Source organism: Chlorocebus sabaeus, chromosome 8 (assembly GCF_047675955.1).
Source record: "Chlorocebus sabaeus isolate Y175 chromosome 8, mChlSab1.0.hap1, whole genome shotgun sequence".
Classification (NCBI taxonomy): Eukaryota; Metazoa; Chordata; class Mammalia; order Primates; family Cercopithecidae; genus Chlorocebus; species Chlorocebus sabaeus.
In genome coordinates, this window is record NC_132911.1 from 95,954,242 (window position 1) to 96,098,420 (window position 144,179).

Sequence of the window (144,179 nt, forward strand, 5' to 3'; positions counted from 1 at the left end):
ATAGAGTAAGTGTTCTCACCACAAAAATAATAACTATATGAGGTAATGCATATGTTAATTAGTTAGATTTAGCCATGTCACAATATATATATACTTCAAAACACCTTATTGTATACAATAAATACATATACATTTATCTGTCATCTTAAATAAATACATTTTAAAAAATGAAGAGATGGAATTTTCAGGCTTGCTGCAAAGTCATACAGTAAAGAAATAGAAAAAAATGTCAAAATAGGAATACATTTCTTTACTCCCTATTTACAAGAGAGAAATAAAAGAATTGTCTGTTCTCTCCATACTCCTCTCATTTTCTCTTGAGCTTGCTTTCATCAGGCTTTTGTCCATATCCAACTAAGGAACTCTTGCCAAGATCGCTAACGACTTCTCACATTACTGAATCCAATGGGTAATTCTGAGTGTGCATTTTAGCTGAACTTCTTAGCCTTTGGAACAAATCATTTCTGAAATGCTTTCTTGACCTGGTTTCAGGGCCACCACTAAAACATTATAAATTGATGACCTATTTTAGACCTCACTCTTGTACACTAGGCCCATTTGTCCAATTGCTTCCATTAGTTTTTCACTTGGATAGTATTTCCAAAATGGAACTCATGGTTTTCCTCTTCAAGTCTACTCCTCTGCCGCGTCCCCCACTTCAGTTAGTGGCCCCCTGATTCAGCTTATAACTTATGTCACAAACCTTAGAGTCATCCTTTGCTCCTCTCATTTTTTCATATATCTTTAACCCAGCAAAATATGTTTTTAATCTAATCTTTTATCACCACCTCCTCTATACTCTTTGGTCCTCGCCAACATCATCACTTTTAGACTACTGCAATAGCTTCCTAACTGGTTTTACTCTCCTTCTCTGTTCCCACTACCCACATACACCCACCCAGTTTATTCTCATAGCAACCAGAGTGATCTTTTAAATGTATTAATCACATTTAACTTACTGGTTCAAAACTCTTCCATGACTTCCTTAGAATAGATTTCAAGTCGTAACGGTGATGCAGAACCTGATCCATCATTGGACATCCATCTACCTGATTTCTACCACTCTCTGTGCTCACTTTGTTTCACCTGCTACCCCTCAAACACACCATGCTCACTCATGTCTCAAAGCCTCTGCATTTGTTGTTCTTTCAGCTGGAATGCTCTCCACTCAAATCTTCACAGGGCCTACTCTCATTGCATTTAGATCCCTGCTCAAACATCACTTTCCTATTTACAATAGCATCGACTTAGCACTCTGTATCCCCTCAGCAGCTTTAATTGTCTGCATGGTATCTGTTACTACTCGACATTGTATTATGTTTTCTAATACGTTTGTCTGAGTATTGTTCCTTTCCCTGATTAAACATAAACTCCATGGCAGCAAGGATTTTGTTTTTTTTTTCACTGTATCCTTAGTGCCTAGAACAGGGTCTGGTAACAGAGTAGGTGCTAAACAAGTCTGCATTAAATTGATGAAGAAATTTATAGAATCCTAGAAGTGGTGGTGATAGAATATAATTATATTTAAAGTACCAAAGAAAACATAAGTGCCTTCTTTCAACAAACCTATTTGAGTGTCTATTACGTACCTAATTTTGCGCTCAGTGCTTCAGATATAAAGACACATAAAAAACAAATTTTGTCTTCAGAGTTCTCGAAGATTCTTGAGGGATACACATGGAAACTTTCATATCAATCAGCAAAGAACCAGAGACATAGTGTTCCCATCAGTATTTCTTACACTGACCTTTCAGTTTTGCTCCTTTCTTCATATTGAAATTATGTATCTTCATAACAAATGTATCAATGCACTATCAACCAGGATGAAACCAGGCATTTTATTTTGCCCTCAACCAAAGCAGTGCCACATGGGGCTGTAGATTCTGTGATTGCATTCAGAGTAGAAGCAAAGTTTCAAAAAGTGAAGTAGCTGTATTATTGCCTGGGTTGTTTTAACAATTCAGACAATCTTGAAACTTGGTTTATTGCTAAAAATTTTCTTTAAAAAGACATTCATCCACATCTAGCCAGGTGCAGTGGCTCATGCTTGTAATCCCAGCATTTTGGGAGGCCGAGGTGGGCAGATCACTTGAGGTCAGGAGTTTGAGCTTGGCTTGGTCAGCATGGTAAAACTCCATCTCTGCCAAAAAAAAAAAAAAAAAAAAAATACAAAAATTAGCTGGGCATGGTGGCACATGGGAGACTGAGATAAGAGGATCACTTGAACCTCGGAGGCAGAAGTTGCAGTGAGCCAAGATGGCACCTGGGTGACAGAGTGAAATTTCATCTCAAAAAATAATAATAAAATAAAATAAAATAAAAATACATTCATTCATACATTGACTAATCAATTCACTTTGCTATTGTAGAGTTAGTAAATATCAAGGTCTTCGTCTAAAATAGTGTTCAAATTCCATTGGTTAAACATTAAAACCCAAACAAAAGGCTTTAATATAACATCTATGTGAGGATAGTTTATATAATTGGCATGCCTTCTAACACAATAAATAATGTTTATTATACTAAGTAAGAGCTATAAAGTGTGCTAGTTCAGGGAGGAGTAGAAAGACAGGAGAGGAGATTTCTCAAATAACTTGACAGTACTACTATTTGACTTAGCAATCCCATTCCTGGGTATATACCCAAAAGAATATAAATAGTGCTACCCAAGAGACACGTGCATTTATATGTTCATTGAAACACTATTCACAAAAGCAAAGACATGAAATCAACTTGCATTACCATCAATGGTGGACTGGATAAAGAAAATGAGGTACATATATACTGTGGAATACTATGTAGCCATGAAAAAGAACTAAATCCTGTCCTTTGGAACAACATGGGTGCAGCTGGAGACTGTATCCTTAGAAAATTAATGCATGAGGAGAAAACCAAATACCGCATGTTCTCACTTATAAGTGGGCGCTAAACATTGAGTACATGGCCGGAAGCAGTGGCTCATGCCTGTAATCCCAGCACTTTGGGAGGCTGAGGCGGGCAGATCACTGGAGGTCGGGAGTTTGAGACCAGCCTGACCAACATGGAGAAACCCTGTCTGTACTAAAAATACAAAATTAACTGGGCGTGGTGGCACATGCCTGTAATCCCAGCTACTCCGGAGGCTGAGGCAGGAGAATCGCTTGAACCTGGGAGGCAGAGGTTGCGGTGAGCTGAGATTGCGCCATTGCACCCCAACCTGGACAACAAGAGTGAAACTCTATCTCAAAACAAACACAAAAACAAAAACAAAAAACAAAAAAACATTGAGTACACATGGACACAAAGAGAGGAACAATAGGCTGGGGCTTATTTAAGAGTGGAGGGTGGGAGGAAGGTGAAAGTTGAAAAACTACCTGTAGGATACTATGCTCATTACCTGGGTAACAAAATCATCTGTACACCAAATCTCAGCTATATGCAATTTACCCATGTAACAAAGCTGTGCATGAACCTAAAATAAAAGTTGAAAAAGGAAAAAGAAGGTTCTCCCAGAAGAGAAAGGAATCAGGGGTTTTAGTTGACATCTGTGCAGAATTCTCTAGGTTCAGAACCCAAGATAAGGATTCTTGCAATAGTTTAGCACAGGAAGCCATAGTACAGAGCATTAAAATTTAGACTAATAGAATATAACAACACAGATGCAAAATAGAGGCTGTGTTTTTGAAACCAAGATAATCAGTGTCTTATGCTGCAAATCTTTTATATACATCCTACTCAGAGTCAAGCTAATCTGTTTTCCAAGTGGCCTGTTTAATTCCTGAGAGTAGAAACTAGTAAGGCACATGAATGGATTAATGGTAAACTACACTGGCTCAAGTGAGGTTCTGATAACAGAAGTAAAGGCAAAAATTGACGGTTCTAATCTAGGCTATTGCTTCGTAGATTACAATTTATGTATTGTGTTTTTAAGCCACATCTATGCTTTCAGATTCCATCAGCACCTCAAACATCCCAGCCATTAACCCCAAGTCCAAAACGATGTAGTAAGGAAAAACGCTATGCTAAAGACCCAGCAGCTAGGAGGATAAAGAGGTTCATGATGCTTCTCTTTTCTTATTTTTATTGACTTATTGATAAACTATAGAGACAACTGGTCTCACCTCTGTTTATTCTACAACTCCTGAAGATTAGGAATGTGGTTTAAGCAAACTGTTAATTTTAACACAATTATATTTCATTAATTCTTGAATTCCTATGGAGTTTATTACAGTGGGGGGTTTACTTGAATTAAAAATAGTTTTGTGGCAACACTTGTCACACTTTATAATAGACTAAATTATATGACAGGATGCAAACAGTGAGAAAGATCTTAAAAGTAATTTACCCACTCCATGTTTAAATTCCTTTTGCAATATTTTCATCATGGAATCACCCATTCTTGTGCTTGAACACCTTGATAAGGGGGGGACTCACTTTATGAAGAGGCAGTTCATTTAATTTTTTGGACAACTCTAAATTTTATAAATTTCTTTCCTAAACTAAGCCAAAATTTCTTTGGAGCTTTTATCTAAGGTAGTACTTCATTTGGTAGAAGGTAGCATAAGTACTAACATCATCTTAGGTACTTTCTGTGACATTTTCTTCTCTTCCTCTAATTTTCTATCTTCTTTTATTTTTTCCTATTTTATATACATGCCTTTTGAGTTAGAAAGAAAAACAATAAAAATTTTAGGTTACTTAGAAATAAATGATAATGATAGTTACACATAAAAAACTATAAATTATACACTAAGGGCTATCCAGGGGAAAGAAAGTCTTAAATACATCTAGTTTTTAAAAAACATAAGTTGAAAATAAATGAGTTAAGTATTTCATTCAAGAAGCTAAAATTGACTGGGTTTGGTGGCCCATGCTTATAATCCCAGTCCTTTGGGAGGCTGCAGTGGGAGGGTCGCTGGAGACCAGAAGTTCAAGGATGCAATGAACCTTGATAACATCACTGTATTCCAGCCTGGGTAACAGAGAGAGACCCTGTCACACGCAAAAAAAATTTGAAGTGAATAAAAGACAGAAGCGAATGGAGATCAAATAGATACTAATGAAATAGAAGGCAAAATAAATATTAGATTTGCCTAATAGGGTTCTAAATTTTAAAAAAGAATACACTGCAATAAAGAAAGATTTTGTAAATCTCTTCTAAGGTAATAAGAGTATGTGAGAGACAAGTCACAAAAAACATTAGGATGAGGAAAGGGCAAAACTTAAAAAACATTAAAAATATTATGAGATAATAGCCTTTATATATTTACATGAATACAGTTATAAAACAAGATGCAATGGACATTCTTTCTAGGAAAATATAAATAAGACCATGACCAATAAGAGTTAGTAGATAATAGTGGATGAACAATTACTTAAGATATTAAGAAGTTAGTAAAATATCTAATTCCTAAATAAATGACAGGTCTTTATAAATTTCACATAACTGTCAGATCAAAAATAAATGTGATTTAAATTGTAAACACTTAGAAGACAATAGGAAAATATGGAAAACTGACTGATATAGGCCATGTGCATTACATGATTCTGATACAAAGTCTGGATAAACACAGCACAACTGAAGACCAATATCACCTACCATTATAGATGACAAAATACTAAATAAAATACTGCAGCAGTGTATTAAAAGAATTACACATTATAACTAAGTAAAACATATTTCTAGAATACAAGATCGTTGAATGTGTGAAATAATATTAAACTATCCACATGACACAGTAAAGAATGCCAAAATTATTACGTAAAAGGAAATATGTATTAATCATAAAAGCTCTTCCTGAGCCCTTAGCATAACTAAAGATACCCACCAATACCCAAAAGCAAACATTACACTTGAATGATGAATCATTAAATTATTTCATTAAAGTAAATTAAAGAATACTCTATTTGTGAGTGTTCTTTTCCTTTTAAGGAAGGAGAGGGGCTGAGGCTTTTATTTTAATTTAATTTTACATAAAAATATTAAAATATAGAGATGAGGTCTCAACATGTAGCCCAGGCTGGTCTTGAACTCTTGGGCTCGGGCAGTCCTCCCGCCTCAGCCTCCAAAAGTGCTGAGATTACAACCATGAGCCACTGTGCCTAGCTGAGAAGCTGATGTTTTCAAAGAAAGAAAGAATGTGGAAGAAAGAAATGAATTGTAAACTTTAAATACTGGAAAAGAAGAGGCAAAACTGTTATTATTTTAGTTTAATTCTTCCCTAAAAAATCTAAGGAATTAGAAAATGTAGAAGGATACATTTATAAAAGAATTAGGAAATTGAGTATATATTTACATAAGAATTAGGAAATTGAGTAAACAGTGCTTATTAAAATGGTAAGATAAATGTATGTAACAACTGGATAGTATAATAGTATCAATTTTTAAAAATGCCAACTAAAAATCAGCAAAAATCATAACTACTAAGGAATAATCTATTCATAAGCGTAATGATTAAAAGGATGAATTACATTATTAAATGATGTTTACAAATCCAGTCTTTAACCTTTACTAGCTGTGAGTCCTTGGGCAAAATATTTAATTTCTGTGTACCATGTGGTTTTCTGTAAATAAGGATAAAAATAGTACCTATTTCATAGGCTTGTAGGAAGATAAAAAGACAATATATAAAAAGTGCTTAGAATGACATTTAGCACATAGTAACTGCTTGATTAAATATTTTTATTATTGCTATTTTAAAAAGCTAAATAACTTTAAGACATGAAGAAAGAAATGAATAAATTATGGGAATTTTCCTCACCTGAGTTAGAACAGCCAATATTTTAGATATGTAAATTCAGCAAAATCCTCTATAATCTCCAAGTTTTTTAATAAAAAAATTTCAAGACATTTTAAAAGGTGACTGAGTAAGAATAAGCTAGAAAGATTTGGAAAGAAGTATAACCACAGGGAGCTTTCCTCAGTATATATTAACATATGCTTTAAAACTAATATTCTTTCTGTAATGGTATGAAAATGAACGTATGAAACAGAATAAGGGATTTGTAAAGAGAAAAAATGGGAAATTAGTATATTATAAAAATTTTGTGAATATTAGATGAGGAAGTACGAAATATTTGAAATGGATGCTGAGATATTTAGATATTGGTATAGAAAAAATGGATTTTTAATTCATACTACACATACAAATAAGTTTGAGGTGGAGCAAAGAGCTAAATGTAAAATAAATACACAACAAAACTCTCCAGAAGTAATATTATTGTAAACTGTGCACAGAGAAAGGTCCAACTCTGTAAGGTAGAAAACCCTGCAGACATAAAATTATAGTCATATGTGTAATCAAGCACAACTTGGAATTTTCTGTAAGAGGTGAGTAACAGAACAACATAAAGCATTTTTTCAACATGGATAACGCGCAAAGGTTAGTATCCATAATATATAAAGAAATTTATGACTCCATAAGAAAGAGATAACCAAATTTTGGTAACTGGGAATTTATAGAGACACACATAATAAATATGCCTAAACAACATATGAGATGTTGTTCAAAGCTTACTGGAAATCTAGGAAGTGCAAATTAAAGCAACAATTTTGTAGGTATATATATATTTTTTCATCCATCATATTCACAAACTTTACAAAGTTTACCAAAGTTTTAGGATAAGTGATAGTTTTATGTGGTATTTGGAAGAGTATATACTGGAACAACTTTAATGTCAGGCAATATAGAACTATCTACTGAGTTTTAAATGCTTATATACTCTTCTTGGCTCAGTAATTCCATCTCTAGAAACCTATTCTGCAAAAATATTTCCCTGTTTGCATAAACATAAATTCCTGAAGGTAATCATTGCAATATTGATTGCAGTAGTAAAAAGTTGGGCACAATGTAAAGGAGAACAATAAATAAATGATGATTCTTTCATACCATAGAAAACAATGGAACATTTTAAATAATGAAAGAAATCAGACACAAACAAAAATATTGTATAATCTCACTTATATGTGAAATCTTCTTTTAAAAGGTTAAGTTGTAGAGAGAGAATTAGAATGATATTTAGCACATAGCGTAGCATATGTAACAGTGGGTACCAGGGTCTAGAGTAAGGGAGGAAATGGGGAGTAGGTTAAAGGATATAACATAGCATATATGTAGGATGAGTGAGTTGTATATACAATGTACGATGTGGGTACTAATAATAGTGTATTGTCTTCAGGATTTTTGCTTAGTAGACTATAACTGCTCTTGGTGAGACAAGGAGGGGAATGGGGAGGGAATGGGCAACCATGTGAGATGATGAATGTTAATTTGTTTCACTGTAGTAACCATTTTGTTATACATTTGTGTATCTTTTTTTTTCTTTTTTTGAGATGGAGTTTCGCTCTTGTTGCCCAGGCTAGAGTGCAATGGCGTGATCTCGCCCCCCACAACCTCCTCTTTCTGGGTGTAAGCGATTCTCTTGCCTCAGCCAACTGAGTAGCTGGGATTACAGGTATGTGCCACCACGCCCAGCTAATTTTGTATTTTTAGTAGAGATGGGGTTTCTCCATGTTGGCCAGGCTGGTCTCTAACTCCTGACCTCAGGTGATCCACCCGCCTCGGCCTCCCAAAGTGCTGGGATTACACGCGTGAGTCACCACGTGCAGATGTATGTGTATCTTATAACATCATATTGCATAGCTTAAACATACAAAATAAAATATGATTTTAAAAACCAGCTAGATGGAGAGAGCTGATAGATGGAGTTGTAACAACAAAAAGTCATAGGATAGTAGGCCCCCTACGTTCACATAAATGTTGAATATGCATGCAAATATATACAAAATAACTGGAAGGATAGTAGTTAATTTGACAAATACTAGTGAACACCTATATATGCTATCCTAGATGTTAGATTTATGGCTGTGACCAAACAGACAGATGAACAGTATTAGTTTTATTTACCTTTATGGTGTTGGATTGTGATCATGAAAAGGGACTTTCATTGATACTCTACATGTGGTCCTATTAGTTGATTTTTTTTCTTTTTTTTTTTTGAGACGGAGTCTGGCTCTGTCGCCCAGACTGGAGTGCAGTGGCGCAATCCCGGCTCACTGCAACCTCCACCTCCCGGGTTCAAGCAATTCTCTGCCTCAGCCTCCCGGGTAGCTGGGATTACAGGCACCCGCCACCACGCCCGGCTAATTTTTGTAATTTTAGTAGAGATGGGGTTTCACCATCTTGGGCAGGCTGGTCTTGAACTCGTTATTCACTCACCTCGGCCTCCGAAAATGTTGGGATTAGAGGCGTGAGGCATTGTGCCAGGCAATTTTTTTTTTTTTTTTTTTTTTAGATGGAGTCTCACTCTGTCGCCCAGGCTGGAGTGCAGCGGTGCCATCTCGGCTCACTGCGAGCTCCACCTCCTGGGTTCACACCATTCTCCTGCCTCAGCCTCTTGAGTAACTGGGACTACAGGCGCCCACCACCATACCCGGCTGATTTTTTGTATTTTTTTTTAGTAGAGTCAGGGTTTCACCGTGTTAGCCAGGATGGTCTCCATCTCCTGACCTCGTGATCCGCCCGCCTCGGCCTCCCAAAGTGCTGGGATTACAGGCGTGAGCCACCGCGCCAGGCCAAATTTTGTGTTTTTAATAGAGATGGGATTTCACCATGTTGGCCAGGCTGGTGCCGAATTCTTGACCTCAGGTAATCCACTCGCCTCGGCTTCTCAAGGATTACAGGCGTGAGCCACCGCGCCCGGGTACTACTTTTATAAATTTAAAATAAAAGAGAAAAAGAAGTGAAAAGGTAAACCCATGTGTAGTCCTTGTCCACTTGAAACTTGGGATTCTGTTGGCATGGAATTGAATTTAACTAATCTGATACTTACGTATTTAGATACTTTCGCATTCATGTTTGCTAATTCAAGGGACTAAAAGGGTGTTTAGGCACCCTGAGATACACAGGATTAAAAATGTAGTGTGCTTTCATATATAGTATGAGGAGAAACAATTTCAAACATATCCAGACACCAATATGAAAGGTTATAACAATGTTAACCATTTTTAAAGAAATTCTCCATTTCTGTAGCTAGGGCATAAATGACAGGCAAAATATATTTTGTGGGTGATAGTTAAATTTCAGGAGGAAGGGAGAGCTTACACAAGTAATTTGAAAGAAATCATTTTAAGCAGATGCATATTCATTCAAAATAAGTAATTATACCTGTGTTTATACAACATTTATAATTTATCTAGTGCTTTCAGAATGATATGCTCTATCACAGTATATAGATTTGGTTTTACAGTTCATACACTGCAGAATATGGAACAAGATAAAATAAGAACATTTCCCAGGCTTTTCTGTTTCCTTTTGTCACCATTATTAATCTGAATTGTTTAAGTAGGTATAAATAGCTACAAAGCAACAAGAAAGCTTTTTTTTTTTTTTTTGGCCACACTGAGTCTGAAGTACTTGAGGAATGGTCAAGTAGAAATACGGAGAAGACAGATCGGGTGCAGTTGCTCATGCCTGTAATCCCAGCACTTTGGGAGGCCAAGGTAGGTGGATCACTTGAGGTCAAGAGTTCGAGAACAGCTTGGCCAACATGGTGAAACCTCATCTCTACTAAACCTACAAAACTTAGCTGGGCATGGTGGTGCACACTTGTAATCCCAGCTACCCAGGAGGCTGAGGCAGGAGAATGGCTTGAAACTGGGAGGCAGATGCTGTAGATTGAGCCACTGCACTTCAGGCTGGGCAACAGAGCAAGACTCTGTCTCAAAAAGAAAGAAAGAAAGAAAGAAAGAAAGAAAGAGAGAGAGAGAGAAAGAAAGAAAGAAAGAAAGAAAGAAAGAAAGAAAGAAAGAAAGAAAGAAAGAGAAAGGAGGGAGGGAGGGAGGGAGGGAGGAAGGAAGGAAAGAAGGAAAGAAAGAAAGGAAAGAAAGAAAGAAAAGAAAGAAAGAAAGGAAAGAAAGAAAGAAAGAAAGGAAAAGAAAGAAAGAAAGAAAGAAAGAAAGAAAGAAAGAAAGAAAGAAAGAAAGAAAGAAAGAAAGAAAGAAAGAAAAGAAATAGGAATATGAAGAAGGCAATTTGTAGTAGGATCTAGAACTAAGAAAACTGGTAAAGGTGATACAGTAATCACCCCCATCTGCAGTTTTACTTTCTGAAATTTGTTACTCAGTCAAATGTAGTCCAAAAATATTAAATGGAAAATTCCAGAAATAGGCAATGTATAAATTTGAAGTTTCATGCCCTTCTGAATAGCATGATGAAATCTCCTGCCATCCTTCTCTGTACTCTCAGGATGAGAATCCTCCTTTTGCCCTAGTAGCCATGGACATCGTCTGTTCCTGACATCCAGCCACTGACATCGTCATGGCTTGATGATCCAGGATGACCCAAAACAGATGATCTTCTTTCTGATGTATTGTCAGAAGATCAACAGGAGCCTAACACTACATCACAGTGCCTCCATCATTGACCTCACTTCATCTCATCATGTTGGCGTTTTATCATCTCATATCATTACAGGAAGAAGGGTGGTATAGTACAAAAAAAAAAAAAAATCGAGAGAAAGAGAGAGAGAAGGAGATAGACCATATTCACATAATATTATTACAGTATTTTGTTATAATTGTTCTATTTCATTAGTATTTATTAATCTCTTACAGTGCCTAATTTTTAAATTAAACTTTGCCGGAGTAAAGTTTAAGAAAAACATGGCATATCTTTCAATACTATTTGTGGTTCTAGGCATCCACTGAAGGTTTTGGAACTATTCTCTGCGGGTAATGGGGAACTACTGTGCAATAATTTGAGAGTTTCCAGAACAAAAATGGTAGCTGTGGCTTCAGCCTGGACATGAATGCAATTTAGCCAAGGAAGGAAGCCTGTAATGAATAGAAAAGTAGATGATGGAGACTTGGGAGACATCAAAGGTTACAGGATGGTAAAAGGAAGAGTATTCAGTAAAAGAGATAGAATAAGGAAAGAAAGGCTGGATGCGGTGGTTCATGCCTGTAACCCCAGCATTTGGGAGGCTGAAGCAGGTGGATCACGAGGTCAGGAGTTCGAGACCAACCTGGCCAATGTAGTGAAACCCTGTCTCTACCGAAAATACAAAAATTAGCTGGGCGTGGTGGCGTGCGCCTGTAGTCCCAGCTACTAGGGAGGCTGAGGCAGAAGAATCGCTTGATCCTTGGAGGCAGAGGCTGCGGTGAGCTGAGATGATCACGTCACTGCACTCCAGCCTGGTGACAGACTGAGACTCCGTCCAAAAAGGAAAAAAAAAAAAAAAAGGAAGTTGAATTATTGAAAAGTTAACATCATCTTGCTTATATTCATCTTCAAGTTCCTTTCCTTAGCCTCAGTCATTACTCAGATATAAACAGGCTCAAAATGCTAGTGTGTCAATCATACAACTGAATCTCGACACTTGGTTTATTGATTTTGCTTGAAAATATCTTATAATTTAGTGAATTACTTGTTCAATCTGATTGCACTGAAAATTTGAGAGTCCTACTAACCTGTAATATTTCTTTTAAAGAAATGTGACAACTTGCAGTAATTGTATCTTCTAGCCAAGTCTACTCACTGAATACACATGTCCTTTATAATACAGATCTGTGGTTTATTTGGTTGATGCCAAATTTGGTTTAGATATTCACTTCTTCAGGTGATTTTAAAAATCTTCAACTTTAAATATGTTGTTTACATTGGTGAAACTAAGTCAATAAAAAACACTATTATTTCTTCTATGCTATGCTGGCTTTTATATCTGAGAAGATTCAGAAATTGTTCACATAAGCTTCAGAGTAGTTATATTAGTGTTTTTGGAATTATTCAGTTTCTAACAATAATAATTTTTTTTCTAGAAGGGTGAAGTTATACTTTTTACGAGCTGTCTTATGTGGCTTCACCAACGGAAATGAGCAAATAAATCGAGTGCCAAGTTTACTGTTAATTTCTTCATGCTACATAGATTCAGTTAGTCTAAAAAGGTTGTTTGGTTGAATTTACACAAGTTTAGCAATGTGTGCATTAAAGCTGCATTTCCCCAGAATAAAGAGCTGATTTCTTAGACCCTAAAACACTCCAGGAGTTAAACACCACTTATCCAGTCAAATAAGAGGTATTCTTGAAGCATGACAAAAAGAAAGAATAGACAAATATTATGGTCCAGTGATTCTGATAAATACAAATGATCCAAAACTTTCAACCTGGGAATTAAGTATAAGCAATGCTTAGTTTTTTTTTCCCTGAACTCCCTGGAGAAGATATCAGGGAAATAATTATAATTCTAGAGAAAAGCTTAGCAAATAAGAGTCTAGCTAGGTTCCCTTCACAGTCCCTTGCAATAAAAAAAAGAATTTATAGAGCCTCACACATGATGTAGGTGAGTGTTGGAAGTTCTGATTGCTTATCTGAAATCTCAAACCTTTGGCTGCATGCCCACCTCCAGGGCAAACCCTGTCATCTTTTGCATGAAACAGAATGAGGTGATCTGAACCTAAGAGTCTATTTCTTCCCTAGATGCATGTGTACAATTTCTATTAATTTTAATGAGAATTATGTTTGCACATTGAGGCAGGATAAATCCCTTTGGGAGGAATCTTGCCCTTGGATGCATACTGTAATTTCCAGTAAAGGGACAAAACCCCAGGGGAACCATACATTGGCGCCTGAGGGCAAGATCTGACCCTTTGCGTATAAAAACACTGCACAAATCACCAGGTCATCCTAGACGTGTAGATGCCAAAAATATAAGAGGTTAGCAAGCATTTATTTTAGCCTGTATTCAGGTGATGTGAGTTTCTCAGAGTTACGCCTTTAACCTATGGTTCCTGTAAGGAAGAAATAACTACCAAACAATAGAATCTACTCTTTCAATAAGGATATTGCTAAAGAACAATAACCAATGTAAGATGAACAATATTGTATATATTTTAAAAAGAAATAATACAAGTAAAATAAAAGAGACAATGAAAGTTATGTTAATTAAGAAAGTGACCTACTTTACTACTCTTGTTCCACAGGAGACATTGAAGATTATGAACAATTTAAGTCTATTCATCAGTGAATCCTGCATGAAAACTTTTTAAGTGGCCCTAATACATTATGAATAATCTCAGGGCAGAGATCTGTTTTGAAGGAGATATGATTGATGGTCTATCATTCCTAATTCACTGTTTATACTGGTAGCCAGCCTACTGGGAAAATACCTCATTCATCAGGGTATTAGTGAATTCAACCAACGTATGGCACCTTCATTTTAACAAACTAAAGGAGAAAAGCTAAATGGGGGAAATTGACAACCATCTCTGATTCTATGATAATGCAATTAGGCTGCTCCTCTCCAGAGCTTTTGCTAATTCACAAAACAGCTTCAGTCGGCAGGTCATAAATATATGATCATTTTTCACACTTTGAAAAGTAATGATGCCTTGACATGAATCAATAAATCTTGGTGAAGTCCTTTATACTTTTACGTTCAGCATGCAAGTCAGTTTTAAAACTCGTGTGTATTAAATCTGACTTGCTATCCAGCCTGTGTTTACATAATCTAATTTAACAAAGTCTCAAATAAACGTGTAAATGAAGTGTTTATAGTAAGCACAAGGAAAGTTTCCCTTTCATTGAGAAAGTGTGATATGGTGCATCAAACTATTTTAATTTGCACCCTGAAATACCCATATTTGCAAATGTGCCACATACAGAGAGCTGTTGCTCCTAAAATTTGGTAGTTTCTATATTGAGTTTGCATATTATGCTCAATAGCTGAATAAAAAAAAATTCTACTGCATATGACACAGTGTGTAATGCATTATTTATCTAAAATGGATCTGGTACAAAACATCCAGAAAACATTAATAATTATCTCTCAGACACCCCCCCAAAAAGGGCTTCCTCATCTTTCTAAAACAATTGCATAAAAATACACAGTGAACATAGATACATGTATTAAGTAGCAAAGATACACAGCAACACAACATTTTTCTAACAATCATAGTTCCACATGCTCTACAGGGAATAGGAAGATGGACAGGCTAATGAATACAGCAGGTAGCAAGTGGTTGAGGTTTGCTTAAGAATGAATTATCAAATAGCTACAAATTGCCAATTTAAAGAGGTTATACTATACTGTACATAGCATTTTATTTTTTATTCCTGGAATGGTTGACAATTTTCCTGGATGAAAAGTGAAATGATACTAAATCATAAATGTACCTGCTGTGCTGTCATTCCCATTAACTCCCCCTTTTGTTTTGTTTATTCACTGTTCATGGTTGCAAAAAATGATGTGCTTTATAACAGGATGGACAAAGCTGCATTTTCATCAAAGATCTAGATGACAATATATTTTTAAATTAAAACTAAAACAATTGGTGTTTTACTCCTGAATCTTTCACAGTCATTTGAAACTGCCAGTGGAAATAAATATTGCATAGAAAATTGTTTTTGAAGTGCTCATGTGTTGTGCGTAATCTCCATTATTTGATATTTGCTATGATAAGTAATTGATATGATACACTATCTATAAATAGATTGTGTCTTCACAATACAACATCAAGGGGGTGATGGAGTATCGATACCACTGACTGAAATTTCTATTTTGTCTTGTACTCTGTAAATCTAACCTTAAGCATATATATTCCTTAGAGGCACATGATATAAGCAAAAGTAGGCAATGACTAGCACAGGTTCTTAGTAACTTTAATTCTTTAAAATCAGATTATTAAATCACAAACCACCTCCTAGAGGTAATTTGGGAAAGCCATTTTGAGAATGTCCTTTGAATGTTCACAAAGGGATACCAATTGGTACTTGACAGTTAATATTATTTATAGAGGAATTTACAGTCTTCAGATCCATGCACAACACATTGAACCCTCACACATTTCTTGTTATAGAGGATCCTGGTTTGATTTCCAGGTAAAATATGCAGTTCACTCCAAAATAACCACAGTTACTTCAAAACAGGCTGTGAAAAGCCATGTGAAATAACCTCTAACATTATTTTACTGAATCTTCTTTGCCCTCTAATTCTGACCATGAGTCTGTTGGAGGCCTGGAATCTATTTTATGAAGGTTTTTGCAAGGAAAATATTTAGATTAATGATATAACTTAATGATAATTTAGTGACAGTAGATCTAACCTCAGCTGAGTGACAATAGAATTGAAAAAGTAAACCAGTGGCAGAGACGAGACAGTGGCTGTTGGGGCAGCAGCAGGGAGGCTGTAAGGGTCACTCTGATTGGCATTGTCACTTTCCCCATTCATCAAACGAGGACAGACTTCCCGAATCATTTCCCAGATGGGGCTGCTCGTCACTTTAAACACCTGATATGAAGCCATCCGTCATCTGATAACACGATCGTTGGGCTGCAGCTGGCTGGGTGCTCTGCAGCCCGAGTGCACATGTGATGGACTCAAGCCAGGGAAGCAGGCTTAGTTGGGCTGCCCTCCCTTGATAGGATTTGCAGTCCTCCACTGGACCATGGAACAGGTGGAGGCTGAGAGAGAATGAAAAAATTACCATGTGTTGCAGGGATTAGAGCCTTACACACTCACCACTCCACTTGAATACCAATCAAAGCCAGATAACCAATCTTGGGTGAGACCAACTTCAGGCCTGGCCATAGAACAGAGAAGGAGAAGATATGCAGAGAAAGCTGGGAAACCTGGTTTCCTGCAGTAAGAACAGCTTTTAACATTCGAAACCTGCCTACGTTTTTTTTTTAGAAACCAAAACTTGAGATGAGATTTTTTTCTCTGAAATCCAACTTTCTTCTTCTTTCTCTTAAAAAAATAAACAAAGCATCTTGAGCATTTTTAAAAGAGAGAGGAAAAAAGAGTAATCTCTAGGGAATCATCACAAATCCTGTTATTTTGTGCTCACCATGGTGAAAAACTAATGCAACAAAGAGAGTCAGACAAAGAGACAAATTATGCGCACTTAAACTGAAAGTGTTTATTGCTATGTGAAATATAATTATGCTGATTTAAAATGTTCACTGCTCAGACAGTCTAGAGCTTATTGGAATAAGGACTAACCTTTCACAGGAGAATGAGGCTTTTACAGAATTCCATGGTAGCATGATAAACTGGGCTGTGTAAAAGTGTGGCCTCGTTTCTCACCCTGGTGGACCATTGTATGAAACCATCCTTTTATTTGTAAAAATTAAAATCCCTCAGTTGGAAAGTCCATAACTGAGATAACAAGTTAACTAGTAAAGACCTAATCCTCTTATGTCCTTAGTGGAATAATACAGAGAAGTTTATTCTGCTTGGCATATGACACTCCTTATTGTCATAATTCCTGGTGAGGGTCTATTCAAGCTTATTTGCTGTTCTCGATTAACATTGAGCAAACTCTCTCTCTTTCTGTTTTTCTTTCTCTCTCTCTTTCTCTTTTTCTTTCTCTATCTCTGTCTCTCATTCTCTGTCTTAGATGAACAATTTGATGTTTTCACCCCAGACGACTTGTGTCTCCAAGAAACCTCTCTATGGACAGGACTTTGCAACTGCAAGAGTGTGGAGCCATCTCTGGTGCAGATTCTACATCTCATTTACACCTCTTCCTCTTCACATTTTCTTTTCAAGGCACTAAGTTTATCTCCTGGAAATACACATGGTAGTATCTGTCTGCTCCTACTTAGATGAAAACTTTAAATGAGCGTTCATATGTGTACACAAAACAGATCACAACTTCCAATCTCCTAAATTGATGAGCCATTTGGTCTTCCCTCCGCTTACTTCTCCCCATAGTTAGAGTTAAATTTTATACCTGGATAGTCGATCTAGAATGTCACAAAGATGTTACTGAGAAGAAGTAAGGGAAAGATAGGCCAATGGATAAAAGGTTAGGAAGGCAGACCGGGCGTTGTGGCTCACGCCTGTAATCCCAGCACTTTGGGAGGCCAAGACAGGAGGATCACGAGGTCAGGAGATAGAGACCATCCTGGCTAACATGGTGAAACCCCGTCTCTACTAAAATACATAAAATTAGCCGGGCGTTGTGGTGGGCGCCTGTAGTCCCAGCTACTCGGGAGACTGAGGCAGGAGAATGGCGTGAACCCAGGAGGTGGAGCTTGCAGTGAGCCGAGATTGCGCCACTGCACTCTAGCCTGGGGGACAGCGGGAGACTGTCTCAAAAAAAAAAAAAAAGTTAGGAAGGCATACATGGCAACATGGCACAGAGATTGTGGAGAGGAAGGACGAGAGGTTAGAAGTCAGGCCCGCCCAGGTTTGGATCTTAGTATTGCTGAGACTCACTAGGTAACTTCAGGTAAGTTATTTAACTTCCCTGAACTGAAAGTTTTTTTATGTATAAAATGTGATTATTTAATATTGGTATTATTTCTTTCTTAATTGTTTAGAACATTAAGCATGATACTGCATTTTAGTAGTTAACATAGTAAGATCCGTGTTAATAGTGATTGTTATTATATTGCTCTATAAATAGTGTGTAGATAACAGTGAGACAACTCATTTGTAATAGGCAGGGAACATTTTTGCATTTTGGTTCAATAGTATTCATTAAAGCTTACCTGTTGCCTTGCCAGGAATTAGAGATAAAAAGACATTTATGACATAGTTCTACATCAGGAGTCTAGGCCAAGGTTGCTAAGCTTGTACAATAATTTTTTTTTCATTTTACAAAACTTAAACATGTATCAGAGCAAAATGCTTATCCATAATTGTGTGCATCTAACTATATTCCTTAATAGAATAGATTTGAATTTTCAAGCTTAAATTTTGTACTTACTATTTTTGCATTTCTTTCTTTAACTTCCTCCCTAGTTGGTCTTTACCCTAGAAAGGGAATTTAAGATCATAGGTTAAAATAAGACATCACCTTTTTAGAAATGGTATTTGTTTAAATTCATATAATTCAAAGAAAACCAAGCATATATTATAACGATATGACTACGACAACACACTTCTATTATATTTAAAGATTATATCTGTCATTGTAGAATTTAAATCACAAACTTTTCCCATAATATTGGTGTAACTCATAAAATGGGCTACCACTGCCTTGATTAACGTAAAATATTTTCACAGTGTAGTGAATATGTTAGAGTAGACAAGTTGAGGGATTAAAATAGTGTGTTCTCCTGCTCTGTGGTTCATAGCAATTCTTTTTACAAATATTTGAGAACATACAAATGCAGTTTGCGGTACAAGGTATGAATAATTCAGAGTTAAGGTGGAGATTCACAATTAGCTGCAGTGACAAGTATAAAGACAATTGCCATGTAATATGAAATATGTAATTAAAAAGGTTTGTAATAAGTAAAATGAGGAAATAGAAAACAATTTTGTGAAGGGGATATGGTCATTAGGTAAATCTTTGTAGGGGAGATAATATTTGAATAATGAATACAATTGAAAACAGACAAAACTCATTCTAGGTTGAGAGAACATTTAACAAAGGCTCGGAAGGACATTTAACAATGAAAAGACCATTTTATTTATTCAATCAACAAATATTTGAAAACAAACATGTATCAACTTTCATCTGAGATTGCCTTGTAAATGCACACTTTGAAGTACCCTTCTGTTCCACATGGACAACAATGATAGATAAAATTTTAAAGCAAAAATTTAGAAAAGATACAGCTGTGCTAAAACAGTAAAGTAAAACAAAGCAAACATCTCTGTGGAACAGACATAAAATAGAAGTGTTTGGTGGTTGGTGGAGGTGCAGATGTGGGACAAGGTCTGCCCATTCCTGGGCAGAGAGCCCAGTAGTTCAGACTTGTGGGAGAAACTGTTCCCTTGGAAGTGATAGGTAAGAGCCAAGCTCACACCTGAAGCCAGGGCCTACCTCTCTTTTGAAAGAGAGAGCGAAAAAAAAAGTGGCATATATAAAGCATGGGAGACAGAAAGAGGCACACACAGCCTTGTGACCAGAGAGGAACCAAGCCCCAAAATGGTTTTGTGACTGTCTGTGAAATTCTTGATATCCGTGTCATGCAAGATTTAATCTTCAATGTAAGACATAATTTATGTTGATATGAGGGAGAGGTTAGGGTAGAAGCCCTACAAAACCAGATACAGAGGGCTAAACAGAGAAAGAAATCCTGAAGATAATTTCTAAATTCATCAGGGAACTAAATCTAATACAGAGAAAGCAGTCAACAAAACAGAAACTTTGTATATAAATTTGGCCCATAAAAACTTATGTAGTATGATAGATATGCTAATTTATGTATAAAATGTGATTTTATACACCCTGATATGATCACTATATATCATATATATCAAAATATCACTATGTACCTCATAAATATGTATCATTATTGTGTGTCCACTAAAAATGTAAAAAAACTTATAAATAAGAAAACAATTTATGTAGTAGAACAAGCTGATAAATATTTCAAAATAAATATGTTTAGGATATTTACGGAGATGAATGAAGGAAAAACATCCATAATGAGCAAACAATTGAACAAAACCTAGCATAAGGTGAAACAAAAGAGATCTGGATATAAAAAATAATTTAAAATTCTAGAAATAAATAATATAGTCAGTGAAATTAAAAACTTTATAGATGAGATATACTCTAGACATAGGCAAAAAGGAATTGATAAATTGGAAGACAGTAATAAATAATTCACCCAGAAGGCAACAGTTAGAGATGAAATATATATGAGAGGGCGTTTAAGGTATTTGGAGAATACATGGACAGATTCCTATAGACATCTAACAGCAGTTTCAGAAGGAAAAAAAAAATACATGCCCCAAATGCAAAGGAAGAATAGTTAGACTGAGAGCATACCTCTCCTCAGAAACAGAATATGTCAGAGACACATCAATACAGTCAGCTGAAGGAAAATAACTGCCATTAGGTAGAATTTTATACCTAATTGGATTCTTATTTAACACTGTGGTTAAAATCAAGACATATCAGGCATACAAAGACTGAGAGACACTGCCATAATCAGACACTAAATGAACAGCTAAACAGGAAGGGATGGAACACGTGCAAACAACAGTAAGCAAAGAATCATAAAATACTACTAGTAACAGAGAATAAATCTTTTCTGTGTGTGTGCGTTTCAAACAAAAATAGCGATGGTCATTGGGTAGCTAGAGCAGGCTAAAAGCTTTGTAATTTGAGAAAAATAGAACTTTGAATAATTTTGGACTATTAAGACAGTTTTCCATACCTGCCAGGAGTATTGGATGCTTATGACTCAAAGCTGAGGTCCTATCAGTAAATTGTCTTCTCATCTAAGGTAATGCCCCCTCTTCCTAGGGCATATGAGGCAGCCCACATCCAATAACTGGTTGATGTGGGAGTATAAAGGTCTGACTTTTTTTTTGCCTCAGAACTGGGCAACTCTAAAGGATCATCTCAACTCCAGAATGTCTCATGAGATCTGTTGAGGCCTCTGTTGCAATTGCCTCTCAGTTCAACTTTTCTCTTTGTCCAGTCCTGTTTCCTTTATTCCTTATAGGATTTCCCAGAAACAGTATGGAAACCTCTGTGTCACAGTCTGTTTCCAGGGAGTCTGACCTAAGACAGTTGGGAACTGGAAGTGGTCCCAGGAATCCATCTCTAAAATAAAATAGGACATTAGAGCTGAGCCACCCACCAGCCCACTGGCAGTAAGAACTCCATCACTGGTGGTAAATGGAATACTGGTAACTCCTGAAATGATGTAACAGTGAAGTATTAAAAGTTTACCAGTGGTGACCTGGGATGGGTTACCAGTGGAAGATATAACACAATGGCAAGGATATTATCTTAGGCAGAGGGAGATTTAGGGAAAGTAAGTATATAGACTATAAATGGATGGCTTTTGCCATTAGTAAGAAGGAAGCACAATGCTTGGTAGGTCTCTTTGAGTTCTTGAGGAAGCATATTTCACATTGGAGAATGAAGCCATCGTCTGCATCTGTACTTCATTATGGAAACTGCCTCTGGACCCTGGTTATGGGAACTCAAATAATCCTATGGCCAGAGGTGAGTCATGAGCTGCATTCTATTCCAACTGTCATGTTATAACGTTGGGAAGTCCCAGTGCAATCCATTAGTAACACGGAAGTGGGATCAGGCAAGATCGGGACAGGAAGCTTCAAGAAAGTAGCAAAGCAGGGGGCTCAGAACACCGTGTTACCCACCACATATAGGAAGGAAGAAAAATGTCTAGTATGATTTGTGAATGAGTTAACTCACTCTGTGGTTTTAGGTTGAAAATGGACTACGCGGAAGTGTCCTTGAAAGAAAGATATGAGGAAAAATCTTCTCAATGGGAAGAGATTTGGGTGGTACATCTGGTCATCTATTTTAAGTGGAAAGTAAAGAAGAACAATGAAGAATTACATGAAGTCATGGGTAGTGATGAATAACTTGGTAAGTTGGGTAGGGGCCTAGGGAGAGAAAGATTGGAAGATTGAGGAGGTCTAGAGGGGAATGTGGATGGATCCATGGAAGCCGGTATGAGATCTTTATATCACAATTGTGTGGAACAGAGATCACCCATATAATGGATGGAAGAGAGGCTCAAAACAGTCAAGTAGACTGACTCAGGCATTTGAACTCAGCCAGCTGTTGTCATTGGCTGCCCCAGTGTCAGAACAATGGGCTTGTGAATTGACTAGCCACAGTGACCAGGGCAGAGTCTGCACACAGGCTGTAAAGTATGGGTTCCCATTCACCGAGACTGATTAGCTACTCCCGCTGCCAAATGTCCAGCCTACCAGCAACAGAGATCAAAGCTGAACCCCTGTGACAGCACTGTCCCTTGAGGAGATGAATCTACCACTTGATGGCAAGTTGATTATATGGGACCTTTTCTTTCCTGGAGGGGGCAGTAATTCATTTTGGTCATAATTGACATATATTTTGTGTATGGATTTGCCTTTTTTTGCCCCTAGAGCCTTAGCCAGTACAGATTGTCTAATTCAGTGACACAGAGTACAAATATCACCTCAGGCCCATGGATCCACTTTATAGCAAGGGAAGTATGGGTGTGGTACATGGCTGTGGGTCCAGTCATACTCCCTCCACATCTCCCAGAAGCTGCTGGCCTGGTAGAGCATGAGCAGTATTACTGAATAGTTTTCCACTGTATGGATATATATTGCAAATTGTAATATATCAGGATTATTTCCAGTAATTTTGGCTATTACAAATAATAAAGCTTCTATGAATTCTCAAGTAGAAGTCTTTGTATGGATGTAGGTTTGCATTTCTCTGGGGTAAATGTCCACAAATAAAATTGCTGGGTTGTATGGTAGATGAATATTTAACTTTATAAGAAACTGCCAAACTATTTTCCAAATATCATTTTGCATTCCTAAGAGCAATGTATGAATGTTCTAGTTACTTCACTTCCTTGCTGGAAATTGATATTGTCAGTTACAAAAAACCTTAGTCATTCTAGTAGATGTATAGTAGTATTTCATTTTGTTTTTAATTTGTACTTCAGTAATGAATAATAATGTTGAGTATCACTTTCTGTGTGTATTTGCCATCCACTTCTCTTCTTGGGTGACGTGTCTAAATCTTTTGATTATTTAATTCTTTTGCCTACTTATTGAACAATAAGACTTCCTCGTATATTCTTGATTCACGTATTTGATCAGATACCTGATTTTCAAGCATTTTATCCCAGTTTGTGGTTTATCTTTTCATTTTCTTAACACTGTGTTTTGTAGACCACAAGTTTTTAAATTTTGTTAAGTGCAATTTATCAGTTTTTCTTTTATAAAAGCACTTTATAAAAGTAAGTAATTATTACCTAAACTAAGGTCACATTTTGTTTTTTTGAGACAGGGTTTCTTTTTGTCACCCAGGCTGGAGTGCAGTGGTGCATGGTCATGGCTCACCGCAGCCTTGGCGTCTCAGACTCAAGTAATTGATCCTCCCACCCTGTGTAGCTGATACTGCAGGCATGAACAACCACGACTGGCTAATTTTTAAAAATTTTGTAGAGACAGAGACTCCCTATGTTCCCCAGGCTGCCCTTAAACTCCTGGACTCAAGTGATCCTCCCACCTCGGCCTCCCAAGTGTGCTGGGATTGAAGTGTTAGCCACCACCAACCAGCCTGGGGGCACACTATTTAAGATTTTTCTTCTGGCCGGGCGCGGTGGCTCACGCTTGTAATCCCAGCACTTTGGGAGGCCGAGGCAGGTGGATCACCTGAGGTCGGGAGTTCAAGACCAGCCTGACCAACATAGAGAAACCCCATCTCTACTAAAAATACAAAATTAGCCGGGGTGGTGGCACATGCCTGTAATCCCAGCTACTTGGGAGGCTGAGGCAGGAGAATCGCTTGAACCTTGGAGGCAGAGGTTGCGGTGAGCTGAAATCGCACCATTGCACTCCAGCCTGGGCAAAAAGAGCGAAACTCTGTCTCAAAAAAAAAAAAAAAAAAGATTTTTCTTCCATGTTTTTGTCTAGAAGTTTCATAATTTTCTGTGATCTTTTTCAAGTTAAATATTTTATATGGTTCTAGGGAAGGTGGGGCTTTGTTTATTTATTTATTTATTTATTTTTGCATAAAGATGTTCTAACACCTTTTGTTGAAAATAATATCTCTCTATTGGCCAGGCACGCTGGCTCAAGCCTGTAATCCCAGCACTCTGGGAGGCCGAGGCGGGTGGAACACCTGTGGTCAGGAGTTCGAGACCAGCCTGGCCAACATGGTGAAACCCTGTCTCTACTAAAAATACAAAAAATTAGCTGGGCATGGTGGTGGGCACCTGTAATCCCAGCTACTTGGGAGGCTGAGGCAGGAGAATGGCTTGAACCCAGGAGGCTGAGGTTGTAGTGAGCTGAGATTGCACCATTGCACTCCAGCCTGGGCAACAAGAGCAAAACTCTGTCTCAAAAAAAAAAAAAAATAAATATATATATATATATATATATATATATAGCCAGGCGCGGTGGCTCACGCCTGTAATCCCAGCACTTTGGGAGGCCGAGACGGGTGGATCACGAGGTCAAGAGAGTGAGACCATCCTTGCTAACACGGTGAAACCCCATCTCTACTAAAAATACAAAAATTAGCCAGGCGTGGTAGTGGGCGCCTGTAGTCCCAGCTACTCGGGAGGCTGAGGCAGGAGAATGGCGTGAATCCGGCAGGCGGAGCTTGCAGTGAGTGGAGATCGCGCCACCGCACTCCAGCCTGGGCGACAGAGTGAGACTCCGTCTCAAAAAAAAAAAAAAAAAAAAGAAAGAAAACAATATCTCTCTATTGAATCAACTTGACATATTTGTCAAAAACAGACCACATATATGTAGGTGGCCTAAAACAGCTTTACAAATAGTTAATAGATTTCGCTTTCTAGTACAGTTTTATACTGAAAATTGAGCAGATAGTACATACAATTCCATACACCTACACCCTCCCTGCACACAGTTTTCCCTATTATTAACATCTTGCACTACAGTAGTATATTCTTTACAGTAGATAAACCAATTTTGATACATGATGATTCACTATAGTCAATGGTTTACATTAAGTTTTATTCTTGTGGTTCACAGTTCTAGGTTCACTGAACTGCATTGCACAATTCAAAATGCATAATGACATGTATCCACCATTGCAGCAGTTTCATACAGAAAGGTTTCGCCACCCTAAAAATCTGTGCTCCAGATATTCATCCACTCCACTTCTCCCTTAGGAGAAGACCACTGATTGCCTAGGATTCAAGAATTCTCCTAGAATCCTTGGCAACCAGTGATTTTTAGACAACCTAGAATCCTTGGCAATAAGTGATCTTTTTACTACCTCTATAGTTTTGTTTGTTTCAAAATTTTGTATAGTTGGAATCATATGGTATGCAGTTTTTTTGGACAGGTTTCATTTACATATCAATATACATTTAAGATTCACCCATGTCTTTTCAGCTTATTTATTTTTGTCATGGAAAATATTCTATGATAAGGATGTATCAATTTGTTTATCCATTCACCTATTGAAGAACGTCTGGAAAAATCCCAGTTTTTAGTGATTATGAATAAAGTTGATGTAAATAATCATGTACATGTTTTTGTATAGACGTTTTTAATTCAATTGGGTAATTATCTGCTAGTACAACTGCTATATTGCAAGGTTTAGCTCTGTTTAGCTTTGGTAGAAACTATCTTCCAAAGTGGCTGTGCCATTTTGCATTTTCACCAGCAATAAATGAGAGTTCCTTTTGCTCCACATTCTTGTCAGCATTTGGTATTGTTGGTTCTTAGAATTTTAGCCATTCTCATAGGTGTGCAGTGTTGTTTAAATTTGCAATTTCCTAATGACATATGGTGCTGGGCATCTTTTCATATATTTATTTATGACCCGTATATCTTCTTTGATGAAATATCTGTTCAGATCTTTTACCCATTTTTAAAATTGGTGTGTTTGTTTTCTTATTGTTGGGCTTTGAAAGTTCTTGCACAGTTTGGATACAAATTCTTTATTGGAAATGTGTTTTGCAAATATTTTCTCCCAATCTGTGGTTTGTCTTCTTATCTAAGAAAACTTTACATTTTTATATGTAACTACAAAAAAGTGACTAAGAGAAATTAATAGCTTCCAAATCAGTATGGAAAAAAAGACAGCATTAGAAAACAGTATTCATCTAGAGATAGAAGAAAGTAATTAAAAAGAAGTAAACACAAAATGGTGATTGGAAAGTGAAAAATAGAAAATGGAGATATATAGCCACATATATCAACAACAATAATAGTAAACACATAAACTTTCCTATTAAAATGCTTCTAGAATCAAACTGGATCAAAAATGTGTTACTTAGAACAAATAGAAGAGTTGAACAAAAAATTGAAAACTTCTAAAAGGTTAAGTTTATACTTAAAAATAATAATCCGAAGTAAATACTTTTAGCAATATTAATATTAGAAAAAATAAACTTATGATTTATCCCTGGAATTCATCATTAGAAACAATATAATAACACAGCACATCATACTAATAGTTTAAAGGAGAAGCCATGCAATTATATCAATGGACATAAGCATACATAAGTTGACAAAATTTATCATTTGAGATAGTTGTATAATGCTGCTATGTAGCAGTTAAAATCAATTAAAACAATTAAATGCTAAATGCATTCTACTATGGATGTATTTTTGAAATGTAATGTTGAAAAATGATACCATTTATATAAAGAACTTACTAAGCAGGATATCATCCTCTTTGTTGATATTTAACCTATTGCATTAAAAAATTTGTAGAAAAATATCCACAGGGAGGAAAGAAACTAAATAGTGATTACTTCCGGGGAGGGGCAAATATGCAAAGGGTTTCAGTTCTATCTCTAATATACCTAATTAAAATATAAAGCAATAGCAATATTAAGAAGTACTTAATTGAATTTCTACTTTTTGGAAGACATTTTGAGACACTGAGGATATTGAGATGAGTGGGTCATGATTTCTGCCTTCAAAATACTCTCATTTTAGGAGATGGGACGCAATTACATCCAATATAGACAATATAAGGCCCTCATTAATTTTCATCTGAATTGTTACAATAGCACTTCTACTAAATGCACCATTAAGTGTTGGTTATTACTACTATTAATGGAACTAGGTAACTTACATGGACATTACTACTAATAATTGCATGTGTACCTTCAACTTACTGCTTGTATTAGGAGAAAAAATATAAATCTTAAGTCTACTTTCTAGTAAAAGATATTATTTTGTACATTGTACTTGATGAGACCATCAATTCCTAAATAACAGACTATAATAGTCCACCTCCTCCCCAGCTTTTAATCTAGGTAAATGGCCCTAGTATTCGGTACAATAAGTTGTAATAGTGAAATCAGCCTGTAATTGGGCTGTCACCATGAGAGATAATTAAATTGAGAAACACAGTAGAAGGAAGATAGACAAGAGGTAGGAACAGAATCCAGGAAACAGACTGAGACAGTGTCAAGGCCATCTGGCCCTGGGAAAGACCCCCATTTCACAAAACCGGAAGTAAGACGAAAGAATATATATATATATTTCTTTTAAAAGAATGTTTATATATAAGATACATAAATATGTATGTTACAAATCTTTTCTTTATGTCACTTGTAACAAATTTTTTCTCTTTATTTAGTGAAACATTTATTCTTTCTCATGGTTAATTGCTCCAAATTAAATAAAATGTGTCTCAGAAATATTGTGAAATACATTTAGAAATTTTTCTATATGATTGAAATACCATTAAAAGCCATTTACAGCCCTTAAAATGATGTGCTCCATTTACACTTCAGGTTTTGTAAATGAACCACAATCAACAAAACATTTCATAGCTCTGAATATATTTAGTAAAATTGTTCCTCTCCAGCAACCTATACCTATGCCAAATACTGAAATTTATCTAATGTCCAACCTACTCAAAATGAAATATAAGGGTGTAGTGAAAACCCAGTAAGTAGGGTAAATACAAAAAGAGTAGTAAAACCATTTATGGTAGATTTCAGAAAAATTTTCTTGTGTTGCTTCATAATTTAACATATAGGAACAAAAAATTAGATATGATTTTCTTTTGCAAGATAACCAAGAATTAAAGTGAATTGAAAAGTACGTTTTATTCCATCACCTTTGGAGCTTTCAAAATAGGGGTATGTAGAAAAAATCTGAAACCAAATGTCTATTACTTTTAGTAGTCCTAAGATATGCCTTTTCACCAGAGAAGATGATTTTTCTATGTTTTTTAACCATAAAAGTCAATTTAGAAAGGTTGTGTATGTGTGTGTAATGTATATTAAAAATTGTGTGTGTGTAATGTATAATAGCAAAAGCTAGTGATCCACAATTTCTCCTTTAAATAAGCATTAGATATTTGAAGAAGCCTAAATGAAATTCTTGTGTATTTTTCTTTTTAAGATAGAGTGACACAGGTACCTAGGACTGTGTAAAAATAAAAATTTCAATTACCTTAAAATAAAAATTGACAAATAAATATTTTCTATGTTTTTGGAATGCCTTAAGCATATACATGTGGATTTTTGCAGAAGGTTACAGAATTTAGGTTTGTTTGGCTGCATATTAGAAAGATGAAGGGTTATTATGAGAAGAATATTCTCCATCTCTACAGAGGGCAAAGCAAGAGGAAATGAGCTTAAATTGTTCTAAAAGAGGCTGAGTCAACACTGCCAACTTCAAGAATATTTTGATTTGAGTTGACCAGTTAACTGGGTTTCAATTAAGTGAAGGATTAGATCGATTCAACGAACAAACTACTAACCAGTTATTTTGACAAAGAATGTGAATGCAAAGCCTTTAATTAGGAGGAAGTACTCCTTTAGTTAAACATTAGGGCAGGAGTTCAAATAAGATTATAGTCTCTAACCCCTAACGGTCTTTCAAATTTGAGTAGCTAGCTAGAGATTGAATAGTTTAATCTGTCAATAGATATTTATTTAGTATCTACTTTGCTCCTAATGTTGAACATCTTATACAGTCTCTCCTATTCAAAACAAAGGACTGTATAAGAGAATCAACTGAAATAATTTATAGCCTGTTATGGACTGAATTATGTCCCCCTACCAAAAGATATACTGAAATCCTAATCCATAGTATCTTTGAATGTGACTTTATTTAGAAATAGAGTCTTCACAGATTTAATAAGGTTAAGATGAGGTCATTAAGGTCGGCCTTAAGCTGATATGGCTGGCTTCTTATAAAAAGGAGAGAGCAAGAGAAAGAGAGAGAGGGGGACAGAGAAGATGTCCACATGAAGACAGAGAGGGAGAATGCCATGTGATGTTGGAGACAGAGATTTTTGGAGTGATGCACCTACAAGCCACAGAACATTAAGGATTGCCAGCAACTACTGGAAGCTAGGAGAGAGGCATGGAACAGATTCTCCTTCAGAACTTTCAGAAGGAACCAACCCTGCTGACACCTGACTTTGAACTTTTAGCCTCCAGAACTATGAGACAATACATTTCTGTTTTAAGCCACCCAGTTTGTAATACTGTTACAGCAACCCTAGGAAACTAATACACAGTCTAAAAATTATTTTTTAACTTTAAAATACAGTATGATCTTTTATAAGTAATGAATGCTTTTTAAAAACTGATTTCTTTAAAAAAAAACTTTATTGAGGTAAAATTCACATGCCGTACAATTAAATCTATCTATGGAATGTGTATATGTCAATAAATTTTAGAATATTCACAGAATTATGCAACTATTGCTACAATCTAATCTTGGAACACTTTCAACACCCCAATTATTCTTCTTTCCCCTCTCCTGCAGCCCCTGGCAACCATCAATCTACTCTCTGTCTCTGGATTTACCAATTCTGAAAACTTCATATAAAGGAAATCATATATTAATAATGTGTGGTCTTTCCTAACTGGTTCCTATCAATGAGCATAATGTGTTCAAGGTTTATCTATGTGGTAGCATGTATTAGTACTTCTTTTTTTATTGCCAAATGATACACCATTGCATGGATATACCACATTTCATTGATTCACTAATCAATTAATGGACATTTAGGTTGTTTCTACTTTATGGTTATTGTGAATAACGGTGTTCTGAACATTTGCACAAGTTTTTGTATGGACACATGTTTTCATTTTTCCTGATAAACCCATTCGTTTTTCCTGTTATAACCCACAAGTGGAACTGTTATGTTGTATGGCAATTCTTTTTAACATTTTGAAGAAGCGCCAAACTGTTTTCCAAAGAGGCCACATCATTTTACATCCCCACCCACAAAGTATGAGGGTTCCAGTGTCTCCACATCTTCACCAATATTTTTTACTATTTGTTTTAAAATTATAACTATTTTAGTGTGGGCGTTTTTTATTTACAGTTCTCTGATGACTAACATTGTGGCCATTTGTATGTCGTTGTTTGAGAAATGTCTGTTCAAGTCTTTGGCTAATAATTAAATTCGTTTGTCTTTTTATTGTTGAGTTGTAAGAGCTTTTGTTTTTTTCTTTTTTCTAGAGACCAGGTCTTGCTATGTTGCCCAGGCTGGTCTTGAACTCCTAGGTTCAAGTAATCCTCTTGCCTCAGCCACCCAAAGTGGTGGGATTACAGATGTAAGCCATCACACCTGGTCAAGACTTTTTATACATTCTGCATAGGAGTCTAATGCCAGATATATAATTTGAAAATACTGTATTTTCTCTCATTCTGTAGGATATCTTTTTACTTTTTCTATGATATTCTTTGACACAGAGTTTTTAAATTTGATGGGTCCAATTTATATATTTTTATCTTTTATTACTCATGCTTTTGGTGTTGTGTCTAAGAAACTATTCCCTAATCCAAGGTTACAGTCTACATGCCTGTTTTCTTCTAGGAGTTGTATAGTTTTAGCTATTACATTTAGTTCTATGATCCATTTTGAGTTTATTTTTATATACAGTTGAAGGAGGTGGTCCAGTTTCATTCTTTTGCATGTGAATATTCAGTTGCCTCTGCACCATTTGAAAGAGACTATCCTTCTCCCTATTGAAGTGTTCTGACACCCTTGTCAAATATCAACTGATCATAAATGTGAAGGATTATTTATGGATTCTCAATTCCATTTCACTAATCTATCTGTCTCTCTTCATGGCAGTACCACATAGTCTTGTGGAGAGCTGCACAGGGCACACATGGCTTTAGCTTGGAAGCTGAAGAAGACTCTGAAGGTCCCCACTCACATCTGGGGCTGTCAACAAGTTGCACTCCTTGTAGCAGCCCCTCCATGACCATCGCACTCTGTTTTACAGATAAGCAAAGTGAGACTTAGAAAAGTAAAATGCTAGCCAAGTCATGCATAAATCTTAGATTTGAATCCAGGTCTGAGTCTAGAGCCTATATTCTGAGTTGTTGTGCTATATTACCTCTATTTCTTCAAGTACGTGGGCTTAAAGAAATAGTAACTTATCAACAAGTATTTATTGATTAAATAGATGGTTCTTTTTGAATAGCACCGCCATCTTTCCAGTTGTCCACTCCAGTAACCTGAAGTCATCTTCAATTTCTTGCCTTGCCCATTTCCTCTACTTGTAATTGGTGCCCTCTTCCTATCCATCTTAACTCTTGAACATTTTTATAATTTATCTCCTCATCTCCAGTGCTGCAGTCTTTGTCAGAACATCTTTCGCCTAAACCACTTCAATGGCGTTCTAACTGGTCTTCATGCCTGTAACCTTCCCCACACCCCATTCTCCTCATCAATTTTCTACAGAATAAAATTACAAAATTATACCTTAGCATAGAATTCTCGAATATCTTTCTATTTCTCCATTTGGAATTATATAGTACCGTAAACAAAGCCGAGTTTTTGTCATACTAATACATTCATTAGTAATGTCCTCCTTTCTGGTCCACTTATTGAACAGCTGCTCATCTTCTAATCCTTGATTCACATTTTGTATCATCTAGGAATTATTTATAAATTATTGCATACCTATACTCACATTAAACACTTAATTTGACCATAAATAATTTACTTCATATTGTGGTTTTGGTCATTATGAAGAAACCTTTTTCTATTTTCATTATGAATGAGTGTTCCCATTTACCTTTACAGGTTAAAAAAAATATTTTCTTGTATATTTAAAGATTTTAACAAAGAGCTTGGTTAGCTTGTTAAGCAGCACCCTCAGACTAGCTGATAACTGCTTAGCATCATAGCAGACGGTGTCAAAGCTAGTGGTGAGGGATCTCGTGAGACATGTGTACAGAGTAATAATTAAAGCCCTGAAGTTTTTATGATAATTATTTCTAAGTCAGAGTGGATTTGTGATAATGTTATGCTCCCATTCTTGCCTTCGGTTATACTTTCTTAAGTGAGAAAGAAAAGGTTGGAGTAATGGCTATTCAATAGAAAATTAGTACCATAAAAATGTGGTTCTCATGAGTGTGCCTTGTGGCAGAATAAAATCAGTGAGCAATGCCACCTATAAAGTGTGTCACACAGTTCACATAATTGGGTAGTACATGGAAGATTGTGTATAAATGCCTTCACAGGCACGTACAAAAGAGGAACCTCTTGTGAGTTCTCCTTCTGACATTTTCCTGTTTGACTAGGTTTATGTCTGGTTTGGGGAAAACTTGCCAGAAGTCAGCGCAGCAGCTGTGAGACTAATATTCATTGCCAATTCCATGAAGTCAGACTCTGACCCAGCTCATCCTGATTAGATTTCCTTTGAGGGCTGTGTGCTTGAGCCATGCAAAAGTAGAGTGGTCCCCACACAAAACCTCTCTCCTTAATCCTTAATTACTTCCTCTACATGGACATGCTTCAAAGAACCTGGATTGGTTGCAAAACAGGAAGTTACCCCAAGGTCTCTGCCATTACGATTGTAACAGATTCACTTTTTTTGTAGGCATCCTGAATTTTCAATACTTTTTCTTCTATGCAAGGTCCAGCTTCATGAATATTCCTCAGAGCCCTTCTAAATGCTGAGGTTTCTGAAGCATCCCTCCACCTCTTCAGGGAAAAAAACACCTCCTCTCTTTTTTCATACACACTTTTGAAGGTGTCTTGACTGTTAATTCTCCAAACACCATTACTATTTCATAAACAAAACTCTGGGTGATAGGGTACCACTGGCTTACTACAGTGTTCAAGGCAGGAGGACTGGCAAGAAGTGTGGGCATGGAGAAGTGAGATTCCCAAATTGCTTTTACTGTTCCCTGTTGATTTTTTTGCTTTATTTTTCCCTGTTGATTTTGTTTGATTTGAACACTTTGTAAGATCCAGAAGATAGTTTATTTCTTGAAAACATCAAGGGTAACTTCTTAGATCCAGGGAGTCATGCTCTCAAACCAGCATGAGCAGAGTACATGATATTAAACTGATTATATTATCAATTAAATAATCTTTATTAGTTTATATGGGTTGAAACAATGTGGAAAAAAGTTTCATTTTCAACATCTTGAAAGAAAGGGTCAATTGATTTTGTTTTTATCTTCCAAAAGCACTAAAAATGGAAGTAATGGTGATTTCCATACTGCCATGGGTCATAATAAAGTTTAAAATATTAAAATGCCTTTCTTCTAAGAGAGTTCCTTATCCCTGAGCCCCCTCCCTGGTACATGATCTGATGTTTAAAAAAATAAACAGTTTTCTGTCTGTTGTAGTGGCTGTTTACTTGAAAAAAATCTAAAAAACATAATCAATTAATAAGCTATTTAGAGGCCGGGCACGGTGGCTCACGCCTGTAATCACAGCACTTTGGGAGACCAAGGTGGGTGGATCATCGGAGGTCGGGAGTTCGGGACCAGCCTGACCAACATGGAGAAACCCTGTCTCTACTAAAAACACAAAATTAGCCGGGCATGGTGGTGCATGCCTGTAATCCCAGCTACTAGGGAGGCTGAGGCAGGAGAATCACTTGAACCTGGGAAGCGGAGGTTGCGATGAGCCAAGATCACACCACTGTACTCAAGCCTGGGCAACAAGAGTGAAACTCTATCTCAAAAAAAAAAAAAAAACAACTATTTATATTTAGAGCATTATTATGATGAATAAGAGAAACGATTAATTTTTTAAATCCCAGTTGGTCCTGATTATTAGAAAATTAAATGGCTCAAAGGAATTTCTCAAAAGGAAGTTTTCAAAGTGACTGCATTTTAGAACCAAAGGAAAATCAGTTGCAAGTAAATTTCGACAATGTTTATACAAATAGCTATCTTGCTTTGTGTGTTTTCACATCTATGTCTGGATAACGTAATGAAAACAAGAAACATAAACATGATAGTGTGATTTTGAATATAGAAAAATGGTTTTAATGTTGCAATATTTTAGCCTTTAGAAAAACCTGATTATTATATGAAAAATTTAAGAATTTTTATTATATTTTTCTATTTCATTTCATTTATTTTTGTCTTAGTTTTGTAAACAAGCGATTTTATGTATGAAAATTAGCACAAAAGTTGAGGATAAAATTATCTACTTCATATGCTTTATTTATTATTTCAAAGTTTCACTTTAATTTTTCACTTTTTAAAAGCAAGTTTTCTTTTTTCTCATTTTCCTTACACCAGTTCTAGTAACTTTTTAAAAAGTGAGATAGGCCATTTTGGAGAAGAAGAGAATACTTCAGTGTGATTGTTTGACACTAATGAATGCAATGAATGTGGAGAAGTGTGTTTAAACTATTTTTTTCAATTTGAATACAATAATCTATGCGGAAATCACATGGAGACAGATGATCCTGAGAAATTACTATATATCTGAACAAGATTGGAATTTCCCACAGAATAAGAATTAAGCATTGTTAAGCACTTCAAAATTAACAACTCAGCAGAAATCATGCAACTAGGTACAAAAAAGATGTTCAGATCCAATAATATAAAAGTTCTAGTTAAAAATTAAAGAAAAACTATTATTAATAAAGTTTAAGTCTATAATTCAGCCACAATCTTTATCCTGTTTCCAAATTTCAAACAGGTAGGCTGGGCATGATGGCTCACACCTGTAATCCCAGCACTTTGGGAGGCCAAGGGCAGATCACCTGAGGTCAGGAGTTTGAGACTAGCCTGGTGAACATGGCGAAACCCCATTTCTACTAAAAATGTAAAAGAAATAGCTGGGCATTGTGGTTCGTGCCTGTAATCCCAGCTACTCAGGAGGCTGAGGTACGAGAATTGCTTGAACCTGGGAGGCAGAGGTTGCAGCGGGCTGAGATTGCATCACTGCACTCCAGCCTGGGTGAGAGAGCGAGACTGTCTGAAAAACAAAACAAAAACACCAAAAAAAAAAAAAAAAAAGCTGCCAAATTTCAAACAGGTAATAAAATTTTTATGGTATTGTTGTCATAATGTTAAATTATTATAATTATAAAAGTCCCCAAATTATACATAAATGATTATTAAAAATATATTATAATAAAGTAATTATTTTTGTAAAATATTGTGATTGCTTTTTAAATTCAGGATATAATAAATGTTATGACTATCAATTACACCAGCAGTGTCTTGTACAGGATCAAAGCTTGAGATGAGGTGAATAAAACCACAAGCAATCTTACATTATTTTCGATGAATTTTTACATAAGGTAACAGTCATGCTTGAAGCCTGCTTTTGTAACAAATTATGAATAGGTATTAAAATAAATGCTTATTATCATAGTTGGAAAAGATCCATTGCATATGGATGTTCAAATTGTTTCATATTATCTAGTTTGATATATAAAATCTTGTGATATCAGTAGAGCAGGTAAAATTAGTCTTCATTTCACAGATGAAGTAAAACTTGAGTTTAAATGACTTGCTCAAGTCAAACAATTGGCTACTGAATCAGGAAGCAAGGACTAAGGGCCAGGTTTGCTGACCTTGGTTTAGTAAGTTTCATTTCCATTATTCCACCAAGAAATTTACGTATAATTAAAGGTACTTATTTTAGTATACTTTGTTTTCTGAAAAAGTTTGTGTAGAATTGGTATTATTATTATCATTATTATTATTATTATTATTATTATTATTTGTGACCAAGTCTTGCTCTGTTCCCCAGGCTGGAGTGCAGTGGCAATCTCAGCTCACTGCAACCTCCGCCTCCCGAGTTCAAGCTGTTCTTCTGCCTCAGTCTCCTGAGTAGCTGGGACTACAGGCACACGCCACCACATTTGGCTAATTGTTGTATTTTTAGTAGACACAGGGTTTCATCGTGTTGTTCAGGTTAGCCTTGAACTCCTGACCTCATGATCCACCCACCTTGGCCTCCCAAAGTGCTAGGACTACAGGTGTGAGCCACCGCGTTAGGCCTATTATTATTTTTAAATGCATTCTTTTATTGGGTTGGTGAAAAAGTAATCGCAGTTTTGGACCATGAATTTTAAATCATTATAACTAGGCTCAAACGTATCTTTATCAATCAAAATAGGAACCATTACAATCAACACATTTTTGAGAAATGTTTGTTTATTCCTGTAGAGTAAAAATCCGTACTTTGAGGTTCAATGAACTCTTGTTAAGTATTTTCTGCATTACACTGGTTGTGGAAGTGTTTTCCCTGCAAAATGTTGTGGAGGTGCTTCAAGCGGTAGTCGGTGGCCAAAAGTTAGGTAAATATGGGGATGAGGCAAGATTTCATAGCCAAATTTGTTCAACTTTTGAAGCGTTGGTTGGGCAACGTGCGGTTAGGTGTTGTGGAGAAGAGTTGGGCCCTTTCTGTTGACCAATTCTGGCTGCAGGCATTGCAATTTTCGGTGCATCTCATCAATTTGCTGAGCATGCTTCTCAGATGTAATGGTTTTGCTGGGCTTCAGAAAGCTGTAGCGGGTCAGACTGGCAGCAGACCACCAAACAAACGACGATGTTTTTTGGATTTTCGATCAGCTCATGAGGCACCTATTTACCGAACTTTTCCACCTTTCCAATTTCAGCTTCAATGATTGCTCTCAATTGGTCGTTGCCAACTTCTGGTGGCCAGCCACTGCACTCCTCATCTTCAAGGCTCCTAGCTCCTTGCAAAACTTGAACCACCACTGCACTATATGTTTATTAGCAGTTCCTGGGCCAAATGCGTTGTTGATATTGCGAGTTGTCTCTGCTGCTTTACGACCCATTTTGAACTCAAATAAGAAAACTATTCGAATTTGCTTTTTGTCTAATTTACAGTCCAAAATAAACACAAATTAAACAGCACACAATAAGTTATTAGCAAAAATAAATAAATAAAGTGAGATACCCATTAAAATAATGTGTAACATAATCACATTTATTTAAGTGTGTATTCCAGTATCAAAAGGCAAATTTCAACAATGCAAAACCCACAATTATTAACACATTTGCACTCACCTAATAGCTACAGAACCTCTTTCTGAACCTTAAATTTTCTCTATGGGAAGATATTAAGTGAAAAATTACATTTCTGTAATAAATATAAGGTTCTTTAGGTTCTGTATTTATTTTCTCTTTAGTGAGCTTAGGTAATTAGTATCATTAGAGGAATTTGTCCATTCAGCCAAGGTGTCCAATCTGTGGGCCTAAAGTTGTTGGTAGTATTTCTTTATTATCTTTTAAACATTCATAAGAGCTGTGGTTATATTCCCCTTTTCATTTCTGAAACTTTTTACTCTACATCTGGCTATTAGTTTATAACTTTTTTGGTCTTTCTAAATAATTAGGTTTTGGTTTAATTATTTTTTCTCCATTCTTTACTATTTTCCAGGAAAATTATTTTTATCACATAATAATATTTAATAGAGAACTGTCAAAAATTGTGACATGTCTGCCCCACAAGGCAATTGGGAAGGCCAAAATATGATGTTTTACACACTAAAATTTTGAGACATTTATTTAGTTTAATATTTAATACTTGTTAATTTAGTAGTAAACTCAAAGTAATATATGCAAAATAGTTAATAGTAAAATGATATTTAAAGGCTTATAATGAAAAACAAGTATTCTCTTTTCTATCCACCACCACCTTGGATGCTCTTCCTTCTGACTACTTCCTGCCATGGGGACCATTTCCCAAAAGCAACTACTTTTGATTTTTTTAACTGCTTCTCCTGTTAGGTACATTAAAGCTTAGCAGTGTAAAAAAATCAAATAACCAAAATAATTCTAAATAGCACTAACATTACTGAATCCGAAATGATTCAGTGATTCAGAACCTTTGGGCCATTAGTAAGATATCAATGGTCATTTTATAAAAGTGCTGATCAACACATTTTCATAAGACATGGTGGTGGACAACAAAGACCTTTTTGTGTATAGAAATTTGTGATCAGCTATTTTTATTTTTACTGAAGACAAAAGTCATCTCTATATCAGGATACACAGAGAAAATTATATTGGTATATACTGTTTTAGGATTGTCTCAACAGCAAAATTGCATTTATCCAATAAATGTTTCTTTAAAGTACATTTTGGAAATCTTTGTCTTAGTAAAGACAATTCTCTAGTCACCTTACCTAGTCATGGTCTTGTGGGAATAACAGTTAGTGGATCCAGGCTTTGAATTCTGCCTTTGTACAGACCTAGTAATCCAGGCAGAGACTGGATCGAATCCTGTTCACAGGAAGCTTTCAGTTGTCCATGGGTACTTCTGGGATCTAGTAAGCAGAAAGGAGTGTAAGGTCTCTCTCACAATATCAAAGCTTTATGCTCTAGTCAACACTACATCTTCAAGTTGTATCTGAAGGGATAGGGACCCAGTTTCAGGGGATATGTTTTTATCTTGTACAAGATGTCTTATTTTTATTACCTGCCTTGAAATCTTAAGGGACAAGATGTGGGAAGCAAAAATCACTTATTATTTTTATGATCATATATTAAAAATGGATTGTTAATCCTCATCTTAGTTTCATGATCATATGCTGAAAAATGGGCTGTCAAGACACATCCAGAGATCATAGAATTTAAAGAAAGAAGGATCTTATATTTGTGATGGTACTATTGGAGCATTTTTTTTTTTTTTTTTTTTTTTTTTTTTTGCATTAAAGTGGCACAGGAAAAGCTAGAACTGCTTAAATGATGCTGAAAAGACTGCGTAAGTAATTGGATACATTGTCAGTGGTTGTCAGGAAGAAGGTCATAGAATGCCACAATTCAGTGGCTCTTTATCTGGGTTCGGTGATAAATGCCAGGCTCAGTTCATTCAGTCAGCTTCCCTCCCTAATGATATGCGGAAGCATTAAAAATGGATTTCTTCTTTGTCAACAGTACATCATGTATAGCTAAAATGAGTGGCAGTTTTCCACTCTAATTTAGTTCTTAGAATTTTTTTTAAGTAAGTTGGTACATAAACTTGGCATGTGACATTGGCTATGACTACAGATTTTGAAAAATTTGTGGATGTAACTGAAAGATCAAGATTAGCCAGAATGCTTGGGTTAGAGAACGTTCTACTAACTACTGTGTAAACTGGTTAATTAGTAATCTCCCTAAACTTCAGTTTTATTTTATTTATTTATTTATTTTTTTGAGATGGGGTTTCGCTCTTGTTGCTTAGACTGGAGTGCAATGGTGCAGTCTTGGCTCACTGCAACCTCTGCCTCCCGGGTTCAGGCGATTCTCCTGCCTCAGCCTCCCAAGTAGCTGGGATTACAGGCATAAGCCCCCAAGCCTGGTTAATTTTTGTATTTTTAGTAGAAATAGGGTTTTACCATGTTGGTCAGACTGGTCTCAAATTACTGACCTCAGGTGATCCACCCTCCTCGGTCTCCCAATGTGCTGGGATTACAGGTGTGAGCCACCGTACCTGGACTAAACTTCAGTTTTCCCAACTGTAAACCTGTGATTAAAATACCTTTCTCATAGAAGCTTAGAATGGTTACATAGAATGACATAGGTGTAATGCATAATAGGTCCTCCAAAAATGTCTATCTGACCCAAGATAGTAATGCCTTTAAAAAAATTTCAAAAAATTATTTTGTGATGTTCAGTTGAAATTTTTCTAAATAAATCAGACTGGACAATAGCAATTATTGGCAGGCTACAGAGCAACAGGAACACTCATATAACGCTGAAGAGGTGAACGTTGGCTCAATAACTTAGGAAACATTCCGGCGTTACCTAAGGAATAGGAAAGGGCCTACCTTACAGTCCAGTAGTTCTGATCCTAGCTATACAGTACTTCCACACCTAGAGAAACCTTGGCCATATGCACCTGGAGACATAAATCATGCGTGATTTTAGCAGCACTGTTTGTAACAGAAAGGAGAGTAGGAATAACCCATATACCCATCAACAACAGAATAGATAAACAATAGAATAAACAGCGATAAAGGTGAACTACATCTATCTCAATGAGCATAAAATTATCTCAGACATAATATTGAGCCAAAAGGCAAGTTAGAAGAATATACAGTATGTGCAGTGTTCCATTTTATAGAAAGTGCCAAAACAGGCAAAACTAAATGACATATTTTAGATTATCTATTTATCTATCATTGAATTACCTATCATCTCTTCTTTCTATCGTTTATCTATCTATGCTTAAATAATAAAGGGAAAAAGAAAACAAGTAACATAAAATTTAGGATAGGAGTTACTTTTGGAAAGAAAGAAATGCCAGTGGTGGGGGGAACACCAACGAAGCTTCTAAGAAGCTAGTTTTATCTATCTTTTTAGGGGAAAGGCTGGTATGTAGGTGTACAGGTGACCCTTGAACAACACAGGTTTGAACTGCAACGACCCTCTTATTTGCAGATTTTTTCAATAAATACATTGGACATTTTTTGGAGATTTTCAATAATTTGAAAAAACTCACAGATGAACCAAACAACCTAGAAACATTGAAAGAATTAAGAAAACGTTAGATATGTCATGAATGCATAAAAATACATAGATACTGGTCTATTTTATCATTTACTCCCATGAAATATACACAAATCAATTATAAAACATTAAAATGTATGAAAACTTACACATGCAAATGCAGACCGTACATGGCACCATTCTCAGTCCAGAGAAATGTAACCAAATGTAAAGATGCTGTATTAAATCATAACTTTATAAAATTAACTGTAGTATGTACTGTACTACTGTAGTAATTTTGCAGCCACCCCGTCACTATTGTGGTGCAATCAAGTGTTGTGAGTATCCACTTAAATTGCCATGTGATGCTTATCATCTCTGTGTAAGCAGTTTGTCCATTGAGTAAACTGCATATTGAAGTGAAATGATCTCTCATTATTTCTTACGTATTTTTCATCGTGCTTAGTACAATACCATAAACTTTGAATAACACCATGAGACCCATATGAAGTGCCACTAGTGGTGCTTGGAAGAGCTCCCCAAAACACTGAAAAGTCATGACATAACAAGAAAAAGTGGAATTGCTTGATATGTCCCATGATTGAGGTCTGCAACTGTGGCTGTTATTTCAGACAGACATCTTGTAAACAGACAATGTAAACGTATGGTATTGGTAAATACAATACTGTAAATGTATTTGCTCCTCCTTATGATTTTCTTAACAACATCTTCTTTTCACTACATTACTTTACTGGAACAATACAGCGTATAATACATATAACATTTGAAATATGTGCTAATCAACTGTTTGTGTTATTGGTAAGGCTTCCAGTCAACAGTAGGCTATTCGTAGTTAAGTTTTTGGGGAGTCAAAAGATATACATGGGTAGGGGGAGAGGGGCTGTCACTCCTAACCACTGTGTTGTTCATGGGTCAACTGTGTTAGCTTTCTAGGGTTGCTGTAACAAATTACCATGACCTGAGTGGCTTAAGACAACAGAAATCTACACTGTCATGGTTCTGAAGGCCAGAAGTCTGAAATCGAGGTGTCAGCAGGCTTGTTCCTTTTTAGAGGCTCTAAAGGAGAGTATTTTTCCTGCTTCACTTCTAGCTTTGTAGGCTGCTGGCAATCCTTGACATTCCTTAGCTGGTAGATGCATCACTCCAACCTCTGCCTCCATCTTCACACTGCCTTCTCCTCTTACCTTGCCCTGTGTTCTCCTCTTCTGTCTTTTATAAGGACACGTGTCATTGAAGTTAGGGCCCTCCCTAATCCAGGTGGATCTAGCTTATCTCAAAATCCTTAACTTAATTACATCTGCAAAGAGGCTTCAAATAGATATACCGCTTAGGGAGTCTATTATTCAACACATTATAGTAGGTGTATATTTTACCATTAGTAGATGACTGTACATAGACATTATGTATACATTCCTTTGGATGTTTGATATATACATTTTCAATAAAGATAAATGTGCTTAAAATTAAAATGTGAAAGAAAATAGAGACAGAAGATTCTAATGTCAATTTTAAGGTTAGATTATCTCCTTAACTTGACTACCTGAAATATAATTTTCTCAATAAAAGAAGTATTTTCCTAATATTATATGGTAAAATAATTTTGTTTATATAGTTCTATTTATACACATACACATATATTGCATATTTCATTTTCAGCATAGCCTAATTAAAAAATATGCTGAAGCTGAGTTTTCTATTCCTCTGTTCTTCATAGAAACAACATTAAATCTGATTTTATATTTGAGGTTGTTTCTAATTTTCATGGTTAGTTTTCTGGATTCAAATAATAAAGAATTAAGAATTTTAAGTTGATTTATAAGTAGTATCTCTCTTTTTTTTTTTTTTTTTTTGAGACGGAGTTTCGCTCTTGTTGCCCAGGCTGGAGTGTACAATGGCACCATCTCTGCTCACTGCAACCTCCGCCTCCCAGGTTCAAGCCATTCTCCTGCCTCAGCCTTCTGAGTAGCTGGGATTACAGATGCCCGCCACCACCCCGAGCTAATTTTTGTAGTTTTAGTAGAGATGGGGTTTCATTATGTTGGCCAGGATGGTCTCAAACTCCTGACCTCAGGCGATCCACTCTCCTTGGTCTCCCAAAGTGTTGGGATTGCAGGCATGAGCCACCACGCCTGGCCAGTAGTCTCTTTTGATATTATTGGACAATTTACAAAAAAGGGGGAAAAAGGATGAATAATCCTCCAAAAGAAATAGACTTATCTGGTCTCATCCAAGAAGTGGACATTTCCATTTTTGGCTATCATGTTGACAACTAATTTTAAAAATATTAATCACTTATGTTGGAGAGGATGTGAATATATGGATATCCTTTTACATTTTTGGTAGGAATACAATTTGTCATAATCTTTCTAGAATGAAATTTGGCAGTACATATCAAGAATTTTTACAGTATTTGTATCCTTCACCCTAGTAATTATATTTATAGAAATTCATACTGAAGAAATAACCAGATATTCATCTAGATTTATATGCAAATATGTTTAACTACAATTATTAGCAACAGTGTAAAACTGAAAATAACCTAATTTTCCCAAATAGGGTAAATTAACTATCATTTTCAGGTTCCAGTCATCTATTGCTATGTTTGTTACATACTACCACCTAACTTAGTGGCTTAAAATAAAAATTGATTATGACATCTCAGGATCGTGTGTGAGAACACAGCAAGGATGGACTATATCTCTGCTCCACAATGTCTGGGACCTCAGGTAGGTTAACTCAAAAGCTAGGGGCTGGACCATATAGCTGGGGAATGGCCAGGCATCTGTCCTTCTCTCTACCTGGTTTCTTCATGCGGCTAGTTTGGGCTTCCTCACAGCATGGTGGGCTCTGTGTATAGTTGGAAATCTCACACAGCAACTCAGGGGTTGAAAAAGAAGAAACTGAAGCTGCCATTTTCTTACCACCTATCTGGCATCTGACTGTGTCTGTCACTTCCTCCATATTCTCTAGGTCAAAGCAGTGAGACAGCCCACTCAAATTCATGAGAGGGGACACAGTTCTAACTTTTGATGAAAGGAATATGGCAGTAGTCCGTTTTCATGCTGCTGATAAAGACATACCTGAGACTGGCATATTTACAAAAGAAAGAGGTTTAACTGGACTCACAGTTCCACATGGCTGGGGAGGCCTCACAATCATGGCGGAAGGCAAGGAGGAGCAAGTCACATCTTACGTGAATGGCAGCAGGCAAAGAGAGCTTGTGCAGAGACATTCCTGTTTTTAAAACCATCAGATCTCTAAAAATTCCCATTTTTAAAACCAAAAACTTTCATTTTTAAAACCATCTTTCACTGTCATGAGAACAGCCCACCCTCATGATTCAGTCATCTCCCACTGGGTCTCTCCCACAACATGTGGGAATTATGGGAGCTACAAGATGAGATTTGGGTGGGGACACAGAACCAAACCATATCAAGTACCAAGGAATTTGTGGCAATCTGTAAGCTGCCACACTTTATATTGTAATAGTGGCCATTAAAAAGTATTATACTGCTAATTATTAGATAGCAAAGAAGGTGATCATTTTCAGTAACATTATTTTGGTTGTGATTATAAGCAAAATAATTTGATTTTCAAGGAAATTCTAAAAGAAGAAAAATATATTACATAATGGTGGAATGTTTAATAAGTAAAATAAAAATAAAATAAAATGCTTCCATGGCAATTCATTTGAAGATCAGCAGGTATTTATAATGTTTTGAAAAGTTTATGAAAGCTGTTATCATTTTTATAGCTTTATTATTTTGGGGATCAGAATAAATTGAACTTCATATAACTTCAAAGTAAAAGAGAAATCAGTGACAGAAATTAGTTGAGGACAGAAGGGAATGCTGACATGTTTCTAGGAAAATCTATAGCTTAAGGGGATGGGAAGGAATGCAGAGTTAGAAAAGAAAAATATATACAAAAATAATGAGTAAAGAGGACAAAGGATAAACATTTTAAGACACATTCTAAGAAGAGAAAATATGGTCATTTACAAGGAAATGAGTGAAACTTGTAGAATATTGGATTATTATAATCCCACTATTAGGAGTTTACTTGAGCAAAATTTTGAGGTCATTGCTGTTTCAGAAATATCTGTGGAAACAAAACTTTAAAGATAGAAAGAATGATCAAACAAAATGATTAGAGTAATGGTCAGGTAACTATGGAATATCAATTTACTAAAATATTATCTAATAATATGTTTAAAAGTTTAAAGACTGAGAAAAACTGTTTATATAACAACACTAATTGAAAAAGTAAAAACTCATTAGAATTCCAGGCATAGTGGCTCATGCCCATAATCCTAGCACTTTGGGAGGCCGAGTCAGGCGGATTGCCTGAGTTCAGGAGTTCGAGACCAACCTGGGCAACATGGTGAAACTCCATCTCTACTAAAAATACAAATTAACTGGACACGGTGGAGCATGCCTGTAGTCCCAGCTACTTGGGAGACTGAGGCACGAGAATCACTTGAACCCACAAGGTACAGGTTGCAGTGAACCAGCCACTGAACTCCAGCCTGGGTGACAGAGCAAGACTCTATCAAAACAAAAACAATGTATAAAATACACAAATAATAAAAATTAGTAGACAATTTAGACATGAAAATACAATGGAGGACTAGGGATAATGGTTTTAGTAGTTTTGCATAGTGTTACAAATTTTATATTATTAAGTAAGGAAGACTAAACCAATTACTAAATATAGGAGAGTAAACCTTGGAATTTAAATTTTGAAGCCTTTTTACGTTTTATTTTTGTAGTTAAATGATTCATATTTTTCAAGATTATTTTAAAATATAAGGAGAAAAAGAAAATACGAAATTATATAGATCCAAAATGGTAAGATACCAATTTTATAAAATCATTCTCATTCTTAAGCAATCATGGTTTTGCCAACTACAGTATTCTAGTGGTAAAACAAAACTAACATCTTTTTAAGGACACACAGTTCAGTTCAGTACCCTTTAGCCACAAAGTACAACTGTTGCCCTTCACTCACATAGAAGGAGAAAGAATAATTATTCACAGGCTACTTCCTTAATACATGGCAATAAAACTAGGTCTCTAAAAATTGACTTTAAATATGTTAATTTGTAAATAGAAAAAACTATTTTGAGAGCACTAGTTTTCTCTAGGAAGATTAGCTAAGGGAAAATGAAAGTATTAGTTGTATAATTTCAAGCCAGTAAAGCATTTAACACATAGAATCTGACTATCATAAATCATGTGTCTGCTTCAGATCATGTTATCCAGCAGACAATGTAAAAATCACACTTGTCTTTGTTGTTGTTGTTGTTTCTTTTTGTTTTTAAAGTGAATGCAAGTTTATTAAGAAAGTAAAGGAGTAAAAGAATGGCTTCTCCATAGACAGAGCAGCCCTGAGGGCTACTTGGGTTCCATTTTTTTGGTTATTTCTCGATATATGCTAAACAAGGGGTGGATTATTCATGCATCTCCTTTTTAGACCATATAGGGTAACTTCCATGACATTGTCATGACATGTGAATTGTCATGGTGCTGATGGTAGTGTAGCAGTGAGGACGACCAGAGGTCACTCTCGTCACTGTCTTGGTTTTGGTGGGTTGCAGCTTTACTGCAACCTGTTTTATCAATGAAGTCTTTATGACCTGTATCTTGTACTCACTTCCTATCCCATCTGTGACTTAGACTGTCTAACCATCTGGGAATGCAGCCCAGTAGTTCTCAGTCTTATTTTACCCAGCTCCTACTCAATATGGAGTTGCTCTGGTTCAAATGCCTCTGATATTTCCCCCCTCCCTTTTACTAGAGACCCCTTAATCCTAAGGGTTGCAGTGGGATGAAGATTCATCTCCTATAAATTCTTCATGCTGAATAGGGGTGATGATATTTCTGCCTATCAGGGTCTCTTATATTCAGGACAGAGGTGAGCTCAATCAGAAAGCATCAGCATGATGAGGGCCATTCATGACTCTCGAGTTCCAACAAAAGGTGTTATCCGGAAGATTAATAAATATTTAATTTAAGAAAATGTTGAGTAAGCTTACTCTGCATTCCCACACAAAGAGTACAACAGCAATATATCCCACAAGAGTAAAACAAACTATGTGAAATTATCCCAAGTAAACTAAATAAGAAGGCTTTCCATGAACTAGACAACTGTTGGAACCATGCTGATATGGAGCTGAATTGCTTCATATCAGAATTAGAATATTGATTCAGATTTTTACATTACACATTCCTCTTGTTTCTTCTGAGCTGCAGTTAGAGATCACTGATTGTTTCATGGGAATAAGCAGTTAGTCTAAATTGCAGAAAAATAATCAAAAAAAATAAAACCAATGAGACTCTAATTTAATAACGAGTGTACTTACCATAGTTCTTGAAACATAATTTTTCTCCTCTCCAGTCTCCCATTTTTACTAAAGACAAATCATGGTAAAACCGATTTGCTTTGTTATACTTGGCCTGATTATATTCAAAAAGTGCAGCAAGAATAATTATTTTTCACATAAGCCCTTTTTAAATTGTCTTTGATGGAACTCTTTTCCACAGAAGGAATCTCAGATAAGACCTTTTTTTAAAGCTCAGCCCAGCCATGGGTGTGTACCCTAAAATACCTATGAATTAGGTAAATTCCTCTTCTTTTGAAGTTCCAAGATTACGTGGCGCTCCTAGGCCTGTGAGAAAGTGACAATCTTTACTTACCACAGGTCAGGAACGTTGTATGGGGACTGTGTAGACAAGGTATGAGGCTGGTTTTCCCAAGGGGCTTTCATTGACTCTACAAGTCAAGTTCAATTCCTTAAAGGAAAGCATGCCATTCCAGTCAAAGCCTTGGTAAAATAACCAGTTTCTTCAGTTGTGTCCTGTCACAAAAGAAAGTGGATCTTTTTTTTTTTTTTAGATGGAGTCTCACTCTTACCCAGGCTGGAGTGCAGTGGTGCAATCTTGGTTCACTGAAACCTCTGCCTCCCAGGTACACAAGATTCTCCTGCCTCAGCTTCCCGAGTAGCTGGGATTACAGGCACGCACCACCATGCCCAGCTAATTTTTTTTCTATTTTTAGTGGAGATGGGGTTTCACTGTGTTAGCCAGGATAGTCTCTACCTTCTGACCTCATGATCTGCCCACCTTGGCCCCCCAAAGTGCTGGGATTACAGGCATCAGCCACCACGCCCGGCCAAAGAAAGCAGATTCATATTGCACTTATACAAATAACTATATTGTCATAAGTCAAAAATACTCACAACTAGTTTCCAAGTTTTGGAGAAATCAGGTAGAAAGAAAAAAATATGCTCCAAATTTTGTTTACAGGGGTATACTTTACTCAATAGCTATAGCCTGTAAATAGCTGAAAAGAAAAGTTTCATTGACTCTGAAAAACAAAACAAAGGATCAGCAACATTTTAAGCTAAGTAAAAAAGATTACTTCAGTTTTCTATTAGTTTAGTCCATGCAGTTAACTCCTGTTCTGTTTGATATTCAGCTCTCCATGTGAGTCTTGAAAGTTTGTCCTCTATTCTAATGTTACAATTTCCAAAGTTACCAGAAATCTGAATTTAAAAACACATGTCAAAGTCCTACAGCTGACTATAAACCACCTTTTGAAGAAGATCAAAACAAGACAAGAGTTGTTGGTGGGTGACAAAGTCTTAGGACAGCCACTATTAAAGTCATAATTGACTAGGAAATTTTGGTTACCTCTATGGCACACAATGATTTTATGTAACAATTTTATTTATTATTTTTATTTTATAAAATACAAATACAGCCCAAAGAAAGCCAATTTAATATTTGACAATGCTTCCTCTCTGACTTTTATACCAAATAAGCCAAATGTCACTATTGCATTAGTGCATTATTAATGTCAGACCCAATTCTCTATAAAACCTTATAGATAAATCTATCCTATTTTAATGTAAGATTCTCATAAACCTTTTATAACTCGTTACAATTTTTTTTTTTTTTTTTTTTTTTTTGTGAGCAACAAGGCTGTTTATTTCACCTGGGTGCAGGCGGGCTGAGTCCGAAAAGAGAGTCAGCAAAGGGCACTGGGATTATCATTAGTTCTTATAGGTTTTGGGATAGGCAGTGGAGTTAGGAGCAATGTTTTGCGGATGGGGTGGATCTCAAAGTATATTCTCAAGGGTGGGGAGAATTACAAAGAACCTTCTTAAGGGTGGGGGAGATTACAAAATACATTGATCAGTTAGGTTGGGGCAGAAACAAATCACAATGGTGGAATGTCATCATTTAAGGCTATTTTCACTTCTTTTGTGGATCTTCAGTTGTTTCAGGCCATCTGGATGTATACATGCAGGTCACAAGGGATATGATGGCTTAGCTTCGGCTCAGAGCCCTGATATTCCTGTCTTCTTATATTAATAAAAATAATAATAATGGTAAAGTGTTAGGGCAGCAAAAATTTTTAGGGGTGGTATGGAGAGATAATGGGTGATGTTTCTCAGGGCCGCTTCAGGCAGGATCAGGGGCGACATGTGAACCTTCCACTGTAAGAGTTACCCAAAGCATCTGTGATGGTCCAAGAGGCTTCCAAGATGATCGGGCAGCGTCAGTCTTCAGCTGCTAAGCCAAGAAGATCTGGGAAGGTGTCAGTCAGAGAGCCTTGGGCCGGAGTTCCAGGGGCTCTGGGAGTGGATGCCAGGTGAGTTGAACAGTCCAATTTTTAGTGGGGTCTGGATTTAAAATTGGTGAGATGTTCCTTGGGCTGGTCGGTGTGAGGACCAGATATGTAGGTGGATCTTTCTCACGGGGCAAAGAGCAGGAGGACAGGGGATTGATCTCCCAAGGGAGGTCCCCAGATCCAAGACATGGCACTAAAATTTCACTTGCGTCCATGTGAAGAGACCACCAAACAGGCTTTGTGTGAGCAACAGGCTGTTTATTTCACCTGGGTGCAGGCGGGCTGAGTCCGAAAAAAGAGTCAGCCCGTTACAATTTTTTGTTAAAGAACAGATCAGTGCTCTAAGAGAAACCTTTTATTTCAATGTTCAATTTATAGAAAAAGTGATAAATACTCCTTTAGTTTTAGCCAATATGTTCACACACATAATTTCTTTTACAAGATGACTTTTTCATAGACCTTCCACAACTTGCTCAAACCTTCAGCTTTCTCTTATCTACCTTAAAACAATCCTTTTTCCCTTTAATTTAAGCAAAAAAATTTATATTTCCATGCCTTCTTCTAATCTTTTACCAAAAGTATATTCTTCTTTTCTTATATGTCTTGCATGTGAAATCATTTCTTTAGTAGTCTGAATTATATGTTACAATGTTAACTCTTAGCAACTTTTACTTTGGGTGAAAACCTTGGTAAGTAAGAGATTTTAATTATGTACTAGATGTGGAGCCTAGGACATCAGACAGAAATAAAGATAAGAGCTGACTCTTTCCAGACTAGCTAGGGGCCATGGATCTCCACATGTCCCCAGGCCTTATCTAGAATGTAATGCTCCAAAGTAGGTAAGTTAAACAATTTTTAAAAGTAAAAGAAGTAGCTTATGATCTTAAAGCATTTAGCAAACCTAATACATGACCTGCATAATTTAGACCAAATGTTTACATTTTTGAAGATATTTTTATTTTAACAATAATGTTTAAAACTGTCTTTATTTCCCAAAGAGTACTAAAGTCACATGAATTAAAATGGATTATGCTTTTAACTTTTCTGACAAAATATTTTATTTAAGCACATTCTTTTTAAATTAATCAAAGCTTTTTTTATATATATCACACATACAGCACATGTAAATAGGCAGACAGAAGATTCAGTAGTTGCAAGATTTTTCATTTGCCAGTTTTAGTTTCTTAATTGTATTACTGGCTTCAGGGTGGAGCCCTTAGAGGAACAGGGCCAGGAGAGTATGCAGTTTTTACAGCCCAATAAGCAGGCACAGCTAGAAGGCAAAAATGATCTCTAGAAATTAAGAGTCCCATTTTTATACCAGAGCCCAGATTCCCCCCAAAAAGAGGGAATCAGCCCATACCCATGGAAGTCTTATCTCTCAGTGGGGAGTGGGGACATCTCAATACTTCCTAGGTGACCAAAAGCATGCTTCTCTAATCCAAATGTGCAAAGAGCTGCATATCCTCCATAACTTTCATTAGCTTCTCCTACCTAGTTATTAGGTAAGAGTTATTAGTTATTACACACCAAAACTCTTTCATAATGTAAAGTAATTTCCGATGCCCCCAAAAGTTAAAACCATCAGACAATGAAATGCAAAGCAGAACAGAACCTTAGATTTTGAGAGGGATCTATCTACTTCCAGTTCTTGGGGTTTCATGAGGGAAACAGAGGCTTTTCCCAAAATGGGATCTGTGGTGCCTCCTCCGTTTTTCCCAAGGAGTCCCAAGCTGTTAGAGCTTGAATATCCACTTTTAATTAATCTGACTTTTAACCATTGTGCTCTTAAAAAAGTCCTTTTAAATTTCTTATTACCCGACTTTAGTCAGGCCAAATGGCTGATATTTCTATGCTCAGAGAAAGGAAAATTCAAGACGGTTTGTGAAGCGGAAGAGAATCAACAAATGTAAAGGTCGAACAGATATCAAGTCAGAAAGGACTCATTTCCTAAGCCAGGGATTGAACCCTGAACCCAGGCTGCCATTGTGAAAAGAGAAAGCATGGCCACATGGTTACAAGGTCAAGCTTCCAAGGACATACAAGACAAGAGGGAGACCTCATCTGGTTTCTTTTCAGGGACCTGAAACAAAGTTTATAGTAATAACTGACCAGTTTGCTGGGCCATCTTTAACAGTGGACTTATGGGATTCTAGGCCCACATTCTATCCTAAGGTACCCTCTTTCTGATAGTAAAATACAGAAACACAAATTCATAGCACAAAGTAGAACAGATTAACTATAGCCTAAGACTAGTCCCACAAATACCATTCATTCGACAAGTTTGCGCACACAGAGAGAGCATGAGAGTGAGAGGCCAGAAATTCGATGGGTAAGAAATTCTTACCCTTTTGCTGGCATGTCAGGATTCTGGGTTCCCTTTCCCTAAGTGGCCCTGGTGACCTGGCTGGCTGCACCACAGCCCTGGAGGCCAAGCCACAACACAAAGGAAAATTACTTTTTTCTTTTCTGGCCAGAGCAAAATGCATGTGATAAAACATAGATGTTAGCCACTCCACTCAGCACCCAGTATCAGACTGGAAAGTCTCACACTTGCCCCTGACTGGGCCCCATAATCATTAATCCAATCTCCAACAAGGATTTTCAACATGTGGTCTCTGGGCAAGAAGGTCACTTCAAAGTCAGCCTATCGGTGCACTCAGATGATTTTCCTTTGGGTCGGGGTCTCCTTGGTATTGTCCCTCTTCCATGGTTTGCTAGAAAGATGTTACTGGACCCCACCACTTATCTGAAGTTAGCCTTTGAGTCAGGGGTTTCTCAGTATTGTACCTTCTGTGGTCACCAGAAAGATGTTACCAGAAAGGGGTCCCCATCCAGAACCCAAGAGAGGGTTCTTGGATCTTGTTCAAGAAGGAATTTGAGACAAGTCCATAGAGTAAAGTGAAAATAAGTTTATTAAGAAAGTAAAGGGATGAGGAATGGCTACTCCATAGACAGACCAGCCTTGTCTTTTCTTTGCATCTTGAATGGTAGTTATGTCCTCTAATAGTTATGGGGACAAAGTTTGCTGAGCATAGACAAAAATTTTGCCAATAGTTAAATTTCTAGGAACCTAAGAGATACAACTTGTGATGATTAATTTTATTTGTTAACATGACTGAGTTAAGGAATCTTCAGGTAGTTGGTAAAATATTATTCTGGGTGCATTTGTGTGGGGCTTTCTAGAAGAGATTAGCATTTCAAACGGTACAACTGGGAAAGATCACTTTCACCAATGTGAGCAGGCATCATGTAATCCATTGAGGACCCACATAGAACAAAGTAGAGGAAAAGCAAATTCTCTCTGTTCTTCAGCCAGGACAAACACCTTGCTCCTGGATGTTGGAACTCCTGGCTCACTGGCCTTCACACTCAAGGACTTACAGCCCCCAAACCCCCTTGGGTTTCTCAGGCCTTTGGCCTTGCACCAAGTTACACTGCTATCTCCACTGGCTCCCAGGCCTTTGTGGGGAGACCGAATTAATTACCCCAACAGCTGTTCTGGTTCTCCAGCTTGCAGAACTCCTATTAGACATAGAAGTTCCGGAAACTTCTTAGTCTTTATTTCCTATTTCTCTTATGTTATTTTATTACTTTTTTTTTTTTTTTGCTTCCCATGTTACAGTGTGGGTAAATTCCTCAATGTGACGTTCCAGTTTACTGTTTTTCATTTGATTGTGCCTGTCAGTAATTTACCCTATTTATTATGTTTTCAACAATTGAACAATCATATTTTTATTTTAAATATTTTTCCCCACATTGCCTATTATTATTTTTTTCTGTCTGCTTTTGTATCATGTAACTTATGTTAGTTTATAAGTTTGTTAGTTTATGGTAGGCTCCACAATTTAACACATAGATTATGAAATGTGATTAGTAAATCATAATAATTTTATTTCTCATTCACAGCCTACTACAGTGTATTTGGTCCAGGTCATAGGGTACCTGTCTTTTCCACATTAATTTAGGAACTCAGTGAACTTCTGTTTTGTGACTTTCATCTGTTAGAACCAAAGTTGAGGCTGAAATACAGATGTAGAAGGGAGAAAAAAGCAAGGAGGAAGCATAACCCTGTCTACTACTAGCTTAAAATCTCTGGCATGAAGTTGACCCATATCAGTTCTGCTCCTTTCCATCAACCCAAACTTACTCATATTGCCCCATCTACAAGGGAAGCAGAGACATGTAATCTAACCAGGGACCCAGCAACAAGGGGAGAATGGATTTTTTTTAAAATTAGTATTATTATTATTCCTAGCCGTGTCTGCCACAAATGTGGCCACTCTTCTTGTTCTTCTTAAGTAGGTGCTATTCTTATATGTACATTTTGAGCATTTCTCATTATATATTATGAAAATCTTTGTGAAGCTTTTCTACAAAATTAATTCCATCTGGAGTAAATTTGTATTATAATTTTTTCTGGCTATTTCTCTCATTTTTTCAGTGTTTTACATATTGGATTGCATACTCATTTTTGAGGACAGGGTTGTTTTCATTTGCGTTTCTTTAGTTTTGACCTCTGGCTTATCCTCCCTGTCCATTTATTGTTCAGATGACTCTAACTCAGCCATGAAGGCTTTCATTCCAAATCCATTTTTGTATTTCTAGAAGTCGTTTGTGATCTCCTTCCTCATGATAATATTGGCAGTATTACAGAGTAAGTTCCTAATTCAGTAGGTGTCTTGCCTTACTTTCTTTTTCAGTATGATATGTCTCAGTCTTTTTAGATCCCTTGGCCTACAGATTTGTATGAAGTTATGTGCTCTGTATGTGGATAATCTGAGTTGTTATTTCACAGTCACCTTTTAGGAATCTATACAGATGCATCTGAAGCCAAAGTGCAATGCTCTGAATGCATTACACTCTCTTTTATAATAATATTAATCTGCATAAAGCAACTCCTAATAAATATTAATCATACTAATTGTACATGTATGTCATAATAGTGGAGGAGGATTTAGATGAAAATACGTACATTAATTATTAAAGCATTTTACTAACTTATAGTGCATATTATAGACAACAATGAATTGAATCTTATGTATATTGCCCCCTTGCTCAATTTAGATGATTGTTAAAAAATCTGCTACTCTGGAAATTTAAGAAAAACTGCACAAAGGATTCTAACCAGAAATGGCCCAAAGGCATGAACTGATATTTTTACATGCTGACATTCTGGTTTACTCCTTTTTTTTTTCAACATGTTCTCTAAACAGCTTGCTTAGAAATGGGCAGTTCAATTCATAAAAGTTTAGTATTCAAATTCAAATTTATTTTTTCCCAAAGTGTGAATTGTAAGTTTTAAAAGCAATTTAATATCATTCAAAAGATAAAGAAGATGGACAGAATTCTTTGCATGAATGAGTGAATTATTTGTTCATTCAATTTTTGTCATGATAGTCACAAAGTTGACGTAGAAACAAGAGAAAAAGGCAAAATTTCTACTTTTACGACAGCCTCATAGTCTGGTGGGGCAAAAGCCATGTAAAGGGTGGATTATAACATGATTAGTTAAGTCTTGTAGTAGATTATGATATGAACAATGTTCTGTAAGTCCAGTAGAGGAGGAAGTGACCATTTTTAAAGAACTGTTGTGTTGAGAAAGTCATATTTAAACTAGGTTTTGAACATTGTGTAGAAATCTGCAAGTGCCCTGGAGATGAGTGCAACAACATTTGAAAAGGCCCAGAGTTGTCCAACAGAATGATCTTTTTTAGAAATGGCTAGGTGAGAAGGAGATGGAGGGGGCAGGAAGGGGGGTTGAGCCCTCATGATTATTTAGGATGAGATTGTGAAGATCATTGTAAACCATGCTCTTCATGATTGGATTTCATTATGTCGTAGAAAGAAAACAATGGAGATAATTAAGGAATATCACATAATTGAAAATGATCAGTGGTAGCATAGAGAATTGAAGGAGAGAACTAGAAAGGAAATTTGGATACTATCCAAGTCTGACCACTTTATTTTAAAGATATGTAATCAGAAAAGAAAAGTGACTGCCAGTGCTCATATTGTTCACTAGTAGCAGGATGGGGATTAAACATCATGGTTCAGAATTAGTCAAGTTTTGTCTCCATTTACTAGGTTCATCTCTGACATGAGACTTCCCATTGGTTAAAAAAAAAGAAATCAAATTCAATATAGAGTTGATGGTGGAAATATGGTGGTGAACAAGTCAGATGATTTCTATTCTGTACATAGGAAGGGTAAAGTCATTCTTTTAGAGAAATTAACACAGGTAATTTGTAATAAAGGTGAGACTAGAATCCAAGTCTCAATTTATCAATAATGTTCTCTCTTCGTTTCACAATGCTTTCTCTTGCTCTGACTAAAAACAAATGAGACTTCAGCACATACTGTGACTGTGACCATAAGAAAAAAGCATCAGTCTAAGTTATAGCTTTGGGGAAGAGGTTTCTAATTAGTAGATTGCATTATTGGTTAATGTGAAAGCCACTTAATGAAATATCTTTATTTAAATGTGAATTAAATTATCACCATTATAATGTATTATGATACCAAATGATAAATTGCTGATAATAAAATAAGGATATATTAACTACACATGCAGAGTATATTTTAAAAATTGATTAATAATATTTCTAACCACTTACAGTTTTTTTATAGTAACAGCTTTATTGAGATATAGTTCACATATCATGAAATTCACTCTTTTCAAATCTGATTTAATTGGTTTTAGTATATTTGCAGAGTTGTGTGACCATCACCACTATCTAATGTTAGCACATTTTTTATCACTTCAAATAGGAACTCCATATCCATAAGCAGACATTCCTCATTCCCTTCTTCCCTTGGCCCTGGCAATGGCTAATCTACTTTCTATTTCTGTGGAACTGCCTCTCTTGGACATTTTACATTATTTGAATTATACTATATGTAATTGGCTTCTTTTGTTTAGCATGATGTTCTCAAGATTTTTCCATGTAGCACTGGCATGTATTAGTTCATTCCTTCTTATTGCTAAAATACCATACAACTGCATTGGATACCACCTAACCATCAGTGGATTGACATATAGGCTGTTTCAGTTTTTGGCTATTATGAATAATGCTGCTGTGAACATTTATGAGAGGTTTTGTGTGGCCATGTTCTTTCAGTTCTCTTCAGTTTATATCTAGGAGTATAACTGCTGGATTATGCAGTAATTCTATGTTAAACATTCTAAGAAACTGCCAAACTATTTTCCAATGTGGCTATACAATTTTTCAACCTACAAGAAATGTATGAGTGCTCCAATTTTTCCGTATCCTAGCCAACACTAAGTATCATCTCTTTTCTATTGTCGCCATCCTAGTGGGTATAAAATGGTAAACACATCATAGTTTTGATTTGCATTTCCCTAATGACTAATCGTGTTGAGCATCTTTTCATGTGCTTATTAGCTATTTGCATGTCTTCTTTGGAGAAATGCCTATTCAAATACTTTGCCCATTTTTAAGTTGGGTTGTCTTTTTATTGATGAACTGCTAAGAGCTTTTCTTTTATGTATTCTGAATCCAAGTCTGTTATCAGAGACATGTGTTACAAAAATGTTCTCCCAATCTGTAGACTATCTTTTTACTTTCTTAATTGCACAAACTTTAAAATTTCTAAAGTACAACTTATCTATTATTTTCTTTTGTTGTCTGTGCTTTTGGTGCTAAATGTAAGAAACCATTTCCTAACTCAAGGTCACAAATATTTACTGTTACTTTTTCTTCTAACAGTTGTATAGTGTTAGATCTTACATTAAAGTCTATGCTGCACTTTGAATTGATTTTTTGTTTGTAATATGAGATAGGAGTTAAAATTTATCCTTTTGCATGTGAATATTCAGTTTTCCCAGCACCATTTACTGAGATACTATTATTACCCCCATAAAATTGTACTGGTATCCCTATGGAAAATCAGTTGACATAAATGTACAGTTTATTTCTGGACACTCAATTCTGTTTCACTGTCCTGTATGTCAAGTCTCATTCCAGTGCCAAATACTCTTGATTACTATGAGTTTGTAGTCAGTTTTTAAATTGGAGAGTGTTAGTTATCAAGACTTGTTTTCCTTTTTGAAGATTCTTTTGGCTATTCTGAGACCCTTGAAATTCCATATGAAATTTAAGACAAGCTTGTCCATTTCTGCAAAGCAGCCATCTTTTGATAAAGATAAAGATGCAGATTTTAATAAAGATTGTATTAAATCTGTAGATCATTTTGGGGATTATTGCTATCTTAACAATATTACGTTTTCAGATCCATCAATATTGGATGTCATTTTTTATACGTACCTTAAGTTTTGGGATATATGTGCAAAATGTGCAGGTTTGTTACATAGGTATACATGTGCCATGGTGGTTTGCTGCACTCATCAACCCATCATCTATATTAGGTATTTCTCCTAATGTTATCCCTTCCCTAGACCCCCACTCCCTAACAGGCCCCCTTGTGTAATGTTCCCCTCCCTGCGTCCATGTGGTGTTTAGTTTTCTGTTCCTTTGTTAGTTTGCTGAGAATGATGATTTCCAGTTTCATCCATGACCCTGAAAAGGACATGAACTCATCCTTTTTTATGGCTGCATAGTATTTCATGGTGTATATGTGCTGCATTTTCTTTATCCAGTCTATCATTGATGGGCATTTGGGTGGGTTCCAAATGTTTGCTATTGTGAATAGTGCTGCAATAAACATATGTGTACATGTGTCTTCATAGTAGAATAATTTATAATCCTTTGGGTATATACCCAGTAAGGGAATTGCAGGGTCAAATGGTATTTCTGGTTCTAGATCCTGGAGGAATTACCACAGTTTTGTGCAATGGTTGAACTAATTTGCACTCCTATCAACAGTGTAAAAGTGTTCCTATTTCTCCACATCCTCTCCAGCACCTGTTGTTTCCTGACTTTTTAATGATCACCATTCTAACTGGTGTGAGATGGTATTTTATTGTGGTTCTGATTTGCATTGCTCTAATGACCAGTGATGATGAACTTTTTTATACATTTGCTGGCCACATAAATGTCTTCTTTTGAGAAGTATCTGTTCATATCCTTCACCCACTTTGTGATGGGGTTGTTTTATTTTTCTTGTAAATTTGTTTAAGTTCCTTGTAGATTCTGGGTATTAGCCCTTTGTCACATGGATAGACTGTAAAAATTTTCTCCCATTTTATAAGCTTCCATTTCACTCTGCTGATAGTTTCTTTTGCTGTGCAGAAGCTCTTTAGTTTAATTAGATCCCATTTGTCAATTTTGGCTTTTGTTGCCATTGCTTTTGGTGTTTTAGTCATAAAGTCTTTGCCCATGCCTATGTCCTGAATGGTATTGCCTAGGTTTTCTTCTAGGGTTTTTTTTTTTTTTTTTTTGGATGTTTTTCTTTTTTTTCTTTTTTTTTTTTTTAAATTTATTTATTATTATTAAACTTCAAGTTGTAGGGTACATGTGCACAACGTGCAGGTTTGCTACAACTTCTAGGGTTTTTATGGTGTTAGGTTGTATGTTTAAGTCTTTAATCTATCATGAGTTAATTTTTGTATAAGGTGTAGGAAGGGGTCCAGTTTCAGTTTTATGCATATAGCTAGCCAGTTTTCCCAACACCGTTTATTAAATAGGGAATCCTTTCCTCATTGCTTGTTTTTGTTTGGTTTGTCAAAGATCAGATGGTTGTAGATGTGTGGCATTATTTCTGAGGACTCCATTCTGTTCCATTGGTCTATATATCTTTTTTGGTACCAGTACCATGCTGGTTTGGTTACTGTAGCCTTGTAGTATAGTTTGAAGTCAGGTAGCGTGATGCCTCCAACTTTGTTCTTTTTGCTTAGCATTGTATTTGCTATGACGGCTTTTTTCTGATTCTATATGAAATTTAAAGTAGTTTTTTCCAATTCTGTAAAGAAAGTCAATGGTAGCTTGATGGGGATAGCATTGAATCTATAAATTACTTTGGGCAGTATGGTCATGTTCATGATACTGATTCTTCCTATCCATGAGCATGGAATGTTTTTTCATTTGTTTGTATCCTCTCTTATTTACTTGAGCAGTAGTTTGTAGTTCTTGAAGAGGCCCTTCAAATCCCTTGTAAGTTGTATTCGTAGGTATTTTACTCTCTTTGTAGCAATTATAAATGGGAGTTTACTCATGATTTGGCTCTCTGTTTGTTTATTTTTGGTGTACAGGAATGCTTGTGATTTTTGCACATTGATTTTCTATCCTGAAACTTTGCTGAAGTTGCTTATCAGCTTAAGGAGATTTGGGCTGAGAGGATGGGGTTTTCTAAATATACAATTGTGTCGTCTGCAAACAGAGATAATTTGACTTCCTCTATTCCTATTTGAATACCCTTTATTTCTGTCTCTTGCCTGATTGCCTTGGCCAGAACTTCCAATACTATGTTGAATTCGAGTGGTGAGAGGGGGCATCTTGGTCTTGTGCTGGTTGTCAAAGGGAATGCTTCCAGGTTTTGCCCATTCAGTATGATATTGGCTGTGGGTGTGTCATAAATATCTTATTATTTTCAGTTACATCCCATCAATACCTAGTTTACTGAGAGTTTTTAGCATGAAGGGGTGTTAAATTTTATCAAAGGCCTTTTCTGCACCTATTGAGATAATCATGTGGTTTTTGTCATTGATTCTGTTTATGTGATGATTACATTTATTGATTTGCATATGCTGAACCAGCTTTGCATCCCAGAGATGAAGTCAACTTGATCGTGGTAGATAAACTTTTTGATGTGCTGCTAGATTCAGTTTGCCAGTATTTTATCGAGGATTTTCGCATTCATGTTCATCAGGGATATTGGCCCCCAATTTTTTTGTTGTTGTTGTGTCTCTTCCAGTTTTTGTTATCAGGATGTTTCTGGCCTCATAAAATGAGTTAGTGAGGAGTCCCTTTTTTTCTTTTCTTTTCTTTTTTCTAAATTGAAGAGCTTTATTCAATAAGACATAATAATAAAGACTGTTAAGAAGTGTTCCAAAGCTTTTATGTGTAGACATTGAAAATAATTCTTAAGTGTGTGCTTTACACCTACACAATTCTCAAACACAAGTTTTTCTAAGAAAATGATATTATTTATTAAATTATTAAGATACATAAAAAGATATGGGTCTTAGAGCATTATTCAACATGACAATAAAATGAAGGACAATAAAATCATCCCAAATATTTGATATGTTTGGACTTAGAATATAATATCTCTTAGGTGTTTTATATCAGCATTCCTTTAACATTTCCCAATTAGAAACTTAACCATCCAAAGAACATTCAAAGTATTAATGTTTAACTTACTTATCTATCAAACTTAACATATTATACTGTGCTTGAGAATATTTTCAAACCCAGTATGATATGATAACCTTTTATCTACCTTACTGGACATATGCTGATCTTATTATAAAGTTTAGTTGAAAGGACAAATAAAATTAAAGTCTATGGATGTAATATATTAAAGCCAATAACTTTCTAACCATATTCTATGAATAAAAATGTATTTACTTAAATTAAAATCTCTTCCTTTTAAGCTTTTGGCAAAAAAGTATTTTGAGGGAAAAATATCCAAATATAAGCAAATTCAAGAGTTTGATTTTGTCTTAAAAAAGGTGATGATTTTGCTATTGTGAATAGCACTGCAATGACAAAATCATCGATAGCTGAAATTTCAGCACCACTCAGTATACCCATGTGACAAACTTGCACATGTACTCCCTGAATCCAATATAAAAAACATTTTCAAAAGGTAGTGATTTGATTACTATTTTATTTATTTACTTATTTATTTTTATTATTATACTTTAAGTTCTAGGGTACATGTGCACAACATTCAGGTTTGTTACATACATATACATGTGCCATGTTGGTTTGCTGCACCCATTAACTCATCATTTACATTAGGTATTTCTCCTAATGGTATCCCTCCCCTTGTCCCCTACCCTACAACAGACCCCCGTGTGTGATGTTCCCTGCCCTGTGTCCAAGGGTTCTCATTGTTCAGTTCCCACCTATGAGTAAGAACATGGTGTTTGGTTTTCTGTCCTTGTGATAGTTTGCTCAGAATGATGGTTTCCAGCTTCATCCATGTCCTTGCAAAGGACATGAACTCTTCCTTTTTTATGGCTGTAGAGTATGCCATGGTGTATATGTGCCACAATTTCTTAATCCAGACTATCATCGACGGACATTTGGGTTGGTTCCAAGTTTTTACTATTGCGAATAGTGCCTCAATAAACATACGTGTTCATGTGTCTTTATAGTAGCATGGTTTATAATCCTTTGAGTATATACCCAGAAATGGGATCATTGGGTCAAATGTTATTCCTAGTTCTAGATCCTTGAGGAATCACCACACTATCTTCCACAAAGGTTGAACTAGTTTACACTCCCACCACCATTGTAAAAGCATTCCTATTTCTCCACATCCTTTCTAGCACCGGTTGTTTCTTGACATTTTAATGATCGCCATTCTAACTGGTGTGAAATGGTATCTCATTGTGGTTTGGATTTGCATTTCTCTGATGACCAGTGATGAGGAGCAATTTTTCATGTGTCTGTTGACTGCGTAAATGTCTTCTTTTGAGAAGTGTCTCAAAGTCCATATCCTTTGCCCACTTTTTGATGGGGTTGTTTTTTCTTGTAAACTTTTGAGAAGTGTCTCAAAATTCATATCCTTTGCCCACTTTTTGATTTTTTTTTCTTGTAAATTTGTTTACATCCTTTGTAGATTCTGGATTTTAGCCCATTGTCAGATGGGTAAATTGCAAAAATTTTCTCCCATTCTGTAGATTGCCTGTTCACTCTGATGGTAGCATCTTTTGCTGTGCAGAAGCTCTTTAGTTTAATTAGATCCCATTTGCCAATTCTGGTTTTTGTTGCCATTTTTTTTGGTGTTTTAGTAATGAAGTCCTTGCCCATGCCTCTGTCCTGACTGGTATTGCCTAGGTTTTCTTCTGGGATTTTCATGGTTTTAGGTTGTACATTTAAGTCTTTAATCCATCTTGAATTAATTTTTGTATAAGGTGTAAGGAAGGGATCCAGTTTCAGCTTTTGACATATGGCTAGCCAGTTTTCCCAGCACCATTTATTAAATAGGGAATCCTTTTCCCATGTCTTGTTTTTGTAGGGTTTGTCAAATATCAGATGGTTGTAGATGTGTGGTATTATTTCTGAGGCCTCTGTTCTGTTCCATTGGTCTTTCTGTCTGTCTTGGTACCAGTACCATGCTGTTTTGGTTACTGTAGCCTTGTAGTATAGTTTGAAGTGAGTAGCGTGATGCCTCCTACTTTGTTCTTTTTGCTTAGGATTGTCTTGGTGGATAAGCTTTTTGATGTGTTGCTGGATTTGGTTTGCCAATATTTTATTGAGGATTTTCACATCGATGTTTGTCAGGGATATTGGTCTAAAATTCTCCTTTTTCGTTGTGTCTCTGCCCGGCTTTGGTATCAGGATGATGCTGGCCTCATAAAATGAGTTAGGGAGGATTTCCTCTTTTTCTTTCTTTCTTTTCTTTTTTTTTTTTAGACGGAGTCTCACTCTGTCGCCCAGGCTGGAGTGCAGTGGTGTGATCTCGGCTCAATGCAAGCTCTGCCTCCTGGGTTCACACCATTCTCCTGCCTCAGTTTCCTGAGTAGCTGGGACTACAGGCACCCGCCACTATGCCCGGCTAATTTTTTGCATTTTTAGTAGAGACAGCGTTTCACCAGGTTAGCCAGGATAGTCTTGATCTCCTGACTTGTGATCCACCCTCCTCAGCTTCCCAAAGTGTTGTGATTACAGGCGTGAACTACCGTGCCTGGCCGGATGCCTCTTTTTCTATTGACTGGAATAGTTTCAGAAGGAATGGTTCCAGCTCCTCATTGTACCTCTGGCAGAATTTGGCTGTGAATCCGTCTGGTCCTGGACTTTTTTTGGTTGGTAGGCTACTGATTATTGCCTCAATTTCGGAGCCTATTATGGATCTATTCAGAGATTCACCTTCTTTCTGGTTTAGTCTTGGGAGGGTGTATGTGTCCAGGAATTTATCCATTTCTTCTAGATTTTCTAGTTTATTTGCATAGAAGTGTTTATAGTATTCTCCGATGGTAGTTTTTATTTCTGTGGGATTGGTGGTGATATCTGCTTTATCATTTTTTATTGCCTCTATTTGATTCTTCTCTCTTTTCTTCTTTATTAGTCTTGGTAGTGGTCTATCTATTTTGTTGACCTTAAAAAAAAACCAACTCCAGGATTCATTGATTGTCATGAAGGGTTTTTTGTATTTCTATCTCCTTCAGTTCTGCTCTGATCTTAGTTATTTCTTGCCTTCTGCTAGTTTTGAATTTGTTTGCTCTTGCTTGTCTAGTTCTTTTAATTGTGATTTTAGGGTGTTGATTTTAGATCTTTCCTGCTTTCTCTTGTCGGCATTTAGTGCTATAAATTTCCCTCTACACACTGCTTTAAATGTGTCCCAGAGATTCTGGTATGTTGTGTCTTTGTTCTCATTAGTTTCAAAGAACATCTTTATTTCCACCTTCATTCATTATTTACCCAGTAGTCATTCAAGAGCAGGTTGTTCAGTTTCCATGTAGTTGTGCAGTTTTGAGCAAGTTTCTTAATCCTGAGTTCTAATTTTATTGCATTGTGGTCTGAGAGAGAGTTCATTGTGATTTCTGTTCTTTTACATTTGCTGAGGAGTGCTTTACTTCCAACTATGTGGTCAGTTTTGGAATAAGTGCGATGTGGTGCTGAAAAGACCGGGATTGCAACCTCTGCTTTTTTTTTTTTTTTTTTTTTTCTTTCCATTTGCTTGGCAAATATTCCTCCATCCCTTTATTTTGAGCCTATTTGTGTCTTTGCACATGGGATGGGTCTCCTTAATACAACACACTGATGGGTCTTGATCTTGATCCAATTTGCCAGTCTGTATCTTTTAATTGGAGAATTTAGCCCATTTACATTTAAGGTTAATATTGCTATATGTGAATTTGATCCTGTCATTATGATGCTAGCTGGTTAATTTGCCTGTTAGTTGATGCAGTTTCTTCATATTGTCAATTGTCTTTACAAGTTGGTATATTTTTGCAGTGGCTGGGACTGGTTTTTCCTTTCTATATTCAGTGCTTTCTTCAGGAGCTCTTGTAAGGCAGGCCTGAAGTTGACAAAATCTCAGCATTTGCTTCTCTGTAAAGGATTTTATTTGTCATTCACTTATGAAGTTTAGTTTGACTAAATATGAAATTCTGGGTTGAAAATTCTTTTCTTTAAGATTGTTGAATATTGGCCCCCACTCTCTTTGGCTTGCAGGGTTTCTGCTGAGAGATCTGCTGTTAATCTGATGAAGCTGGCTTCCCTTTGTGGGTAACTCAACCTTTCTCTCTGGCTGCCCTTAACATTTTTTCCTTCATTTCAACCTGGTGAATCTGATGATTGTGTCTCTTGGGGTTGCTCTTCTCGAGGAGTATCTTTGTGGTTTTCTTTGTATTTCCTGAATTTGAATGTTGGCCTGTCTTGCTAGGTTGGGGAAGTTCTCCTGGATAATATCCTGAAGAGTGTTTTCCAACTTGACTCCATTCTCCCCATCATTTTCAGGTACACCAATCAAATGTAAGTTTGGTCTTTTCACATAGTCCCATATTTTTTAGAGGTTTTGTTTGTTCCTTTTCATTCTTTTCTCTCTAATCTTGTCTTCATGCTTTATTTCATTAAGTTGATCTTCAATCTCTGATATCCTTTCTTCTGCGTGATTGATTTGGCTATTGATTCTTGCATATGCTTCACAAAGTTGTCGTGCTGTGGTTTTCAGCTCCATCAGGTTGTTTATGTTCTTCTCTAAACTAGTTATTCTAGTTAGCAGTTCCTCTAACCCTTTTTTCAAGGTTCTAAGCTTCCTGGCATTGGGTTAGAACATGCTTCTTTAGCTTGGAGGAGTTTGTTATTACCCACTTTCTGAAGCCTACTTCTGTGAATTCATCAAATTCATTATCTGTCTAGTTTTGTTCCGTTGCTGGCAAGGAGCTGTGATCCTTTGGAGGATAAGAGGCATTCTGATTTTTGTAATTTGCAGCCTTTTTGCACTATTTTTTCCTTATCTTCACGGATTTACCTAACTTTGGTCTCTGATGTTGGTGACCTTTGGATGGGGTTTTTGTGTGGATGTCCTTTTTGTTGATATTGTTGCTATTCCTTTCTGTTTGTTAGTTTTCATTCTAATAGTCAGGCCTCTCCCTCTGCTTCAGGTCTGCTGGAGTTTGCTGGAGGTCCACTGTCAACCCTGTTTGCCTGGGTATCACCAGTGGAGCCTGCAGAACAGTAAAGATTGCTGCTTCTTCCTTCCTCTGGAAGCTCCGTCCCAGAGGGGCACCTGCCAGATGCCAGCCGGAGCTCTCTTCTATGAGGTGTCTGTCGACCCCTGTTGGGAGGTGTCTCCCCATCAGGCAGCACGGGGGTCAGAGATCCACTTGAGGAGGCAGTCTGTCCCTTAGAAAAGCTTGAGTGCTGTGCAGGGAGATTCGCTGCTCTCTTGAGATCTGGCAGGCAGGAATGTTTAAGTCCGCCGAAGCTGCGCCCACAGCCGCCTCTTCCCCCAGGTGCTCTGTCCCAGGGAGATGGGAGTTTTGTCTATAAGCCCCAGACTGGGGCTGCTGCCTTTCTTTCAGAGATGCCCTGCCCAGAGAGAAGGAATCTTGAGAGTCGGTCTGGCTACAGTGGTTTTGTGGTGCTGTGGTGGACTCCACTCAGCTGCTTTGGTTTACACTGTGAGGGGAAAATCACCTACTCAAGCCTTAGTAATGGCGGTTGCCCCTCCGCCCACCAAGCTCAAGCATCCCAGGCCATCTTCAGACTGCTGTGCTGGCAGCGAGAATTTCAAGCCAGTGGATCTTAGCTTGTTGGGCTCCATGGAGGTGGGATCCGCTAAGCTAGACCGCTTGTCTCCCTGGCTTCAGCCCCCTTTCCAGGGGCGTGAACGGTTCTGTCTCACCGGTATTCCACACACCACTGGGGTATGAAAAAACTCCTGCAGCGAGCTCAGTGTCTACTCAAACAGCCGCTCAGTTTTGTGTTTGAAACCCAGGGTCCTGGTGTCACAGGCGCCAGAGGGAATCTCCTGGTCTGTGGGTTGTGAAGACCAAGGGAAAAGTGTAGTATCTGGGCCGGAATGCACCATTCCTCATGGTACAGTCCCTCTCACCTTCCCTTGGCTAGGGTAGGGGGTTTCCCACCCTCTTGTGCTTTCTGGGTGAGGCAATGCCCCACCCTGCTCTGGGTTACCCTCCGTGGGCTGCATCTACTGTCTAACCAGTCCCCATGAGATGAGCCAGGTGCCTCAGCTGGAAATGCAGAAATCACCCGCCTTCTGTGTTCATCTTGCTGGGAAACGCAGACCAGAGCTGTTCTTATTTGGCCATCTTGTCAGCTGCCCCAACATTGGATATCTTTCAATTTATTTAGGTCTTTACATTTTTAACAGTGCTTTGCAGTTTCAGTGTACGAGTCTTTACTTTTTCGGTTAAATTTATTCCTAAGTATTTTATTGTTTTTGTGATATTGTATATGGAATTATTTCATTAATATATTTACAGATGGTTTGCTTGTGAATAGAAATATAATTTATTATTATGTGTTGATTGATCTTGAAAACTTGCTGAATTTGTTTAGTAGTTTTTCGAAGTTTTCTTTTTCATAGATTCCTTAGTATTATCCATATATTTGATTAGGCTATCTGTGACTAGGGATAATTTTACTTCCTCCTTTCCAATCTGTATGCATTTTATTTCTTCATTCTATCTAATTGTTCTTGCTATCACCTCTAGCACAGTGTTGAATGGAAGTGATGAGAGTGGACATCCTCACCCTATATTTAAATTGTTATACAAAAATACAGAATATGTATTTATTTGCTTTGTAGTTTAACAAAGACATGTACTTAATCTTAAGGCACTTAATCTTCTATTTTATGATGATGATAATCATGAACTCTTTTAATTCTTGGTTTCTAGTTGTCTAAGATTTATACTCTTCTGGTTCCTAACAGTGGTTTTTAATACTTTATTTACCCTAATACTGTAATATGTGAAATATCTGTACTCTGAAGCAGATGCACATAATCTACATCTCACCCCCTTTATTCATTCATTCAATGTTTTTTGAACAGTCCCTGTATGCCAGGCTCTGTAGATACTGAAGATGCAGAGGTAAACAAGACAAATATACTGACTGCTCTCATAGTAATCATTGTTTATTATGTGTATTCTTGTACTGTGCTTGGGAAGCGCAACATACCATATTAGTGCAAGTAGTTATCCAATTGTATGTGTATGTATGTCTGTGTGTGTGTGTAACTGTGGTCTGTATATTTATATTTTTATGGTGATATATTTGTAAGTAACTTATGTTGACAAATTACAATGACAAAAATAATTTTCTTTTTTTTTTTTTTTTCCTTTTTGAGATGGAGTCTCACTCTGTTGCCCAGGCTGGAGTGCAGTGACACAATCTCGGCTCCCTGCAGCTTCCGCCTCCTGGGTTCAAGGATTCTTCTGCCTCAGCTTCCCGAGTAGCTGGGACTACAGGCACACACCACCACCCCCAGCTATTTTGTTTTTGTATTTTTAGTAGAGACGGGGTTTCACCATATTGGCCAGGCTGGTCTCAAACTCCTGACCTTGTGATCCGCCTACCTCAGTCTCCCAAAGTGCTGGGATTACAGGCGTGAGCCACCGTGCCCGGCCCTGACAAAAATCATTTTCTTTGAATATAAAGCTAATGTATATAGACTACTCCCACGATTTTTAGTTCCTAATACAATTGTTCTGAAACTTTGGCATGAATCAGAGTCACCTTGAGAGCCTGGTAAAAGACAGATTACCAGACTCCACCATTGGGGGTTCTAATTCAGTACCTCTAAGCTGGAGCTGAGAATTTTGCATTTCCAACATGTTTCAGATGATGCTGATTTTGCTGGATTGGAAACACACCTTGAGAAACAGGGTCATTATAAAACAGTTTATGTGTCACTGTGTTTAAGGCATTTTGGGGCACTTCTAGCATAGGAGTTATGCATGTTTTCTAATTCCTCCACATCCTTTCTCTGGATGTTCATTTACCTGGAGTGGTAGAGGGCTCACTTTGCTAACTGAGATAATAAATTCTGCCACTACAGCGGAGAACCCTTCCCGTTTGGGCTGAGAATTGCTCTCCTCTAGAGATTGCTTAGCCCAGTAGATTAGAAAATCCTTCACACAATGTCATGATCTAATGAGATTACTCTTTAACCTTCCATTTCCAGTAACATTCCAAATGCTAGTGAACTATTATAACCACAGCATAATCATAAAAGGTGTACTAATGATCTTTCAGTGACAAATGTATTTCAAGTAGGAACCATTAGATAGAACAAGAATTTTAGATACATCATTTTGATTAATTCTAAGAATTTGTGATTTATCTTACACATGTGTTTCTGCATTCGTGTTTTTATATGCCTTTTTTAAAAATGAAAAAATCAGTATGATAGCATTGTGTTTTCCAAGGAGTTTACAATTACAACCAGTAGTTAGATAATAATATCTCTAATATTTGAGAATGGTAGAGATCAGCCAAGGGGAAAAAGCAATAACTGGCATATTAGCCAAATAGGAGCCTCACCTGAATTACCCACATCATCGTTTCTATTCTTGTCTCTGCTTTGAGATGAGGTATAGCTCCGGAAAAGCATCAAGTTATCTTGTGGCCGAATTGTAACAATGTGAGTAGGCACATTTAGAACTTCAGTATCTTCTCCTCCCACCACCCGCATTATTCTCCTTGTGTTTAATAAAGGCCCATGGCTAAGGGAAAAGTTATTCATGCAATCTACTTGGTCACATACTTCCCTGCTGCCTGGCTAGTCTAGAAAAGAGTCTAACTTGCTGATGATTACAATTAGAGGGGAATGATCCATTACATTAACTTTAATGAGCTGCAGCAGGTCACTTGGTTATGAATGGTACCATGCAAAGGTTGCAGTTCAGGGTGATATGGAATCCCTGACAGAATCTTTATGACATTTGTGCGATGTCCATAACAAAGGAAGGCTTACTAGTTCACAGTCATAGAAATGGCTGAACTTCACTGCATCTTTCCATTTGGACAGGCTTTAGTGTTACTCTCTAAAATGCTTAATAATTTATAAACAGAGCTTATGTAACTGGCAGTTATGATGCACAGCATTAACTTAGAAGTGGTCTTTTAGTTGAAGGGATGATAAAGGGTTTCTACATTTATTATATTTCCTCTTGCTTGATTTTAAGGGTATATTTAAACTTCAGTCAGTAAATTCAGGAGCTCTGCAAACCAATTAATGATTTAGTTAAAAAGTCTGCAGCAGCATTTAATAGACTGACTTGTCTCTTTGAGCACAAGCAAGATATTTTTATGTGGAAATTTTCATTTTAAGATGTATTAATATTTTAAACAATAGGTAGAGGAAATATAAGCCCTTCAAGAAGATGAAATGTTACAAGGACGAAGTAAGAATATTTAACTTCCATTGAAAATGGTACTTCTGTGTGATAGTAAGAATTTGGTCCAGTTACATTTTTTTCAGTTGAGCAATAAGTAAACAGAATATTAAGCTTTATATATCATTTACTAAAATGTAAAAGAACACACTTAAAAGACTTGTTATTTTTCAAGGAGAAGTCTTTTATCTTGAAAGAATAAAATAAAAACAAAACCTCAAAAGCGTGTCTTTTTTCCTCAAAACTAACCTATGATTTAAGAAAGACTTCGGGATTAACTGTAGATATTTTTGAACCTGGGACTGAAAAAACTGTTTTCTTTTGCCTAAGTAGAAAATCTCTATATTTTCAAAACACGAATGGGTAAGGCACATCCCAAGGGGAAAGGAAGGAGTTAAAAAAGGAAGTTAAGAGTCTAGAAAGTGAGTCCATTTGGATGTCACTTCAGTGTAGGCACAAATCCCTGATGACCTCCCCATTCAAAAGGATAAACATAGGTGGAGAATGCTCACCTAACGATTTCAAGCTCAGAGCCATCTTCCCCACACCATTATCATAAATTGCTAGCTTGGCAAGGGAGACACAAATAAAGAATTCATTGTTTGAAGCAAGTCTTTTGACAGAGTTTCTTTCCTGGTTTATATTTATATGTGTGCTCCTGCCCTTATTTGTATTTTTGTCAACAGTTCCATTTTCACTCAGTGTGGTATTTTACCACCACATGCCCAACTGTTTTTCCTTATTCCTGTCTGTCCTCAAAGGAAGAACAGAGAACATGGAAGGGCATAGTAAGAAAGTTTGACTAGTTTTAGCAGAACTGTCAGAGGTGTTCAAACCAGAGTGACTCCATCTTGAATAGGGCTGGGTAAAATGAGGCTGGAACCTGCTGGGCTGTCTTCCCAGGGAGTTAGTCATTCTTAGTCACAGGATGAGATAGGAGGTTGGTAGGACTGGTATCACAAGATATAGATCATAAAGATCCTGTTGATAAAACAGGATTCAGTAAAGAAGCTGACTTAAACCTACCAAAGCCAAGATGGTGACGAAAGTGACCTCTAGTCGTCCTCACTGCTCATTATACGCTAATTATAATTCATTAGAATGCTAAAAGACACTCCCACTGAGCACTATGACAGTTTACAAATCCCATGACAACATCAGGAATTTACCTTATATAGTCTAAAAGCAGGAGAGACTCTCAGTTCCAGGAATTTCCCACCCCTTTCCTGGAAAACTCATAAATAATCCAAGTTTTGTTTAGCATATAATTAGAAGTAACCATAAGTATACTCAGCTGAGCAGGCCATGTGGCCTCTCTGCCTGTGGAGTAGACATTTTTTTGTTTCTTTACTTCTCTAGTAAACTTCCTTTCACTTTACTCTATGGACTTGCCCCGAATTCTTTCTTTCACAAGGTCCAAGAACCCTCTCTTGGGGTCTGAATTGGGATCCCTTTTTGGTAACAGGACTAGTTTGACCAGTTTGTACCCTTTAAGATGGCTACAACACTTTAGCCAAGGCTACTTGTGGGCCAACACTCACATCCTCAAAATTAAGTGTCTAAATGTTCCCACAGTGGTCTAACCTTGGCTGCAATCAACTGCAGGTGCAAACATTAGCTGCACGTGCAGCTAATAGAAGGACTAAGCCACCCAAAACAAGCTGCCTAGGGAGAGTCCTAGGCTATATCCTTAAAGCTCCACAATTATTTGAAGCTGACTGCTTTTAAATTAAATACACTCTTTAACACTAACTTAGCTTATCCTTTTTTTGTTTTATTTGATGTTAGAGTGTATCATTTCTACACACTAGAATAGAGTGAACCTAGACAGGTACATTTTTTGTAAACTTAAATGAAATTTTTGTTAAATATTTCCTGAAAGGAACAGAGGCCACTCTGGTTGTAAATCTCAAAGCCTCTCATTATCTCTTGGATAGAAAGCCTCATTTATACAAAGGAGGGGTAAAGAAATAAGGAAAAGGTTTTTTCTTATGGCAAGCAGCCATGATTTGGGGACCAGCTATCTCAGTCAGGTACCTCTTCCTTGTTGCTATGTAGTTACATAAAGTTTCGCAAGTGAAAACAAGAATCATATAGGTATCTAGCTAACAACTGCAGTGTTTTTCCCATATGTTTATTTTTCAGAGCCCAATCATATTTTCTAATTTATAATTAATACTTTTAGTACTTAGCACAGTGATTTGCACATATTACATACTTAACAAGCACCATTTCAAAAAATGAAATGGAGGATATTGAAGTGACATGGTCACTTGTGAAAGACTGTGGGTCATTTATAGAGCTATAACCAATGATTTTACTTTTTTCTCATTTATCTCACCCTCCCCACTCCCACTCTTAGTTTCACTTGCATGGAAAAGGACTGATCTGCAACTTCCATCTCTCTCTGTCATGCATTTCTCCTAGGAGTAGTAGAATACCTGGGTTGGGTTGGAGTTGATATTGACATGGTGGCTTTTCTGATGAATTTAGCTGATCAGTGCCGTCATATGGCACTATTTTGAAAGGGTGTAGCATGGAGTCAAAGGGAGAGACACAGTGATCCCTCAACTGCTGGGCTATGGGGGAGGTGTCTGTGCAGAGTGGGAGATCAAGACATGGTGTAATTATTAGCTGGCACTGGCTTTTCTGCTCATGGATCTATCTCATTACCACTGAAGCTTGTATCAACAGGCTTGGAAAGGATCAAGACATGGATATTTCCCAATTATTTGACTTTTGACCTTCCAGGATGACCTGCATTTCACTAGAAGGCCGCAGGCTAACAGGCCACAGCACAGCATGGATAGGACAATACAAGTTAAAACCTAGTTGGGGTCTTACACCCTCTTAGTGGATCACAAAGTAATGAATAAGGAAACTTGATATAGACCCTGAGGTTAGAGGTCGACAGTCAGGATTCTCACTTACAACTTTATTAGGTAATCATCTATTAAAGGCTTTATTAAGTAGACACCCATTATTCCTAAAACTCATAGTAACTAGAGAAAGAACAGTCTTTGACTTTGGAACTGTTGCCATTGATGATTTCAACAGGACTGTCACAATATTCAAGAGGAGTAACACGGACTTTTTTTTTTTTTTTTTTTTTTTTACAGTTCCCAAATCTCTGAAAAGCATGTAAGTAGTTGTGATTACTTTTAAGTCTTCTTGAGAAAATGAATATCTTTAAAAATATAATGTCAAGTTAGAATAACAACATAGACATAGCTAATGCCATATTTTTGATAAGAATTCTCTTTGTTCATTTATTTCAAGGAGAAAATCAGTATCCTTTTTATGCTGAGTGTCTTAGCTCTCCTTGAAAAATCACATTACATACTTAACAGAAAACTTTATAGTATTAATAGACATTCCCAAGAAATTCAGTGCCTTCACAGACGCATTATTGTGTATTCTGTGCATACATTTCAAAATCTGACCAGCTTAGCCTAAGAAAAACCCAGATGTTAAAATGTCTTATTCCTACAAATTTTATGAGCTCTGGGTTCCAATTCTAGTTTGCTATGATTGGATGAGTAATTTTATTAAAAGGATTTTTTATGCTTATTGATAGAAGAACCTCTAAGGAATTTCGCTTCTATATCTATGAGTTGCACGTTCATAGGCTGACCGTTCCTAAATGGCTGACTGGAGTTGTTTAAACCATTTATGTCCTATTGTAGTTTATTTACACATACTTTTCTCAGTTTGAAGATACGTTTAGAAACTAGAGATGATCATTATTAATATCTGAACAATGATTAAAATTGCTTTCTTTCTCCAGTGATAGATTGGTAGCTCATATAGTTCGGGATTATTTGCTTATATAAAGACTTTAGGCTGGGTACGGGGGCTCACACTTGTAATCCCAGCATTTTGGGAAGCCAAAATGGGAGGATCACTTGAGCCTAGGAGTTTCAGACCAGCTTGGCCAATGTAGTAAGATTCTGTTTCTAAAAAAAAAAAAAAAAAAAGCTGGCATGGTGTTGCACCCTTGTAGTCCCAGCTACTCAGAAGACTGAGGTGAGAGGCTTGCTTCAGCCTGGAATGCGGAGGCTGCAGTGAGCTGTGATTGCACCACTGCACTCCAGCCTGGGTGGCAGAGTGGGATCCTGTCTCAAAAAAAAAAAAAAAAAAAAAAGTTTAAAAAGTTTAATATAGCTGTGATATTTTCAGTTATGCTAGCTTTCTTTTAGTAATATTATCCTCATGTCATACTTCAGAAAAAATTATGATATTTAAAACAAGGTTATACTTTTCAACTGGCTATTGTGTGCCCATATTTCAAATTTTAGCTCTAGCAGATGTAGTGGCCACTGTGATATGCTGCCCATATTCCTTCCCCCTTCAGGTACGAGACACTCATTCCTTCAGTTGCTGAGAATGTTGACTGCTGAGGGCTCATAGCTGAGTCCATCCCCAGCAGGCACTCTCTGCCAAAGGGAGCTGCCTTCCCCAAGGTTACACCCTCTCCCTAGGGGCAGCACACATTTAGTGAGTGGGTGATGCATGGGTAAAATGGTATGACTCCCTTGGCTTAGTATGGGACAAATTGGAAGGCCTAACCAGTTCTAGAGTTACTCAGAAGATTGGCTGAGATCTTGGCTACAAATGCTTTTCTACTCAACTTCTCCCTCTATTAAAATTCTGCTTTCTTCAGTTGCTTGGCAGTTCTGAGAGTACTCTCCAATAAAATACTGGCATTTCAATGATTAACTCAGAGACTCTTTTCAAGGAACTCAGAAAAGCATAGGAATATAAAGTCCAAGAGAGTACACTAGAAATAAGATGCTTCCTGAAACTTTCTTTTTTTGCAAACACCGCTCTTTCACTCTCTCTCTCCTCTCTCTGTGTGTGTGTGTGTGTGTGTGCGCGCGTGTTTGTTTGTTTCAAAGTCTGTACTTTAGATTCTGCAGATGGACTACTTTAGTAGAACTTCTGTCAATACATTCCTAATCTTTTAGTGCGAAGCCAAGCACCAAATACTAATTCTACTAGGCTATTGATAGGCCATGAGATTATCACCCAGAACAGACTTGGAAATAGCATGTGTTGAGAGTTGAGGAGTTAATGGGAAGACCATCTTAGTGAGCATACCCTACACCATCTGCAAGACTTCATATCTCAGAATGCAAGTGACCGGGTAACTGCACGCTCTAAACACAAAAGGAAATGTTTCAAAAGTCAGGCACCAAGAATGATTTGTTTTGCACTTAGTAAATCCCTTACAAAGCAGCTAGATATATGGATTGATCTCCTGGAAGGTTTGCCCCTCTGTCATGCATACACGAATGTATGACCGTGGGGGATTCTTCCATTTCCTGGGAAGATAGATGGTATAGGGTATAATCAAAGCTTGGCATTTACATGGTCTTGGGAGATAATTTGGGGTCTTCTGTATGGCAGCTTCAGGGATGTTATAAAGAGGTTATGAGGCAGAAATATCAAAAAGAGGTAGACAGAGGACAGGGAGTGCAATATGAGGGAATCATGTTCTAGTTTTATTCCACATAGACTCTCTGATTACATCATTCATTCATTCTTCCATCCATCCATCCATCCATCCGTCCGTCCATCCAGTTATTCAATATATGCTTGGCTGGGCTAGAAATATTGGATGTTCAGACTGGCACTCATTTATAGGAGCAGGTGCTGAAAGTGCTTAGTTTCAAAATCTGACTGGCTCAACTTAACAAAAGACACGATGTCTGAGTGTCTTATTCCTACAAACTTCTACCATGCCTCAATAAGATATTGAAATGATGGAGATAAAATATTCATTTTGTGACGACTTGTGATGCCCTGGCAAGCTATTTCACAGGGGATACTTGACTTAGAGTGGGCACTTAGTCAAGCAATATGGCACAGCAAACAAGAGAGCTCAAGGATAGTAGTTTTCTAGATTCTGAACTGTGGGAGACTTACAGATTCAAGAATTGCTTGAGAATTTCCCACCTGTGGACAACTAAATTGGTGTTCAAACGAAACAGGTATTACATTTACCCCAAATTAGGAGACATTGTGACTTATTTTGTTGCATGACCTTCACTGTCCTTTCATTGTCATACTTGAGATTCATTTCCACAGTGGTAGTGGTGGTAGGAGAAGTTCTAGAAAACTAAGAAACTTTTTCATTGATTGTATCCAATGTCTGCACTGTTTTAAATGATGTGCAGAGTGGTGAACAAACAAATTAGATAAGGTTCCTCTCTCAAGTGGATATGACATGCTATTTATTAAGAAAAATAGGTGGAACAAGACCACAAGCCAGTGTATAACTATATACCCATTGTTCTTTAGAGTTTGTGTTAGATTTTGTGTGGGCAGGAATGTTTTGATTACCTAAGCTAGTGTTTAGTAGTGTCAGGGTATTGTAGTATTTTTGTCAGGGTAATGTAGTAGCTTTATGTTACCTGTGAGATGCATGACTGATGTTTATATTTCTGTATTCTAATTATAGAAAGAATGATGTATATGGACTTCTTAAAGTTTGAAGTTCAAAAGAGTAGTATATGCTCAATTTTCTTTTTTCTTTTTCTTTTTTTTTTTTTTTTTTTTTGAGACAGAGTCTTGCTCAGTCGCCCAGGCTGGAGTGCAGTGGCATGATCTTGGCTCACTGCAAGCTCCGCCTTCCAGGTTCACTCCATTCTCCTGCCTCAGCCTCCCAAGTAGCTAGGACTACAGGCGCCCGCCATGACATTCAGCTACTTTTTTTTTGTATTTTTAGTAGAGATGTGGTTTCACCATGTTAGCCAGGATGGTCTCTATCTCCTGACCTCGTGATCCACCCGCCTCAGTCTCCTAAAGTGCAGGGATTACAGGCATAAGCCACTGCACCTGGCCAGTATATGCTCAGTTTCAAACCAGAGACTTGGAGAAGCAAAGGTCAAGAAATTATCTTTTTCTACGTGGTAGGTGTCTTAGCCCTTTGTGTATCATGAACAACAGGTAGGAAGTCACTTGAAGACTATAGGGACATGGACTACAGGTCCACAGCTACTTTAATTGTCAACAAATACTCTTGGGAATAGATTCTTTGGTGCATTGTGGAAGAAGGAGCATTTCTGTTGGCGTTTTAGGAAATGCCAACAAACCATATTTCTATAAGAAGCCTAGTTTCTACCAGTTAACTTTAACTGGAGGCGTCATCAACACCTGAGAAATTTATCAAATGACTTGACCTTGCAGAATTCTGCAAGCTCCTTAACAGGCAAGGGTATTTCATTGGGCAAGGCAAGTTCCATTTTTGGAAATTGCCCTTGGATTGGAGAGAGGTAATTGGAGTTTAAATGCCTACAGTAATCTTCCAAGACAAAGGTGCTATTTTCGATAGCACTATGGAACTGTACAAAACTATACAAACAACATTATGACTCTGGCACTTTAGGCACCAATATTTTAAACATATTTAAATTTCCTCTTATGCAAGAGTTAATTTATTCTATTCACCATCTGCCTATCACTTATACCTGCACTTTAGGAGACTTGTATAAAGTGGTGTATAGGTTCATAAAGCCTTATTAAAATATTGTATATTATTGATTTTAGAATATAATCTCTGGGGAACCTTGGTTTATAAGCTTTTGACTTACATGAGACAGTGCATGCTACTTAAGCAGTCAATTTGTATTCTTTGAAGAGGATGATTTTTGACTTTGATGGCCTGACATATAAATAGGAAGAGGTATTATTATTAATCCTTTCCCCATAAGGATTCTTTTCTCTGATTGCGTTCAATAATGTTCTATGAAATTAACCCTAGTGCTCTGTGGAGAAAACTGAAAGAAGTAGACTGGTAAGATCATATGATATGAAGCTAATCACTGATCTTGTTTGGTAACCAGTTAGACTCAAAAGAGATGATATCATAAGAAATGAAAAGACATCTGGTAACTGGAAATCTAACATTAGCCACTCTTTAGGAGAGTGACTCAATTTAACTGATAAACCAAGGAGTCAGCTTGCATTTATACACTTAGTTTTTTCTTTGGATCAATGTTACTTTTAGGAAACGAATGACAGCTAGCACACACAAAAATCCTAAGAAAAACCTAAATAATCATCATGCAAAGATGTGTGATATTTTTATATTTTAATTCAGTTCTTTAAATTTTAAATGTTTTTAGAAACTACTCAAAGAACGATCAATAAAGGGATACCTTAAAAGGAATACTAAATTGAATTGGGAACGAAATAGGTATTTTTTTAGAGACCCTTACAAAATCTCAGTTATTATTGGAATTTTATTTTCCCTAAGGTAACTCCTTAAGTTAGTTTATTTGTTTGTTTGTTTGTTTACTTATTTATTTTGAGACTGGATCTTGCTCTGTTGCCCAGGCTGGAGTGCAGTGGTGCAATCACGGCTCATTGCAGCCTCAACTTCCTGGGCTCAAGTGATCCTCCCATCTCAGCTTTTGTTTTAGACTGTTTTCATGCTGCTGATAAAGACATACCTGAGACTGGGAAGAAACTGAGGTTTACTTGGACTTACAGTTCCACATGGCTGGGGAGGCCTCAGAATCACGGCAGGAAGCAAAATGCACTTCTTATATGGCGGCAGCAAGAGAAAATGAGGAAGATGCAAAAGTGGAAACTCCTGATAAAATCATCAGATCTTGTGAGAGTTATTCACTACCATGAGAACAGTATGGGAGAAACCACCCGCATGATTCAAATTATCCCCTCCAGGTCCCTCCCACAGCATGTGGAAATTATGGGAATTTTGGGAGTACAATTCAAGGTGAGATTTGCGTGGGGAAACAGCCAAACTATATCATTCCACCCCTGGCCCTCCAAATCTCATGTCTTCACATTTCAAAACCAATCATGCCTTCCCAATAGTCCCCTAAAATCTTAACTCATTTCACCATTAACCCAAAAGTCCACAGTCCAAAGTCTCATCTGAGACAAGCAAGTCTCTCCCACCTCTGAGTCTGTAAAATCAAAAGCAAGCTAGTTACACTCTAGATACATTGGGAGTACATGTATTGGGTAAATACAGCCATTCCAAATGGGAGAAACTGGCCAAAACAAAGGGGTTACAGGTCCCATGCAAGTCTGAAATCCAGCGGGGCAGTCAAATTTGAAAGCCCCAAAATGATCTCCTTTGACTCCAGGTCTCACATCCAGTTCACACTGATGCAAAAGGAGGGTTCCCAAAACCTTGGGAACCCTCTGTGGCTTTGCAGGGTACAGCCTCCTTCCCAGCAGATTTTACAGGCTGCCACTGAGTGTCTGTGGTTTTTCTAGGTGAACAGTGCAAGCTTCTGGTGGATCTGCCATTCTGGGGTCTGGAAGATGGTGGCCCTCTTCTCACAACTCCACTAGGCAGTGCCCCAGTAGGGACTCTGTGTGGGGGCTCTGACCCCACATTTCCCTTCTGCACTGCCCTAGCAGAGGTTCTCCATGAACTTTCCACTCCTGCAGCAAACTTCTGCCTGGGCATCCAGGCATTTCCATACATCTTCTGAAATCTAGATGGAGGTTCTCAAACACCAATTTTTGACTTCTGTGTACTCGCAGACTCAACACCACATGGAAGCTGCCAAGGCTTGGGGCTTCCACCCTCTGAAGCCATGTCCTGAGCTCTATATTGGCCCTTTTCAGCCATGGCTGGAGTGGCTGGGACACAGGTACCAAGTCCCTAGGCTGCACACAGATGGGGATGACCCTGGGTCCAGCCCATGAAACCATTTTCTCCTAGGCCTCTGGGCCTGTGATGGGAGGGGCTGCTGTGAAGCCCTCTGAAATGCCCTGGAGACATTTTCCTCATTGTCTTGGGAATTAACACTGGGCTCCTCATTACTTACATAAATTTCTGCAGCTGGTTTGATTTTTCTCCTCAGAAAATGGGTTCTTCTTTTCTACCACATTGTCAGGCTGCAAGTTTTACAAACTTTTATACTCTGCTTCCCTTTTGAAACTGAACGCCTTTAACAGCACCCAAGTCACCTCTTGAATGTTTTGCTGCTTAGAAATTTCTTCTGCCAGATAACCTAAATCATCTCTTTCAAGTTCAAAGTTCTACAAATCTCTAGGGCAAGGGAAAAATGCTGCTAGTCTCTTTGCTAAAACATAACAAGAGTCACATTTGTTCCAGTTCCCAATAAGTTCCTTATTTCCATCTGAGACCACTTCAGCCTGGACCTTATTGTCCATATCACTATCAGGCTTTTGGTCAAAGCCATTCAACAAGTCTCCAGGAAGTTCCAAACTTTCCCACATTCTCCTGTCTTCTTCTGAGCCCTCCAAACTGTTCCAACCTCTGACTGTTACCCAGTCCAAAGTCACTTCCACATTTTTGGGTATCTTTTCAGCAATGTCCCACTCTACTGGTACCAATTTACTGTATTAGTTCGTTTTCATGCTACTGATAAAGACATATCCAAGACTGGGAAGAAAAAGAGGTTTAATTGGATTTACAGTTCCACATGGCTGGGGAGGCCACAGAACCATGATGGGAGAAAAAATACACTTCTTACATGGCAGTGGCAAGAGAAAATGAGGAAGGTGCAAAAGTGGAAACTCCCGATAATACCATCAGATATCATGAAATGTATTCATTACCATGAGAACAGTGTGGGAGAAACTGCCCCCATGATTCAAATTATCTCCCACCAGTCCCTTTGACAGTACATGGGAATTATGGGAATACAATTCAAGATGAGATTTGGGTGGGGACACAGCCAAACCATATCAGCTTCCTAAGTAGCTGGGACTACAGGTGTGCACCACAATGGCCAACTAATTTTTAAATATTTTTTGTAGAGACAGGGTCTTGCTATGCTGCCCAGGCTGGTCTTAAACTCCTGGGATCAAGAGATCCTCCTGTTTTGGCCTCCCAAAGTGCTGGGATTACAAGCATGAGCCACCACACCCCACCTATCCTTGAGTTTTTAACGTGTATGAGTATGATTTAGATGAATCTACTTGCCTGAATCAGGATTCTCAGCCAAGACATCAGTGAAAACAAAATTACCTCTCTTGCTTGGCCAGAAGGCAACTTTTGCCACTTATTCCATTGGCTGAGAATGCTGAGCCAGATAACATTGCTCTTGAACACTACAGATTCTGTGTTTATGTTCAGTATATATCAGACCTGAACTACATAAATATTTATGCCACTTAGTAGGGCATGCTTACCTGACTTACCTAAATATTTTAGCTAAATAGTGACCCAAATGTCAGTTTTGGCAGATAGTATAATTCGATGATTAAGAGCATGAACTTTAGATCAGACACACTTAGACCTGAATCATAGCTCTACCCCTTACCAATTGGTTGACTAAGGAGAAAATATTTGACATCTACCTAATAACTATACTTCTATCAGAGTTGTCAGTGGAATTGACTGAGATGTCTACATATAGCCTGACATAGTAGTTGGCACACACACAAAATTATCTACTGAATACACTTGGTTTGAATAATTTTTGTGCAAAAATAGGATGGGCACAGTAGCTCATGCCTGTAATCCCAGCAAATTGGGTGGCTGAGGTGGGTGGATCTCTAAGGCCAGGAGTTTGAGACCAGCCTGGGCAATATAGCGAGGCCCATCTCTACCAAAAATAAATAAATAAAATAAAAATAAAAGAAAGACATCCTGGTTTGGGTGGTGGCTTACGCTTATAATCCCAGCACTTTGGGAGGCCAAGGTGGGAGGATCAGCCGAGCCCAGGAGTTTGAGACCAGCCTGTGCAACATGGAGAAACCCCATATCTACAAAAATACAAAAATCAACTGGGCATGGTGGCATGCATCTGGGGTCCCAGCTACCAGCTACTCGGAGGGCTGATATAGGAGGATTGCTTGAGCCTGGTGAGGTGGAGGCTGCAGTGAGCTGTGCTTGCTCCACTTCACTCCAGCCTGGAAGATAGAGTAAGACTCTGTCTCCAAAAAAAAAAAAAAAAAAGGGATCTTTTCCAGTTGCACATCATAAGGACCACAAACTTACTCTGATTATATTTTTTTGAGACATAGTTTTACTCTTGTTGCACAGCCTGGAGTGCAATGGCACGATCGCGGATCACTACAACCTCTGCCTCCCAGGTTCAAGCAATTCTCCTGCCTCAGCCTCCCAAGTAGCTGGGATTATAGATGTGGGCCACCACGCCCAGCTAATTTTTTGTGTGTTTTTATTCGAGACAGGCTTCACCATGTTGACCAGACTGGTTTCGGACTCCTGACCTCAGGTGATTTGACCACCTTGGCCTCCCAAAGTGGTGGGATTACAGGCGTGAGCCACCTTTTTTGTTGTTGTTGGATAATGGAATGAAATTTAAATTTATTTTAGTTATTATCTGTTAATTTAAGAATAAATGTATTTAGATGATACACATATTATTACAAAGTAGCTATTACAGTATGTATCTGTTGATAAAGTTCTGAGTCCAAAGTTGCTTTTATTTTAGTTTGAATGTGTTTATTTCTCTGTAAACCTAGCTCTATTTCTCCCATTTGCATTTCCAGCTTTGCTTCTCACTGCAGGTTTACCCCTGACTGATTGCTTCCTGGTGTCAGTGCTGATCTTCTAACTGCATGGAGGTCTCAGACTTACTGCTCTAAGTTTAGACTTCAAGAGATAGATCGATCTCTCTGTCAACCACTTGGAGCTCACCAACTGATTTCTCTTTCTATTTGCTTTAGCAAAAGTCTTGGTGTTCCAAGAAAGAATGATGTATACTATAATCTATTAAGTTTTCTCTTTTATTTTGTTTATTTGTCTTTTCAGTATTTGTTGAATTACTACTATGTTCTAGATACTGTTTTAAGTTTTGGGGAGGTAATGGTAAACCTGATGGAATCTTTCAAATTAGAGACAAACAGATAATGAGAATATAAATGAATAAAAACAGAGAATGTAAGTAATTTTCTTTCTCTAATGTTGGAGTTTCTCTAATTTTCTTTCTCTAATGTTCAGAAAGGTTTTCTGAATAATCTCAAAGATAAGACCTGCAGGATGAGTTAGTCTAACTCAGGGATATAGAGAGGTGTGGAAAAGGGTATTCCAGATAGAGATCAGGGAGCAAAGAGAGGTCGGTTTGCTCTAGGAATCACAAGTAGAAGAGACTGGAGTGTAGTATGCAAGGGTGGGGCATGTAACCAGGAGCTATACTGTGGTCTTCTGTGCAAATAATTTCATAACAGACCCTTCATGAATGATTCTACAACAAGATCGGACTCCCTGGAAGTAAAAGTCTATCTCCTTGCTCTTTGATGCCCTATCTTGACTGCTTAGTCACATGAGGGTGCTGTTTTTTGAGACAACATGCCTTCTTTTGTCATGCATTTAGTGCCCATAAGGCAGATTCCACAAGCCTCATTGCAGCCCATGGAGGCCTGGATCAACTACACATTTCTGTTTCTGTCACAAGGATCTCTGCAGTAGGCTTGGCACTGCCTTCCCCAGAGCGACTGTCTTCTCGCCCAAACTGATGGGAAATAGACACCAAAAGCATTTGCTAAAATGGTATCTGTTGATCATAATACAATTGCCTATCTGCATGGATGCACACATGAGAGACAAGAACCAAGCGATGCACTGGCTCAGTGCCCTGAGCTTTGGTAGATGAACTTCAGCTGCTGCCAGAAGATTTTTCGCCTGTTTTGCACCCCATTTGTGGTAGGGGCTGACGTAATTATAGAAGTAATTACATTCTCAGGTCTTTCTCCAGCTTTGATTTAATGTTTAGGGTAAAATGAACTCTTGCCAATGTTCTCTTTCTAAAAGGTAAATCCTAGAGTTGTGATTATGAGAATGATCCCCAATTCTACCAGTTTCAGCATCCAATCTATGAAAAATCAGGTGCGCACTTCCTTCCTTCTCTCTCTCTCTGTCTTTCTCTCTCTCTGTCTCTCTTTCTTCTTTCTCTCTCTCCCTTCTTTTCTTTTCTTTTCTCTTTTCTTTTATTTTCTTTCCTTTTTGACAGGATCTCCCTCTGTTGCCCAGGCTGGAGTGTGCAGTGGCACCATCACAGTTTTCTGCAGCCTTGAACTCTGGGGCTCAGGTGATCCTCTTGCCTCAGCCTCCTGAGTAGCTAGGACCATAGGCACACACCGTGATGCCCAGCTAATATTTTGGTGTGTGTGTGTGTGTGTGTGTATATATATATATATATATATATATATTTGCAGAAATGGGGTTTCACCATGCTGTCTAGCCTGGTCTTAAACTCCTGAACTCAAGTGATCTGCCCACCTTAGCCTCCCAAAGTGCTGAAATTGCAGGTGTGAGCCACTGTGCTCAGTCAAAAATGGGATATTTTCCACACAGAAAACATTTTTGTAGTATTTTCCAAGTTAAAACAATAGGTATGAGGGTACTTGTAAAAAATACTAGCTAAAATGTCTTAAGACAAAGGTGACTTTTTTATCGGCAATTGGTGTAGCCCAGATCTAACGTAGTATAATGCAATGTAAAATTTCCTAATTAAATTATAATTTCTCTCGTAGTTGGAAAATGAACTGGGCAGCAATGACTGTGAAACGATGAAAAAGCAGAGAGAAAATAAAGAGAGACTGGAGAAGTTTTCCAGTTGATCCACAAGGGTCTCCAGCCACTGTCAGTCTAGACTGAAGGAGGAAAATGGTAACCATCATTTCAGCTGCATTTTCTGTTTGTTCTATGAAACTCTGTGTCTGATGCTTCCTGCAGAATCATTTTATAGGCACTTTAGTCTCTGGCTCAAGATAATGACTGCAGAAGTTGTTCAAATGGGATGGGATAATATGTGAGAGAAAGTTTTGTACATTTTTAAATGCTCTACGAATGTATGTGGTATATGTTTTCCCCAGCATCTGTATGAGGAGATACCAGGAAGCAGTGTAGTGAAGTGACTGAAAGTGTGGGTTTTGGGTCTCAGCTTCTCCAGCTCCACAGCTGACTGTGTTGTACTGGGCAAGTCATTCGAGTTTCACAGTGCTTGCTTTCCCTCTGAAAAATGGAAAGAAAAACAGACCTTAGCACTTGGGAACTGTAAGTAGTTGGGGCTGATGTATTGAATGAGAGGGGAGGAGCAATGAGAGATGAGGTATGGTTTAATTTTCAGCTCCGATCAGCCTCTCTAAACATTGGTTTCCTCAGAGTGTTGGCAGAATTCAGTGAGACAGTATAAATACGACACTTAGCACAGGAGCTAGCACTTAGTAAGTATAGATGTTTGCTATAATAATGATATTAGTTACTCAGACTCACTGGAGGACCAAACCCCTTCCCACGTTTGTTACCTTTGGGTCAGGGACACATAAGATTTAAAAAATAAGTTTGACAAGGTTGTCTTCACATACACACACAAAATCCCTGTTAAATGTAAATAATAAAATTTAGTTAGTCTGGGTTACAAAGCCAGAAAAGGGCTTTCCTCTGCTTCATTCAGCAGAGTGAGAAGGTCTACTTCACCTCAGTTTGCTTGGGGGCCAGCCTCATCTTCAGTTAGTGGTGATGGTGCCTTCACCTGGTACGTTTTCATGATCTCAGTGACTTTAGCAGGTAGTGGTGGCAGCATGCTGACGGGTAGGCACAATGACATGAGACAGCCTCAATGTCTTTTGAAGCCGGCCATGGCCTAAGCAACTTTAAGTAGCAGTGCCTTTAGCTGGGTGCATGGTCTGAATGGTTGTGTCCCTCCAAAATTCATATACTGAAACCTAACTTTCAAAGTGTTGGTATTAAGTGGTGGGTCCTTTGGGAAGTGATTAGGTTGTGAGAGCTTCACCCTCATGAATTAAATTGTTCACCGTGTTAGGACACATAGAAGGTGCTGTGAGGAATGAGCCCTCAATAGACACCAAATCTGCTGGTGCTTTGATCTTGGACTTCCCAACCTGCAGAACTGTGAGCAGTACATTCTATTGTTTATAAGTGATCCCGTCTAAGGCATTTTGTTATAGCAACCCAAATAGAGTCAGACACTTGGAGAACAGTATGAAAAGCACTTTGGAATGGACATCAGTCCTTCATGCCTGGAATTGAAAGTGGTGGCAGTGGGGAGCCAAGGCACCATCATGAGCCTTCAGTATTGGGTGTGGACTTACAAGCCCTTATTGGAATGCATTTGCTTTCCTCATAGTCAATTATTTTATTCTAAGACCAATTGAAATGGGATGAAGAGTAAGCAGATAATTACAGCTTCTGGAGAAATCTTGACCTTCTCCTGCCTCCTTTTCTCAGTACTTCTTGACAGAGATTTACGGAGGTAGAAAGGGGAAGAGTTCCTCATCATTTCCCCAGCTGTGCAGGTTTTAACTTTGGTGAAAGCCCTTTGGTGACATCTGTGATGTCATTGTGGCCCAAGTAACTCTCTGGGTGCACAGGCAGAGAAGTGGACAGACAGGAGGAGCACTTGTTTATTCACTTGACAAATATTTATTCAGTACCTATTATATGCTAGGTCTGGTTCTGGGTGCCAGGTATGTGGCTGTATATGCAAATACAAAGATCTCTGTACCCCGAAACTTACATTTTACAGGAAGAGATGAACTATGAACAAAGAAAAACTAAGTAAGATAATTGATACAGCTCATGGTATTAAGTGCTGTTGAGAAAAATAAAGCAAGTAAGGTGGTGGGGAATGGGGAGTGCTACTCTTCATAGAACTCCAAGACCGAAGTGTGTGGCGTGCTTGTTCTATGTCCACTTTTTTTGGGCATAGTTTTGATGAGAGAAGCAAAGGACTGCAGTTGGTGCTGCTGGTCCCGGTAGCCGGATCGTCCACTCAGTGTGGCAATTCTGTATTCCACATCTGAGATGGAGACCAAGCCTCCTTCCTGGATTCTGTCCTTGTAGTATGTGTAATATGTTTCTTATTCAGTATTAGAGATAATATTCCTCTGGTTCCTGTCCTAACATCTTTATCTGATGTCTCCCAGCCTATACCTCCTTCCTAAATGGTTTTGGAGACAAGCACACATGTACAATGTGAGAAGTTTTTCCCTCTATAATTGTATCACATAATAACTAACCGACAAAGCTTAATTTCTATTATTTGAGACAATAGGAACTGAGTCATTGCAAATAATGAAATCAACCTCAAATCTGTTTAGCACAATATTTCAATGTCTCTTCCTACCCAGCTTGTAATGAGAACTGCTAGTAGATACTTTTACTGATACGAATTTTCCTTCCTTTACTTTTCTTTCCTGATCTGTCCATTAGGTACTCATAAGCAGTAAAGTAGCCAAGTTTGGGCTTTTAAATAAAAGAGGAGGTCAAGAAAGGCAGGAATGTTCCACTAAGGAACTCTCAATTTTAAATCATAAAGAGTTAACTGCTCTTTCTAGCTTATGGCTGACTCTTTCAGTCATGTGGCCCATTGTATATTGTGCTTTTCTTTAACTGTCTGAATGTTATGAAGCTGATGTAATCTTTGGTACTAATTGCCAGTACTTCAAGAAAAGGTTGTTGATGTAAGGGAATGTCATCTTTTCACTTTTCCTGACTGTACTTCATGCCCCATATTATATACACACATAACCCAGAATAAAAACACACACTGGAAACATTATGAAAAGTTTCCCACTAGAGGAAAGTGACTACGTGTAGGATAAAAAAATACCTACACTCAAAATGGAAATGATTTATGACCAGGCCACACTGGATTTTGGGTGAACCACAAAGGATTTGGTAACCTAAATAATGTCTAGAAAGTGTACATATTTGGGAAATATTATTGAGATTTTTATCATGCCCTTTTATTAGTGGGTTGAATAAATACTTCCTCCACTGAAGAAAACAAAAATTAGAGTTTGTTTAGACGAAATGAGTTCTTCACAAACTGCCTTTGGAAATAAGAAAACATTCATTGTGTTGTCAAAATTCTGTACTTTAGTTGCTCAGTTTCAAAACTCATTTCATTTTCTGTGCCAGTTAATTTTTACTTATTCAAAAATAACATTCTTTATATCATTATCTTTTACAAGTTAAGGATTTAGTAGTAAAAGCTTGCAGTCTTGGAGATTTTAAAGAAAAGAAAATCGATCTAGTATCTTTTTGGTTTTTATTAACTTAATATGAAATAACAAGGGGTTAAATATCTTTATAATCTTTTTTTTTTATAGTATGAAAAAATTAAAAGTAATCAATTGTGGTCTGGCAATCCAATTCAAACCCACCCATATTTTCTTTAAAAATGTTCTTTTTTCTTTTTATTATTTTTATTCTGCTTTTTAAATTGAGATGGGGTTCTCACTACGCTGTGCAGGCTGGTCTTAAACTTCTGACATCAAGCAATCCTCCCACCTCAGTCTCCCAAAATGTTGAGATTACAGGCATGAGCCACTGTGCTAGCAGAAAAATTTCTTCATACATAAAATAATGTTCACACTGGGGCTTTTCTGAGGGTGGAGTTTGGGAGGAGGGACAGGATCAGGAAAAACAGTTAATGGCTACTGGGCTTAATACCTGGGTAAAGAAATAATCTGTACAATAAACCCCCATGACACAAATTTACCTATGTAACAAGCCTGTACTTGTACCCCTTAACTTAAAATAAAAGTTTAAAAAGTGTAGATTTTTAATGTTTAAAAATTACCTTAATTATATTTTTCCTGTTAATAAAAACCTGACCATCTGTACATGGAGATTAATAATTTTTACTCATATTTAATATCTGTCAGTATAACTATGCTCTTTGTAGGGTTCAATGGATATGAGTTGGATTTGCTAAAGGACTTATTCAACCTCACAGAACAACTGAATGGCAAAGGTAAATAAGTACCATTTAAGTCCAAATCAAAAGAACCCTGGAATGAGTAGGTGTATAGTTTGAAGATCTAGGTTCTAGTAAGCACTCTTCCACCCTTAATCAACTATATAATCATGGAATTATTTTGAGAATCAAATGAAATGAAGTCTATAAAAATGCCAATAAATTGTAAACATTATTTAAGAACAACTTATCCATCATCTTTCCTGTGTTCCAATTCTGGCTCTGATACTAAATTGCTTCAGGAATTTCACAAGCCACTTTACTTTTCTGAACTGTAGATTCATTTGGAAGATGAATTTTATAACTTTCAAGGTCTTTCTAGGTAAGATCTTTCAAATCACATAATTTTTAGGAGCAAGTCAGAAAACAGAATCTTCTCTCTTTCAAAAAATTCAATAGGAATCAATTATTTGGAGAAGTGAAATATTCAATTGACTTTAAGAATTATCTCCCTGTTAACTAGAATATTCTACCCGTTACACCCTTACATGGTTTATAAAGGTAATTAATATAACAGCTCTTTACAGAACATTAAAACACAGTTTTTGTTTTGTTTTCTAGAGTCATACTATCCAAATTTTTTATCTTGTATCCTGAAGTGTTAAGAAATTTAAGCATACATTCCCAATAATAAATATTGATACATACTATTTATGTAATTATAACCGTTTATTTACATGTGTATGTAATTATTTATATTTTGAAACATAATTGATAAACTAGAAAAGAATAGGAGCAGGCATAATGGCTCACACCTGTAATCTTAGCACTTTGGGAGGCCGAGGTGGCAAGATCACTTGAGCTCAAGAGTTCAAGACCAGCCGGAGCAACATAGTGAGATCTTGTCTCTGCTTAAAAAAAAAGTGTGGTTTTTTTTTTTTTTTTTTTTCCAAATAGACAAGAATACAGTGATGATGAAAGGATAGATAATATCTAGGGTACAACATAAACTTAGGGCACAGTTTCTCATTAGTAATATGAGTTTATGGTATATATTAAATAGTTCTATCAATAATTTTGAATACCCAGCTTTTTCCTTGTCATATCTGGTCTGACAACCATTATCTATACCTTGCTGTGAAGCAGACCATGAGATCACTCCGGGCGTAAAAAGAGTATTAACTCTGTCAGTTTCTTGTTTTTGCTTATTCTTGGCAAAATATCAAGTGTGTCAATATCTTGTGGGTTTTTTTTTTTTTTTGTACTTTTAGGGAAAAGCCACTTGTTCATATATGTGAAGATTTATTTAGTTAATATTAAATACTGTGATCTGTAAACCACCGTATCTGTGCATGCCAAGGTTGTCCTGTGTTGTAGCATGTTTTAGAAACAGCTACAGGCTCTCCCACACTTCCTGAATAAATCTCGTATAGCAGATGGAACGCTTGGCCTTCTGAGTCAAAAGACTAAAGATAGGTGTCAAGGGAGAGCTCTGGCAATAATCACATGTGGGATACAGTAAAACTTAATAGACTATTGTTTATGGATTAAAAACAAACATAAATAAGAGCCCTCTTGTATTTTATCCAGACCCAAGTGGTTTACATTGTGTGCTCTTTTCAAAATATTCTATAATAACTTACCGCAATACAGGCTTAGAAAAAATACACATATTATTATGATAAAATATACACATTGATTACAAGCATATGAAAATACAACATTTGAATTAAAAGGGATGAGATAAAATATACATAGAAAACTGCTTAATGTTTTTTGTTTCTATCATTGCAGGTTGTTTTGTGTACTCTATTCTGGAAAGCAGTTTTTTAGGGACTGAAAATCTGTTGCTAGAGATTTATGCTTTGTCATTAAGCAAAGGAGGAGAAATATGAATGATTCAGTAAAAAGGACTGACCACAATAGGTGACCGTGTTTAGGATATTCTTCTTTTCCCACCTTTCCAGAAACAATCAGTAGGAGATGTGAACTGGACTCTCCATTCTCTTGGTTCTGCCCTTATCTTCTGAATTCTTTATCATTACTCAGAACCTTATATTTGATTGACAAATGCTCTATCTAAGAGAAACTATTTTATCTTCAAATCTGTCACTTGAGATGGAAAGCAGGCCCCTGAATCTGTAAGCTATGGAATAGGGTCATTCTGTCAGGGTTGGATGGTGACATGCTGAGATATGATGCTCTGTCTCTTGAAGCATAAATTGTGGTTGTAACTTAATATGTGGTACTTTTGTGCTGCTTCTGAACTTAAATCATACTTCTGGTATAAATAGCATCTGTAGATTCATGTGTCCATTTAATATAGAGCTTATTTTGTGTTTAGGCTACTAAATGATACACCTATTTCTTTTCTTTCATAAATTTAATTTGTTACAGTAATACCTATATTTGCTAGAAGTGATTATATTAATGTGAAAACTGACAATTATTTTCTTTATTCTGTTGCATAAATAAACTATTGAATACTTATGACTTTGGACACGCATGGTCAAATGATAATTGCATTCACATTTTTTGGTACCAATTTTCTATTACTCTAATTTGTTCAAACACTTTTGTATGTGTAATAATCTCTCATTAAATCAGGCATTCCTTAAATAGTGTTAATTAGCATGTGTAAAATCTACCTTGAAAACTCATTTAATTTTACAAATTATACTACTCCATGATAGTATCCCTAGAGCTTCATCAATCTCTGACTTCTAAATAATTTTGAAGTAAAAAGGTTTTTAATAAAAAATACTCTAAAATCCTCTTCACAATCATATTTAGCAGGGAAACATTGTGTCACAGACTCTCAAGCATCTCTTGGATGGTTTCACAGGAATAGTTTCATCTATCCCATCTGTATTGTGCCTATTAAATGCCAAGTAGTATGTGAGGCCTGGTTAGTAGGACACGGTCCCATTTTTAAGAAGGAGATACTTCAGCAAGAGATACTAAGGTCCAAGTAAATTTAATGTTGCCAACATAAAAAAGATTCAAGTCGGCTAGGCATGGTGGCTCATACCTGTAATCCTAGCACTTTGGGAGGCTAAGGTGGGTAGGCCATCTGAGGTCAGGAGTTTGAGACCAGCCTGACCAATGTGGTGAAAACCCATCTCTGCTAGAAGTACAAAAATTAGTTAGGCGTGGTGGTGTGTGCTTGTAATCCCAGCTACTCGGGAGGCTGAGGCAGGAGAATCTCTTGAACCCAGGAGGCAGAGGTTGCAGTGAGCTGAGATTGCCCCACTGCACTCCAGTCTGGGTGACAGAGCGAGACTCTGTCTAGGAAAAAAAAAAAAGGAAAAAAAACAGATTCAAGTCCTCTTTAAATCCAGAGGAGTGGAACCTTGGGACAGAAGTGGAGGAAGATGTTAAAGAGATCTTCATAGAGGATGAAATATTTTAGCTTGACTGTAAGGTCAATAGGGCATGCCTGATAGAGAACATTTCGTGAGCTTTACCATGAAGCGCAACAGCCTGTTTGAGAAATTCATTAGTTTAGTGTGGCTAATATATGGGATTCAATGGGGGAAGAGAAAGAACGATAGAAGGGAAGACTGGGCAGACAGTTTAGGGTGGTAGTCTGCATCTGATGGCAGAGTATGTTTGGATGATTTTAAATCATCTACCACAAAGGTAGGAAAGAGAGTTTGTATTGATGGGGAGTAACTGTTAAGAACACTCATTATTAAGGCCATTTTTGGACTCAGTAGAAAAACTTGCATCTATAATCGATTAGGAGAAAGAGGACGAAATTGTGGGTGTGATTTTGTAGATATTAATTTAAGTTTTCCAAGCAAAGAATACACATGATCAAGTCTATAATTTGGAGGACAAAACAAACAAAATTTCAGTCTCATGTCAGTGAAAAAGATGAATTAAAGGGGAAGGAAATTAAAGGCTAGTTTGAAGGTTATTGTAACAATTCAGATATGCTATAATATGGCGTGAATTAGAGTAGTAACAATTCAGATATGCTATAATATGTATATTATTTAATATAAATAATACATAATATACATAATAAATTATTGTAACAATTCAGATATGCTATAATATGGCATGAATTAGAGTAGTGAAAGAGAAAATGGAAAGGAAGAAGCACTGCAGAAACATTGTAAGGATCCAATGAACATTTGATGGCTGATTGGATTTGGAGGGTGAAAGAGAAAGAGAAGTCCAAGACTCTAAACCATTATCTAGTTTGGGGATTTGAGTGACTGGTTGAGTCTGTCATTTACTGCTGTGTAACAAACAACTCCAAAATCCAGAGACTGAAATAACAATCATTTAATAACCTTGTAAATCTGTGGGTCAAGTGGAGCTCTCGTGATGTAGTTTGGGCTTCTCCATGTGATTCTGCTTCAGGCTGGGGCAGCTGAGGAAACTTATCCCATCACTGCAGATCTCTGGGGTGGCTGGGACAATTCCTCTCTCTGTCTCTCATCCTCCTCATACCAGTGTGTAAGGCTAGTCTTATCCTTCTCATGGCAGTGGCAGAGCTACACGATTGCAAAAGGGGCAAAAAGAGGCAAAAAGAGACTTTTTAAGTCATAAGATCAGAAATGGTATTTTGCCATTTCTTGCCACAGGCTGTTGATTAAGGGGAGTCACATGGCCAAGCCCAAAGTCAAGGGATAAGAAAGTTCATTCTATCCACAATGAGGTCATGGCTAGAATGTGAATGCTAGGAAGGTCAAGAATTGGAGACAACAATGTAATCTTTCACATTGTGGCATCAACATATTTTTAAATTTAAAAATAGTTTTGGAAATAAATCTTTAAGAAGTATAAAATGCTTTAATTTTTAAAACTATATCTGTGGGTACTGATAAATGAGTTTGGAGCCTGGAGGATCAACCAAAGGATAATTAAACTTAAATAGCCTGTTTTAAATGAAGAACTATAGCTCTCTAGGTTGTTTGCACTGGACTGCTTCCAGCAAGCCCCTCTGCAAATTATTCTCAGCCACTAAAATCAGGAGAGGAGGCATGGGAATTTAGTCTGGAGGGAAAAAGCCATCAAGAGGTAATTATCAAGTTCTCCAATTAAAAATTGTATGCATTTGGTGAAAATAACAGTAAAGCTATGGTTAATTTGGTCAGAGTTGCATATTTGTTCTATTTTAAGGCAAAATCCAAATATCTTTATTTTTTTAAAAAAAATATTCAGAACATCTAGGGTTTCTAAAATAAAATGGGCTGGGCATGGTGGCTCATGTCTGTAATTCCAGCACTTTGGGAGGCCAAGGCAGGTAGACTGTTTGAACCCAGGAGTTGAAGACCAGCCTGGGCAACATAGTGAAACCCAATCTCTACCAAAAAAAAAAAAAAAAAAAAAAAAACAAAAATTAGCCAGGCATGGCTATGAGCTGATGATCATGAGCTATGATTGCACCACTGCACCCCAGCCTGGGCAACGGAGTGAGATTCTGTTTCTCTCTCTGTCTTTCTCCTTCTCTCTCTCTCTCTCTCTATATATATATATAATATATTACATATATAATATACATATTACATATATAATATATATAATGTTTTTCTTTTCCTACTTCTTTGTCAGTATCCCTGTTCTTATTTACTCAAATTATCACTATATATCATTACATATGTATATGCGATGATATATATGTAATGATATATAGTGATAATTTGAGTAAATAAAAAGCAGGGACAATGACAATAAAGTTCATATAGTTTATGTTGTATCTCACTGTATTATAAATATACATCTTGACACTTTCTCTAAGAAGAACCAGAGAAAGTACTGAACTTTAAGAACCTTACATTTGTCACTGTGTTGCTGAACAATTTACTTTCTACAAAGTTGTTTTTGTGGTTGGTTAATATGCTCTTGAAAGAGTGAGAGATATAAAAAGTACTGTAAGACAGCAAGTTTTTAAAAAGAGATGAGGGCACATAAACATGTACTGCAGGTGAAAATATCATTAAATTCATTAACATTTCATTATCTGTCTATGTATCTATTATCTATTTATCATATTGATAAAGTAGAATAATTTATCATATTGATAAAGTAGAATACTTAACAAGCAATGCTCAAAACCCGCATGAAGAAAACTATAAAACACAAAAGTAGGTTTCAGGTAACAACAACAAAAAAACATGTCTATGATTTTGGACTGAAAGAATCATCATCAGTAAGACTATTATAGCATGATTTACAATATCAATGGAAATATTCTCAATGTCTATCACAATTGAGACCAGTTGAATGATATATTGTATATACACAGTCATGAACCATGAATCTGTTTTAGAAAAAGGATACCTCTATAAACTGTTAGTGATTTTCAAGTGATTTTTTTAACATTAAGTATAAAAAAGCAAGGCAGAGAAAAGTGTATGTAGTATTCTGCTCTTTATCTAATAAAATTTATAAATATATAAATATTAAAAAATTTAAACTTGTAGGGATAAACCATAAAGAGAAGACAGAGATAGAAGCTAGACTTTCCTGAATGTAACTTATTTGGTTGATTTAATATTGGAACTATGTTTTATGTGAATATGACAAAGTTAAATGAAAATGATAACATAAAGGATTCTTTAAAATTTAAAAGCAAGGTTAAATGAATGGACTAAACTATATGCTGAGCTAGTGGCTTCATCCAAACCTGATAAATTGTTTCAAGTAACTTTAAAATTTAGTAATTTGCCTAAACACACTTATCTCTAGTGGGATATATCCCAAAACTATCCTCAGCAAGAAAAAAGACAGAAAAAATAAAAAAAGAAAGTTTCAGTAATCTTACAGTTATTATTCTGAAACTACTCTATGTATAAAACATATGACATATACACACACACATATGTGTATATATAAAATGCCTGACACGTAAATCAACTAAGCCATTAAAAATTTTTTTAAACTAATTTTTTTAACCTCTGCCCACTAAAAAGACCTAGAAACAATTTTTAATGTAAAAACAATGTATATTCTTAGTCCTCAGACTGTGGCCAATATATACAGCTCCCACTTCTAAACAGATTTTTTGAACAAATAGCTGACTCCATGTCTGAATACTGGAAACTATAACATGAACCTGAAATATCTTGTACCAGAAAACAAGGAAGCTACCAAAGACAACTGGGGGTGTGTCACAAGGCCCCAGGAACCTTGAAGAGATTCGCACTGAACAAAGAAGGTGCAAATTATGATATCTACAAGAATAATAATGGCAATGAAATATTCTTTTCTTATTAAATATAAAACAAAATATTACTACCCTTGAAAAAAATAGCAAACAATCAGATCAAGTCTCTAGGTATATTTGCCAATTAACAGGAAATACAAAGAACAGAGGAATGTATATATTAAATGGCACTACGGGGATACAACCATCGAATTCTAGAATGAGGAAATCCCCACAGGACAAAAGATCAAGATCTTTCAAAACATAATTTGAAAAAAAAAAAAAAAGAGCAATGTATAGATTAAAAGAGATTTAGGAGTATATATCATGGCCGGGCTCGGTGGCTCATGCCTGTAGTCCAGGCACTTTGGAAGGCTGATGTAGGAAGATTGCTTGAGCCTAGGAGTTTGAGACCAGCCTGGGCAATATGGTGAAACCTTGTCTCTATAAAAAATAGAAAACTTAGCCATGTGTATTAGCTCATGCCTATGGTCCCAGGTATTCGGGAGACTGAGGTGGGAGGATTGCTTGAGCCAAGGAGGTGGAAGCTGCAGAGAGCCATCATTATGCCACTGCACTCCAACCTGGGCAGCAACAAAATGAGACTTTGTCTTAAAATAAATAAATAAATAAATAAAAATAAACATAAAAACAACACAAAAAGGAGTACATATAAAGTGAGTAAAAATTGTGAACTTTGAACTCCAATTAGAACAAAGCAGGTGTTAAAGAAATACCTATGAGGCAAACTTTGAAGCAATTTGAGCATTGCTTGGGTATTTAATGTCAATAAGGAATTAGTGTTAATTTTTAAGGTGTAGATAATGGTATTTTAAGAAAGTTAATAATAAATTCTGAAATATGGATGAACGGCATATCTGAGATTTTCTTCAATGTAGTCAAGTAGGGGAGCAAAATGGAAAGTCACAGTGAAACAAGAGCTGATGATTATTATAGTTGGGGATGGGAACATGGGGATTTACTGAGCTCTTTACTTATGTGTGTTTGAAGTCACTCATAATAAAATGTTAAAACAGAAAGAAAATGCCATTAAAATGTCCTTCTTCCTCTTGCTACCACGTCAAATAAAATAATCATCACATTTTACTTTTCCACCCAATATAATCAGGAGACAACAAGGTGACAAAAAAGCTTTACACTCAAACTTACTTAAACGCTATAAAATAGTGAGATGGTTCAAATGACTGTGAAGCTCCAAATAATACTGCCTGACTCTTGTAGAAGCATCTCGATTGTCTTATATGCACCTGTTTAACATCAGAAGTCAGTGTAATATGATTTACAGTTCTCAGAGTGTCATTAGGTCTCTGACATGAAGACAAAGGTGATAAGAAGTATTCACCCAGGGAGATGAATAACAATAGAGCTACTAGTTAATTAATTTTTGATTCAGGGAAGCAGCATTACAGCATGGTTAGGAGCAAAGGCCTTGGAGTTAGTCAGACTATTCACTATGAGTCATTCATTCTTTGATATTCGCTATGTGAGTGTTGCTATCAGTTTCTTCATCTGAAAATTAGAGCTACCATATTTATCTAATAGGTTTCTTATGATGATTATAGAACTTATGCCTGGTACACATGAAGCTACTTAATCATCATAATAATTATTATTGGTATTTTTGGTTGGTCTGAGAAATTGAAGCAGAATCCCAAGTTCAAAAGAGAAAAGCAGAAGAAAATCTAAAATTCTTTATGGAGGACGTGACTTTTGGGTCGTTGATAACAAAAGACACTCTGTATTTTGTGCCCTGCTGGAGAAACCCCAAATGTCTTCTCTTCCAAGGAGCTTATACTTCCCAGGTAGGATACCTTGGAACCTAAGCAGATGACTGTCTAAGGAAGACTTAATTCTTTTATTTTTTATTTATCTATTTTTTTAGAGATGAGGTCTCTCTATGTTGCCGGGCTGGTCTCGAGTGATCTTCCCACATTGGCCTACCCAAATGCTAACATTACGGGTGTGAACCATTGTGCCCAGCCAAGGAAGACTTAATTCTGATGAAAATAGACAGCTTGCAGTGCATTGGGTCTTAAATATTGGCTGAGAAAGACCTATCCTATTTTCAAACCTCTTGTCATATATCCTTTGACTAAAATGCCACTGGTAAGTAAGTCTGGCAACCTTGTATTTGTGTCACTCCATTTACCTTAGAAACACTGAGACATAAAAAGAACCAGGCACTGTGGCTCATGCCTGTAATCTCAACACTTTAGAAGGCTGAGGCCGAAGGATTGCTTGAGGACAGGAGTTCAAGATGAGCTTGGGCAACACAGTGAGACTCCCTTCTCTACAAAAAAGTAAAAAATTAGCCAGGCACAGTGGCACACCTGTAGTCCCAGCTACCTGGGGGGAGGCTAAGGTGGGAAGATCCCTTGAACACAAGAGGTTGAGGCTACAGTCAGCTTTGATCATGCCACTGTGCTCCAGCCTGGGTGACAGAGTGAGACCCTGTGTCAAAACAAAAAACAAAACAAAACAAAACAGAAAAGAAGAGAAAAGAAAAGAAAAGAAAAAAAAAAAGGATGGTAAGTGTATATAAAGGAGGGAAAGCTATAATACTATCAGATGTGATTAGGGGATATTTCACAAAGGTGATGATATTTGAAAGGACATGGGAGTTTGTAAGCAAGACAAAGCGGGAGGACAATCTAGGCAGAGACAACAGAATGATGAACAGGTATGCAGCCATAATCATTTGGGTATCATGTAGAGAAAACTCTTTAACCATGTTTTTTCTCTATTCTCACACTGCAACAATCATCAACACAGAAAAAGGCTTCTGTGACCAAATGTGTGTGATATTTTTCCTCACACGCCATGCAGCGGACACCAGCTGGGTGTCTTCTAATTCAGTTCGGACACTATCTACAGGGACATAGTGTCAGATCCCAAAGGTTGAGGCTCAGTCCCCAGGATTTCCCCCACACACAGCAGTTGCAAGTCTGGACCTCCAAAAATTCTGACCGACCAGCTTTGAGTTAGGGTTCTCACTACCCTCTCTTTGAGTTTGATTAATTTGCTGGAGCAGCTCACAGAACTCAGGGAACACGTTTGTAGGCTTATTATAAAGGATATTGCGAAGGATACAGATGAAGAGACACGTAGGGTGAGGCATGGGGGACGGGGCATGGAGCTTCCATTCCCTCCCTAGGCGTGCCACCCTCCAGGAACCTCCATGTGTTTGGACCCTCTCTGAACCCTGTCCTCCTGGGTTTTTATAGGAGTATTCCTTCCCTTAGAGTATAAGGGCAGGATCCTCTCTGGGAAGGGTCTTAAGAACCACAATCAGAAAGGCAGAAAAAAAGGAGAGTCCTGCTTTACAGCAGGTGAAAGGAGGGCAGGAAAAGATCAGAGTCTCCTCTGAGGCCTAACACATCCAAATTATAGCAAAAGACTGTAACAAGGGCTATGGGAGTTATGAACCAGGAACCTTGGCCAAAATCCAATACATTTCATAACACCACAGGTACGTTCCTAAATTCTTCAGGCACACAGAGTAGTAAAGAACAAGGCTAGGAAGGTGAGTGGGTATAGCTTTTACAGGACTTTTTCTTCCTTACAATGTTCCCTTTACTTTTTAGGCAACAGTGAATCTATTTTCAAGGTGGGGGTCAGTCCCGATTATAGCAATGATTCAGAGAGAGACTTGGTAGATGTCTGAGGTAAAGCATAGAGATGAATCCCAGGAGAATAAAATCAGGGACACAAGTTAGAGGATGTTTACAATATTCTAGAAGATATTTTATGTACATCTGGTGAGCTAATAGTAGAGGTGGTGATAAATTTGAATTCAACGGATATTTGGGAAAGAGAATTGACAGAAGCTACTAATTCAGAGAAGTGAGTGAAAATTATTTTCTTTGTCGAGATAGAGCAGGATTGGGTAAACAGACACTTTGATAGTGGACATGCTGAGTTTGGGGTACACAGGCTTCCTTGATACCTGTGTCATGATCTCACTCACTAGTGAGTCCGTTGGACATGGAGGACAGTGGGGATGTGTTAGGTGGGAGACTGGCCTGTAGTTTTTGAATGGGGTGATGAAAAACAAATCAGGGAAGAGCAAGGGGTGGCACAGAACAGTGGAATCTGAAGTGCAGAGTGCCACAGCCAAGAGGACGGATCTTAATTCTATGAATCAAATGTATACCTAATCCAGGCTGCAATATTAAGTATTCTGGGAAAAGCAGGTTCTCCATTATCAGGTACAATCTGAATTCATAGAGAGGATCTGTGTGAAGAAATTTAAGAGATTCTTAGAAGAAAATCAAAGTCAAACTAGAAGGAATGATGCTCCTACTAGTATTACCTCCCCTAGGGATGCTGATGGTAGCACTGAATTCAAGATGCTGGAAGATGGGCAATTTGTCACCTGGTTTCAACCAAAGGGAGCCTGTAGGGGCACTGCAGAGCATATACTCACCACTTCCCAGCATTTGCTCTACCCACAGGCTATCAGGCATAGGTATGAATTATTTCTCACCCTTAGTAGCTAGTATAAGTGAGCCACTGGTATACCATGTTAGGCTCAGTTCCAACTCATTTTTACTTTACTATTTTTACTTACAGGGAGTAAGTAATTCAGAATGATTGAAGGAGAGATTTGAAGACAGGAATATTTGGAACCACAGCTGGGAAGAGAATTGGTTTTGCTAGATCCTGGAGAATCTTGAATGCTAGGCTAAGGAGTACTGATGATATATTTTACTCAGTGATGATTTTTGAAGGATTTTGATCTTGAATTGTTTTGGTATTACTTAGAGCGCATGCTTGGAAAATTATTGATTGTGGGAGAAATAGAAGATTGCATACAGGGTGAACAGAAACTCTCCAAAGAAGAATTTTTAGCAATGTAACACACTTGTAGACTGATCGATCGCTGTGAATCACACTGGCAACAAAAGATCTGAACAAAGCTGTTTGTGGAGGAGCCAAGGGCAAAGTTGCAATCAATGACAAACCCTGTGAGCAGAGGCCAAGGGGTGGAAAGAGCTACTGGTTGTAGACTGACATCTTCAACTCTTTGAAAGAAATTGCCTGGAGCCTCTACATACAACATGATCTTGGGACATGGACTATGAGACCATCTTTGGTGCAGCTCCATTATCTCTTGGTATTTAATCACATAACCTTCTTGGAACTTCTCCAAATTTTCAGGGGAATTGTTAGGTAGAGTGAACAGTATTATAGCGAGGTTCTAGAAATGTGTCTATTCAAAAGGACAGCAGTGCTAAATATACCTTTTGCTTGTTCTAATGTTGGGGAGATCTTGGCAACACAGCATGCAGCATGTCATTGGCTCAGCTTATAAAGAATAGGGCAAATGAAGGTGTAGATATTCTTTAGATCTTATTTTCTTTTAATATTTTGAGAATCGTAAGACTGCTAGACCTTTAATACTTGGATATTTGGTGCAATTCTCATACCAACCTTCTCTTGGGATACTAAGGATCATAGAAAATGAGCAGTTAGGAGCCAAAACAAAGAATCCCAGCAGCTTATAAACTGCAGTATAAACCAAGTGACCAGTACATTGCTCTATACTGACAACATTGAAAGAAAGTACTTTCATCTGAAACTCACTACACTCTGATCATTTATTCTTCTGTAGACTTGGTGTCTGTCTATGCAATAGTCAAGTCCATTTGTAAAAATGAGACAGTAATGAGTGAGGAGGTGGTTGCCAGCAAATCCTAGACTGATATTAGAGTCACTCTTTTGACTTAAATGGCTGAATCTCTGCTTAAGAGTCTAATCTACTATTGATATCTAAATACATTTTTAGGCCACTTGGAGAGAAATGACCCAATAGTGAAAATCTGTAACCAAAAAGGTGAGAAGAGCATACTCTAAGAAACCATTATAGAGAAAATGCAAGGGAGCAACACAGCATTCATCCAATCCAATCCTAGTAAAGAAAACGATTACAAGATATTTATAGTTTTAAAAATTAGGGAATTACTGTTCATGAAGGAACATTATGCAGCCAATAAATAATTGAAACTGCCATTCCTTTCTGCTTCTGCTGGCCTTCAGTCAGGAAAATACAAGTTTTAATTAGCTTAAGATCTTCATCAGTTTGTTTAATTCTTTTGAAGGACCCACTTGGGATTAATGTGTCTAGAACCTTTATCGTCATTGGTGGGATATCTGCCAGTTTCAGGACAGAAAGAACAGGATATATAATGAGAGATAACCTATCCTGTTGGAAATTATTCCAAACAGTACAATCATCTTCTTAAGATTTCCTCTACCATGATAGGCTTCTAAAGTCAGACTGCCCAAGGCTCTAATGCATGTCTACCAGTCTCTTAAATAGTACAAGTTACTTGATTTTTCAGTGCTTTGGATTATCTATAAAAGGAGGATGATGCTGCCTCATAGTATAGTTGTGAAGATTAAATGAAATAATATGTGTGACATGCTTTATAGTGACATGCCTTATAGTGAGCGCTCAATATATGTTAAGTATGATTATTATTGTATGATAATATTAATTCTAGGTTATAGTGCGTATGGGTTAGTGAGTAGGTGAGAAAGACATACTATAAGATGTATCTGCCATGATATCCACTATGGGTGGCCAATGAGCCATTTTTCTCTCATAGGTGATAAGCCAAAGAGTGACATTTGATTTCACCAGGTTCATTAAGAAGAGATTTTCCAATGCAGTGAAGATAAATAAATATTTGATTCTGAAAGAAATTTAAGACAAAGGAGAGATAACTAGGCAGGATTAGATACTCCTTAAAAAGATTACTCTGGTGTGACTGAAGAAACACCCAACAGGAGTCAGAGAAGTTTCTTCTACCCCCCACTGAGTAGACTGCAAGCCTCTGGTATTGGGTACCATGTCTTACCCTAAGTGGAATATGCCATGCCTACTGCACAGCCCAGTTTACAGTAGGCATTTAGTAACTGCTGAACAAATAAATGAATGAACCAGATACTCAATCTCTTGCACATCACAATTTATATAAATACCAGTTTGAATTTGATTTCTGTTACTCATAAAATGATGGTGCTGTGTTAGTTATCTTTAAAATATAACAGAGCTTTATATATTAAATATCTTGGTCAGAAAAAAACAATTTCCAGAGAATCAAAATTATCATATGGATTAGCAAGCTTGTTCAACCCACAGCCCACAGGCAGTATGTGGCCCAGGACAGCTTTGAATGCAGCCCAACACAAATTCATACATTTTCTTAAAACATTATGAGATTGTTTGTGATTTTTTTTTTTTTTGCTCATCAGCTATTATTAGTGTTAGTGTATTTTATGTGTGGTCCAAGACAATTCTTTTTCCAATGTGGCCCAGTGTATTAGTCAGTTCTTACACTGCTATGAAGAAATACCCAAAACTGGGTACTTAGAAAGGAAAGAGATTTAATTGACTCACAGTTCCCTATTGTTGGAGAGGCCTCAGGAAACTTACAATCGTGGCAGAAGGCAAAGAAGAAGCCGGCACCTTCTTCACAGGGTGGCAGGACAGAGTGAGTGCAAGCAGGGGAAATGCCAGATGCTTATAAAACCATCAGATCTCAGGAGACTCACTGACTATCACAAGAACAGCATGGGGGAACTGCCCTCATGACACAATTACCTCCAACTGGTGGCACCCTTGGAGGATAATGGGGATTACAATTCAAGATGAGATTTTGGATGGAGACATAGCCAAACCATATCACCTAGAGAAGCCAGAAGATTGGACACACCTGGTTGTGCATCTCAAACTTTATTGTTTATACAAATCACCTGACAATATTGTTAAATACAGAGTCTGAATCAGTAGGCCTGGGAGGGACTTAAAATTCTGATTTTCTAAATAGCTTCCACATGACCCTGATACTTCAGTTCCAAGAACCACCACACTTTGAATAGCAAGGGTTCAGGGAATTGTGGAAATCCTTTCTTAGATTGTAAAACATAAGAAAGAATGTCTTTTATTTTATATTATTTTATTTTATTTTATTTTTGATGGAGTGTTGCTCTGTTGCCCAGGCTGGAGTACAGTGGCCCCATCTTGGCTCGTTGCAACCTCTGCCTCCTGTATTCAAATGATTCTCCTGCTTCAGCCTCCCGAGTAGAGTGGTTGGGATTACAGGTATGTAGCACCATGCCCGGCTAATTTTTGTATTTTTAGTAGAGATGGGGTTTCACCATGTTGGTCAGGCTGGTCTCAAACTCCTGACCTCAAGTGATCTGCCAGCCTCGGCCTCCCAAAGTGCCGGAATTCCAGGCATGAGCCACGTGCCCAGCCTAAAAATGTTTTAAGACAGATACAAATACATTACTACTTAAGTTCAGAGGATGTATGGAGGATTATTTGTGAAAGACATGACGTTTTACCTTCAGTTGAAGGGTAAGTAGGCTTTGTGACAGCACATTACAATTTGCAAACTGTCACCTCATATTCCAATGGTTATTTACAAATTTTATAGACGTTTTTAAATCTCACACTAATCCAAAGAAGGGGACATAGACTTTAAGTACCATTATACAGAACAGCAAAAAGGATTCAGAGAGACTGGTGATGTTCCCAGGCAGTGAACAGCAGTTCTGAGACTTGCATAGAGGACTTCTGAATCACAGTCAGCGTTTTTGTTTAGATACATTACACTTCCTCTAACTGGATGAAGATTAAGCCTATAGTGCTATGAACTTATCACTCATGATGTTTGACGTTGCTCACCAGGACACTAATAGTGAGGGAGCCCTAATGAAATCCATTACTATACGATGTAATGAAGCCACTATAGCTATTTTTCTTCATAGTTGCCAGCTATTTTTGAGATTCAACGCCCTTGCTTGGAAATTCTCAAGTACGGATTAAATGGGACAGAATCAACAGGCTCTGAAATATCCATTTCCCATGGAAAAAGGTATTTACAGAAATATCAAACAGTTTATCAAAGATCTATAAAACCAAGAGTTTGGGAACAGATTTGGTCTCCAGTCCTTCCTCTGTTAGTACCCACTAATACCCAAGCAGTTGTTTTAAAATGTTCAAGAGGTTTTGAATGCACTATGATATGTTTTTCTCTCTCAGCGTTCATGAAGGTCAAAGGTACAGAGATAAATATGTCTGAGGAAACATCAAACATTAACAATGTATTAGTAAACCAGCAGACCTCAAGTATTTAGGCATTACTTAAATTTTAATAAATGCTGTCTTCAAAACCCTTTGTTCAGCTGATTGATCTTAAACAGCTTTGTCTCCCTAGAGACTTACCAGTAGAGTGAGTAAAACGTATATTTATATTTTAATGTTTCCCTGTGGTCCAGGTAAAATTTTCCCAGAAAATGAGGACAATTGCATTAATTCTCACAGATGCAAAACAATTCCCTTGTCCTTTGCTAAGTTCTAATTTTGGTTTGTTGGGCTGCCCCTCTGAAAAATAGCATATTCAGCAAGACCTATATATTAAAAATAGCTAGGGCAGAAGTTACAAGACTTTGAACACATGGTTTAGTGGCCTATAACACTCAAAAACACATTCAATTCAAACATATAATTGTCTGGTATTTTTTATTTGTACCAATTCTACTTTTGTGGGCTTTCGTGTAAAAAATAATCCGAGCAGCTTCTTCAGAAGTTGAGAAAAATCTTCTATCCTTACAAATGCTCTCTCAAGCAACAGGGATGGTACCACAGGCTTTGAGACAGATGGTAGCCAATCCAAATTCAGTATGGTAAGCAGGCACCACTCAATAAAACTTTAATTGCTGCATATGGTATCTGCTAACTTGTTTAGAAAATGGATATGCAGCATTAGCTCAAAGCATTTAAATGGCCTGATAGCACTGGACAGCATGTTGGGCTGCCACCTGGAAGACCCAAATTTCATAGCAGATGTAACACTAGAAGAATAAAGCTGGTGGTTGATAGTCCTGGAATGGAGATGACATAGTAAGCACCCAGCTGTTCCCCCCACCCACACTGACTCCTATTGCTTTGGTGTCACTTCCACCAAGTCCTGAAATCACTCATGTATTGTTTTCTCCTCCCAAGGAGAGGGGAAAAAAAAAGTAAGTAAGCTATACCATAAGGTTGAAATGGGAAGGGGTTCATGTCCCTACTATAGCCTGGGAAATGTGGAAGATGCTTTTGAATGCAGTTCAGGGAGAAAAAAAAGGATAAAGATCTGGATGGAGAATGCCCGACATATGTGCAAATTTGTGCCAAAAGATGAGAGCCAAGACAGAAGAGAAGGTTCCTTCTGAGAGTGCTGAAGAGATCCTTGCAATTTATCATTTGCATTTGTCTTGCCCTGGCAAACAATAAATAACACTCTACACATGCTGAGGAGGTCAGCTTATCAGCCCCCTGATTTCAGAGACTGATGAAGAGTGAAACTTGCCATTTCTTAAAACACGGACTCTTTAACCCCTTCCTGCCGAGTTAGGTAGCATAATGAATAAAAAGAGAGAGAGAATTTCTAGATCTCAGTCTATTTAAAGACAGAGGAACAAAACTAATTGTTTTCAGAAAGATTGCAGAGGAATAGTCACTTTTGCACATTAGTGCCATGCTCTACCCCACCCCAATCTAAATTAAGAAAACCCACAAATGCACTTTTCAGGCAAACTATTGATTTCTGACCTGTAAATTACTCTCCATCAAAAAGGTTCTGGTGCAGATAGGGGTTTGGAGTAGCCTGGGTACTTCTCAGCTGCAATCTGCATAATGTTTAGTATTCAGTGAGTTAAAGCAGGCAATGAAAGGGAACTGTCAACGCAATCTAGAAGATATAAAGAAATGAGGTGGGGGGGGGGAGCCGTATGCTAATAATCCACTCAGTAATTAAGTGAAGATCGCTGCCAAGCGCCACTGCCACTTTCAAAGGGTAATTTGTACAGGAAATCATAGAGTCATTGTCAAATCATTTCAGGATAAAAGGAAAGTCATCAACTGAGATAAGATAAATGCTGGGTGTCTGGCAGCATGTGCCCTAGGAAATGCCTTTGCTTTTAATTTTTTTTTCTTTTAAAAAAAAAAAAAAAAACCTTGCAAAAGTGGGGCTAGAAAACCTTGACAGGTTGAAATGTACATTTACTATTAATAATAGGGGCAGTCTATGCATGGATGCGTTTTTAAATAGGTTACTTGAACAAAAAAATGGTAAAATAGACCAGTTAAGAGGACTTAACTTGTAACTAGTATACTGTATGTGATTTTTCTGTTTCTGCCCTCCACCCTTCGTTTTGAGCCATAAAGAAGTTTTCAATCATTTCCCTTTTGCTTCTCAATTTTAGCTAAATTATAATATTTTAAAAGTATTACTAAACATCCTGTTCTCTTAGGAAGACAATAATTCCACCCCTGAAATATTTTTTTAAGAAAATCAAAGGGGGAATAAAATCATCTTTTCCCCTTACTTTTCCCTTTTATGCTCTTGAATTAATACTTTAATGTTGAGTTTGCTTTATCTCACAGGAAATACTGCAAAATTAATGAATGAAGTTTGTGAGGTAGCTATAGTATTTTTTTGGAAAAGTAGAGGATAGTGGTTTAAAAAGTATTATTCTTATGGAAAATTTTCAACATATATACATATATATATTCTATGTTTGTTATTCAAATTTACACACTGCTTCATTGACTTATTCCAACTAAATCTGTGTTAGACAAATGTCTCCAAAAAGAATACATTGGTTTATGCATTTGTGGGTAGCTATTTTTACACAATTAAATTGACTCCTTGGGGATGAGATGTTTCACCCAAATATTTCCTTAAAACTGATGTCTTCTGTCATACTGAAAGAAAAGTTTGTTTGCTCTAGGGAACAAAATGTCACAATTTTTGAGATCATTGTTAAAGGACTTTCCCTATCATGGCACTGTTCTATCCAATAATGCATGGATAGTGGCTCATGGCTGTAATCCCAGCACTTTGGGAGGCCAAGGTGGGTGCATCACTTGAACTTAGGAGATCCAGACCAGTCTGGCCAACATGGCTAAATCCTGTCTCTACCAAAAATACCAAAAATAGCTGGACATGATGGTTCACACCTGTAATCCCAGCTACTCCGGAGATTGAGGCATGAGAATCCCTTGAACCCAGAAGGTGGAGGTTGCAGTGAGCCAAGATGGTGCCACTGCACTCCAACCTAAGTGACAGAGTGAGATTTTGTCTGGGGAAAAAAAAAAAAAAAAAAAAGCATGGATAGTGAAATCAAGATAATGGGTCTTCATGGGATGCCTAAACATAGGAAATATGTAATGTTTGTTTGCTTGAGGTGTTTTCTATTTTTTTTATTGCTTGGCAAAAATCATTTTGGTATGAAACCATACATTTTGTAATATGTGACTAATGATGTTAGTCATTTAACCAGCATATAAAGAGTACCTGCCTTCCTGCCAGGTACTATGTTAAGACACTGACCCTACCAAACTCTTTGCTAAAGAGTTCTTTCTAATGTTAGAAGCAAATGAACAAATAAATAATTGATGTATTTGAACATTTTCCTTCCCTAGATATTATCTTTATGCATATCAGTTAGCATCTCAGGACTTATTATTTAGTTCTTAAAAGGACATTTGGGTAATTTAGTGTTGACTTCGAATGAATCCTTCACGACAGCTGTGAATCTGTAAGACTGTCGTTTCTCCCATCCTTCTTTCTCTCTCTTTCCTCTTCCTTCCCTTCCTTTTTTGCTTTGTTCCTCCCTCACTTCTTTCCTTTATCTACCCTCCAGTGAGCTACTGATTTATCCATCTTCCCATTCAATTCTACAGAGCAACTTATGTAATGAATATTGTGATGTCAGGATACAAACCATTTGTGCCTTGGAAGTTACAACTTGAATAATGGGAAAGAGGATATAAAATTAAGGAAAAAAGAATACAACTGTCGTGAAACATAGTTTTTTATTCTAAGCAGCAAGGCAACTACTTTCTGGGCAGAGTTAACAGAATTCATTTAGAGTGTATAATTTAGGTTATTGACTTAACAAGATTGGTTGTCTGATTCTCCTTGTAAATCTTTTCTCTTTCATTAAATTTTAGTAACATCAGCAGGCAGTTGAGGTGGGAAACCTTAAAGCAGACATACTAGGAAGGCTGAGGTGACCATAAGAGATATTTAAGAAATCAACTATTAAAGCATCATTGTCTGGAAGCTTTTAGTCTAAGGGAACACAATCTTGTGCAAACGTGTTAACATTTATTAGGGGAATACAAAAACTGGTGTTCTTAATAATGGCCCTGAATTTTTATCAACCTTTTAAAATATATAAAGTTATTGGTTATTGTGTGTCAGATAAAGTTTATTGGGAGCTCTCATATTTAAATTTAACTGTCTCTTCTTTGAAGTTAAAAAAATTAAAAACATTAAAAAAAAGCCATGTTCATATGGATTACATAGTGGGTTGATTATTTTTGGTCTCATGATTCAGTTTGACTGCTATATGCATTTAGATTGATTAAAGTTTATGAATTGTTAAATTAATTAATTTAATCATATTTAAAAATTTTATAAATATTTTAGAGCCTTTAATATACATTATAGCTTTCTGTGAGTATATAACGGTATATAATATTTTCCAAATAGACTTCACCATAATATGCCCTTTTCAAGGAATAGTTTGGGAAACTAGTCACCCGTGAGTACATCTCTTCTAATGAAAAAGAAAATTAATAAATATTTCTATTTTATTGATACTTAATAAAACTGAAACAATTATTATTTTACATTACATATTTGACAAGCAAACAACAATAGGCCATTTATTCAAAACTCTTAACTTAAAGCTTAATATTAGAAGCTACCGTTCATTGATGGTTACATTGATTTAATTATTCTAACAACCCTATATACAGATGAGCTTATTCCCATTCTACAAATGAGTACACTATGACTTACTCTTAAGTATCTTGGTAAAGGCTATATACCTTATAACTTATAAGCAGAATTTTAAACCCAGGTGGCTCTGTCTGGTGCCAGAGAAATATTCTGTTATATGGTTTCCTTCTTTTGGGGAAACATTAAAAATTGTTTCAGAGATTAACCTGAAAACAAACCATATATGTATTTAGACATGATTTTGAGCCTAACCTGTATAAAAGGCTCTGAGATTCCAATGGAAAGACCTCAATCTAGAATAATAACTTTTAAATCCTTGTATTGTTGAGAATAATGAGAGCAGAGGAAGGCCAAATATGTTTTGTAAAATAATGTTTGTAAAACAAATGAATTCTGGTTTTATCAACCCACACAAACAGTCTTAAAGAATAATGTGTTTCACAATGTGTTTCATTGCTCTGAATGCTGATCTTAAAAAAGGCCTGAAAGGAAAGACTTCAATATTAGCTCTTTAGCTTCTGAGAGAGATAGACTAACCTTTTTAAAACCCAAAGTTCCACTAAGTTTTCAGAACATTAAAGTCAATATTCTTACTTCCAATTAGCTCCTTTGGAAAACACTGTTAGAAATCATTCTTCAGAGATGAGTTTTACTTTACATTTTAAAAAGTATAAACATCTCGTAAGGTTGAGAGTAAAAATTAAGAAATATAGATCGATACAATTAGTGACTAATTTAAAAATGGGCCAAAAGTTTACTATACTAAACAAATATTTGCATAGTTCACCGTTCTCCATTATGATAACTAATGAAATTAAGGAAGTTAATGTCATTTTATCTGGCTGAAATGTTTGCTCATCTTGGGCAAGGAGGTGAATAAGCTCTTAAAAGGTGTGGAGATAGTTTCTAAAGTTGGATGCCATCAAGTCCTCCCCTCCTGATACATATAGGTCCTCCTTCCATCAGCGCTAGACTCTATTTTCTCTCCTCTTGAATCAGAAATGGTCTTTAGACTTACTTCAATCAACAGAATGCAGCACAACTAACACTGAACCAGTTCCAGGCCTAATTTTTAGGAGGACTGACAATTTCTTCTTTCTGGGGAATTCAGCCACCATGCTATAAAGAAACTTTGGCAAGTCTACTGCATGAGGAAGAATCACATGGCCGGGGTGGGGGAGTGGGGGTTTGGGGGCAAGTGGAGAAAGAGAGAGAGAGAAAGAGAGAGAGAGAGAGAGAGAGAGAGAGAGAGAGAGAGAGAAGACTCTATTTACAGGAGTTACTGAAATGCCAGACATGTGCACAAAGCTTTCTTGGATATTTCAGCTTGGCCTAGTGGCAGCTCGAGCCAGCTGAGTAAGTGACCTCAGTCAAACCAGATGGGGCAGAAGAATCATCCATGCAAGCCCTGCATCAATTCTGGATCCACAGAATCATAAGAAATAATACAATGTTGTTGTTTAAAGCCAGTAGGTTTTGGTATGAATTATAATGTAATAAATAATGAAAGTACAGTTAAACCAAGAATAGAGAATAAATTCTTTACTACACTCTGTAAATTTGCATGTATGTTCAATGTCCTCAAAACAGACTAAAATATATTAATGAAACTTCAGGAGGTTACCAAAGGTGCTGTAAGTTTCCCTAAATTAGTTTTTTTCCTCATATTCAAAAAATGGGAGATTTAAACAAAAGACATTTATTAGGAAAGAAAATGGGCATTATTAATCCAAGTATTTCAAATCCAAATGCCTACACCGACTAGATAATTACACACTTACCAGTTTGTCCAGGTGTAAGAAAATAGAGAGTGAAGAGAGAATTCTGATAAAATATTGGCAACATTTTTCAAAATGTTAACACTTTTTGTACCATTTAAAAAATAATCTATGAAATCAGACTTTCTCAATTGGCTTTAATGTCCAGGACACAATGTCAGGTTTACAATCAGCAAATTCATAAAGTATTGTTATCCTTAGTGTGAATATGTCTAGTTCATAATTTATTTAGTGAAATTTCACTTGGTTAAAAAAATTTCAGTACTATATTATATTAAAAAATTTCAGAGTCAGAAAGGAAGACATTTAATTTAAATTCATTATGACCAATTTGCTTATTCAACTAAATATGTAAGCAGTCAGCTCTTTGAAGCATTGATGTGTTTAAAGGATGACAAGCATATCTGGGAACGGTATTTTTAGAAACCCCAAATCCTAAGTAACCATACTATTTAGAACCAATTGCCATAGTGTTCCTGAATAACTGCCGGTTTTCATCCAACAGAGAATTTTATTTAGTATGAATGATTTGTAATAGCTGGAAGGTCAACTTGCAATGTGAGTTGCATTTCTTCATCACCAGGTCATGACCCAAATCACTGAGGAAAAAGGCCTTCTATTTTTCTAAACTTCCCTGGTCTCACAGACTGCTTAGTACACGGAAATATTTTCTAAAGCCTGCTGGTGTAAAAGGCCCAATCACAGCCCTTCTCATTTACTCATTTGAAAATGAAGGTGATATGCAGAACCCTACTGGAAATTCTAGGACACTAGGTTCAAACATATTAAAAAATATTAGTTAGTCCAGCACTTTCCTTTGTTTAAACAAAAATTGGTGAACATTATTTTGCTTAATACTAATTAATATTAAAAAGGAGTATGTTTAAAATAGCACCTTTTATTCTCAAGGTATCGCAAAAGAGGTTTACAAAGTAATGAGTTAAAATAATGAGAACTGCTCGACTATGCTGGCAAATGGATCAGCCATTATGTGCCCAACAATAGCTCACACACGTATAAGTAATTAATGTCCTTCAGATGTACTTTATCATACTTACTTTTCACAGTGTTAAATTATTACCCTAATTTTTATTCCAAAGACTTTCCTATTTATCTGCCATTGAATTATTTTATTGAGCATATTACCATTTATTTTAAAAAATCACTATCATTTCAATTATTCTTGAAGGAGCTTTCTAGTTCATTGCCCTGCATATAATCTCATGGGCCACTTCTTGAGTATTAGAAAAAATTAAAAATAAGAATGGTATAAAAATTAAAAACCCAACTAGAATGAAACCTATTAGTTACTTTATTTCTCTACACATTGCTACCAAGCTAAAGTAAATAGGTCTTTTCAAGTTTGTTTAAGGCAAATGGGGTGTGCGTGTATGTCTGTGTGTGTGAAATATATTCGGGATTATTTGTATTATTCTGTCCTTAAGCAATGACAGACAAATCTCTATATTATTACATTAAATATTAGACATCTGATATTTTGTGAAAGATACATACATTGAATAAATTGTTTTGTTAAAGTATTTTTCATGAATGAAACATCAGACTACTTGGAAGGTAAGCCACCAAATGTTAATGATTCATCTTGCAAAATGAATGCAATAGTTTTAGGTAATTGGTGAATAGCCAATGTTTCACAAAGGTGATCACTGAATACACAAAGTTGAAAAAACCTTAATATATAGAACAATAAATGCTGTGGCAATGAATAATTATCAGTCTTACAAATCCTAATCGTTTTATGGTTTATCTTAATAGCAGTTAAATATGTTCTTTGAATTACTTTATCTGTAACAATATTTAGATTTTTTTTACCCAGGCTTCTGTTGGTGATATTTTCCAAATCAAGTGAAGGAAAAGAAAACTCAGTCATTATAAAACATAAAGCAATCTGTAAAATTATAAAGCTTTTCCCTTCCTCTCCCCCCACTCTCCTTCCCACATCAAATGTAGACCATATGCCAAGGCTACTCCTTAACCATAACTGACTGTTGTTACTGTAGTAATCAGTCTCTGTCAGAGCAATTACTTAAAATCATCGGTCCTGGTTGTTTTTCACAATCCACAGCACACTGAGCAGAACAATGCAGCTGACAATCCGAATGGGGCAGATGGAATTATCATACCTCACACTCTGCCTGACTGACAGTTACCTGCAGGAAGCGGGGAAGGACCCTATCATCTGGAGGGGCAGTTTTCTTGTTGCCAAAGAGGCGGGAGAGAAAGCCCTTGCTGCACTTTTGTCATCTAGGGAATCAGTAGCGACTTCCTCCTGGCATGTGCAAAACAAACAATGACATTACTCTTCTGGATAGGCAGCTGGGTGGGCATCATCCATGTGGAGGCACTGGGTTTAAGATATTAAACAGGTTAATCAGTAGGTGTTCCAGACTTGACAAGACCCTCATTGGCAGTCCATATGGATGGAAATTCATTAGCTCCTCTTGCCTCTAAGCAGATCAATATTCTAGGAACTGTCCCAAAGGACCTTTTTTAGACAAATGTTTGTTTCTCACATTTCCTAACCAACAGTTGTTGGAGTGTGTGTGATGTGTGTGTGTGTGAGAGAGGGGGTCGGGGGAGAGAGGGAGAGAGAGAGAGTGACAGAGACAGTGTTGGGGTGAGGGCTTAAGAAGTTGAGAGTCTGACCCAATTGCATCAATTGGTGCAATCACCATTATACATGGAGGTTCAAGTTTTTAGACAGGAGTCTTTTTAACTAAGCAAATATTAGATTTCCTCATCCTGCCTCTTATTAAAAAACAAAACAACACAGACAAATAAAAAGATAAGGAATGTCTTTGGGGAAGGCTAAATTTTACTAGGGTGGAAAACAGAATCAAACAAAACAGTATTTTTCCTGAACTGCTGATGTTCCCAAAAAGACCTGCCTCTCTCCAAGTGGTGCCGGCTTCAATCAGTCTGCCTGGAACCTGCAGAGTCAAGCCGCTCGGGCGAGAGCATCTGCTTTAATGAAAGTCACTGCAGGCTTTAGGCGCCTCCATAATCCTAAAAGCTGGAAATGTATTCATATTCATTTTCAGTGAATTCAGCTCAAAATAATTAGAGAAAGAAAAGGGGGGGATAACTTCTGGGTTCCATCTTTTGCTCTTCAACTATCTATGCCAAATGAAGCACGGGGCATATGAGCTTAATGGGGATGAGTTTATAGCATATAGACATTTTGAAATACAGCACCTCTACACATGTATATTCTTTTTATAAATTTCTTCGACTGGCAAGATTCAAAACACTGAGAGAAGGAATTCATTTGTTTCAGTAGGGAAAAAAGCAAATTAGAAGAGCTGAAATCTTATGACATGCTGATGATTAAACTTACATTAATCATAAACATCGATGGGCCACCAACAGGGCTTGTTTAATCATTTTCAACCAATTGTGTGACTATGACTACCCTTTTGCTAGACTTCTTGAAAGTATTTTCTTAGTGGGAGCTGAGATATTAAAGTTACAGGATACTCTTGGGTAATCAAATTTATTGCATTGCTATTCAGAAAAGTGCTCAATACAGAGGTTGTTAAAGAGGCACCACAAAATACAGGCCTTCTGGCTGTATTTGTTTCTTGAACATCAGGAGGTTTTAATATGGAGAATGTACCGTTATTTTAATTTCACATTCAGTTAAATTTGGGGAGTGCAGCCTAAGAAGTGCTTCATAACAAAAACCTGGAAGGTACTAGAAGACCCATTTTGCAAGGGTTGTGGGTCATTCTCCATTTTGGGTCTTGGGAAAAGGGTATGACAAGGTGTGTCATTCGCTAGGAGTCAGTGACCTGTTGTGAACTGAAGGAATGAGAAGAATATAATCTTATCTTATATCTACACCTGTGCTACTAGCTACATGAGTGTCTACAATTTGGCTGATTCAAATTGGGATATGCTGTCAGGATGAAATACACATCAGATTTTGGAAACCTAGAAAAAAAGAATGCAAAATATATTATTAATAAATTTCTGATATTTTTTAATGTTGAAGTGATAGTATTTTTGATATATCCAGGTTAGGTACAATATTAAACTAATTTTATCTGTTTGTTTCTTTTTACCTTTTTTGGTTTGTGTGGCTAGCAGATATTTAAAATTATACATGTGACTCACATTATATTTCTTTTGGACAGCACGGGTCTACACAATCTACTATGCCCCACGCTAGTCATTTCACATGTATCTTCTCCTTAAATCTTTATAGTAACTTGGTGAAGTAGTTATGATTAATCCCTATTTATTGATAGGAGATAGGCTCAGAAACATCAAGGACATTGTTTAAGACACACAGCTACTTGGTAGGAAAACTTCATTCACAGAAGGTTGTTGTCATTTCAAAAGGCCCTTCTCTTTCCTGAAAGTCTTCCTTCTTTTCACGTCCTATTACTCATTGTTGTTAGTTGCAAATGAGAATAAAGGTTTTGATTTTTAATGCACATGTTGTCTAATTCGCCTAATTCAGTGTTTCCCAATGGGGATGCTATCTTCATTTAAGGTGGGGAAATTCTAGCTTAGATGAGACTGTCCCAGGATTTGTGCAGGATTTTCAGCATTCCTGGCCATTAAATATATTTCCTTAACTCCCATGAGGGTAATCATCAAAAAAGCTCCCCCTTCATTTCCAAACAACCCCTGAGGTGATGGTATCACACTGTGTTTGGAAACATTGGTCTAGACTATGGAGCCTGAAAACTATGGCCCGAAAAACTGGACCCATGTGTATAAATAAAATTTTCTTGGAACATAGCTATGCCCTTTTGTTGACATATGTGGCTGCTTTTGCACTGTGAGGCCAGAGTTGAGTAGTTTAGAAAAAGACTATATAGGCTGCAAAACTAAAAATATTCACTCTCTGGCTCTCTAAAGAGACAGAAAAAAGCTTTAGGTCTATCTAGATCTATTTCTATGTTATTCTGTCTATCAATTAACAACCTTGTTTGAGGACTTGCATTTTGAGACTTGTTTCCCTTTGATTCTGATTCTTGCATTTTATACCTCTGGGTACACTATTCCCACTCCCTTATACACCTTAATCTATAAAATTTTATTACTTCTAGCTCTTTCTGTAGTGGTATTGTGGTCAGAAATCCTGGATTCCAGTCTGGGCACTGCCACTTACTACTTGTGTGTCCTTGAGCAGATCCTTATTTACTGTCTCTGAGACTCTCTTTGCCTATCTGTTATGGAAGGTAAATAATTTTTACTTCTCAATAATTGGCATGACGATGAAATAATCCAATGATACTAAAGCCGCTAAATTATACCTGGGACATTATAGGTTTCTCTTCTTTCCCTAAGCTGGATCTAAAACACAAACTATCAGATTATCTCTTTGGATTCATGAATAAACACACCTCCATAAACGTTTTACATCTGTTCCCCTCTTTCATTTTTGTGTTACTTCCAGTATTACTTCTGTAGCCTTCAAGAGTGTCATAATGAGAGTATTTGTCTCATCAGAAGCATTTTTTTTTTCCTATGAGATAGACCAATGACCACTAATACCAGTGATCAAGTTAGAAGGGTCACTGAAATAGACTGCTCAACCAAAGAAGAGGGCATTGAATTCAATTTGTAGTTGACCAGATGCTTAGAAATCAAAGAGGTGCCATGTTGTCTTATTGCTTAAAGCAAGTAAATAACCTTGCAAAGAAGTTCAGAATTAATTGGAGTTGAAATAATTATAGACGATGATAAGCCAGCCACCAGAGAAATGCAATAGTCAAGCTGTGTGGTAACAAATGCATTGATTAACATATGTCAGGACAGCACAGAATGTAGCCGAGAAACAGAGAATTATGAAGGTGAAAAAAATTACCGGCTTCAATAACAGTTTTTAGTTATAGCTCAGTTCTCTATTTCTGAGATTGGAGAGAATTCATTCTTTAAAAAAAAAAAAAAAATCTGTTTTAGTGAGAGAGAATACAAGCCTGAAAGGCCAGTGTGCCACATGATGAGCTGAGCCACTGATTTAGAATAAACAAATGTATTTTAACATCCAAAGAGATACACTTCTGTCTTGTGACTAGCTGATTAGTGAGCTATCCCCAACCTCTGCAGTCGAACAAGGGTAATCTCCCTGCAAATGAGGGTCTGTCTACCACTCAAAGCGTAAAAGGCCCTGTTGAAGCTGAAACTTCAGCTTTAGAACTTCAGGAAAACCACTTCACCTAAAATGAGCCCGGTGAGTATGAAAGGACTGAGATGTGACCCAACTGTAGCCCCCAGCTGAATAGGAATCCTGGAATAATCCATATTTGTATGACACTAGAGTTTTTAAAGTACTTTCACCTATATTAACTCGCATGTGAAATGGCCAGGTTGATTAACTTATTGAGAGAAAACAAGATCGCTCTTTCAAGATCGCTCTTTGCAGATCTAAACCTCCTCCCACCCTCCTGAGTTTTTCCACAGAATTTAGGACATGACTCAGTTTCTTAACACATTGGGGGAAAATTTCTTCAAAGAAAGGAGTGATGTGTGAAATTAAGAAACAGAAGGAGCATAAGGAAGACAATATGGTAACACACAGTTAAGTTTCCAAGACTTGAGAATATATCTCTTGCAAAATATCCCTGTATGCTAAAGTGCATTCTGTTTATTCTAGCTCGGTGGCTCAGCTGGTCATGTAATATGTTAGCAAATGGCAGACTGAAAATGTAGAGCAAGGTTGGACTATCAGGGCTTTCATCAAAAGGAAACTCTGGGGCTTGGTGTTAGTTTGTACAGTCGAGGGGGCTTCAGAGAATGACTAAAAATGGGAGATGAGAGAAAGAGAAAGGAAAATGAAGTCCTTCAGACTTAATCAATGTTTAGCATCCAGAGCCCCTCTCAGAATTGTCCATAGTAGTAAAACACAAATAAATCCGCAGAGAATTTCAGCTTAATTGGGACTCTTATTATCGTTGCCTGTATGGGCTCACCTTAGAAGAGAAGTGTCATAGTAATTGAACGCTCATTTGGTTTCAGACTCTGCTAGTTGAAGGGAGGATGCTATTCAGCACACAATCCAGGTAAAAGAATACCACTTGGCCTGAGCAGTCTCTAAAGAACTGGGCACGCCACATCATTTTACAGTAAGTGAACTCTTGTTGGAGAAGTGATTATCAACATTTTATGTTTTGCAAAAAGCCTTATAAGCATTTAATGGAATATGCCTTCATCACTTTCCTGCTGTTTTTACCCTTTTTTTTAAGATTAGGAAACTGAGTTTCAGTGACTTGTAGAGACTTTCCAGGGTCAATAGTAATTCAGCAGCAAAGTTTCATAATATCACACAATCACAATAACAGAAGGGTTTAAAAATAGCCTTCCAATACATTTGCAGAATGAATTATACCTACAAGGCTTCGTTTTGGCCTGAGAAATAGACACATCTCTCTACCTCCTTTATGCTGATCTTATTACACTCTTAGGGTAATAGACTTTTCAGTGAAAGAATATTTCACTGCACTTACAAAGAGAAAATTCCATTAAACAAAAGTCTATAAAAATAAGCAGAGCATATTGCATATTTCATATATTTTCATTTCCTCATGTCCATAAATATCCTGATTTTCTTTCCTTTTTTTTTTTTTTTTTTTTTTACACTTAGGTACATTGGCTAGTGTTTGTTTTTCAGAGGGATTTTAAGAGATCACATCTAACTAGTAAATCTTCTGTGTCAGAAAAAAGACAGTTGATAGCTAATTGTCTTCTCAAAATTTACAAAGAAAAATGTTCTGTAGTCTCTCCTAGAAGTATCCCTCAATTGATTGTGTTTTAACATCATAAGCCATTTTTCAGATTTCCCAAGGACATCTGAAAACTCATAATCGACCTCCAAGATCTTAGCACTGTGGGTTTTCTGCTAACCCAATAGTCAGCTCTCTGTTTATCCAAAACCCCCCACTAATTTGTACAAGCCTAAGAATCACTCCTACAAGTCTCATGACATTTGTGCTGATAGGCCACTGAACTATGAATAAGACTTTATTAAATATCTGAGTTTTCAAATTGTATCAAGTCCCTTAAGTGCTTTTTTTTTTTTTTTTTTTTTTTTTTTTCTGAGAGGGAGTCTCACTCTGTCGCCCAGGCTGGAGTGCGGTGGCCGGATCTCAGCTCCCTGCCCTGCAAGCTCCGCCTCCCAGGTTTACGCCATTCTCCTGCCTCAGCCTCCCCAGTAGCTGGGACTACAGGCGCCCGCCACCTCATCCGGCTAGTTTTTTGTATATTCTAGTAGAGACGGGGTTTCACCGTGTTAGCCAGGATGGTCTCGATCTCCTGACCTCGTGATCCGCCCGTCTCGGCTTCCCAAAGTGCTGTGATTACAGGCGTGAGCCACCGCGCCCGGCCTAAGTACCTTAAATTCTTATTCTTTCTTTGTTGGATAAGGGCTACAGGTTTGAGAAAGAAGCTAACATACTTGTCAGAACTCTACTCTCAAAAAAGAGCATGAAGTGTAAAGCCAAACTCCACTGAGGCTGGGCAAGCCTTTTTTTCCTAAGTGATAGTTCACAAAGAGTAAATAATTACTGGAGAGGAAGACTCTGAATTATTAGGTTGGCACAAAAATACGCACAGTTTTTGCCACTAAAACTTTGCCATTACTTTTAATGGCAAAACTGCACTTATTTTTTGTGCCAACTTAATACCAGCTCTTTATGATGTCACCTCATGACGAGTTTTTAATTTTTTGTCTGTAATATCTCCCAATCCAACTTACCTTTTAAAATTAACAATATATTAATCTCCTTCACATTTTACTGTCATTTGTCCTTCATCTCAGAACACTCAGTGACTTCCAGATACTTACAGGCAATCAATTCCTTGGTGGTTTACCACCCAAGGTCCTTCACTTTCTGATTGCTTTCTAGATGAACCATTTTTGTGATAGCACAGTTGGTTTATTCTTTGCTTCCAGAGCATATCAAATGTTTCTCAACATTTTCTTTGCCTAAGATGCTCTTCTACTTTTGTTCCAAGTCTCTTTTCTTCAAAGTTCTGCTAAGTCCCACCCTTTCTGGGAGGGGCCTACCCAGGGAGTGTTATCCTTTAGTAAGTCTTTCCTCCATGGCAGTCTTGTAATTTCTTTTACCCATAACATTCACTTAGTACCTAATACATGCTATACCATATTGTCATATATCTTACTCTCTGTCCATTCAGGTTCTGTATACATTACAAGTGTGTTCCTAGGATCCTGCAGTTAATAATATCTGGTGGCACTGATGGTCATTAACGCTCAATACCACGTGCCAGATAAGGCAGGTGGTTCAAGCACTTTGCAAGCATAACTCACTTAGTTCTAATAGCAATCCTAAGAGATAGATACCATTATTATCTCCATTTTAAAAATTACAAATCTGAGGCACAGAACAAATGACTTTTCTTGTGCCACCCAGCTGGTAAATAGTGGGGTTGAAATTTGAACCTAGGTGGTACAACTTAGATTCCCATCCACTTAAGTAATATGCAATACCGATGATTACTGAAGAAAAAAGTATATAATTTTATAGTTTTAAGCTAAAACTTTTCATAGTATGAGAAGAGAAAATCTAAAATATGCCATATTTAAGTTTAAAAGGGCCAGAAGTCTAAAGCTTTAGGGACTTGGATTTTTAAATGGATAAAGATGTATATGTTCATGCAAAATTATGTTAGCCCATGAATTGAGATCCAAGTAAATCAGGTTCCCAAACACTACTGCTTCCCTTAGCTGCCTACTTTCCCATGAAGGTGCACTCTTCCTTTATTTTTCCTTTGCATTTATGTTACTGCTGGAGGAGAAACACAGAAAAACTCTTTTTTTTTTTTTTTTTTTTTTTTTTGAGACGGAGTCTCGCTCTGTCCCCCATGCTGGAGGGCAGTGGCCGGATCTCAGCTCACTGCAAGCTCCGCCTCTCGGGTTTACGCCATTCTCCTGCCTCAGCCTCCCGAGTAGCTGGGACAGAAAAACTCATTTTTAAAAAACACCTTGAAATGATTGACTTAATATTAAGCATGTCTGATATATGTCTTTTTCAAAATGGTGAGCATATCTACATAAAATAAAATAGTTTGAAGATGAGAAATAAGCAAGATTTTGCTTTATATTTCTTCTCCTTTTTCAAGGAAGTCGTATATTGACTGTGTTATTTCAACCTGTCTTAACACATATATGTAAACCACTGGTGAAACGAAAGCTGTCGCTCATGAGACACTTTATTGGGATGAGAACCAAATTGCATATCTTGGGATTCCTTATCATATAAACTAATAAAGTACATCTATTAATGTTTGATATTTTTATTTTTATTATATATTTAATAATCATTATTTTCATTAAAACTTAATAATGTAAATTGGTAGATACTATAGTTTGATTGAAGAGCCTAAAAACATTTATACCTTGTGGCCATTAATTCCACTTATAGAAATCTATCATTAGGAAATAATAAGAAATGCAAAAAAAAATTGTAAGCAGGTATGTTTACTACAGTATTACTTATGCATTCAAAAATAAAACCTCCTCAAATATTCTGAATTAGAGGAAGTAAATCACGGTACAGTTGCACAATAGAATATTTATGTAGTAATTAAAAATGAAGAGTGCTTTAATGACATAAAAATGCTTTTAATAATCAGTAGTGTTGAGAAAAATGCAACACACAAATTATATATACAGTGTGATTACAAATATTAAGAGAAGAATAGATAAGAAAGGAGTCAGAAGAAGGTATCTTGACATATGAATTATAAATGAAAAAAACTTATAGAAAAAAGACAGGAATTATGGAAGCACGTTTATAAGGGTATTTCTGCACAGTGTGATGATAGTTGCTCCATTACTTTCTTCTTTATGCATTTCTTTATTTTACAACATTTTAAAAATGGATTTATTCCTTTTATTATCTGGAAGAAATCTTTGGTTTAAAAAGTTAAAGGCAATTTCAATAGAAATGGATAGGATTCAGGAAAAGAAGATAACAAAATATGAGTTCTGACATTTTATTTTTTGAAATGATTGTTTATGTTATTAAAGGTCACACATCTGCAGAGATTAATTAAACTATAAGTTAGTAGCCTCTGGATCCTTTGGTTGTCTGGCTTATGGTACCATTCTTCATATAGAATTCCAGTACATGTTTGTTAACAATTAGACATTTTGTGTTGCTATAACAGAATATCTGAGATTAGGTAGTTTATAAATTAAAAAAGGTTTATTTGGCTCACAATCCTGATGGCTGGAAAGTTCAAGGTTGAGCATCTGCCTCTAGTGAGGGCCTCAGGCCGCTTCCACTCAGGGTGGAGGCCACATGGCACAAAAAGAAGCTGGAAGCTGGAAGGGGTGGCTGGGAGGTGCCAGTTTTTGTTTTTGTTTTAACAGCGGGCTCTCTCTGGAATTAGTAGAGTGAGAACTGCTTCTCCCAAAAGGAAGGACATTAATCTATTCATGAGGGATCTGCCTCCATGACCCAAACACCTCCTATTAGGTCCCACTTCCTTCCAACACTGGGGATGAAATTTTGACATGAGTTTGGAGGGGACAAATATCTGAACCATAGCAGGGATTATGTGAACATCCTTTCTCAAAATATAGGCATTACTTTGTGCAACTGTTTTGTGAATAGGTATTATCAGATTCTCTCAGAATATTAAATGTGAAGCAGAGTTATACATATTTACCTACTTAGAAAAAGTATACAACTACCTGTGTATTATTTGCTTTAAGCCTTTATTTTTAGATAAACTATTATATCCCCAAAATATTTTCACAAAGCTGTGGAATCCCAATACACTTTTTGTCAACAACTGTGTCAGAACAGAATTCATTCAAAAACGTATTTTTTGAACCAAGACTTATTTTGTCATCTCTGGAAGTCTAGAGGAGAGTAGAACTGACAAGATAATAGCCTTGATTATGCCCTCCGAGCATCTGAGTGAGGCACAAAGCTGAATCACAAACATGTCTTACATATGATGGGTCCACCTGTAAATAAACTTTTATACTAGAGAAATTTACTTGTAATCCATGCCATCATTTTTTATCTATAGTATGTTACTAATGCTCTTGGTTCCACAGCAAAGCAGTGGAAATATATATTTATGTAGGGCTCTGAAACTGCTTCTCAATCATGTCTTCCAATGGAAATATATGGGAATGCAAATAAAAATTTAAGGGCGAGATGTTCTTCTCAGTATTGTTTATGTAGTTAAAAAAGGAGAATTATTCTGAATTCACAGATTTGGAAGAAGTAAACGTCATTAAGATTTTAAATCATAATTTAAAAGTACTTATGAAGGAGTTTTATTGAAATGGAAAGATAACTTTAATAAGGTAAAATGTAAAGCCTCAAACCAGCATATAATATTATTGATAATGGTTTATTAATAAGTGAATTCTTAGATCTCTCAGTCTCTATTTCTTAACAACATAGCAGAGTTAACGTTGTTTAAAGAAAACACTCTTAACACTTTGGTAGTGCTCTGAAATATTTTAATGGCCTGAATGTATCAAACAACATTTCTCAATAATAAAATGACTAAAAGTAACAATTGCTTAGAAGAAGTGTTGCAGATCAAAATTACACTTCAAATTGAAGCTAATTTTAAAAATCCTTATATAGCCTCATAACATGTAGGCAGTAGAAGGAATTTCGTGATTGTCGAAATAACTAATTTTACAGATGAGGAAACAATTTCAGCTACTTAGAAAAGAAGCCAAAAAGACAAGCTGATTTTCTCTTATCTCACTGCTCAGGGCTTTTTTGCTGAGATAAAGTCAAACTCTTCCTGAGAAAAATCTGTATAGCATTTCTCAAACTGAGAAGTGGTTTCTTTAAATTCATTATTTTTCTAAGTCTCACTTAACAAAACAAAACAAAACTGAAGCCCAAACACCAAGTAAAGTGAAATTTAAAATGTAGTATTTGATTGTTTTGATTTATTTTAAATTATCCTTTCTACCTTTTGTCTTAATTGGATAAAGGCAGTATAAACTGGTTCTATGCAATTAAGAGTAGTTCTGTGCAATGAAAATGAAGTCTTATTTTAAATCTTATTTGAACTGACTCATAGTTCAGTGTGTTAGATGAAAATTAGAATAAGCATAATATATAAAAGGCTAATGAGTTTTAGTAAAAATATCCTTAAAAAAAATGAAGTACTGGGAATCTGTATATATTGAATTGGGAGTCTGTTAGGATTTTTTTCCCCTTCATACAAAGCAGAATTTGGGAAAAGATTAGTGTATTTTGAATTCAATAGCCTTTGAGCTGTCATCGCAAAGATTTACTTAAAAAAAAAAAAAAAAAAAAAAAAAACCCTATGACAGAATTGTGTGGAGCTTTTCTTGGAAGGAAGTAAAACCACATTAGAAGTACTATGACAATAGCACTTTTCCAGGAAGTAAAAGAAATCAGGTCATGCTTAATGAAATCAGGCAGCAATCCTAGTCAACTGGAATGTTCTGGCCTCTTTTTCTCATATAGGTTTTGTGAAAATCAGTTTATGAGATTCCTCTGGGTATTTGTCTTATACACTTCTGTTCTCTTTTTCTTTTCTTCATGTTTTGTTTTAAATTCATGGGTGCATGTGCAGGATGTGCAAGGGTCATATGCAGGATGCACACATTGGTAAATGTGCGTCCTGGTGGTTTGCTGAACAGATCATCCCATCACCTAGGTATTAAGCTCTGCATCCATTAGTTAATCTTCCTGATGTTCTCCCTCTTCCTGCCTCCCACCAAAAGGCCCCAGTATGTGTTGTTCCCCTCTACGTGTCCATGTGTTCTCATCATTTAGCTCCCACTTATAAGTGAGAGCATGTGGTGTTTGGTTTTCTGTTCCTGTCTTAATTTGTTGAGGATAATGGCTTCCAACTCCATCCGTGTGTCTGCAAAGGATGTAATCTCATTTGTTTTTATGACTGCATAGTATTCCATGGTGTATATGTACCATATTTTCTTTATCCAGTCCATCATTGATGAGCATTTAGGTTGATTCCATGTCTTTGCTACTGTGAATAGTGCGGCAGTGAACATATGCATGTATATATCTTTATAATAGAATGATTTATATTCCTTTGGGTATATAGCCAGTAATGGGTAAAATGGTATTTCTGCCTCTAGGTCTTTGAGGAATCTCCACACTATCTTCCACAATGGTTGAACTGGTAATTTATTCTCCCACCAATAGTGTAAAAGCATTTCTTTTTTCCACAACCTCATCAGCATCTGTTGTTTTTTGACTTTTTTAGTAATAGCCATTTTGACTGAATATGAGATGGTATCTCATTGTGCTTTTGATTTGCATTTCTCTAATGATCAGCGATGTTGAACTGTTTTTCATGTTTGCTGGCCACATGTATGTGTTCTTTTGAGAAGTGTCTGTTCATGCCCTTTGTCCACATTTTAATGAAGTTGTTTATTTTTTCTTGTGAATTTGTTTTACTATCTTGTAGATGCTGGATATTAGACCTTTGTTAGGTGGATAGATTGCAAAAATTTTCTCCCATTTTGTAGGATGTCTGTTCACTCTGATGATAGTTTCTTTAATTAGGAATGGGCAAAGACTTTATAATGAAAATGCCAAAAGCAATGGAAACGAAAGCAAAATTGGACAAATTCAATCTTTAATTGTAATGGAATAATTTATATTCCTTTGGGTATATACCCAGTAATGGGTCAAATGGTATTTCTAATCTTTAATTAGATCCAATTTGTCCTGAATGGTATTTCCTAAATTTTCTTCTAGGGTTTTTATAGTTTTGGGTTTTTCATTTAAGTCTTTAATCCATCTTGAGGTAATTTTTGTATATGGCATAAGAAAGAAGTTCAGTTTCAATTTTCTGCATATGGCTAGTCAGTTCTCCCAACACAATTTCTTAAATAGGGAATACCTGCCCCATTGCTTGTTTTTGTCAGGTTTGCCGAAGATCAGATTGTTGTATGTCTGTGGCCTTATTTCTGAGTTCTCTATTCTGTTCCATTGTTCATGTGTCTGTTATTGCATTGGTATCATGCTGTTTTCTGTTTTGGTTACTGTGTCATTGTAGTATAGTTTGAAGTCAAGTAGCATGATGTCCCCAGCTTTGTTCTTTTTGCTTAGGATTGTCTTAGGTATTTATGCTCTTCTGTTGTTCCATATAAATTCTAAAATAGTTTTTTCTAATACAGTGAAGAATGTCAATGGTAATTTAATGGGAATAGCATAGAACCTATAATTTTCTTTAAGCAGTATGGCCATTTTCATGGTATCGATTCTTCTTATCCATGGGCATGGAATGTTTTTCCATTTGTTTATGTCCTCTCTGACTTATTTGGGAAGTGGTTTGTAGTTCTCCTTGAAGACATCTTTCACTTCCCCTGTTAGCTGTATTCCTAGGTATTTTATTCCTTTAATGGCAATTGTGAATATGAGATCATTCATGATTTAAATCTCAGCTTGTTTGTTGTTGCTGTATAGGAATGCTAGTGATTTTTGCATATTAATTTTGTATCCTGAGACTTTGCTGAAGTTGCTTATCAGCTTAGGAAATTTTGGGCTGAGACGATGGGGTTTTCTGGGTATGGGATCATGTAATCTGCAAACAAAGATAGTTTGACGTCCTCTCTTCCTATTTGAATATGCTTTATTTCTTTCCTTTGCCTGACTGCCCTGGGCAGAACTTCCAAAATTATACTGAATGGGAGTGGTGAGAGTGGGCATCCTTGTCATATGCCTGTTTTCAAGGGAATGCTTCCAGCCTTTGTGCATTTGGTATGATGTTGGCTGTGGGTTTGTCACATGTGGTTCTTATTATGTTAAGGTATGTTCCTTCAATACATAGTTTATTGAGAGTTTTTAACTTGAAGGGATGTTGAATTCTATTGAAGGCCTTTTGTGCATCTATTGAGATAATCGTGGTTTTTTTTTTTTTTTTTTTTTTGCGATTGAGTCTTACTCTGTCATCCAGGCTGGAGTTCAGTCACATGCTCTTGGCTCACTGCAACCTCCGCCTCCTGGGTTCAAATGATACACCTGTCAGAGCCCCCAAGTAGCTGGGACTACAGGTGCATGCCACTACTCCCAGCTAATTTTTGTATTTCTGGTAAAGATGGGGTTTCACCATGTTGGCCAGGCTGGTATCGAACTCCTGACCTCAGGTGATGAGCCACTGTGCCCAGCTGGGTTTTATCTTTAGTTCTGTTTTTGTGATGAATTACATTTCTTGATTTGCATACGTTGAACCAACCTTGCGTCCTAGGAATGAAGCCTACTTGATTGTGGTGGATAAGCTTTTTGATGTGCTACTGGATTCAGCTTGCCAATATTTTTTTGAAGATTTTTCCATCGATGTTCATCAAGAATATCAGCCTGAAGTTTTCTTTTCTTGTTGTTGTTGTATCTCTGCCAGGTTTTGGTATTAGGAAGACGCTGGCCTCATAGAATGAGTTAGGGAGGAGTCCTCCTTTTCATTTTTTGGGGATACTTACAGTAGAAATAGTAGGAGCTCTTATTTGTACCTCTGGTAGAATTCAGCTATCAGTCCATCTGATCCTTGGATTTTTTTGGTTGCTAGGCTATTTATTACTGCTCAATTTCAGAACTTGTTATTGGTCTATTCAGGAATTCAGTTTCTCCCTGGTTCAGTCTTTGGAGGGTGTTTGTGTCCAGGAATGTATCAATTTCTTCTAGATTTTCTAGTTTATGTACATAAAGGTACTTGTATTCTCTGATGGTTGCTTGTATTTCTATGGGGTCAGTGATGATATCCCCTTTATCATTTCTAATTGTGTTTATTTGCTTCCTCTTTCTTTTCTTCTTTACTACTCTAGCTAGTAGTCTATTTTATTAACTTTTTCAAATAACCAGCTCTTGGATTCATTGACTTTTTGAAGGGGTTTTCATGTCTCTATCCCCTTTAGTTCATCTCTGATCTTGGTTCTTTCTTGTCTTCTTCTAGCTTTGGGATTTGTTTGCTCTTGATTCTCTAGTTTGTTTGTTTGTTTGCTTGTTTTTGTCATGATGTTAGGTTTTGAATTTGAGATCTTTCTAGCTCTTTGATGTGGGCATTTAGTGCTATAAATTTTCATCTTGGCACTGCTTTAGTTGTATCCCAGAGATTCTGGTATGTTGTCTCTATGTTCTCATTAGTTTAAAAGAGCTTCTTGATTTTTGCCTTTATTATTTACCCTAGAGTCATTCAGGAGCAGGTTGTTCAATTTTTATGTAGTTGTGTGGTTTTGACTGGATTTCTTAATCTTGAGTTCTAATCTGATTGCACTGTGGCTGACAGACTGTTATTGTGTCTGGAATTGGTGGGTTCTTGGTCTTGCTGACTTCATGAATGAAGCCACTGACTGTCGCCATGAGTGTTACAGCTCTTAAAGGTGGTGCACCTGGAATTGTTCCTTCTGATGTTTGGATGTGTTCGGAGTTTCTTCCTTCTGGTGGGTTCATGGTCTTGCTGGCTTCAGGAGTGAAGCTGCAAACCTTTGTGGTGAGTGTTACAACTCATGAAGGCAGTATGGACCCAAAGAGTGAGCAGCAGCAAGATTTATTGTAAAGAGCCAAAGAACAAAGATTCCACAGTGTGGAAAGGGACCCAAGTGGGTTGCCACTGCTGGCTTGGGCAGCCTGCTTTTATTCCCTTATCTGGTCCTACCCACATCCTGCTGATTGGTCCATTTAATAGAGACTTGATTGGTCCATTTTGACAGAGTGCTGATTGGTGCATTTACAATCCCTGAGCTAGACACAGAGTACTAATTGGTGTGTTTACAATCCTTTAGCTAGACACAGAGTGCTAGACAGACAGTTCTCCAAGTCCCTACTAGATTAGCTAGATACAAAGCCCTGATTGGTGCATTTACAAACCTTGAGCTAGACACAGGGTGCTGATTGGTGTACTTACAATCCCTTAGCTAGGCAAAAAGGTTCTCCAAGTCCCCACTAGAGTCAGAAGCCCAGCTGGCTTCACCTAGTGGATCCCGCACCAAGGCCGCAGGCGGAGCTGCAGGCTGGCAGTGCTGGGGGACCTGGTGCAACCTCTGCAGCTGCTGGCCCAGGTGCTAAGTCTCTCACTGCCCAGGGCCGTGGCACCTGCCGGCCACTCCGAGTGCAGGGCCCACTGAGCCCGCACCCACCTGGAACTTGAGCTGGCCTGCAACCACCTCTGGCAGCCCCGGTTCCCGCCTGTGCCTCTCCCTCCACACCTTCCCGCAAGCCAAGGGAGCCAGTTCCGGCCTTGGCCAGCCCAGAGAGGGGCTCCCACAGTGCAGAGGCAGGCTGAAGGGCTCCTAAAGCATGGCCAGAGTGGACTCCGAGGCCGAGGAGGTGCTGAGAGTGAGTGAGGGATGCCAGCACGTTGTCATCTCTCATTATGACTTCAGTTCTTTTGCATTTGCTGAAGAGTATTCTACTTCTGACTATGTGATCAATTTTACATCATGTGACATGTGTCAATGAGAAGAATGTATATTCTGTTGTTTTTAGGTTGAGAGTTCTGAAGATGTCTGACAGGTCCACTTCATCCAGAGCTGAGTTCAGAATCCTGAATGTGTTTTTTAATTTTCTGTCTCAATGATCTAGTATTGTCAGTGGAATGTTAAATTCTCCAGTATTATTGTGTGGGGGTCTGTCTTTTTTTACATCTCTAAGAACTTGCTTTATGGATTTGGATGCTCCTGTATTGGGTGCATATATATTTAGGACAGTTAGCTCTTCTTGTTGAATTGAACCCTTTACCATTGTATAATGCCCTTCTTTGACTTTTTTGATCTCTGCTGGTTTAAAGTGTTTTTTCAGACACTAGGATTGCAACCTCTTTTTTTTCTGTTTTCTATTTGTTTGGTAAATTTTCCTCCATCCTCTTATGTTGAGCCTTTGTGTGTCTGCATGTGAGATGGGTCGCTTGAAGAGAGCATACTAATGGATCTTGGCTCCTTATCCATCTTGCCACTCTGTGGCTTTTAATTAGGATATTTAGTCTATTTACATTTAAAGTTATTATTCTTATGTGTGGATTCGATCCTGTCATCATGACGCTAGCAAGTTATCTTGCAGATTTGTTTATGTGTTTCTTCACAGTGTCACTGGTCTGTGTACTTCAGTGTGTTTCTATAGTGACTGGTAATAGTTCTTACTTTCCACATTTAGTGCTTCCATCAGGAGCTCTTGTAAGACAGGCCTGGTGGTGACAAATTCCCTCAGCATTTACTTGTCTGGAAAGGATCTGATTTCTCCTTTGCTTATGAAGTTTAGTTTGACTGGATATAAAATTCTGGGTTGGAAATTCTTTTTAAGAATGTTGAATATTGGTCCCCAATTTCTTCTGGTTTATAGGTTTTCCACTGATCAGTCTACTGTTAGTCTGAGGATTTCCCTTTGTACCTGACATGGCCTTTCTCTGTGGCTGCCCTTAACATTTTTCCTTCATTTTAACTTTGGAGAATATGACGATTATGTGTCCTGGGCTGATCTTCTCATGGAATATCTTACTGGGATTTTTTGCATTTCCTGAATTTGAATGTTGGCCTGTTTTGCTAGGTTAAGGATGTTCTCCTGGGTAATATCCTGAAGTATGTTTTCCAGCTTGGTTTCATTCTCCACATCTCTTTCAGGTACCCCAATCAATCATAGTTTCGGTCTCTGTACATATCCTATAATTCCCAGAGGTTTTGTTCATTCTTTTTTCTCCATTCTTGTCTGCCTGTCTTATTTTCAAAAGACAGTCTCCAAGCTTGAGATCCTTTCCTCCACTTGGTCTATTCTGTTATTAATACTTGTAATAGCACTGTAAAGTTCTTATAGTGTATTTTTCAACTCTATCAGATCAGTTATGCTCCCTTCTAAGTTGGCTATTCTGACTGTTGGCTCCTGTATTGTTTTATCATGATTCTTAGCTTTTTTTGCACTGGGTTACAACATGTTCCTTTAGCTCTGTCAAGTTCATTATTACCCACCTTCTGAAGCCTACTTCTGTCAGTTCAGCCATCTCAGCCTCAGCCCAGTTCTGAGCCCTTGCTAGAGAGGTGTTACAGTCATTTGGAGGAGAAGAGGCACTCTGGCTTTTTGAGTTTTCAGCAGTTTTTCATTGATTCGTTCTCATCTTCGTGGGCTTATCTACCTTTGGTCTTTGAGGTTGCTAACCTCAGAGATCAGCAAAAAATGGGGTTTTTGTGGGTTTTTTTGTTGATGTTCTTGTTGTTTTCTTTCTTTTTATTTATTTTTTTCTTAACAGTCTGGCCACTATTGTAGTAGGCCTGCTGTGATTTGCTGGGACCCTAATTGCCTCAGTTTTTCTCATACCTGGAGATATCACCAGCGAAAGCTGTGAAACAGCAAAGGTAGCAGGTTGCTCCTTCTTCGGGAAACTCTGTCCCAAGGGGTTACAGATTTCTTGCCGGTCCAAACACACCTGTAGGAGGTGGCTGGAGACCCCTGTTGGGAGGTCTCACCCAGTCAAGAGGAATGGGATCAGGGACCTGATTAAAGAAGCAGTCTGGCTGCTTTTTCTAGAGCAGGTATGTTGCATTGGAGGGGGCCCCTCCTCATCCAGACCATTTGGACTCTCCAAAGCTGGAAGACTGGAATGGTTTGGTTGACCAAACTGCAGAGACTGTGGCTGCCTGTCCCCCTGGGAGATTTATTCCAGGGAGGGAACAGAGGTCTCTACATATAAGCCTTACTGGAGTGACTGAAGCCCCCGCAGGGAGGTCCTGCCCAGTGAGGAGGAATGAATCAGTATCTCACTTAAAGAAGCAGTCTGGCCACAGGCTGGCAAGGCAGCTGTGCTGCATGGTGGGGAATGCTTCCTCATCCAGACCATTAGGACTCTCCAAAGCTGGAAGGCTGTAATAGCTGAATGAACTGGACCGCAGATATGGTGGTCAGTCCTCCTCCCAGGGACTCAGTCCCATCTCAAGCAGACTCCAGCCTGTTGCTATTTTCTGTCTGGGATTCCAAGCCAGAGGGTTTAGCTTGTGAGGTGGTGTGGAAGTGGGGCCCACAGAATGATGCTGCTTGGCTCCTTGGATTCAGCCCCTTTCCTAGGGGAATGTATGAACAGATATCCTGTTTTGTCAGGGGTCCCAGGGCCAGAATATATAAAACTCCTGGGTGTCTGTGTGTGCCTGAACAGCTGCTCTGCCAAGACTCCACACAGCTCTGTGTATTGGTCCCAAGGCCTTAGTGGTGTGCAGGTTGCAAAGATCTGTGGGAGAAGCATAATTTCCTTCTCATGTGGATGTGATTGCACAATCACTTGCCACTTCTTTTGGATGGGGATGAGGGTTCTTTTGGCTCTCTGCCTCTCCTGGGTGGGCCTTTGCCTCACCCTGCTTTTCTTCATTCTCAGTGCATTGAGTGGTTTGCCTTATCAGTCCTAATGTGAGAACCTGGATGCTTCAGTTGAAGGCCCTGAATTCACTTGTCCCTTTCTCTCCTCTCTGAGTGCTGTGGACTGCAGTTGCTTCTAATCAGCCATCTTAGCCCCTCGATCCATTTCTGTTTTCTAATTCAAAATATATTATGAACAGAAGAAGTACACACAATAGAAGGGAAAGGAAATTAACTTGGTTAAGCATCAATTCTATTGGCCAGCGTCATGCTAGGAGTATGTATTATCTCATTTAATATAAAGGGAAGAGAAGTTGCTATAACAACTGTAACCATATACAATGTAATGGTAATATCTAGACGTATAAAATATATATTTGCCTTGTGAGTTTGGAATGGAGTAAAAAGAAGAGGATTAGCATTAAACAAGCAACCCATTTTTATTTCTTCAATGGATATATACTGAGTACTTACTATGTGCCAGGCTCTGTTATATGTGCTAGGGATAGAGTAGTGAATGAGGCAATCATTGTTCTCTTGGAGTTTATATTCTGCTCGGGGGAGACAGATATTAAATACATAAGTCAGTAAACACGTATTAGATTGTTACAAATGCTAAGCAAAAACTTGGACAAGTGTGATTGACACGTAGTGGCTGGCTGTCTAAATTGGATGGTAGGGATGGTTTTCCTGTGGAGATGACAATATACAACATTTTACTTCATGTTTGCCAGAACCCTGGATTTAATGACCCTGAGTTACTAAGCCTTCTTATTTTACAAAGCTAAGGAGATAAAGTCCATGTCATAAGTCACATAGTTATTACATTTTCTTCCCAAACTCATGCTGAATTCTCAATATATATATATATTTTTGGAGACAGCATCTCGCTCTGTCACCCGGGCTGGAGTACAGTGGTGCGATCTTAGCTCACTGCAGCCTCCACTTCCTGGGTTCAAGTGATTCTCATGCTCAGCCTCCCAAGTAGCTGGGACTACAGGTGTGTGCCACCACACTCGGCTTATTTTTGTATTTTTTATAGAAATGCGGTTTTGCCATGTGACTGGTCTTGAACTCCTGACCTCAAGTGATTCACTCACTTCAGCCTCTCAAAATGCTGGGATTATAGGCGTGAGCTACCACACCTGGCCAACTCTCAACATTTTTTAATACACTTTGGTGAATACTGGAGATTTCTTTTCTTCTTTTCAAGATTCTGTGCTTTTGGAGAAATTATAGCTCATGAGGAGCAAGGTGGGCCGCCCACAATAATTACAAGAAAATGCCAGGACAATGTGTTCATTTTTTTCTCCTTTAATCCAATAAGTAATTAATGGAGGAAATGATGCTTATCACTACTCTTAAACTTTTCAGCAGATATCTTCCCTGTGGTAAACACTGAAAGATCCATTTTCTGGCTGGCTGATTTGTTTGTTTGTTTTGAAAATCTTTGCCTCTCTGGAAAGCATGTTTGTCCTAGAATGTAGTATGATTGCCAAAGTCCCACACTGAGGACTGCTCCTCAGGATGGCCTCATACAGAATGTGTGAATTTCCATCATCAGCTAAAATGTGAACTTGAACAATAGACAGTTGGCTTCCCTCCAGTCCTAAATAAAGCTGTGTAAGAACGATGTAAAATTCTCCCTGTATCCATGTGGGAGGTGGGGCTGAAAGCTTGCAATTTGTCTGATGCTTTTAGACTTTCTCCTTAAGAAATTCACCTCTTTCACCTATTCCACCTTTTTCAGGGAACTAGGAGGGCTCCTCTTTTCCCAAAGTGACCTCCACTTACATTGCACTTGTAAGTACAATGTAAGTACTAAGTAATAATGAGTGGCATATATTCCCTCTGGGCTCAGCAGTAGCCTCTGTGCTTCTAAGCCTCGAATTTCTGTTGAGGATTCCTAGCCACATGGTTCTTTTCTGCCATGAACCTAGCATAATTTTGTAAAGTTTCTAGACTACTTTGTGATTGATCCTTTGGTTTTCTTTTACTTTTTCCTTCTGCCAAATACTATCACATTCCAAAGTTCAATACTATACTCACTGCTTTCCTCTATTAAAGCAAGCCCTAGCACGTGGTGTACTTTCTTTTCATTCATGTAGTAATCATTTATTGTAGAGTTTCAGTTACTGTGTTTGGGGTGAGAGTTATTCAAAGTGAACCAGGCCAAGATTTTACCCTAGAGACACTTACCATCTCTAACATTTCCCTGAATTTCTATCCTGTATCTTCCACCGTCTGTAGGGCATCTTCCTCTTGATATTCTATCATTTTCTTCTACTATTAACCGCTTTCCTCCTCCACTCCCTAAACCAATTATTCTCATGTAGTTTTTCTGATTTTTGTCAATGGTGCCATCACCCCTCCACAGTCTCTCCCTGTTACCAAGTCTCTAAATCTTGCCACGTTGCCCTTTCATGATGTTTGCTGCTGTCTTTCCACTCCAGTGGCAAGAACGTTTGTCACGGACCTTATCAGCTCATCAGCAGAACTACTGCAATACTCTCTTAGTTTTCTTTCTGCCTCTGAATATCTTCTTTTTCAGTCATCCTAGACACCTGTCACTGCCATCCTCAACTTTCCAAGGCACCTTGTAATCTAACACGGGACTATTGAGAACCCTCTGAGGCTGCCATTATCTTGGCTTTCATGATCTCCTATGTTGAGACTATTTGACCTCTAAAGTTTTCCCCCAGTCACCCTGGTAGAGATGTTCCATGCCAGCCAGATCGGCTCCCTGTGCATTGTTACTTTTGCTTTTAACTTAATGATATCTTCCCCACACAACCCTGCCCACATGCAAATAGTTTACCCTTCCACTCCTGTGCACATAGCTTAATCCTCTCTTACAAATCTTGCCTAAGTCTGACATATTTTTTGAAACCTTCGTAAGTCCCCAGCAGTCAGAGATTCTTCTCTCCTCTAATGACCCGTAGCACTCATCCTGCCCTCCTTTGGACTCCGGTATTATAGTCACTTGACTGTCTCTCCTACCACTTTCCTCCTTGCTTGCCTTTTCCAGCCCCTCTGGGATCTTGGCTCTTTCTGGAACACACCAAGCAACATCCTTCAGGAAGGAGGGATTTTGTACTCTCAGTTTCCCTTGCCTGGAACACTTCTCCTTGAGATAAGCATATGATCTGTTCCCATACTTTCATTAGGCTTCTGCCCAGCTTTCATCACTGACCATCAACTAAATTAGAAAGGTCCGTCAATATCTCTCCCCTTGTGTTGCTCTATTTTTCTCACAGCACTTTTAGCATTTGCCATTTTTGTTATCTATTTGTGTATCTATTGAACAACTCCTGCAGTAGAATGGGGGCTCCATATGAACAAGAATTTTGCCTACTGTGTGTATTACTGTGTTTCCAGTGATTAAATAATGTCGGACACCTAGTGATGTTCAATGTTTATTAAAAATACATGAATAACTCTTTATGCCTGCCTAGTTCCTTCAGCGTCAGAAAGTCTCTTAAAATTTATAATGTCTTAACTAGCACCTAGGAGGGATCCAGTTACCTCTGTTGCCATTGTTCCATGACTGAAACCACTCCCTGTTAAGGTGACCATGGTAGATAGACACATCCAAATCCCATTTTCTGGCCTTATTGTCCATTTTGTAACATTGTAAACTATTAAACACAGTCTACTTCTCAAATATTCCCCATTCCTTGGCCTCTAAGAATCTGGTCTCTTCTCCATCTCTGCCTGTTCCTGCTTTCCAGATGATTTTTAGGTGTTCCTGTCCTCTGGGCGTTCCCTCTGTAGGCATCTCCAGCTCTCTTATCCTCTTGAATGATTTAATGTTTGGTCAATTCTCATTATCACTGTTTTCATATTTGCAAATTTACTTAATTGCTAAAATGTATCTGCAACCCCCAAATCAATACTCCTTACACTTTGATGGGAAAAGTGGAGAAAAATTTGAGTCACCTGACTTGGATGTTCTCAACTGAGGTCAAGGAGGCTACGTTGCCTTCTTGTTTCAGCTCTCATATTTTATACAAGCCTCCTTGTCACAGTCTTTTTAGTGCCACATTTTTCACATGATTGTGTTTTTGTTGGTAATTTCACCGTTTAAAAGGGCTTCCACGCAAGATGTTATCTACTACTGCTAAGTACGAGATGGCTGTGATGTCTTACAGAGAAAATACATACATTAGACAAGCTTTGTTTAGGCATGAGTTAGGGAGCTGTGGGCTTTTCAATGTTAAGGAATCAAATATGAGTATAAATATATGTATATATACACACGCACATATACATATATATAATAAGGTGTTTTAAAACAGAAACACACATAAAACAAGGTTATGTATTCATCAGCAGATGAAAATGCGTGAAGAGAGGCTCACAGGAACCTAACCATGTATTTCCCCTGGGAGCAACGTCTTAGCATTTACTAATTTAGTGCACTCAGTGAATTTATAAAGCATGATCATAGCAGACGATGAGAATCAACTACACCTTTGTTTTTATTTGACCATGACTCCTAAAGCAATATCTCCAAGCAGAGCAGTTTCCCAAACCCCTGTGCCGTCTTCTCCTTTGCCTTCGTTCTGGTGAAGTGGGCGAGTTCCCTTATCCCCCTCACAGGACATGTGACAGGGGTGTGACTCACTCCTTTGGTGCTCAGATCTCTAGGGGGAGCATGCAGATTGGCAGGTACAGAGGACATGGGGAGCGCTTTTGGGCTCTGGCCCCATGGCAGCATCTAGGAGTGGGTGTCTGCAGCTCCCAAAGACCAAGTGGGCATGTGTATTACAATGTGCTCTTTCAGCTTTGCTGTCTACAGATGTTTTGTGTTAATTAGCTCAATAGACCCAGTGTGACAGCTTTCTGTAACCTGAGCTCTTGCCCAGTGTACCAGAAAAATTGGATCACATGTGGGGTCAAAGGATGAGTGCAAGGTTTTATTGAGTGGTGGAGATGGCTCTTGGCCAGATGGATGGGGAGCCAGAGCCAGGGATGGAGTGGGAAGGTGGTCTTCCCCTGGAGTTGGACTACCCAGTGGCCAGACTCTTCCCTGACCACCCCCTGCCAAACAGACGCCCAGAACTCCATGCCTTCTCTTCTCTCTTTCTTTGCCGTGTCTTTCAGCCATCACTGCTCTGTGGTCTGCTGGTGTCTACTGGTCTGTTCCTCGGTTCCTCTCGACATTCAGCCACTTGTGTCTGTGCCTGATAATGTCTGGAGTTTATATGGTCACAGGATGGGGGAACATGGTAGGCCAGAGTGGTCTTGGAAAAATGCAACATTTTGATGTGAAAACAGGAGTGTCTGTTTTCACTTAGGTCCGTGGGCACAGGCCCGAGGGTGAAACCTTCTCCAGAGACTCTGCTCTTCTCTACTCAGCACTTCCCTGCACTCCTGTATCACTGACACCAGAATACAGTTCTGAAGTGATGTATCTGATCACGTCACTTTTGTGTTTTAATACTCCTGTTGCTCTCTCTTTTGCCCAGGGTCACCCAAGCCATGTTGTAGAACATAGCTTCTATGTGATCTGTTTAGCCTTACCATCCAGAATCCACCCAACACCTTTGCTCCAACCAGACTTCTCACCCTAGCTCAAATAGCAGACTCTTTTTTGTCCCTACACCTTTATACGTTCTCTTTGCTCTCCTTGAATGCCCTTCTCACCTTTATTAGTGTGTAAAACTCTTAATCACCCATTACGAGGCAATTCAGGTGTCACCCACTCTGTGAAGGTTTCTCTATTGCTTACCCAGTCAATTGCTTCCACATCTGGCCTTTGACACCTTATCGGATGATTTGCATTTTGTGTGTGTCTTAGTTTTCTCAAATGTCTGTCTTTTGCACCAGACTCCAACAAATTCCTCACAACCAAGGGTCAGATTATTCTTCTCACATGGGCATCTAGTACCAGCATCAAACATCTGGTAAGTGCTTAAAAGCTTATTGAATAAACTGAAAGAATATTTGTGAGAGATGCTGAGATGTATACCTACTCTACTAAGACTTTTGCTTGGATCTGGATCATGAAATTCTATTTGTACATTATCATTAAATGAGAAAATTACTATTAATTGCCTACCTTTGCCCTCAAAATTGCCCATAAAATATTCCAAGAATTTATCTGATGCAATAACAACCATCAGAAAGTCTCACTATAAAGTTTGATTCTACTAAGATCTTTCATGTTAGAGATCTTTTGTTGAATAAATGCATAAATGAATATAAAAATATGATTGAAAGAATGTTGTGTAGCTTTAATTTACGAATACTGAAAGTGGGGCTAGGTGTGGTGGCTCATACCTGTAATCTAAGCACTTTGGGAGTTCAAGGCAAGAGGATCACTTGAGCCCAGGAGATCTGGCAGTAATGCTCAAAGTCAGGTAGCCCTACTCAGGAGATTGAGACCAGCCTGGGTAACATAGTGAGACCTGTCTCTTAAAAAAAATAAAAAAATATTTCATATAATTAAATAATTTAAACTTACTAAAACAAAACAAAGAACACTGAAAGTGAACTTGCACATATAATATTTTAATTATACAGCCTACATTAACCTCTCTGGGCCTCAATTTCTTCAACAATAAAATGAGCTAATAATGCCCAAATCTGAGGGTGAGGATGAGCATGTAATCATACTGTACTTAAGAATTCTTTTGGTGAACAACAACAACAACAACAAAACACCATGAAGTGGAAATAGTTATTTCAGAATTTAAGTTTATTTGAAATGGACATTTCTACTTTTAGTGTGATCAAAATATCGATCTCTATCCTAAAATTGTAGTTGCTTCATAACTTGATTCAGAGAAACAATTTCACCAAAAAGACATAGCCTGTGTTTTGTTTTGCAGAAATCTCTACAAGCAGAACATTTCATAGATGTTTTACACAATGATAAATAGTTATTCACAGACAGATGCTGGCCATGTGTTTTCCAAGATCAATGAAAAGTGCCAGCAAATGGGAAATTGGAGGGAAGGCAGAACAGATATTTCCTGAAGCAGCACACCTCCCAGTTGGAAACCTCAGTCTTTGTAAGTTTCTGCAGCAGAACTGTGGAGCACGCCAGGGCTCTGGGTGTGGTTCTGTGTGCAGCTGACTGCGGCATAACTCAATTAGGAAATTCTCAATGACTGGGCATCTGGGTTCTAAAATGGTTGTTTATGTTCTCCAGATGGTCATGGACAGCAGAAAGGATACATATAAAAGGAAGGAATACAGAAGGGAAAAAAAGAGTTAGAAAAGTAGCTAAGCTGCTTTTGTCTTTTCCTTATTATAATCTGACTTTGTGGATAGGGTAATAAAGCAACTGCTCCAGAGAGCAATACTTTCCACTCATTTAAAGGTTCTGAAACCTCCTAAATGACTTCCGTTTGGTAAAGGAAGCTCTTTGCCTAGACATGTGCAACCTACAGAGGACATAAAGTTAACAATTTTATTTAGGGTGACAAAAATGCTTGAATTACACAAAAATGCCTAGTTTGCATAAGTCAATATATCTCTTGCTATCGGTGATAAAACTTTTTTTAATGAGAAAGAATAATGATTAAAGTTCATGGAGACATCTTCTTTGGAGACCAAGTAAAACAAAACTAAACACCACACGCAAGAATATATTGGTATGTTGGGATGAGAGTTTTTGACCTTTTCATTACAGTCTCAGCACCTATGATGCTGAAAGTTGTAAGTCCTCAAAGTTAGTGGAATGTTTGAGGTTAGGCACCTGATTGAGCGGGTGTTTCTCTGCAGATAACTAGTGGCATTGTTTGAGGAAATTGATTCCCAAAGAACAGTACTTATCTAAGATGCTGTAGTAAATGGTTTCAAAGCTGAGCTATGTACACCGAAGAGGCCAAATAAAAGCTTTTCTTTTTGAAATGATCATTAATTCATTCATCAAATATTCATTGTCTACCTACTGCATGTCAGGCACTGTTTCAGGATCTGGAAACAAAACAGACAAGGTTCCCAATCTCAGGAAACTTTTATTCTAGTCTAACTGTAGTTAATAGCAGCTTCCTATATTGAATGTCTACTCCACACTAAAGTGTTTTAATACATTGTCTGATATTCTTTAAGAACTCCTGCAAGGTTGGTGATATTGTTATCATTCTAAAGTTGAGAAAACAACCAGAAAGAGGTTAAACGATTTTCTGAAAGCAATGAAGTAACTGTAAAACACTGGCATTTGCCCACAGGTATGTCTTCCTTCAAAGTTGTACTTTTTCCTGTCTACTTTACTGCCCTACAGTGACCTAGAGTATTTCTGCAGATATTGTGCTTTTTTTTTTTTTTTTTTTTAAGGTGGAGTTTCGCTCTTCTCGCCCAGGCTGGAGGGCAGTGGCACAATCTCAGTTCACTGAAGCCTCTGCCTCCTGGGTTCATGTGATTTTCCTGCCTCAGGCTCCCGAGTTGCTGAGTAGCTGGGATTACAGGCACCCGCCACCATGCCTGGCTAATTTTTGTATTTTTAGTAGAGACAGAGTTTCACCATGTTGGTCAGGCTGGTCTCAAACTCCTGACCTCAGGTGATCCTCCCACCTGGACCTCCCAAAGTGCTGGGATTCCAGGCATGAGCCACGCACCCAGCCAAGATATTGTGGTTTTTAAGATTATGATGATGAGCAGGGTGTATGATGCTGCTTTTTACAATGATGATGTATACTGCTGCTGCCACCACCACAACTATTACTACTTCTTAACCCTTTATGCTGCTGAAAATGGCCTCTGAACCTCAGAGAGGGTGAAGAAGGGCCTCTGTTCTATTCAGCAGTTCTAGTTGTTTTGCAAGGAGCTAGATATAAACAACTGTGCCTTATCCAGTAAATCTTTTCTATGTTCTCCATTTATTCTACTGAAGGCTCCTCTATAATAGAATCATGATTTTGTTTTTTTATTCAGTTTCAATAAATACTTACTAAAGACCTACTATGTGCTAGGCACTGTGCTGGGTGCTGGAGAAAAATGATGATGAAGCTAGAAATTTTGATAATTAAACATTTTGTCAATCTGTTATACATATGTGGTTTAAAATACCAAGTAATACTACAAAGCTAATAATAAAGTATAGTGGTTCCCCACCCATTGCCCTTCATTGCCAACAATACACCTTCCAACTGGCAACCGTTTTTGGCTTTATAAGCTATTTCTTTTGGCATTTACACACTCATATTTCTACATAACGTGTGTATGCTACTATCTTTATTTTATATATTATCTAATGACTTTCTATTACTCTGTTTCCTCCATCCTTCCAATATAGATGTATTATAATTTTAGCTAAATCATTATTGTTTATTATTCATTATTATGCCTATGTAAATATTACTTACAAACAAACGTTGCCATAAGATTATGTTCCTTTTTTATTGTTACTAAAGTTGATATTTTTTTCCAATTGCAGTTCTTCTTTTCATACATTTTATTGACCTCTCAGCATCATTTTTCTTAATATTAGGAGATTTTTAGTTACTTTTATTACTTAGAGAAATTTTACTTTGAAGATTCATTTGAACTTCCCAGAGTTTCTTGAGTTTCTCCTTTCCTTTCATACTTGGAATTCCCTTTACCATTCTGAGTTTGATTACATGTTTCCTGTATTTTATGACTTCCTCCTTTTTGGTTTTATTCCTTTGATAGACCACATATTCCACTAGTTTGGTGAGGTTGAAAAGATAGTACAATTAAAAAAAAAAATGTGATGGCAGCTACCAAAATGCCTGTTTCCTGAATCGTGCTGCTCCTCTCTGGATGAGTCATCTCCATAGCCTTTTCTTTCACTAGCAACCTGCAGATACTCTTTCTCTCTCTTCAGTTTTGGATTCTCTCTTTTACTTTTTCTTCTAATTTCTTGATGTATTTTCATATTTTGGTGGCAAACTTTCTCCGCTCTCTTCTTAAGGATAACAGGTTATTTTAAATTAATTAATTGATCGATATTGCATGATGGGTGTCTAAAAATGTCTTTATTCTTCCCTGATGAGATTAATTGTTTGGTTAGATGTGGAATTCTAGTTCAGCAATGTTTTTGCTTCAGAATTTTGAAGGCATCGTTCTACTGTTTTCTTACTTTCAGTATGTCAGTCAGATTACTGACTTTTCATGAGCCCTGAATTTTCATTTGATAAGCTTGTAAAACCTTCTTTTTGTTTTCACAGTCCTGAAATTTCATAATGATTTCCCTTGGTGTGGGTCTATTTTTACCTATTTTTCTGGATACTCCACGGGCCTTTTCAATCTAAAAATTTATAACTTGAAGTGGTTGGAAATTTTCTTATATTCTTTCTTTTATGATTTTTCTCTCTACTTTCTTTGTACTTTTGTTTTGAACACCTATTATTTGAATGTTGTGCCTCTTAAAATAATGCTCATATATTTCTTCCCCTATTCTCCATTTCTTTGGTCTTCAGTGAACTTTTGGCAGGATTACTCCAACATTATCTTTGAGCTTTCTATTGAGATTTTTATGTATTTATTTATTTTTGCTAAATTCCAAAAATAAATAATTTACATTGCTAAATTCCAAGTCTTTTTTCTTATTCTCAGTAAGTTCTTTTTTTATAGCATTTACTTCTTGTTTCATGGATGAAATATATCCTCTTATCTCAAAACAGATGAGATTTTTTTATTGTTGATATTATTATTGTTGAACTTTTTCTCCCTGAATAGTTTCTGTTTTGTCCAAGTTGCTTTTTCTGTTTGTCTGTTTGCTTGTTTTGCTTTGGTCTCTTGCCTCTGTATTAGAATTTTTTCTTTGATGTGTGATTATTATTGATTGTTTTAATCATGTTATTCATGATTAAGATTGGAGCATTAAAAAGCTGTTTAGGAGCCCTGAGGTAATGAGTAGGGCTACCTGACTTTGAGCATTTTTGCGTGATGACCTGAATGGGAAGCACTTCTTGGAGAATTCCTGGTGTCAACATCTTTAAATCTTTTAAAAATTATTATACTGTAAGTTTTAGTGTACATGTGCACAACATGCAGGTTTGTTACATGTATATACATGTGCCATGTTGGTGTGCTGCACCCATTAACTCATCGTTTACATTAGATATTTCTCCTAATGCTATCCCTCCCCCCTACCCCCCACCCCATGACAGGCCCTGATGTGCGATGTTCCCTGCCCTGTGTCCGAGTGTTCTTATTGTTCAATTCCCATCTATGAGTGAGAACATGCAGTGTCTGGTTTTCTGTCCTTGTGATAGTTTGCTCAGAATAATGGTTTTCAGCTTCATCCATGTCTCTACAAAGAACATGAACTCATCTTTTTTATGGCTGCATAGTATTC